General features: G+C 36.3%; 9 protein-coding genes, 1 long non-coding RNA gene and 2 other non-coding genes across 12 annotated transcripts; 3 read left to right on the top strand and 9 right to left on the bottom strand.

Annotated features, from left to right (window-relative positions):
- Positions 1 to 8933: 8933 nt before the first annotated feature.
- Positions 8934 to 9998, bottom strand: LOC110899799 (leucine-rich repeat extensin-like protein 5). Its single transcript, XM_022146694.1, has one exon. It carries the CDS (start codon positions 9996 to 9998, stop codon positions 8934 to 8936), a length of 1065 nt encoding a protein of 354 aa, XP_022002386.1.
- Positions 9999 to 32730: 22732 nt separating this feature from the next.
- LOC110907515 (pathogen-related protein) lies at positions 32731 to 34092 on the bottom strand. Its single transcript, XM_035982902.1, has 3 exons — positions 33959 to 34092; positions 33284 to 33642; positions 32731 to 32871 (listed from the first exon to the last, which is right to left on the bottom strand). Exons 1-3 carry the CDS (start codon positions 34032 to 34034, stop codon positions 32731 to 32733), a joined length of 576 nt encoding a protein of 191 aa, XP_035838795.1. The 5' UTR covers positions 34035 to 34092.
- A 2577-nt stretch (positions 34093 to 36669) lies between these two features.
- Positions 36670 to 38141, bottom strand: LOC110926948 (pathogen-related protein). Its single transcript, XM_022170565.2, has 4 exons — positions 37961 to 38141; positions 37689 to 37821; positions 37305 to 37606; positions 36670 to 36952 (listed from the first exon to the last, which is right to left on the bottom strand). Exons 1-4 carry the CDS (start codon positions 38099 to 38101, stop codon positions 36812 to 36814), a joined length of 717 nt encoding a protein of 238 aa, XP_022026257.1. The 5' UTR covers positions 38102 to 38141; the 3' UTR covers positions 36670 to 36811.
- Positions 38142 to 62648: 24507 nt separating this feature from the next.
- Positions 62649 to 65079, bottom strand: LOC110926941 (pathogen-related protein). Its single transcript, XM_022170561.2, has 4 exons — positions 64909 to 65079; positions 64073 to 64205; positions 63458 to 63759; positions 62649 to 62982 (listed from the first exon to the last, which is right to left on the bottom strand). The coding sequence occupies exons 1-4, from the start codon at positions 65047 to 65049 to the stop codon at positions 62842 to 62844; spliced, it is 717 nt and encodes a 238-aa protein (XP_022026253.1). The 5' UTR covers positions 65050 to 65079; the 3' UTR covers positions 62649 to 62841.
- A 2283-nt stretch (positions 65080 to 67362) lies between these two features.
- LOC110926938 (pathogen-related protein) lies at positions 67363 to 71477 on the bottom strand. Its single transcript, XM_022170557.2, has 4 exons — positions 71323 to 71477; positions 70448 to 70580; positions 70076 to 70377; positions 67363 to 67696 (listed from the first exon to the last, which is right to left on the bottom strand). The coding sequence occupies exons 1-4, from the start codon at positions 71461 to 71463 to the stop codon at positions 67556 to 67558; spliced, it is 717 nt and encodes a 238-aa protein (XP_022026249.1). The 5' UTR covers positions 71464 to 71477; the 3' UTR covers positions 67363 to 67555.
- Positions 71478 to 77276: 5799 nt separating this feature from the next.
- LOC110926936 lies at positions 77277 to 79276 on the top strand. Its single transcript, XR_002585439.2, has 4 exons — positions 77277 to 77609; positions 77682 to 77884; positions 78362 to 78494; positions 78667 to 79276. It is a non-coding gene; the product is annotated as an uncharacterized LOC110926936 (long non-coding RNA).
- A 6589-nt stretch (positions 79277 to 85865) lies between these two features.
- Positions 85866 to 92274, bottom strand: LOC110926932. The gene is made up of 14 exons (XM_022170551.2): positions 92022 to 92274; positions 90268 to 90496; positions 89984 to 90178; positions 89620 to 89865; positions 89384 to 89504; positions 89089 to 89273; positions 88723 to 88980; positions 88435 to 88530; positions 88285 to 88374; positions 87904 to 88208; positions 87646 to 87822; positions 87384 to 87537; positions 86368 to 86463; positions 85866 to 86161 (listed from the first exon to the last, which is right to left on the bottom strand). Exons 2-8 carry the CDS (start codon positions 90490 to 90492, stop codon positions 88468 to 88470), a joined length of 1293 nt encoding a protein of 430 aa, XP_022026243.1. The 5' UTR covers positions 90493 to 90496; positions 92022 to 92274; the 3' UTR covers positions 85866 to 86161; positions 86368 to 86463; positions 87384 to 87537; positions 87646 to 87822; positions 87904 to 88208; positions 88285 to 88374; positions 88435 to 88467.
- Positions 92275 to 94044: 1770 nt separating this feature from the next.
- On the bottom strand, positions 94045 to 97306 carry LOC110899776. Its single transcript, XM_022146667.1, has 3 exons — positions 95206 to 97306; positions 94215 to 95113; positions 94045 to 94077 (listed from the first exon to the last, which is right to left on the bottom strand). The coding sequence occupies exons 1-3, from the start codon at positions 97304 to 97306 to the stop codon at positions 94045 to 94047; spliced, it is 3033 nt and encodes a 1010-aa protein (XP_022002359.1).
- Positions 97307 to 100574: 3268 nt separating this feature from the next.
- On the top strand, positions 100575 to 106816 carry LOC110926928 (serine/threonine-protein kinase SRPK). Its single transcript, XM_022170548.2, has 5 exons — positions 100575 to 101024; positions 102539 to 103459; positions 104626 to 104673; positions 105215 to 105703; positions 106499 to 106816. The coding sequence occupies exons 1-4, from the start codon at positions 100791 to 100793 to the stop codon at positions 105683 to 105685; spliced, it is 1674 nt and encodes a 557-aa protein (XP_022026240.1). The 5' UTR covers positions 100575 to 100790; the 3' UTR covers positions 105686 to 105703; positions 106499 to 106816.
- A 2205-nt stretch (positions 106817 to 109021) lies between these two features.
- On the top strand, positions 109022 to 109124 carry LOC118489773. The gene has a single exon (XR_004887787.1). It is a non-coding gene; the product is annotated as a U6 spliceosomal RNA (small nuclear RNA).
- A 1608-nt stretch (positions 109125 to 110732) lies between these two features.
- LOC118489775 lies at positions 110733 to 110834 on the bottom strand. Its single transcript, XR_004887789.1, has one exon. It is a non-coding gene; the product is annotated as a U6 spliceosomal RNA (small nuclear RNA).
- A 1901-nt stretch (positions 110835 to 112735) lies between these two features.
- On the bottom strand, positions 112736 to 119498 carry LOC110926922 (magnesium transporter MRS2-11, chloroplastic). Its single transcript, XM_022170545.2, has 13 exons — positions 118896 to 119498; positions 117907 to 117979; positions 117634 to 117704; positions 117472 to 117557; positions 117240 to 117333; positions 117071 to 117139; positions 116844 to 116924; positions 116011 to 116173; positions 115895 to 115940; positions 115085 to 115165; positions 114924 to 115006; positions 114019 to 114062; positions 112736 to 113214 (listed from the first exon to the last, which is right to left on the bottom strand). The coding sequence occupies exons 1-13, from the start codon at positions 119280 to 119282 to the stop codon at positions 113119 to 113121; spliced, it is 1374 nt and encodes a 457-aa protein (XP_022026237.1). The 5' UTR covers positions 119283 to 119498; the 3' UTR covers positions 112736 to 113118.
- Between the last annotated feature and the right edge of the window lie 24681 nt (positions 119499 to 144179).

The raw sequence follows: 144179 nt of genomic DNA, 5'->3' as shown, positions 1-144179 counted from the left end.
AGAATTACATGTTTCTTATACGTTCAGTAGCCCGGGCTAAACACCGGGTTAAAGATTAATTGACACACCACATGGTATAGTCCCGCGGCGGGTTATTCCCGAAACCGGCGGTTATACCTTATTATTTATACATGCACTGACGGGTGTACACCTACACCCGCGTGCTAAGGCCGTGGCCATTTCTTTGAATGATGCCAAGGATATCCGGGACATGGTCATTAACCCCCCAAAGGTTTTAAGCAAACAAAACAATTTAAACGGGTCATTTCAATAATTTAACCATCATACGATTAAAGATTCAATGCGCGACCAAGCGGTATTTTATATACCGTACCCCAAGCCCGTATAGGGAAAATAAGTTAAAAGAATTAACTTTTGCAAGTAATAATCACAATAAGCAAGTGCATGTATCTTTTACCGGGTCTCCTATTCTGGAACGGAGGTTTATAATAACCTATTAGATTCCTAAAGGGTCTTTAATTTAGCCTAAGCTTAGACCGGTTAGTTTTAACGGAAGGTTCGGTTCAAACGCATGAATAAGCGAAGACCGGAATAGAATGTGATTTAGACCCGAAAAGTTTGGAGACTTGTATAATATGGGTAAACTAAACACATTCTGGATTTTGAGACAAAAATGATAAGGTTTGACCCCTTTTGGTCAGTTTATGCAAACTAGTTACATAAACCGAACCGAACGCGAATAATGCGTAACGGGTAACCATATGAGTCATATACAGGTTTCCTAAGTTAATATGACTTAAATATGTTGTGACATCAGTAAGATATCTTCTATTATACCCAAAATGATTTCAAACCCAAACTATGCCCCGTAAGGGCATTTTGGTCATTTTAAAGGTTATAAAAGAGTTTAAATAGTAATCTGAGTTACATGTCTGATTTAATCAGTAAATATACTTAATTTAATAAGTTATAACAGTAGGGTATCATATATATGTGAAATTTATTAATTATAACCATACTATGCACTATAGGGGCATTTTGGTAATTTCACATAAGCCAAAAAGGTCAAAACTGGAAATCTGAGTTTAAAACTTTTGCTTACTGTTAATATATAAAAATTTACTGAAAATATCAGTAGGCATCAAACCTTATATGTTTAAAATAGTTTTAATACATACTATGTGTTAAAAACGCTTAAAAAGGCGATTTGGAGCCATTTCCGGGTTTTTAAAGGAAAGCGGATATTTTTCTTATTCCAGAATGCTCAAAACATTTTATTTATAATATTAGATCAGTAGCAAAACGTTTGGTATCAAAAGGATTTGTAAAACTCATTTTATAGCCCAAAAGGGCAAAACCGGCAATAACCGAATTAAGCTGAGAACCCTATGTTATGCTTAGCCTAAAAATAAATAAAAATCTATAAGAATCCCAAAATATTATTTTATATCAGTAGGTAAAAAGTTTGATATCAAAAATTGGGTTTAGATAGGCTATATGCTAATTATGCCATTTAATTACTAAAAGCTTCTTATTTGCGCTAATGAGCATAACTCCTAATCTAGACCTCAAACTGATGTCAAATTTTAGGGACAAGTTTATAAATCAGTGATGAAGGTTTCTACTCTTTTACTTTTTCAAAAATCACATTTTAAGGTGAAAAGGGCATAATAGTCAACATTTAAGCAATTAACGGAAACATGCATATGAATCGGATATCTAATGAACCAAGTTGTATAATCACAGAGGGTTATACTTATATGTAACCTGGTCCTAATAAGGCTCTAAGGCATTTCTAAACTATGCTTAAACGGGTCAGAACTGAAAGTCAAAGTAGAAGTCAAACTATGCGACTTTCGGTCCCGAACCGAGCCCAAACTGAAAATTGTCGGGTTGAACATGTTTAGACATGTTCTTATATTAATTACCAAGTTATATTAATGATAAAACAGGTTGCATGGCTTCTACATTGCTAATTATGCCTTAATTTGAAAATAAGCTTTCTGTTGACTTTTTAAAGTTAACTTAGACCTGACAATTGACCTAGTTAGAGTGGGAATCAGAGAGTACCCTTTTAAGGGTTTATTACCCACATAATTACTCACTCATAGATATTTTTAATTCAAGATTTGACTAGACAAATTATGAGTAATCTCGAAGTCAAACCTTAATTACGACGGTTTGACTTTTAGCTAATTAACTAAGCTAAACTGAATTAAGAAAGGTTAAGGACACTCACAAGAGTCCTAAGCACGACTAGGGATCTTAAGAAAGCTTGCTTAATGAACAGAGAGCTCTAGAAGTAAGTCTTGTAAACTTTGCAAATGAATGAACAAAGTGTCGCAACAAGAAGCTCTATATATATATTGAATTTGGTGCAACAAGATCATGCCAAGGAGGTCTACTGATGTTCCCAAATCAAGACAAGTGCCCCCTATGCATGAAAACTTGTTGGTGCAGCCTCTGGTATGTAAAAACAAGGTTTAAAGTCGGTTACACAGCTTCAACAGGAATCTGTCCAAAGTTTATGTCACTGTGCTGCTCTCGCGGGCCGCGTAAGCCCATAGGGCATTCTTACGCGGGCCGCCTGGCCTTCCAGATGCTGCCAAACAAGTTTCAAGTTTGCACTTTTGGTCCCTTGTCCTTTTAAACGTGGTTTTAAGCTCCAAATTTGCATTTTCAGCCTTTTAACTTGATTTTTAAGGCCCTCAAGACTTAACCAACCTTTGTTAAGTCCTCGGTTAAGTTTGTGATCACCCGTAAGTCCTTAGATTTCAATGTTGACGCTTTTAACCCCTCGTACACGAATATTGCCATAACTTTCTCATACTTTATCGAAACCTTATGAAATTTTTATCACTTCTTCTCGTGAGTATAATTAATCATTACAAAGCTTCGGGTTTACTAAAAGGTCACTCAGAGGTATACTTTAAACATGTTGACACATTTAGCCCCTGCAGTTTGTAATTCCTCACTTTCTTTCACAATTAGCTTCGTATGATCCAAGATTTATTCGTTTAAGGGTATAAACATTATGTAGGGTTATTTTAAAGTATATTTATCCGTTGTTGACCTTTTGAACCCCTTTTATTCACATACTTAATTTATTTGACAACTTTAGTCCCTCCAAAGCAATCTTTTACACGTTTAAAGCTCATGACACATGTCGATACTTTATTGGACATAAATTTACGAGATGTTACATCCTCACCCCCTTAAAAGAAATCTTGACCTCGAGATTTATTGAAATAAATGAGGGTATTTTTCTTTCATTGTGGATTCTACCTCCCACGTATATTCGGGACCTCTGCGGGCATCCCATTTGACCTTTACAATAGGCACATGCTTCCTTCGAAGCTTCTTTACCTGTCGATCCTCAATCGACAAAGGTTTTTCCACAAATTTCAAGCTCTCATCTATGTGCACATCTGTATGTGGTATGACCAGCGATTCATCAGCCAGACATTTCTTCAGATTGCAGATGTGGAACACATTGTGAATACCACTGAGCTCTTCAGGTAAGTTTAACTTATAAGCCACTGTTCCTACACATTCGATGATCTCGAATGGTCCTATATACCTTGGGCTTAACTTACCTTTCTTACCAAATCGCATCACCCCTTTCCAGGGCGACACTTTAAGCAGAACCTTATCTCCAACCTCAAACTTCAAAGGTTTTCGCCTTTTATCAGCATAACTTTTCTGCCTATCCCTGGCAGCTTTCAGGCGGTCACGAATCTGGACAATCTTGTTCGTCGTTTCAAAGACTATGTCAGGACCTGATAATTGAGCTTCCCCTACTTCTGCCCAACAAATAGGCGTTCTGCATTTCCTACCATATAATGCCTCAAAAGGCGCAGCCTGAATGCTTGTATGGTAGCTATTGTTATAGGAGAACTCGACCAATGGTAGGTGCTTATCCCAACTACCACCTAGATCAATTACACATGCACGTAGCATGCTTCCAGAGTTTGAATGGTATGCTCACTCTGCCCATCCGTCTGAGGATGGTAAGCCGTACTAAAATTTAAGCGCGTGCCCAAAGACTGTTGGAAACTTTTCCAGAAGTGAGATGTGTACCTAGTATCTCTGTCAGAGATAATTGACATTGGTACGCCATGAAGGGATACAATCTTTTCCACGTACAATTGGGCTAACATGTTAGAGCTATAAGTCTCCTTAATGAGTAGGAAATGTGCTGACTTAGTCAGTCTATCAACTATCACCCATATAGTATCATTTTCTTTCTTTGTCTTTGGCAACTTGGTGATAAAAATCCATTGTCACCATTTCCCACTTCCAGGTGGGGATTTTAGGCTGTTGTAGCAAACCTGATGGCTTTTGATGTTCAGCTTTGCCTTGTGCACATGTCAAACATTTAGCTACATAGGCAGCTACAGACTTCTTCAAGCCTATCCACCAATAATTTGCCTTTAAATCCTGGTACATCTTATCAGATCCAGGATGAACGGAATATTTGGAACTGTGGGCTTCCTGGAGGATGACATCCCGAAGTCCTCCATAAACTGGAACCCATATACGCTCATTTAATCTTAGGATTCCGTCCTTGCCGTAGGATAAGTGTTCTTCAGTTACTCCTAGCTTTTCCTTAGGATAGTTAGCTTCCAAAACAGCTTCTTTCTGTGCAGCTAACAACCTTTCATTCAAACTATTCTTTATCTCAATGCTCTTGGCATTGATTCTTACAGGCTTCACTCTTTCCTTCCTGCTTAAGGCATCAGCAACCACATTTGCCTTGCCTGGATGGTATCTTATCTCACAGTCATAATCATTCAAAGTCTCCATCCAGCGTTGCTGCCTCATGTTCAAGTCCTTCTGGTTGAACAAGTGTTGATGGCTTTTGTGATCAGAATAGATCACACACTTAGTTCCATATAAGTAATTCTTCCACAGTTTTAGTGCGAATACAATGGCACCCAATTCCAAATCATGGGTGGTGTAATTCTTCTCATGCACCTTTAACTGACGTGAAGCATGGGCAATGACTTTGCCTTTCTGCATTAACACACAGGACATACCGGTGTGTGATGCATCACAATATACCACAAACTCATTAATCCCATCTGGCAATGTCAATACTGGAGCGTTGCTCAACTTCTGTTTCAAAATATCAAAAGATTCTTGCTGCTTAGGCCCCTAATCAAACTTGCTATTCTTGCGGGTGAGTAGAGTCAGGGGTGTTGCAATTCTTGAGAAGTTTTCGATAAATCGCCTGTAGTATCCTGCCAATCCTAGGAAGCTGCGAATCTCCGTAGGCGTCTTCAACTCTTGCCAGTTCATAATAGCTTCAATCTTAGCGGGATCTACTTGGATACCACGCTCACTAACAACATGTCCAAGAAATTGGACTTCAAACGAAGCCAAAATTCACACTTTGAAAATTTAGCATAGAGCTTTTCTTGATGAAGCAGTTTCAGAATGCAACGGAGATGCTTCTCGTGGTCAGCTTGGCTCTTCGAGTAAATGAGGATGTCATCGATGAAGACGATGACAGATTTATCTAGATAGGGCTTGCAGACGCGATTCATGAGATCCATGAATGAGGCAGGTGCGGCAGGTGCGTTAATGAGCCCAAAAGGCATCACTAAGAACTCATAATGACCATAGCGAGTCCTAAACGCAGTCTTGTGTACATCTTCATCTTTGACCTTCAATTGATGATAGCCTGACCTCAAATCAATCTTGGAAAAGTAGCTTGCTCCTTGCAATTGATCGAACAGATCGTCGATCCTGGGCAAAGGATACCTGTTCTTGATAGTGACCTTATCAAGCTCACGGTAATCGATGCATAAACGCCTCGAACCATCCTTCTTCTTGACAAACAGAATTGGCGCTCCCCAAGGAGACGAACTAGGCCTAATGAAACCTTTGGCTAGCAATTCATCTAGCTGCGTCCTCAATTCCTTCATCTCTATTGGTGCCAACCTATAAGGTGCTCTCGCAACAAGTGCTGCTCCAGGGATGATGTCAATTCTGAATTCTACTTGCCTATCTGGTGGTAAACCAGGTAGTTCTTCCGGAAAGACTTCAGGGTGTTCAGAAATGACTGGAATATCTTCAATCTTGGGCTTCTGCTCATCAATGGTTACCTGTGCCATATAAATGACACAACCCTTCTTTAGACATCTAGATGCCTTGAGCATAGCCATCTGCTCAGGCAATCCATGTTGGGTATCTCCCTGAATGGTAAGTGGCTCACCAGATGGAGTCTTGATCACCACTTGCTTCTTATTGCAGACGATCTAGGCTTGGTTATGCAATAACCAATCCATGCCTATCACTATATCAAAACCGGCTAACTTAAAGGGAAGTAAGGACAACGGGAAGGAGTGGTTCCTAATGGTTATTACACATCCATCTAACTTGGTTGAGGCTGTTTCTATGGTGCCATCGGCTAACTCAACCTCATACTTCACACTTAAGACTTTAACAGGCAATTTCAACAATTCACAAAACTTATTATCTACAAAAGACTTATCTGCTCCAGAATCAAACAACACTCTTGCATAAACATCATTAATTAGGAAGGTACCTGTTATCACGTTGTCGTTCTGGATAGCCTCCTGTGCGTTCATTTGAAAGACACTGGCATTGGTTTTTTTCCCTTCCTCCGCCTTCTTTGCAAACTTCGGGCAATTTGTCTTAATGTGCCCTTTTTCGTTGCAGTTATAGCACGTTGCGTCCTTCAGCTTCTTGCAATCTAGAGTCTTATGTTCACTTGACTTACAAATCCCACATGCCCTTGGCTGTGTCTGGGATTTTAACTCATATATGCATTTCCCGAAGTGATGCTTCTTGCAGATTTTACACTTGGGCTTATCGCCCGACTGTTGACCATCTTTCTTAGACCCAGAACCCTTTTTATGGTCGGAATTTCCCTTGCGTTTCTTATCCGAACGCCGTGAGTTATCATCCTCACGCTTTCTCTTTTCAGCATCTGAGTTCCTCAGCGATCTTTTCCTGACCGCGTCCAGAGAGAGGGACAAGGATATATCAGTTGCAGACCTGAATGTAGCTGGCCGAGAGGCCTTCACACTTGCCTTAATCTCTGGGGCTAATCCCCCAATGAAACGAGCTATTCTTTTGGGTTCCGGGGTCACAAGATAAGGAACCAACCTTGACATTGTATTGAAGCTCGTAAGGTAAGCTTGGCAATCCAGGTTTCTCATAACTAATGACAGGAAATCAGACTCAATCTTTTCAACCTCATGCTGAGGGCAGTGGTTCTCCTTGATGAGAGTAACAAATTGATCTCATGTCATATTGTACAATGGAATCTTTCCGGTAGCTTGAATCAACGACCTCCACCAGGCTAAGGCCTCACCCTTGAAAGACTGGGATACAAACTTTACAATATCCTTTTCAGCACAACCACTAATATCTACCACCGTGTCCATCTCATCCAACCATGTCATGCAATCCACTGTCCCTTTCTCCCCAGTGAAATCCCGGGGTTTACAAGAAACAAAGTATTTATAAGTACAACCTTTAGCACGTGGTTCTTGATTTAGCACAATTCTCTTAGATGGAATGCCATGCTGATGTGAGGAATGTCGAACATCCTCTTTCTTGGGCTTAGGTTGGGTAGAGGGTGGTTTGTTGTGGGCCTCAGAATGAGTTCAAGGAAAAGATTTAGAGGGCGGTGTGGATAGGGTCCTACTTCGAGTCCCACTAGATTCACTATACTGCCACTCCATAGCTTTTGTAACCGCATTATCTATTAATGCTTGCAGTTCAGCTCCGGTCACATGTATCTTAGTGTTCTCATGGTTTTCTACCGGATGACTGTTTACCTCTTCTGACCTCATCATGTAGCTTTAATTGCTACATAAAAGAAATATTTGACAAGGTTTATTTAAAAGGTTTTACAACATTTATGATTTATTAACCATGGTTTTAATAGCCATTTTTGGTTAATTTGTTATTTATTTATATATTCAGGACCTTTATTACAATCCTATATTACAATTTAATAATAGCATAAAAGCCTAGTCACATAGACAGTTTTAATTTATAACCAGGATTTCACAGAATCGAGGTATTAAGGTTTGAATCAAAGCTCATTACCTTTTCTAGACAGGGAGTTGTAGGCTACTACTGTCTTTAGTCCCAAAGGACGTTAATTACAGCTCGTAGGCACTTCATCCTTAAGGGATGGTTATATAAATAAGGGAAATTGGAATAACCCAATTTTAGAGATGACTTATGCGATTTTATCGAATCACATTTTGCCAAGAATATTAACATACTTTCAGATGTTAAGAATTGGAATCTTTTGTGTAGGTTTTACCATCTTGGCCATGCCTGCATTTCATTTGGCTAGGTTTTACCTTTAAGATTCTTTTTAATATTAAACGCAGAATAATCCTAAATTGAGATGTTTATTATGGATCTGAATCTAATTATGGAGCTACCATCTTGGCCCTGTCTTAAGATGGCATATGGCTAGGTCTTGTCCTTTTTAGATTTTGCCATTTTATTATAATGGTAGATCTTTTTAATAGGAATGTTATTTTCATTTATTTTATGTTTTTGGTTTATGCATATAATTAATCAATAAATAAATATGAAAGTTAAAATTACCATTCCATTACAAATTCAAACAGTACAAATTTTGCCCTAAACGGGACTTCTAGGAAATAACATGCCCACGCAGGGGCAAAACAAATAAACATACCCTCGCAGGGGTAAATAGAAAGACATGCCCACGCAGGGGCAGAATACAAAAAGACAATCCCACGCAGGGGCTGAGTACAGAAACAAAAGTCCACGCAGGGACAACATAAATAAATAATCAAAGATCTTCAATAATCCCTTCTTTTGGACTTCCCCTTGATCAGGTCTGATAAACCCTTGAAGAAGCCTCGGTTGTTTCTGCGCTCTACTTGAATATCCCGCTCACATTTGTCCAACCTATCGAGAACCTCTTGTTGGCGTTCTGGCGGGATCAGTTACGGCTGCGGCGGCTGCTGATGCAGAGGTTGAGGAGGTGGCGGGTGCTGGTACACATAAGGTGGGTACCTAGTGATCCAAGGACCACCGTAGGGCCCTTTTGGATGAAGAGCGTTGTAGTCCCACACTGCTTGATATGGGTCGACCTCCGCATAGTTGTAGTTGGTGTGGGCCGGCTGCTCAAATGGATTATACGCCGCTGAACCGGCGTATGCAGGGATTGGGTTATCAAATCCCAATTGTGGCACTATAGGCGCATAGTTTACTTCCGAGACGGGGTTTGATGGTCCCCCCATCTGCGGATCTTCTTCTTGGAGTGGCGGGTAGTGACTGCCACTTGATGGTTGAGGGGTGCTGATTCGCACACCTCCTCGGACGGACATTCGTGCGTTCGATCTTCGTCGCCTCGGTGGCTCCAGAGGCGGCTGCTGTGCTGGTGGTGGTGGCGGTGGAGTAACGGCCACGAAGCGAGAATCCTCAGAAGGATCCTGCTGCTGGTGGTACGGAGACGAGTGCTCAGAGGGGGTAAAATACCACTCAATCTGGTTGAACCTCGCCTGGTAGCTATCCAGACCGCGGTAAGGCGATCCATGAAACGAGGACCCATCAGAGATCTCGATGGGGTGGTTTGGGGTCCCTGTTGCTGGTTTGACGGGATCTGTGTCCTCGTCCATATCCATGGCGTGATCGCCGGAGAAATGGTCCTCTGGTCCCAATGGGTTAAAACCCACAGGTTCTTGAATGTAGTTAACCAGGTTGAACCGACTCTGAAAAGCAGGAGTGGGGTCGCCGAAAGAGTGGTACGAATTTGATCGCTGAAGAGGTATGAATGAAGATTGGGGGTTGTTAGGCTCATTTTCTGAATGTGGCCTGAAGGAGTGGTGGTAAGACGGCGACGAGCTTAGAGAGACGAATCGCCTCCCTAGTTCAATGTAAGTCCTCCAAGGTTCTTGGGGACTGGTGCTCATGGTGATTGATGGTGTACGCCGGTGAGAAGGTCCGGCCTCATGATCAGGGCCCGTCACTGGGGCCTTGCCTCTCCCTCTTCTGAATCGTGGCGGCATTGTTAAACATGTCAACATAAACAAAGATAACACAAGAATATATATAAAATAAAAGATAAAACAAAACAGAATTTGTCCTATGTTATTTGTCTAGACTCGAGGATCGAGGAATGTGCAATTTGTGTAACTGAAATTAAACACAAAAGGCTAGTGTTTAATTCACTCAGTGTTGGCTCTGGTACCAACCTGTCACACCCCTATTTTACCACGTATTAGCGGTGGGCCCGGTGGGGAGCACCGTGACGTAGTTGATAACATCATAGTCAAACAACACAAATTATTAATGCACAGCGGAAGCAAAAGATAGATTCATTTCAACTGAATAAATTGTAATATTAAGTATCACAAAGTAGTTGAAACAGATCCACAGGCGGATCGAATTAAAAGGAAACTTGTTCACAGACATTAGGCATCTAAGCTTGCGAGACTTCTATTTTATGCTAGGAGAGACCAGCCTATTACGAGTAGTACCTGCACTTAGACTTTTGGGGAAAATACGTCAGTGTACACTGGTAAATACAATTTAACTGACTCATTTTGAAAATGTTTAAAATTGATTTGAATGCACATGGCACAAAAGATATTATAACTTAGGATAATTATTTATATATAAGCTTGTAAAAGAATTACATGTTTCTTATACGTTCAGTAGCCCGGGCTGAACACCGGGTTAAAGATTAATTTACACACCACATGGTATAGTCCCGCGGCGGGTTATTCCCGAAACCGGCGGTTATACTTTATTATTTATACATGCACTGACGGGTGTACGCCTACACCCGCGTGCTAAGGTCGTAGCCATTTCTAATGAATGAGCCGAGGATATCCGGGACATGGTCATTAACCCCTCCAAAGGTTTTAAGCAAACAAAACAATTTAAACGGGTTATTTCAATAATTTAACCATCATACGATTAAAGATTCAATGCCCGACCAAGCGGTATTTTATATACCGTACCCCAAGCCCGTATAGGGAAAATAAGTTAAAAGTATTTACCTTTGCAAGTAATAATCACAATAAGCAACTGCACGTAGCTTTTACCGGGTCTCCTATTCTGGAATGAAGGTTTATAATAACCTATTAGATTCCTAACGGGTCTTTAATTTAGCCTAAGCTTAGACCGGTTAGTTTTAACGGAAGGTTCGGTTCAAACGCATGAATAAGTGAAGACCGGAATAGAATGTGATTTAGACCCGATAAGTTTGGAGACTTGTATAATATGGGTAAACTAAACATGATATACGTTAAATTATACATGTTTTTATACCCCAAAACACTTCCGTTTGAAGCGTTTTTAACCGAAACCACAACGGTTAGGTACCAAAATCGGTACTTTTATATTTTTCAGGTCTTAAACAGAGCATAAAGGAAAATTATGATGAAAACGAACAAATTCTGATGCATTTTTGATGAAACGGGCAAAATTCTGATGACTGCCACGTTTGGCACTACCGTGCCACCAACGGCACTACCGTGCCATTGCTCAGATCTCGGAAGCACTGCCAGTGCGACTAGGAGTGCCGACTGTTTCTCGGACCGCACTACCGTGCCACCAACGGCACTACCATGCCAATGCCAAATCAAGCCTTCTGACCAACATTTCTGGTGAGTGGCACTACCGTGCCACCAGCGGCACTACCGTGCCGATCTGATGACTTAGGCAACTAGTCCACTTGGCTGACGCGGGATCGCTGAAACTGACGTCACCCGACAAAACCTGACCGCACGGCCGTGCCAAACTGAAAATTGCCTATAAATAGCAGCATTCGCTACTAATAAAAATGTTGGGTTTTTCTCCATGTTTCTGGGCGATTTCTGGGTTCCGAAGCAGTCCTGATCAGACTCATTTGAAGCTTAAAGATCGAGTGGAAGCATAACCGATCCAACCCATCAATTCCTTGCTTGTTTATGGTTCGATTCCTTGTTCTTGAACGTGTATTCTGATCATTTTGCAAGTGTTGAGCCGATGTAAGTTTATGTTTAATGTAGTTATTGTAATAGTAGTTATAAACTTGTTTCTTGAATAATCTTTATGTTGTAATCTTGTTTGTATGAAACTTAAGTACTTTTTCTTGTTGAATCTTCATGATTATATAATGAACGTTTCATTGATGTTGAGTTCCTGATTATGTTTGATTATCTTAGATAATGAATCTGTGGTTAGTGGGATGGTAACTATTTCTTGATTAATCACTTATTTGTAGACTTTGTTTACACCATGAAACCAGACCAGGGTATTGGTTTTATACAAGATATATCTTATTTTGATTAGGAATATTTTCTTGCACGTAAGGGTTCTAACGAATTATATGGTGTTGATTGCATGTTCTTAGATGCGGTTTATGATCCTTGATTAGTAGTTTTGGTCTGAAATTGCTGACATGGTAGATTTGTGTTTAAGACATGTAAAGGTGAAATTGTTTGTTATATGATCTACATAATTGCTTATCCTCGTGGCTGTATTGTGACCATCGGTATTGCTTTCTTTGATAAGTGAGGTTAGGAATCCAGACCCGGTAAATAACCTATCTTTAAAGGTTCGCATGAATAAATATCAATAGCTCGCTAATGAATGATTTTAGGTGGTTAACGTGTGACCATCGCGTTAACTTTCCGAAGAATCATAATGCTAGAAATCCAGACCTGGTAACTAGCTGTCTCGAAATTGGAAAATTGATTAAGTGCTTTTGTGACATATCTGATAGATAACATGTTTAGGTTGTTTGTGAAACAAGATAGTAGTATATTTATGTTTTAGATGTAATTTAGATAATTTAGTTAACAACCATTCACTTATCCTTTTATCTGGTAATCTAATGACAAAGATTTAGTACATTATAACGCCCGTGTTCCATGGATCGATATCTGGCTCTTACCAATACTTTGCTGCATATATGACGGGATACACTTGTCCTTTGTTGTGTGTGTTTTAATGTTAAGGTATAAACCATTTTTATAAATATAAAACGCACTTCGTCGGGCGCGTGAACATACTGTAAATAAATGTATATAACCGCCCACGTCAAGTTTTTGGCGCCGTTGCCGGGGAACACGGCAAAATTAATGAAAAAATCTGAGTTATTATTCTACCGGTGTACAAACTGTTAATATCTGTAAATTTTTGTATTTATTCATTTTATTATACTTAACTGTTTAACTAACTTTTGTTTTCTTTAATTTACTAACTTGCAAATACCTAGCCTGGCACGCCCACTAGGACTAACTTTTGACTAACTTTTCTTTTCTGTTTTACTAACCAACTAACCAACTAACCACTAACCAACTAATTTTACTAACTCACTAACATACTAACTTTTTATTTATTGTTCGACTAACATTTTTTTTAATTTTTTTTATTTATTTCATTTTTTATTTCATTCAGTTATGTGTTTTGGATCGAACCATTTACTGGCAATCATTTAATTCAGTATTTTAATTTCAGTAATTTCATTTCTGTACTTCATTCATTTATTTATTTCAATTCAGCATTTCTAATTCAGTACTTTATTTATTAACGTTAAGTTATTTATTTATTTATTTTTCTTTTATTCTTTCATTTCAGTTATTTTAATTCAGTCATTTTATTTCTATACTTCATTTATTTATTTATTTATTTCATTCGAGTACAGTTATTTCAGTATTTTATTTATTTCAATTCAGTTATTTCATTCCTATTTATATTTATATTTATGCAAGTGTTCGGAATTGAACCGCTTACATATTTATTTATTTATTTCATTCATTCATTTATTTCAGTTACATTTATTTATTTATTCATTTATTCATTCTTGTTCATTTATTTATTTAGTTAACTGCTTATTCATTCATTTATTTGTACTCAATTGTTTATTTATTTACTCCACGAAAATAAAACCTTCTGATAAAATCATTAGATTTTCTGGTAAATTCTAATGAATTTATCAGATTTTCTGATGGATTCTGATAAACCCATTTGACTTTCTGAGACAAAAATTTTTACTTCTGATGAATTTATCGGATTTTCTGGTAAATTCAGATGGATTTATCAGAAATTCTGATGGAAAGAAAATTTTCATCTGATTTTTATCAGATCTTATCAGATTTTTTGATATATAAAAAAACCAGTTTTCGTATGTAAATAAGTAAATAAGTAGGTAAATAGTTATATAGTTATGTATAATAAATTGTATATATATGTATATTATATAATAGTATTATTATTTATATTTATATTACTTATATTATTATTATGTTATTTTTCCGTATAATGCATTCCTTATTAGTTGCAGGTTAATGTCCACAACCCCTGTACCCGCTATTGCTGAGCTAGACAACGAACCAGAAAATAACCTAAGAAGAAGCAGGCGGCTTCGCAAAAGATCACTTGTTATTGCACAAAGGATTGCGGCCGCAATCGACGAACCGGTGATACTTTATGACAGCGAGAGTTCAGAGGACGACAGAGGAAGCATTATGGCAGAGGACGACCAGCCTTTGAATGAGACCGGCCGTCCAGGAGGAGAGGGCTTGCTACCGAGCATCGCCCGACCTACGATAGCAACACCGAGTTTTGAAATCAAATCTAGTATAATTAACATGTTACAAAACTCTGTGCAGTTCGATGGAAAGGATCACGAAGATCCAGGTCGGCACATCGCTTCATTTCTCGAGGTGTGTTCGACTTTCAAAATACGAGACGTTTCTGAAGACGCAATCCGTTTGCGGCTCTTTCCATTCTCTTTGCGAGACAAAGCTCGATCTTGGCTTTTGTCACTTCTAGCAGGGTCCATCACATCTTGGAACGAGATGGCAGATCTTTTTATGCAAAAATACTTCCCTCCGGAAAAGACAGCTAAGCTAAAGAACCGTATCATGACATTCAAACAGGACGAAGGAGAATCTCTACACGCAGCTTGGGAGAGGTTCAAAGATCTTCTAATCGATGTACCACATCATGGGTTGTCCAAAAGACAACTTGTGTTGAACTTCTACCAAGGACTTAACTACGACTCACAAGAACGCATAGACGTATATGCAGGAGGTGATCTTGGAACAAAAACACCAATGGAAGCCTACGCAGTTATAGAGAAAGCTACCTTAAAGTCGAGTTCTCGTCACAGTGGAGTACGAAGTAAAGCATTATCTATTCCTGGAGTTCATCAAGTGGATACATATCCACTAGTCCACTTGGCTGACGCGGGATCGCTAAAACTGACATCACCCGACAAGACCTGACCGCACGGCCGTGCCAAACTGAAAATTGCCTATAAATAGCAGCATTCGCTACTGATCAAAATGTTGGGTTTTTCTCCATGTTTCTGGGCGATTTCTGGGTTCCGAAGCAGTCCTGATCAGACCCATTTGAAGCTTAAAGATCGAGTGGAAGCATAACTGATCCAACCCATCAATTCCTTGCTTGTTTATGGTTCAATTCCTTGTTCTTGAACGTGTATTCTGATCATTTTGCAAGTGTTGAGCCGATGTAAGTTTATGTTTAATGTAGTTATTGTAATAGTAGTTATAAACTTGTTTCTTGAATAATCTTTATGTTGTAATCTTGTTTGTATGAAACTTAAGTACTTTTTCTTGTTGAATCTTCATGATTATATAATGAACGTTTCATTGATGTTGAGTTCCTGATTATGTTTGATTATCTTGGATAATGAATCTGTGGTTAGTGGGATGGTAACTATTTCTTGATTAATCGCTTATTTGTAGACTTTGTTTACACTATGAAACCAAACCAGGGTATTGGTTTTATACAAGATATATCTTATTTTGATTAGGAATACTTTCTTGCACGTAAGGGTTCTAATGAATTATATGGTGTTGATTGCATGTTCTTAGATGCGGTTTATGATCCTTGATTAGTAGTTTTGGTCTGAAATTGCTGACATGGTAGATTTGTGTTTAAGACATGTAAAGGTGAAATTGTTTGTTATATGATCTACATAATTGCTTATCCTCGTGGTTGTATTGTGACCATCGGTATTGCTTTCTTTGATAAGTGAGGTTAGGAATCCAGACCCGATAAATAACCTATCTTTAAAGGTTCGCATGAATAAATATCAATAGCTCGCTAATGAATGATTTTAGGTGGTTAACGTGTGACCATCGCGTTAACTTTCCAAAGAATCATAATGCTAGAACTCCAGACCCGGTAACTAGCTGTCTCGAAATTGGAAAATTGATTAAGTGCTTTTGTGACATATCTGATAGATAACATGTTTAGGTTGTTTGTGAAACAAGATAGTAGTATATTTATGTTTTAGATGTAATTTAGATAATTTAGTTAACAACCATTCACTTATCCTTTTATCTGGTAATCTAATGACAAAGATTTAGTACATTATAACGCCCGTGTTCCATGGATCGATATCTGGCTCTTACCAATACTTTGCTGCATATATGACGGGATACACTTGTCCTTTGTTGTGTGTGTTTTAATGTTAAGGTATAAACCATTTTTATAAATATAAAATGCACTTCGTCGGGCGCGTGAACATACTGTAAATAAATGTATATAACCGCCCACGTCAAAACACATTCTGGATTTTGAGACAAAAATGATAAGGTTTGACCCGTTTTGGTCAGTTTATGCAAACTAGTCACATAAACCGAACCGAACGCAAATAATGCGTAACGGGTAACCATATGAGTCATATACATGTTTCCTAAGTTAATATGACTTAAATATGTTGTGACATCAGTAAGATATCTTCTATTATGCCCAAAATGATTTAAAACTCAAACTATGCCCCGTAAGGGCATTTTGGTCATTTTAAAGGTTATAAAAGAGTTTAAATAGTAATCTGAGTTACAGGTCTGATTTAATCAGTAAATATACTTAATTTAATAAGTTATAACAGTAGGGTATCATATATATGTGAAATTTATTAATTATAACCATACTATGCACTGTAGGGGCATTTTGGTAATTTCACATAAGCCAAAAAGGTCAAAACTGGAAATCTGAGTTTAAAATTTTTGCTTACTGTTAAAATATAAAAATTTACTGAAAATGTCTGTAGGCATCAAACCTTATATGTTTAAAATAGTTTTAATACATACTATGTGTTAAAAACGCTTAAAAAGGCGGCCATTTCCGGGTTTTTAAAGGAAATATGACATTTTTATTATTCCAGAAGGCTCAAAACATTTTATTTATAATATTAGATCAGTAGCAAGAGGTTTGATATCAAAAGGATTTGTAAAACTCATTTTATAGCCCAAAAGGGCAAAACCGGCAATAACCGAATTAAGCTTAGAACCCTATGTTATGCTCAGCCTAAAAATAAATAAAAATCTCCAAGAATCCCAAAATATTATTTTATATCAGTAGGTAAAAAGTTTGATATCAAAAATTAGGTTTAGATAGGCTATATGCTAATTATGCCATTTAATTACTAAAAGCTTCTTATTTACGCTAATGAGCATAACTCCTAATTTAGACCTCAAACTGATGTCAAATTTTAGGGACAAGTTTATAAATCAGTGATGAAGGTTTCTACTCTTTTACTTTTTCAAAAATCACATTTTAAGGTGAAAATGGCAAAATAGTCAACATTTAAGCAATTAACGGAAACATGCATATGAATCAGATATCTAATGAACCAAGTTGTATAATCACAGAGGGTTATACTTATATGTAACCTGGTCCTAATAAGGCTCTAAGGCATTTCTAAACTATGCTTAAACGGGTCAGAACTGAAAGTCAAAGCAGAAGTCAAACTATGCGACTTTCGGTCCCGAACCGAGCCCAAACTGAAAATTGTCGGGTTGAACATGTTTAGACATGTTCTTATATTAATTACCAAGTTATATTAATGATAAAACAGGTTGCATGGCTTCTACATTGCTAATTATGCCTTAATTTGAAAATAAGCTTTCTGTTGACTTTTTAAAGTTAACTTTGACCCGACAATTGACCTAGTTAGAGTGGGAATCAGAGAGTACCCCTTTAAGGGTTTATTACCCACATAATTACCCACTCATAGATATTTTTAATTCAAGATTTGACTAGACAAATTATGAGTAATCTCGAAGTCAAACCTTAATTACGACGGTTTGACTTTTAGCTAATTAACTAAGCTAAACTGAATTAAGAAAGGTTAAGGACACTTACAAGAGTCCTAAGCACGACTAGGGATCTTAAGAAAGCTTGCTTGATGAACAGAGAGCTCCAGAAGTAAGTCTTGTAAACTTTGCAAATGAATGAACAAAGTGTTGCAACAAGAAGCTCTATATATATATTGAATTTGGTGCAACAAGATCACGCCAAGGAGGTCTACTGATGTTCCCAGATCAAGACAAGTGCCCCCTATGCATGAAAACTTGTTGGTGCAGCCTCTGGTATGTAAAAACAAGGTTTAAAGTCGGTTACACAGCTTCAACAGGAATCTGTCCAAAGTTTCTGTCGTTGTGCTGCTCTCGCGGGCCGCGTAAGCCCATAGGGCATTCTTACGCGGGCCGCCTGCCCTTCCGGAACCTGCCAAACAAGTTTCAAGTTTGCACTTTTGGTCCCTGGTCCTTTTAAACGTGGTTTTAAGCTCCAAATTTGCATTTTCAGCCTTTTAATTTGATTTTCAAGGCCCTCAAGACTTAACCAACCTTTGTTAAGTCCTCGGTTAAGTTTGTGATCACCCGTAAGGCCTTAGATTTCAATGTTGACGCTTCGGGTTTGCTAAAAGGTCACTCAGAGATATACTTTAAACATGTTGACGCATTTAGCCCATGTAGTTTGTAATTCCTCACTTTCTTTCACAATTAGCTTCGTATGATCCAAGATTTATTCGTTTAAGGGTATAAACATTATGTAGGGTTATTTTAAAGTATATTTATCCGTTTTTGACATTTTGAACCCCTTTTATTCACATACTTTCCTTATTTGACAACTTTAGTCCCTCCAAAGCAATATTTTACACGTTTAAAGCTCATGACACGTGTTGATACTTTATTGGACATAAATTTACGAGGTGTTACAATTTGATAACTGAAGATGACGATGTACTGACCAGAACAGCCAGCGGTTATTGTTGATGGCGTCACCGTGAGAAATCGATCAAAAGTTCACTCAGAGAGCTCAGTCAGCCCGTTGAAGTTTCTCAGGTTTGATCACATTAAGTGTTTTGTACGAATTAGTTCAGGGATCTGTTAAAATTGCTTTATATTTGTACTAATTAAATTAGGGTTTTTACCAATCGAAGTTTGGGTTTCAGGTGTTTTCCATTAGTTGTATGAGTTTAGTACTTCAAAAGCTTTGATGGATTTATATGTAAGTTTCAAACTGTTTAGGTCGCTTCAATGGCATCAAAGCTGACATGAAAACACCATCAGGCAGAAGACTTCTCAAATTCCATTTTAAAGACACCAAATAAAAAATGATTTAAGTCTCTACTGAAAAAGTGAGTGACAAAATGATTTAAGTTTCCATTGAATAAGTGAACATTTAGGTTTGGTTTAGATTTAAAATAAATGATATATACTGTTTGTGAGAAGGTAGAAACCTCTCATAAATGTCAATGGCTTGCCAAGCATTACCACATTTGTCATTGACAGTATGCATTTATTGTCAGTTTTTTATTACAAAAAGAGTTGAACTTCAGGGCTAACATAGTATTACAATAATTACATGTCTGTTAATATATCTTCTTAAATAATATTGACGATATATAGTTTATTAATCTATTATCATCTTACTAAAGGGAAAAAATCATTACACATGGCAGGGATGCAGGCATATAGTTGCGAAGACTAGCTAACTGTAATTAGATCCAGCTGAGCATACTGTACATTACTTATTTTTTTTGTGAATAAAAGTATCAACACAACTAAGGGTGTGTAAAAAGTGGTCTTTAAAATCAGCTTAACCGAATTGGTTAGAACCGATTTATATGTCTATGTTGTCATGCGAACATCACAATGAAATTAGAAAACCAAGCCACATGTATGTTCTCAACGGTGGAGCTGGTGGTTCTCTACTGCCGTATCGCAACGGCGACATGGTGTGTAGTCAGGAGCGAGGCCTCAAGAGAGGTGTTACAGGCTGCTCTTGACTACGCATGCGGCACAAGAGCCGATTGCGGGTCGTTGCAGCTGTTTGGATTGTGTTTTCTTCCCAACACAATTTACGCACATGCCTCATATGCCTTTAATAGATATTACATGCGTTGATCAATGGCTCCTAGATCATGTGACTATGCTGGCACTGCTACCATTACCAAAACTAATCCAGGTTAGTTTACTAATTTTATAATTACAACTTTAAAGATGAGATTGTAAACTGATTAAAAGAATGTACGTGAACATGTATTTGCTTTCTGGTTTACCATGTTTCACCATCATCAGATGTTTTATATTCGTGATTTGGTTGCTTCGTAAAGAAACAAAATTATGCTTTACTAACACTTTTACTACTAAAAGTTAACTAAATATAGTAGAATACCAACAATTAATTTAATAATTTACTTTGGTAGGTCCATGTGTTGGTTTCATTTGCTGCTACTCTATGGAAATGAGTCTACTCCTCACTAAAGCACTAAAAAAAGGCTTCACGCGTTAAATAATTATAGAAACTATACAGTAGTGGTAACAACTCCTTTTACTTTATTGGGTAATTTTTCCATAGATTATGACTAATTTGGTGTAACTTTGGCATGCGTAGAGGTGGAGGTAAGAGTAACATTCACCATTAGAAAAATCAAAACGCATTTAATATTGACTTTTCTAACACAATAAATATTTAATATGTCTTGGATGATAAGTGATAAGGTATTGTTTTACATTTTTACTAATTTTAGTTATATGTTTTTTTCTATTACTTGAAGAATTGTTGTTTCTATGCGAAATTCTTAAATAATCTATTACGGCTTCATGGGTGGGACTTTAAGACAGAAGAGGAGCGGAGAACATACAATGAGCATAAGGAAGCAATGCCGAAGGCTGCAAGTGAGTAGTACCGGCCGCAACGCGGCGGGTGCTATTTCTAGTTTTATATAATCCTTAATATATGATATATAACCTATATATTGATTTCAGACAAAGTAACCAGCACTTTGGACGCTTTGGACTTAACTAAAATAAGGAATACAACGGAATAATCTAATAAAAACAAGTTATTAAAAAGACTTTATGATAGGTTATTTTATAAGCTATGGACCATTTTCAGTGTTTTTTTAATTTTCTTTTTTTTTTATTTTTTGAATTTCCATCAATCCACATATGAGTCAGATTTCGAGTTACAATTCCATCATGGAACTTAATATTTAAAGTCACATTTAATAGTTGCTCCTTTTCATATATGTTAACTGCTTGTGAACAAAGTGTAAGTGTAGGTCCCTTTCCGGTGGATGACGAACCTAAACCTTGTTATACAAACCTACTAGCGAGTGCGGAATCCAAGCTAGCAAGCAAACCGAGTTAGTAGCAAGTAGAGAAACAAACACACAAGTTCACCGATTAACACAACTTGTATTAATGCAATGAGGGTTCGGTTACAAGCTCAATGTTTACAGAAATGTTCTATAAACTCTCAAAGTGTGTGTGTGAGTTCCGGACAGAATGCTCTCAAAGCTCTCTATCTCTCGGATGTGCAAAATGACAGAACTAACTCTCACACATACACTGCATGGGTATATATATATACCCAGCCTATGATGCCAGATCGAAGGATCCGATAGATGGTCCGAAGGATCATCTATCGAGGATAAGTTGTTCGAATCATCAGCATTGACCTCGAAGGATCATCCTTCGAGGTCTAACAGTCGAACTATATCTTTCGTGCACCTCGAAGGATCAACAGAATCCTTCGAGAAGCTATCCTTCGATCAGAACATCTTTCAATATACAAACTGTTGTCCAAGTCAAACCGGAGGATGGTTGACTTGGTCAACTTACAACACAAATCAGGACATCGTTTACATCGTGACCGAATACAGACAAAGTACAGACACAAGTGCACCAACAAACTCCCCCTTGGCTGTAGCTTTGTCTTTATCTTCTATAGTTGTAGACTCGTCTCGAACTTCGACGGTCTTTGGTCTTCGAGTTCCAAAACTCTGATGTCCTTTCAAGTCTTCAATGTCGGAGGATCTTCAAAGTCTTCACGTCTTGAAAGAAGAGAGTGTATCAACAAACTACTCGTATCATGTAGGAAGTGTGTTGACAAACTCCCCCTTAACATAAGCTCCCCCTTGAGTTATGCTCGTGAAAAGACTTTATCTTTATGAAGTGAGATCCTTGTGGTGTTGATGATGGCCAGCGGCAACTCGATCATCTTCATCTTTTGAGCGCCTTCTCGTCGTGTCTTCATTCCAAAGCTTGTCATCGACCATGTTCTCCTAGCCTTTAGAATCTGCACATGCAAGAAATCTAAACGCGTAATGAGAACAACTGCTTGGAATATAGTATAAACAAATGACACACGAATGACCATGTCATAATCAACCACCGTCCGACAGTTTGAAAGTTTAATAAATTTATCAATTTTAGTTTTTAACTTTCAAACATGCAAATTTTTGACCGTTTATGAAGATTTAGTCAATTCGGTTTTCAGTCAGGTTTCAGGTAACGAAGACTTGAGCTCCAACATCGTACGATCGAAAATAAAGCAGAAATAAAATCTTTTTGGCTTTTATAAAATTTATATTAAAACACACCTAAACTCTTTTTGGTATTTTTGAAATTAAAAGACAACAATTTAAAATCCTTTGAGTGTTATCAAACGACATCACCGCTAATGTCGTGCTGATATGCACCAAACGACGAAACTGTCTTAAAAGAAAACAATAAAAGTTAAGCAGTAAATAAATAAATATATACAAACAATCTTTTTGCGAGTTTCGAGGGTAAGAGAATCATATCAGTGTACGGTCATGCCAAAACACTCTTGTTGTTCAGTTAGTTAACATTAAGATAAGCATCCTATAACAATTATCGGTATTGTTGTCCACTTAAGCTCAACTTATCAGATGTAATCATGGCGAGGGGATACGTTAAGGTATGATTTATACTTACCGACCGGTGTTCATCCACATCATGACACATTCCCGTATCAAGGTATGCACGAGAGTTCATCTTACCGGTGAGTATACCGATTATCATCTGTTTGACCGTATATGATGTGAGATTCTCACTTATTTTGTTTTGAAAACAAGCCCTATGTGATATAATCACTTATTGATGAGGAACTTGATTTTCATATGCATGAGGGCACAGGTGCAAGTCCGTGAACAGGTCAGTACTTCCGTACAGCAGAGAGACGAACTTGACACCCGGATAAATGTGATATTTTATCACTTATTTGATATGGACATGTGATTGTTTATCACTTATTGAGGTCGAATGCAGTATGCAATATGTACACGTATGTATAGTATCATGGAAGATCTAGACTTACGTCCCCGTTATTTTTCGGTAAAAGATACAACCATGATACCCAGATGATAAGCAGCATAAAGACCGAATATCTCAGAACCTCGGCAATCTATCAAACGAAATTTCGGTACTAAGACCATATGCCAATGAATGGTTCCCACCTGGTCTTCAGTCGATTAAGATTTATATCACCCTGCACACTTTAAAATGATTGTGAGCCTACCGATACATCTTATATAGAGCTGCTTATCGTTTTGCATTTAAGGTTTAAAGAGGTTAGGATAGACCACTGATGTACTATCATTTTCTCTTTTGCTCGCCAGGAAACTCATTTTTGATTTTCTATTGTTTTTGTGTTTTTGAATTTTTCGATGTTTTTGGATTTTCTGATTTTTTGATTTACTCCCCCTAAAATTCAATAAACTAAGATAAATTTAAAAACACACAAAGATATTTACAAAAATGATTTTCCGATGTTGGTTTTACTCTTGCTTGACCTTAATGCCGTTTACCAATAATAAGAAATCAAATCTAGATTTGTCAAAAGCTTTGGTAAATAAGTCGGCACGTTGGTCATCGGTGTGGACCTTAACAACATCGATTAGCCTTTTCTCAAAGCAATCACGTATGAAGTGATATTTGATTTCGATGTGTTTGGTCTTTGAATGCTGGACAGGATTTTTAGTGATATCTAAAGCAGCAGAATTATCAACGTAAATAGGAGTAGTTAGGAATTCAAAACCGTAGTCCCGCATTTGTTGTTGGATCCAAAGAACTTGAGAGCAACAACTTGAGGCAGCAATGTATTCAGCTTCGCATGTTGATGTAGCGACACACGTCTGCTTCTTGCACTGCCATGTGACTAGGCGATTCCCTAAAAACTGACATCCAGCCGTTGTGGATTTACCGTCGATTTTGCATCCGCCAAAATCAGAATCACTGAAAGCTACCAATTCAAAGTTATTATCCCTAGGGTACCACAGGCCGGTGTCAGGGTACGCCTTCAAATAACGAAAAATCCTTTTAACAGCAGCAAGATGTGAGGCCTTCGGGTTAACTTGATATCTGGCAAGCAGGCATGTTGGGTACATTATGTCTGGCCTTGATGCTGTGAGGTACATAAGAGATCCGATCATAGCGCGATAGTTTGAAGGACTAACAGCTTCTCCCTTCAAATCTGGAGTAATTCCGTGATTAGTTGGCAATGGGGTACCAATGGGCGTTGCATCAGACATCTGGAACCGGCTCAAGATGTCACCAACATATTTAGTCTGATGGATGAATATCCCAGACTCTGTTTGTTGTACTTGTAGGCCCAAGAAGAAGGTCATTTCCCCCATAGCACTCATCTCGAATTTATCCTGCATGATGCGCTCGAATTCCCTACACAAGTCATCATTAGTAGAACCAAAGATAATATCATCAACATATACCTGTACCAGAAGAAGATCTCCATCTTGTTCTTTGAGGAAGAGAGTACAGTCGATAAGACCTCTTCGAAAACCGTTCTCCAGCAGATAGTGAGATAAGGTTGCATACCAAGCTCGCGGTGCTTGATGAAGACCATAAAGAGCTTTGTTGAGCAACCAAACCCGATCGGGGTGGATAGGATCTTCAAAGCCTGGAGGCTGTTCGACGTACACCTCTTCTTCAACCACACCATGTAAAAATGCACTTTTCACGTCCATCTGATAAACCTTGAATCCTTTGAAGGACGCATAGGCTAGAAAGATTCGAATTGCTTCGAGACGTGCAACAGGTGCATAGACTTCGTTGTAGTCGATCCCTTCAATCTGACGAAAACCCTGAACGACTAAACGTGCTTTGTTTCGGATAACAACTCCGCGGTCATCCTTTTTGCATTTGAAAACCCAACGGGTACCAATCTTCTTGTATCCAGCAGGTTTCTCTACGAGTTTCCAGACACCCAGCTTCTGGAATTGTTGCAGTTCTTCCTGCATTGCTTCAACCCAAGCGCTATCTTTCAAGGCTTCTTTCCACGTTCTTGGTTCTTCTTGTGAGACATAACACGCGAAAGACCAATCGTTTTGTTGCCCGGATTCTCGAATAGCTGCATACAAGCCTGCATTGGTGTTGTTTCGCAACATGTTTCTTGTTTGTACGCCACTTTGCACATTTCCAATGATGTTTTGTTGAGGATGGGTATTATGAATCCTTGTTTCTGGATTATCTGGAACTGGAACATTTATACCCAGGTTGTTAAGATTAAGATCAACAACCAATTCAAGACCCGGAATTGACGAAGAGGATGATGCAGTAGTCTCAGCTGTTCTATGTGTATCTACTGGAGGAGTACCCTCTGAAGTACCATGAACTGCTGTTGTAGGAGCTTCTTGATCTGCATCTAGAAATTCATCATCCTCTGAAGATTCGTTCAATTCGTTTGCATCATGAAAATCCTCATTGTTGAGAGTATTATTGTTCACCGAAGAAGATGGTTCTTGATTAACAAGAATTGGACGAACCACCGGTGAAACTGTTGCATTGTCACTCTCGAAAAACATCCTAGCCGCAGCATTTTCTTCAACGGCTTCAACATTGATCGAATTGAAGAAGTCATCGTACTCAAACATCCAAGGTTGACCCGGATTTTTGACTGGCAAGGTGTGCCTTTGTACTCTGACCTCAGACCATTCCTCGACCCTTTTAGTCTCTAGATTCCAGACTCGTAAGTTAGGGGTGGCATACCCAAGAAAGTATCCATCAATTGCTCTTGCCCCAAACTTTCCATTAGGATCGATGATTGTGCATGGAGCTCCAAACGGTTCTAGATAAGACAAATCTGGTTTCCGTTTTTGAAGAAGCTCAAAGCAGGTCTTGTTGTGTCTTTTGACTGTAAGGACTCTGTTCAATGTGTAACATGCAGAGGCCACAGCTTCAGTCCAGAATGGAATGGGCAACTGTGACTCTACCAACATTGTCCTAGCAGTCTCGATCAATGTGCGGTTCTTACGTTCAGCGACACCATTCTGTTGAGGAGTATAAGCTGCACTAAACTCATGAAGAATACCCTTTGAAGTGCAGAACTCCGCCATGGAATGATTCTTAAATTCAGTACCATTGTCGCTACGTATCCGCCTAACCTTCAACTTATACAAATTCTCAATCTGAATGATCAAGTTTTTGATAATGCCAAAGGTTTCACTCTTGTGTGCCATGAACGCAACCCAAGAAAATCTTGAATAATCATCAGTAACCACGAGGCAGTATTGATCACCTCGAATACTCTTGTGCTTGACAGGACCGAATAAATCCATGTGCAAGCGTTCAAGAGGAACTGCCACCGTGTTGATCTTCTTTGTAGGGTGCTTCTTCTTTGTTTGCTTTCCTTTCTGGCACGAAACACAGATGTCTTGAAGATGGAAATTTTTGAGGGGAACACCATTCACCAATTCATTTGAAACCAAATGATTCATTTTGCGTAAGTGAATGTGACCCATTCGTCTGTGCCAAGAGATAGTGTCTTTTTCTGTGGCTTTGGAAACGAAACAAGTTGCTTGTGCAGACGTAGTAATAGCCTGGCTCATGTCAAGGACGTACAAATCATTTATCCTTGGAGCCGACAAGAGAATCCATTCTTTTGGAATTTTGAAGCCGGGTTTCAGCACATAACATCCATTAGCATCAAAGTGTACTGAAAATTTCTTGTCACAAATTTGAGAAACACTGAGAAGATTGTGATCAAGTTGTTGCACAAAATTGATCTTGTCAAAGCTGACAATCCCGTTAGATATCATTCCTTCTCCCGTTATGTATCCACCTTTATCTCCAGCAAAAGCAACATAACCTCCTCTAATAGATTTAACGTCGTAGAGAAGCTTCATGTCGCCTGTCATGTGCCTGGATGCCCCACTATCAACAATCCAATGACTACTGATAGTTCCTCCTGAAGCACCCTGCACATGAACTCAAATTATTAGTTGGAGATGGGGACCCAAGCCATTGTGGTCTTGGGTCTTCCATTTTCATCAATGACAATAACTTCTTGTCTTTGATGGTTGGTGAATTGTGATGGTCCCCCTGATTCAACAACCGTTTTTGGTTTCCAAGTCTGTTTGGTTTCACCAGTGTTTTTCTTTAAAAGTTTAACTTCTTGATGATTTGAAGTTTTAGAATTGTCTGGTTTTACAACAACAGATTGTTTTTGAACCACATCGGTTTTAATCGCTTTTTCAATCTTTTTGACCTGTTGGCGTTTCTGTTTCTTTTCCCTTTCTTTTACAAGGCGGGGATCTTGTTTTGTGGAAACAGTTGGCTTACGGTCAGTCTTACCACAGGGATCATCAACCTTTCCTTTCTGCTTATGAAGATATGGGCAATTTCTAATAATATGCCCAATGGTTCCACACTCAAAACATGATCTTCGTTCAACAAACCCCGAAGTATCATGTGATCGCTTAGCCGATGATGTTGAACTTTGTGAACCCGAGGTACTAGGTTTTGAACTGCTTGGTTCATTTCTTTTCTCGACAATAGCTTTCTTGACAAAATCTAAGTTAGATTGATTTTCAAACTTTTCAATTTTGTCCGTTCCCGTCGATTTCACAAAGTTAACCTTTTTCTTCTTCTTTTGGTTCGGCTTCTTGTTAGCTTGAGCCGGTGTTTTACCTTTGGGTTTGGTGTGATTTTGCTGTGTTGGCACTGTTGGTAATTTCTTGTTGCCAAATTGCTTTCGAACTTCAGCCTTTGGGATTGGAGGACACTGTGTGACTATAACTTTAGGTCCTGCCTTTCCCAAGAACTTACTCGTCGAATTCTCAAAGACTTTGCAGATTAAGGATTGATTAACATTCTTAATGGGAAAATCTTTGTCTGAGTAAATTTTATCATCACCAACTAGAGTGTACAGCAAATTCACACTCTCCGACTCCTTCTCAGACGAGGACTCAGTTGCAACAGTCTTAGCGGGTTTGACAGGGGGATCACATAGAATGTGATTCTCAAGAGGTATGTCCTCATTTTTGACTACCGCATCAGACTTTGCTGGGACAGTATCATCAGATTCATCATCAGACGAATCAGCATCCTCAATCACAACTGGAGGATCTTGATTCTGTTCAGCACTCACAAATGCATCTGCTGACACATCTGAATCTGAGGATACTTCCTTTTGGTATCCGAGTCCTGCAGCGAACTCCTTAACATCTAGAGGCACAGAAGGTTCAAAGAAAACCCTGTCCTCTTCATCAGGCATGGCATCATAATTATGTCTCACTGGTGGTGGACACTTCTTGTACCCTATGCATGTGACATCTCTCTTTTCCTTCTGAACATCAATGATGTGATCTAACACATAGCTAGAACTCAAATAACTGTCTAGCTTGAGTTGGATCGCATCACCTTCAGTTTTCACACAAGCCATCTCTTTTTGCATACTCTCAAGGCGAGATATATACAAATTAATATCAGTTTGTTTTCTTGAAACCATTTTAGTCAGTTCAGTTTTATCCTTCTTTAATGTTTCAATTACTGACTTAAATTCTTTTTCATGGTTTTCATAAAACATGTTGGCTTCTGTGCATTTAGAGAGGTCCACAGTCAACTTCTGATTGTGGATGAATGTCACATCATATTTCTCTTGCAAAGCCTCATGCTTGCTTTGCAAGTCACACCAATCAGCACTCAAGGAACTATGTTTGTCTTGCAAGTCAAACAAACTAGCTTGTAAAGCATCATGTTTGGCTTGCAACTCAGACATGTTTCCTTCCAAATCAGCACACCTAGCATGCAGTCTATCACATTCATCACAGTTAATAGCAGTGGGTTCATCGACACATACCTGACTTGATGAACCGTCGACATTAGCCATAAAGGCTGAATGGAGAGAAGACGAAGAGTAAGCAGCCTGATCCACCAGAATAGATCTTCTTTGAGTTTCTGCTACAACTTCCCCCAAGAGTTCATCAATGTCAATATCATCCGAAACATTAGATGTCTCACCCACATGATCATCACCAGAGTTGGATGATTCTTCATCAACACTCCTGCTGTATCCAGAGGAGTCTTCATCTTCAGACGATTCATCACCACTGGCAGAAGATTCTCCACCACTGGTGTGAACTAGCTCCTTCACAATTTGAGCAAAACATGCTGTTCCATCAGGAGCATCACCACCCAACTGGATTGACCAGTCACAACCTTCATCCACCTGAACTGCAAGTGCTCGGTTGGTTTGGTTGTTGACAGGCACCAATGTACGATCATTGTTTCTGTTCTGCTGGTTGCCTTGGTTTCTGAAGGGGTTTTGATTCCCGTGCTGGGCTGGCTTTGTGCACTCCCTTTTGAAGTGACCCCGTTCACCACAGTTGAAGCACTTTACAGCTTGCTTATCGAACCCATACTTGGTGTCTCGCTTACTTTCCAAGCTGGTTCTGCCAGTACTTTCCATCCAATCCTTTGCTCTTCTCACAGCACTCGCAAAGGCCCACTTGATGTCCATCAAGTCCATCTCTTCCTTATCAATCTGCCTGTAATCTTCTTGTGTCAGATTAATGTTTCCAATCTGACCTTCTATCAACCCACAGTACGCGCTCACTACAGTGTTAAGCAGCTCCATGTGTTCCTTAGCTACTTCTACACTGATTTTAGAGAAGCTTGACGTGTCGAGCTGTACTGTACTTGACTTTGATTGTTGACCTGCAGCAGATGATGTTCCTCCATAACACGCATATTGAGGTTGTTGAGCAGGAGGAGGAGGAGGTGGTTGTATTGGATTTCCATACAGATCTGTGGTTGGAGGTGGCTTTACAGGAACTTGCACTGGATTGCCATACATATCCGTGCTTGTGACAAACGCCGTTTGAAGTGGAGCATGTGAACCGGCTTTTGCAGATGAAGAAGTGGAGGTGCCATAATACATCTCTGGATTCTGTGGCACTGCAACTCTCTTTGCCTTCAACGTTTCTTCCTGATCCTTGTTCTCCAGAAGCTGCACGAAATCGTTGATATTTGTAGTTTTCAACGTTCCGTTGTACTTCAAGATTTCCAGGAAGTTATTCCATTGAGGAGGCAATGCATCGGCAAACTTCTTTACCACCTCTGTTGGAGTCGTTGTGACTTCAAAGTTGGTCAGCTCAGTAAGTAGGTGATAGAAACGGCTTGTCATATCTCCCAAGGACTCCTTATCCATACATGTGAAGCCATCGAATTCTTTCTTCAGTAGATCTCGTCGTAGTTGACGTGTGGCTTCATTACCTACTCCTCTTGTCTTCAATGCATCCCACAGCTTCTTCGTAGTCTTGAAACTGACGAACTGATGATAAATATCCTTGCTCAGTGCTTGAGTGAGAATAGCGTATGCTTTCTTTTCTAAGTCATACGTCTTCTTTTGATCATCAGGAAGATCGGCAAATGTAGCTGTCGAAGAAGCAGCAACCTCGATAGATTGATCGAATTCCGTAGTGAACCGCAACCACAACTCTGTATTTTGACCAAGAATGTATGTATGGAAACGATCAACCCATCCCGGATATTCATTAAGATGCATCAACTTTGGAGGCCTGTTCAAACTTCCGGTTTCACTTTCGCTTAGTAGAATACTTTGAATACTCGGAGTTTGATTTGAAACAAACGCCCATTGACCAGCTGGAGTGGCATTTGTTTGTGAGGATGTAGATACCGGAGATTCGGCCCATGATGGAGATTGACTGGTATTCATGTATTTTCCACTGTCTGGAGCCGGATTTCCCCACCAACTCGGATTCATCTTTGACAAGAAAAATAAATTCTATGTCCAAGTCACAAAAGATGATGAGCACCCGAAAGATCACACACAGTCGAAGGATCCTGGTCGAAGGATCTGAAATCACAGAAACTTGTTAACAATAAAATGACCACAATCGAAAGATCAATTATTGTTCGAAGGATCAACAGTACTCGAAAGATTACTGTTGAGTCTCGAACAATGATTTCGAAAGATTCAAGAGCTCGAAGGATTCTCCTTTGAAAGATCCTTATCTTTCGAGCTAAATCCTTATCTTTCGGACACTTGTCTTTCGATTAGATTCCTTTCTCGAAGGATATGATTCAGACTTCGAAGGATGGGTCGAAGGATAACAATCTTTCGAGCCTTCCTTGATCGACAGATGTCGAAGGATAGTCTTTCGATGTCGAAAGATATCTTTCGAGAGGTTCTGACACAAACTGATCTGATGTGAAAGGTTGGTGAAAAGATGACAGGTTGGTAAGTCAACTTTCGGCAAGATGGTATGTGTAGGCTGTCCTTTCACCACCAACTTTGAAAATTTGCCAAAAATGAAAAACCTTATCTTAACCACAGTCACCGGAATTTTTAACCGGAGCTTTCGCCGGAAAACACAAAGTTACTCAAAAACAAGTTTTTAAGTTACCCAACCCCACTTTAAACACTCCCGGTTAGTTTAGACACGTTTTTACTCAAAGAAAATGCAAGAAACTCAGTAAAAACAGGTGCAAAACCAAGTGTTTCAACACACCAAAACTTGTAAAAACCCGGTTTTAAACAAGGTAAAGAGCGAGGCTCTGATACCACTTGTAGGTCCCTTTCCGGTGGATGACGAACCTAAACCTTGTTATACAAACCTACTAGCGAGTGCGGAATCCAAGCTAGCAAGCAAACCGAGTTAGTAGCAAGTAGAGAAACAAACACACAAGTTCACCGATTAACACAACTTGTATTAATGCAATGAGGGTTCGGTTACAAGCTCAATGTTTACAGAAATGTTCTATAAACTCTCAAAGTGTGTGTGTGAGTTCCAGACAGAATGCTCTCAAAGCTCTCTATCTCTCGGATGTGCAAAATGACAGAACTAACTCTCACACATACACTGCATGGGTATATATATATACCCAGCCTATGATGCCAGATCGAAGGATCCGATAGATGGTCCGAAGGATCATCTATCGAGGATAAGTTGTTCGAATCATCAGCATTGACCTCGAAGGATCATCCTTCGAGGTCTAACAGTCGAACTATATCTTTCGTGCACCTCGAAGGATCAACAGAATCCTTCGAGAAGCTATCCTTCGATCAGAACATCTTTCAATATACAAACTGTTGTCCAAGTCAAACCGGAGGATGGTTGACTTGGTCAACTTACAACACAAATCAGGACATCGTTTACATCGTGACCGAATACAGACAAAGTACAGACACAAGTGCACCAACAGTAAGGTACAAAGCTTCGATTATAGGACAAAGTGTAAATTTTCATTACTGATTATGACTGAAAACTTTGAAGATTTTGAACATGCATACACATAACACATTACAATTAGTCACAAGACAAAAGGAACAAAGAAACACATAAGTTTATTTTTCCCAATCACGTTAAATTATTCCATGTTCATTTTACTAGCAAATGAATCCATATCCCTTCCTCTAAGAAAAAGGACATGCTGACGACTCTCCACCCGTAGTGGAATCTACAGTGGTGGCACCGGCACCCTTCATGAGACCAGCGAGCAATTTTCCTCTATCATAGAAGAATTCCACCTTCACGATTTTGAAATTCTCATCCAACTAACAAAATGTTCCAAAATCAAACATCAATCATTGAGATCAAGACACCTAGACGACATTCACTACTATAAAAACAGGCAAAGGCAATCAAATATTGCGACTGACAAAAATGTTCCAACGTCGTAACAGAATTGAAATGGTCACAAAAGCAACCATCAAAGATGTCTCACTCGCAAATTATATTTTAAAAATAAAAATAAATTTCGTTTGAATAAACGTTCGCAACTTTAATTTAAAAAAATAAAACTAAAATAAAAATTGGTCATCAGAACTTATACTTGCATACAAAAAATAATTACAGAAATATTGGTCGTAAAAACTTCACACATGACATGTAAAAAAAATCAAATTTAGATCCGTTTCCTTTTAAAAAACGAAGAATTTGTTTAGTAATAGTCATAATCATGAAAACAAAAAAAAAGTTCAAATAAATTTGGGTAAAAGAAAGGTTGTAAAATTGTATTCTCACCTCCATTGTACATACACCGAACAATTCTACTAATTCACCGGTAGGTGGCTGGCCTTTGAATGGTCCTTCCATGTAACCCCAATGTCTGAATTTATACGCGATCACTGGAGGGCCGGAATAAACCTGGAGAATCTCCACCGCGAAACCTCTTGGAAACGTGGTGGTGAAGAGTTTGTGGGCCGTATCAACGGTTTCCTCACTATGATCATACATTCGTAAATTTTGCGGCAATGAAGTTTGAAGAAACATATTGTACCCTCCACCTATCTTAGCTACACCTTTCGGTGTCAAAGGTTTCTGACCTGAAAATCATAGATATCAACGGTTGATCTTAAAGAGGCACGCTCATTTAAGAACTAATAAAATGTTGAGGCCCATGAGAACATATTGGATTTGTACATCTTGTTTTGAATGTGATATACATGACAATTATGTAAGCGCAAGTGTTTCTCTCTCCCACTTCCTTTACTTATCGTTTTTATACATTGTCTACAAATGTATAAATCCCATTATATGGTTCTCGCAGTTTACAAGAGCATCATATGGCTCTTGCGGTTCTCAATATAATGCATCTTGATCTTATAAATAAAAAAAAGTTGAAGTTTCTTTTGAGTTTACCGTTAACAGAAAATGTTAACTTTGTGACATCAACTGTTTTGAAATCTTGAGGTTTCATTTTGTGGAACAACTCCATTTCCTATGTTTTCACCAGATTTTGAACTTGTTCTTCGAGTGAACCTGTTGGCCATATCTTACCACATCCAAAGTACAAACTATCTGTTGGAAAAATAGGTGAAAATAACATTTTTCACAAATATAGGAAAATGATTTTTTCCTATTTTTGGACTAGAAATAAATATAATAAAATGAGCGGATTTTATGTATTTATTTGTGGGTTTGTGTTCTATGTTGGAAGAGCTTCGCAACGAACTAAACCACGTCCAAAACCGAGCTAAGATGAATGAGATATCGATGCTCAAAGTTGGGTGTTTGGAACATTCAATGTTGAAAATAAAGGGAAAGTAGCACCTTGTCCCACATAGGAGGAGAGATGGAACTTAAATGGGTATTTAAGGTGGAAATCTCCATCCTTATTGTTTCATGGAAGCACACACTAGTGTCCTCGCGAAGGGTGCGGAGCACCCTAACTCGCACTCGCACACGCTCGCGCGCGCGCGCGTTGCGTGGGCGATGAGGCGCAATGTGGCGCTTTGATGGCGCACGCGTGGTGGAGCACAAGGGTTGCAAGGACCAAGTGGTAGGTGATGCGGCGCATGACGTGGCAGTCATGCGCGCGGTTGGGCGCATGGTGCATGGGTCCTGCTGTGTCGTGCGCGGCGCACCAGAGTGAGCCAATACGACGCGACTGTGTGGCGCGCACGTATAGGCTCACAGGTGACGTGGCGCACGCGCGCATGGACGGACTTGAGCCAAGAGGCCGCACCGCGCATGGCCTTGAGCCAAGAGGCCGCACCGCGCATGGCCTTGAGCCAAGAGGCCGCACCGCGCATGAGCGCATGGCAGTGAGCCAAGATGCCGCACCGCGCATGGGCTTGAGCCAAGAGGCCGCACCGCGCATGAGCGCGCATGGACATGGGCCAGTGTGGCGCACGCGCGCATGGCATTGAGCCAAGATGCCGCACCGCGCATGGGCGTGCAAACCTGGGCGCGCACGCAGAAGCTTCCAGCATTGAATGACTGGGCAGTTTCAGTCCAGCTTCGTAACTGACGAGTTAATAGGCTTTGACTGAGAATTAAATGACGTATTAAATTGCATTGAAGACGTTTAATGCAATTTAAACCTCTCATTTAATTCGTTTTGACTGTTTCAACCTAGTAGCTGTATAAATACACCTCCATACCCACATCAGAGATACACCAGCAACAGCAGCTATATGCAAATTATTCTCCACACACTTTTGATCTTCTTCTTCATACAAGTTTCAAGGTAACCTTCGGGTTGTAGGCTTTCTCCGGCAGTACGCTAATATGGATATCTTCTTTGAATACCACTAGCTGACTTTAGTACAAATTTCGTAAATATTTGCTTGTAGGGTAATTATCAAAATTACTCTACAAATGATCCTGTAGAGTAATTTTGATCTTGTAAAGTAATTTTGTAAAATGTTCTTGTAGAGTAATTTTGATCTTGTAAAGTAATTTTAATCAAAAAACTCTACCTCACCAAAAAAAACCTAACCCCCCTCCCCCCCCCCCCCCCACACACACACACCCAAACTAAATGCCAAAAACTAAACCATAAAGCTAAACCCCGTAACTAAATGCTAAAAAAATACAAAATTACTCTACAAGATCAAAATTATTCTACAAGATCATTTGTAAAGTAATTTTGAATTGTATGTTGTTTGATAAACTTGCAGAGTAGTTTTGATTCACTTGTAAAGTAATTTTGATGCAAAGTAATTTGATACACTTGTAGAGTAATTTTGATAATTACCTTACAAATCAAAATTACTCTACAAGAACATTTTACAAAATTACTCTACAAACATCAAAATTACTTACGAGATCATTTGTAGAGTAATTTTGATAACTACAAATAATTACGAAAATGCCATCACGTTTTTTCAGCAAAATTTCCAGTTTATACATTTTGTACGTTAAAGTTATATGTATATGATCTTTTGTCTATATAATTATTAAAGTTTAAGATTAAATACCAAAACTTAATTATATATACTTAAGCGCCAAACCTAAACACATAGTCGGTACCTCTCCTACTACGTAGATCTCGTTGATAACATTTTATGAAATAAAATAGATAATCCAATAAATAATATAAGATAGAATAAACTTAGGGGTTGTTTGGAATCTACCATCCGAGCCATTAATACCTCTGACCAATTTTTTTTTTAACAGTAAATTTGAATCACTGACGGATCAGTGGAGTATTATCGTGTCACGAGCGAAACTATCCAATTATATCTATCTCCACTAGACATAACTCATATACACCTCTGACCAAATAAGAGGCTCCATTCAGTATATTTATAAATATATCCGATTCGGAGGCTCTCTATGACTTACTGATTCGAAGGTTTGCTTTTAGTGAACCAAACACGCTTTACCTTTGAACGATTCAAATGTCGTCTCTTAATGAAATTATTAAGAGGCTATCAAACAACCCCTTAATCAATAATCAATAAATATATCACGGAATATGAATATTCATTTCATAATCACCCACGATAATATTAAAGAACATATTATAAATTTAAAACTCAACATGTCAAAATGTCCCAAGCGTTGGAAGAAACATATGAAAAACAAAAACATTACTTTATTTTTATTAATGTTTACGAGTTACAACTATGAAAACTAAAGATTTTGATTTTTGAACCTCCATACAACAACAGACGATACAAATGAAAAATAAAAACATAACTTTATTTATTCCATCTAGATAGAATCATATTCATCTTACTAGCAAATGAATCAGTGTTTCATCCCTTAAGAAAATGGGCATGCCGAAGATCCCCCACCAGTAGCGGTTGCAACAGTTGTGGCACCTGCACCCTTCATGAGGCCGGCGAGCAGTTCTCCTCTATCGTAAAATAACTCCATCTTCACGACTTTAAAGTTCTCATCCAACTAAAAAAACAATCAGACACACGGATCATTGAGATCAAGACACCCGTTAAAAAGACTGCTAACATGATCAAAGTTTGTGACCGATAGTAATGGTTGCAAACATAGCAACCGAAATGAAATGGTTACAAATGTAGCTACCAAAAATGATTTGTCCCAAAATTACATTTTAAAAAGTAAAAAAAAAACTGTCTCAGCTTATATTTTAAATAATAATAATAATAATAATAATAATAATAATAATACTCGCATAGCATATTTAAAAAACAATTAAAAATCAAAAACAATTTCGGTAAAAAAAGTTAAATTAGCTTTCGGTAAAAAAAAAAAGGAAGTAAGTTGTATTAATTCTCACCTTCATTGCACATACACCAAACATTTCTACCAATTCGTGGGTAGGTGGATGGCCTTTGAACGGTCCATCCATGTAACCCCAGTGTCTAAACTTATACACGATCACTGGAGGACCAGAATAAACATGGAGAATCTCCATTGCGAAACCTTTTTCAAATGTAGTGGTGAAGAGTTCGTGAGCCGTATCGACAGTTTCCTCAGTAGGATCGTATAGTCGTAAATTTTTTGGCAATGAAGTTTGAAGAAACATATTGTACCCTCTACCTATCTCAGCTACACCTTCTGGTGTCAAAGGGTTACGCCCTGAAAATCACAGGTCGTTAGGATATTAATAGTTTATATTAATCACAAACAACAAAGCTTAGTAAGTTTCTCATGAGTTTACCATTAACAATAATTTCTAACTTTGTGACATCAGTTGTTTTACGATCTTTCGGGTTTATTTTATGGAACAACTCCATTTCCCATGTTTTCACCAGATTTTGAACTTGTTCTTCCAATGAACCTGCGGGCCATGGCTTAACATATATATATATTGCCATGTTAGAAAGAAATAACTCTCGTTTAGTCGCGTATCTACTTTTATTCACGTACATTGTTTCCCGTCAACATATAATATGCGACAAAAATATCGCGTATATAGATTCATGAACATATCGTGGTTCTGCCTTCTTCAAAGAGTTTGTTGACCACTTCATAGGTAGGGGGTTTACCATACCTCCATGTGGTGTTCTTCTCACCTTCACCACTCATGAAGCATCTGTATTTGTCAACATCTGAACCTTTGTATTGATCCATTGCTTGTTTCGGTTGTTGATGGAGAAAACTATATGATCTTGGTTAAGTTTATATAGCAAGTGGAAAAGGGTCATTGGATCTTGATGAGATAAACCCTTGACTTTCGAATATTTATTATATTAGGAATCAAACAAAATGGTAATAAAACCGATGCTATTTCCTCGGATCTGATCGAACTCAAGTCTTTCATTAATACATATTTTCAAGTCAATCGAATCTTTCATTATCAAACCTCTTTTTGCAAATAATTTATACTTCTAGTTGTTTTATTTTGCCAAGTTGGTTTTGGTGTTCTTTTAAGGATTTTGGCATGCTATTAAAGTTACATATTAAGAATAAAAAACGATATTCTGCATGCTATTAAAGTTATATATTAAGAATAAGAAATATACTTTGATAAGTAGTAAATGCAAAATAAACAAACGACTATAATCTGTATATTACTACTAAATGCAATATTTTTATTGTGCTATGTGATTAAATTTACTTTTAACCTTATGCAAGATCGTTTTTCATTTAACGTATTGTTTTATTTAGTTAAATACACAATACATGTTTATATTATATATGTAGCCGTAGTAGAACCGTTGTATATAAAGAAGTTTTTACAGATTGTTTTTAGCGATAACTAGAGTTACCATCCGCCACAATGCGGCGAGAATTCGTTAGTTATATATCATACTAGATGAAAGTCAAATGTTTCTTACATGCAGTGGCGCAACTACGAAGGGGTTGGCGGGGGCGCCCGACCCCCCGAACTTTTCGCTCAGTAGTGTTATGTATGTACGTACGTTTCGTATAGAATTTTTTAGGTATATACGTTTACGACCCCCCGGTTTTATAAAACAATCATTTTTTTAGATATATACTTTTAGGTCCGGTGACTTCCGACCCCCCGGTGGAAATTTTCAAGCTTCGTCACTGCTTACATGACCGTGAACCCATGTGTTGTCACACTCCAACCGATGACGGAAACATCGGGGTGAGGCACTGAGCGAAACAGATTGCTCAATAGAATCCATAACACTATTAGTGACAATATATTTAACGTTCATGTCCCATACCATAAACATATAAAGCATAAATAGTTATTACAGACATTGTTCTCAAGACAAATAATTGTTCCGACAACTCAAATTTTATTGAATGACGTTTCTAGACCACCTACTTCTTTCATCAAGGAAAGCATATAGCACAACATCCTAAACATCTGTCACATACGTTAAAATAAAGTCAATACACATAGTGTAAAGGTGAGTACACAAGTTTAATAGCATATAGTATAGCGAAAGTGATTTACGCATAACCAGCATGTAGCACGTAGAAATGTGAAGCAAGTAAGTTATTGACAATGACATATGCACAGACATGACTGCGAGTTGTAGAATGCGCAACACATTATCACCACTGTGACCATGTGAAGTAAAAACCTTAACAACCCTTGTCCCCGACAGGTGCTGCGACTTCTAACTAGCACTTTGACCCCCGTCACTCTCAACTTAACACTTTGTGTGTTTGTTGCTCCCAACTAACTAGACACTAACTTAGTTTTTTTTTTTGCTTACGTGGCCAATTTTTTATGACGTGAGTTTTTTATGAGTGACACAACACACAAAGTTTGATAACCAAAAAAAAAAAAAAAAAACATGATACGCAAAATATAGCCGAAGTCCATGGTTCAATAAATTAACATGGGCGACATAGGGTAGCTAGCCCATACATCCATGTGGAAAACAACGTACTGGCAAATCACATAACCTATTCCCATTGTAACATGTTCATTTACTTTTTCCTAGGATATATCTATATGACTCCTTGTTTGTACATAAAGTACCATGTTGCTCTATGAGCTTATAATTTGAGACGGCGTGAAATCAACTCACTGTCACGATGTGCCATATCACTTTACGACGTAATGATGAGTTTATGGTCATTCTCACAGAAAAGGGACTGGATTAGTAACATAATACATGTACGTACTTTTAAACTTGAAACTTATAAACTCATATATGTTCAAAACTTGTAACATGTAAGCATGTAATTCGTTAACTTATAATCTCGTAAGCATGTAATCTCGTAAACATGCAAACTCATTAACTCGTAAGCTCATAAATAACTCGCAAACATGTAAACTTGTATACGTAAAAATAATATTATCAATAAATCATTTTCCAAATAACCGATGTAAAACAAACCTTTTCGAAACGCTTGTAACTTCCAAAACATATTTTGTAACACAATCTTGATATGGAATTTAAAATTAGGAAACAGATGCCCGTATACTAAACGACATATATCGAAAGAAGGGTTTAGACTATTTGTAGCTTAAGGGATGATTATAAAACAAAGATAACATATTATGTCTAGACTAGATGATCATGCGTCGATGCATCCTGGATTAGGGACATGCTAAGGGTCTGTTTGGTATGGGGTAATGGAATGGACGAAGGAATGGAATGGACGAGGTAATGGAATGGACGAGTGAATGCAATGGATCATTACCATTCCATGTCTTGTTTGGTTACCATGTGAATGGAATGAATTATTATTGTGTATTGTTCGGTAGGCAAAAAAAAAAAAAAAAAAACGGAGTAATAAAATTAGCGGTGAGTGGTGGTGGTGGTCGATGGTAGTGATTATGGGTGGTTATAGGTGGCGGTGGTGGGTGTCGGCGGCGGCGATGGGTGGTGGTGGTGGCGGCGATTGGCGGTGCGACGGTGACGACGAGTGGTGGTGGGGACAAGGTGGTCGTTGGTGGTGGGTGGCAGCAAAGGTGGCGGTTGGTGGCGCCGGCTGCGATTGGTGGTGGCGGTGGTGGTGGAATCGTCGATGGTGGTGGGCGGCGGCGGCGAGTGGCGTAGGCGGTTGGTCGCAGCTGTGGGTGATAACGGTGGCGAGTGGGTGGCGGCGGCGGCGGCGGTGGCTGTCGGGGTGAGGTGGTGGCGGGTGGCGGAGATGGCGTCGGTGGTGGGTGGTGGTGGTGGGTTGTGGCGAAGGTCGTGGGTTATGGTGTTGTTGATGAATGGTGCAAGAGGGGATGGAATGGAAAAAAAACATATGGGGTGAAAGGAATGATTTTGAGGGAATGGAATGCCTTTTGGAATGGGTGATTCCATTCCATTAACCAACCAAACACTCTTTTCTTCATTCCCTCGTAATCACTCATTCCATTCCACCTCTCATTCTAACTGTTGGGATTTAGTTTTGTTCATTTGTTAATTTCCGACGACGACCACTTTAAAAACTTGATTAACTCTTTATCAAAGTTATAATTGCGTCTATAAAAGTTAATTATAAAACTTCAATTACATAAGTACCCCTACCCATTTAACCGGTCTAGTGGTATTTTCTTTAAAAATAGTTTATATTGTACATTGAATGAATTTTGGGATAACTATCAAAAAAAAGATACTTCATTTTGCCTTTTAACTCTGAATTCAAATGTTCAGATCATCGGTATATGACAAGTTATCATTGGAATTTATTGATTGTTCAAAACAAACTTAATTTGTTTCCTAGGCAATCAGCTGAGTTGTGGAGTTTTATTTAGGGCATGTGTAGTCATAAAGCCCTTTTGGGGGCGTTATGCGACATGTGGCATGACACGTCAACAAGGGACTTTATGGGGCGTTATGCAATTTGAGGCCGTAGTCATAAAGCCCCTTTGTCATCATTACTAAATTAATTTAATTTTCATTTTTTAATTAATTTATAAGTTTTATAAAATTAAAAAACATTCCATTAAATAAAAAACAATACATTAAAATTAAAAAAAAGTTAAACAAAAAAAAATTACACCTAAAAAATAAATTTATTCTTCGGTTTCATTTTCGTTCTCTCCTTCTTCCTCTTCGTTTTCTCCAGCATCCAAACCTACGTCTTCAAAGTTCCCGTCTTCGAATTCCTCAACCTCTTCTTCCTCGGAATCTTCGTCGTGATCACTGTTGAATCGAATTGGGCGAATCGCCCAAGCATGCTCAACCAAATCCGCCTTCAACGTGTTATGTATTTCTCTAGATCGCAATAGTTGAGCATTTGCGAGTCTCTCTTCCATTGTCGCTTGGGTTCCTTTGACTAAATCTTCGGGAATATAGTTTTGGCATATCGCTCTTCCATCATCCTCAATGATCATATTATGCAAAATGATGCAAGCATACATGGTCATTCGTATTCTATCCTTATGCCACATGCGACAAGGATTTCTGAGAAAATGTCATCGTTGCTGTAGAACCCCAAAACACCTCTCGATATCCTTTCTCGAAGACTCTTGTAATTTTTTAAAATACTTTCTTTTTTCATCGAACGTTTCAGAAAACGTTTTAACAATAATCGAATACTCCGGGTAGATACCATCGGCCAAGTAGTAGCCATGCTCGTAATCGTTCCCGTTTGCATGAAAACCGGCCTTTGGTATAGTTCCAGAAATGTAGCCCTCTATTAATGGTGAAGCCTCTAACGTATTAATATCGTTAAAACACCCGGCTACACCAAAGAAGGCCGACCAAACCCAAAGGTCGTATGACGCAACAGCTTGTAATACCAAAGTTGGCCCTTTTTTATCACCCCGTGTATGTTGACCTCGCCATGCGGTTGGACAATTATACCAACGCCATTGACGACAATCCAAGCTACCAATCATGCCGGGTATTCCATGCTTTTCTAGATGCACCTCATATATTTTTTGAAGGTCGTTCCAAGTGGGGTGTCTCAAATAACGTTTTCCATATAACTGGCATATACCTAAAATATAATTTAATATACAAAAATTTTACTAGTAAGCTACTAAAAAATAAATATATAAAAGTAAATAAATAAAAGACAATAAAAATTACCATAGCAAAAATGTTCCAAGCAATCTCGGGTTGTTTTCTCCGCCATCTTCAAATACTCGTCGTTGATGTCGTACGTGTTTCCGTATGATAATACGATGTGACCTTTTGAATTGAGGTGAAGCCTAGATATCCTCGCGCGTCCATTCTTTGCTTAAAGAAATCATACCTATTTTCCAAATCATTATTAATACGCAAAAATAACCTTTGGCTCATCCGAAAACGACGTCTAAAAACATTCGGTCCGTGAACCGGTGTCGCATCAAAATAGTCTTTCATTAAACGCTCGTTCGCGGCTTCACGATCTCGCAAGATATAGGTGCGTCGCAAGATGGGTCGTGGAGGGGGAGTAGGCCGAATGTGCTCAAATGTTTGTATCACAAAAGTACATGCACTCGTAACCGCTTCTTCCTCGGCCGCGTCTTCGTCGGGCGAAAAAAAATTTCGGTAAATTTCGGTGAAAGAGTCTTCCGACGGGGAACCCATTTTTTTGAATAAGGTGAGACTAGCTTCAACACTTTTTTTAAAAATATATAGAGAATGAGAGTTGGAATGTATTGATTTGTAAAAAAAAATGGAAGAGTAGGAATGTATTTATAGTGGGAAAATAAAAAAAATTGATTTTTTTTTAATATATGACCGTTTGACAACGGTCAAAAAATCAAACAATCCATCGAATAACGCCGCGAAATTAATCACGCTGTGAATTCTTTTTGGGGCATAGCGCCCTTCGTGTTGGTGTGGCCGGCGCCATACTGGCGCTATGAGGGCACATCACGCCCCAGTACGTATGCTCTTAAAGGGGAAACGTGGACAAAGTTGTCGGCTTTTCCTAACAAGATGCCTTTTTCATCGGTGGCGAAGCTTGAGATTTTCGATCGGGGGTCGAAAATGTATATACCAAACAATTTCTATAAAACCGGGGGGTCAAAAACGTATATACCCATTACCCAAAAATTTCTATACGAAAACTACATGCTCTCAACCACCGAACGAAAAGTTCGGGGGGTCGGCCACCCCCTCCCGCCCCCGCTATGCTACGCCATTGTTTTTCATTGCATGCAACTTCCATCATGACACACGTGATGGCAAATTTGTGACGACTGCTTTTGAAATTGATATGAAGACGAAGGAGTTCCATGATGTGAAAGGCGAAGGAGTTCCATCATTTTTATCCTAGTGATTTTTTCCGTTGATCCAAGGAAGGAGTTTACACCGAGACCATTATGACGCCAAGTATTTAGTTTTAAGAAGTATTTCTGTTTTGTTTTATTATCTATTTCTTTGTGAAATGCACTCTTTTACTTCTAATACAGTTGTTATGTTTCTAGCATTAAACCAACCTTCATCTGATGATGTTATTGAAAGTGGTTCTTCAAAAGAATTTGCTAATGGAGGATGGTGATTCGTTTCATGTGTTTTAGATTTTCAACTCAAACCTTTTATAATTTGTAATTTCTGTTTGTCATTGATATGGTTATAAGGTTTATAATTGTTTCAAAATTTGTTACTTATTCTTTTAAAAATTAAGAAAAACCATACTAAGTTTTAAATATTCTATTCGTGTAATACACGAGTTTCTAACCTAGTATTTGTATATGCAAAAGTTCATTCTGAAATTTAGAAATTAATTATTAACAAACATTTTCCTTGTTCATAAAAAATTAATTAGTCAAAAGCAACAATAAAATTCATTTATATGGTAAAATAGTTAAATTACTAACGTTATAAAATAATCCATACAAATAAAACTTGTACATATCCAAGTCCTGTTGATTAATATCGTTTATTAAAGTAAAATAAAATAAAATATACTTATATTTTTTTTAAGATTTACTAAACATATTAAAGGGTAAACACATGCATTGGGTTTGTTAGCATTTATTTATTAAAGTAATATACTTATATTTAAAAAATGCACTAGGTTTGTTAGCATTTATTAAAGTAATATACTTATATTATTTTTAAAATATGCACTAGGTTTGTAACAACTGAACGTACATAAAAAATATTAATAAATATCGATTTTTAAATATTTACTAACGATACAAAAATATATATATATATATATATATATTAAAGGACTATGCATTGGGTTTGTTAGCATGTGCATAACAACCGGACATAAAAAAATATTTGAGTCATCTTCTTCTATAAGTTTAAGAAGTCGCCGGAGTTTTTCCCATTTTTTAGAGAAAAATGCCCGGATAGTCCCTGTGGTTTCGCCTTTTTTCACCTATAGTCCCCAACTTTCTAAAATTACCTGAATAGTCCCCAAGTTTTCATTTTTTGTTCCCGAATAGTCCCTGGGTCTAACTTCAGTTTGTTTTCTCTGTTAAGAGGGTGTGAAATGACAAAAATACCCTTTCCTTAAAAGACCAAACCATAGGGACTATCCGGGCATCTTCTTCATTTTTATTTATAAAACCCCACCACCACACTTCATCTTCAACCTCCACCCACCATCACCCTCCTCCACCCTCCACCGTCACCGCCACAGTCAACATCACCGCCCCACCCCACCCCTCCAAATCAAATTTATTGAAACCCCCTGCCTGTTAAATCAAAATCAAAATTAGAAACAATAAACCCAGCTCATCTTTCACAAAAGTAAGTGCAAGAACATAAGTGTTGTCAAGTATCAAACAGTTGGTGGAAAAATATAAAAATGAAGAAATCAGCATAATCACCACTTGACACAGCCTTGTTTTCCCTTCAAATCGCAGCCCTACATTCGTCACACTTCCAAATTATTATTCGATCTCTGATTCAATCTCTGATTTCACCATCTTTCCTTTCAACTAAGGGTTCCAGTTCTCACTCCATCGTCTCTGGTTTCACCATCATCTCACCCAGAAGCAACATATTTCACCGGTTCATCACCAGTTTCAGGCTACAATTTAGGTATTGTTCTTGTGGGGATTGTTTAGTTCTTGTGTAGTTCATGTTTAGTTCAGTTACATGGTGTGAAAATTCTCAGTTTGGGGCTGAATTGACCAACAAAATGTATTCTTTTTTTATTGATTCAGTAATGCACTCCAACGGTATCACAAACATCCCAATTTCAGCAATCGTGTTCGCTTCACCACACGTGGGTAACCAAGCATTCAACGATCGTCTCAATCAATTCTCCAACGTCAAGATCCTAAACATAAGGAACAACATCGACCTCATTCCGCTTTACCCAAGCAGGTTGTTGGGATATGTGGACTCGGGGGTTCAATTTGAAATCGATACCAGAAAGTCCAGAAGCCTATAGGAATCAGTTAACCCAAGTGATAGGGTTTCAATAATTTTGATTTGGGGAAGAAGAAGACCAGGGGAGGGGTGGGGTGGGGTGGGGCGGTGATGGTGACTGTGGCGGTGATGGTGGAGGGTGGAGGAGGGTGATGGTGGGTGGAGGTTGAAGATGAAGTGTGGTGGTGGGGTTTTATAAATAAAAATGAAGAAGATGACCGGATAGTCCCTATGGTTTGGCCTTTTAAGGAAAGGGTATTTTTGTCATTTCACACCCTCTTAATAGAGAAAACAAACTGAAGTTAGACCCAGAGACTATCCAGGAACAAAAAATGAAAACTTGGGGACTATTCAGGTAATTTTAGAAAGTTGGGGACTATAGGTGAAAAAATACGAAACCACAGGGACTATCCGGGCATTTTTCTCCATTTTTGATTTAAGATTCTTTAGTTAAATTAATATTCACATTTAAATGCGTAGTAAGCATGAGTAACTCCATGGTTTCCAATTGTAACAAAGGTAGAGTAATTCATTGGTGGTATAGGCATTATGCTGTCACACCCCGAAATATCAGAGCTTGGCGTGACTGGACCGGTATCTTCATTGCATAGCGGAAGCAAAAGGTTAAGACTTCTAAATAGTGAACGCCTGCTAGGTACTCGAATTTCCATGGGTTCTCCTATTCCAACCGTTCCGTAGTTTTGAAAATGCAACCTGAGAAAGAACATGCGAAAAAGTCAACATAAAGTTGAGCGAGTTCATAGTTTGTTTTGAAAAGATTTAAAAGAAATCTTTTTGATAACCGGTTTAAAGTTGTTGAGAAAATATAGTAAAATTATTTTCTTGGCATGATTTATGAAAAACTGTGAGTCTAGCCCACAATAGTCTTGGTGCATTGCACGAGAGAGAATGGGCCGAGCCCAAACGAACCTTTGCAAGCAGGATCAGCACGTCCTCTTACTTAGGTATAATTTGAAAAACGTTACCAAAGTTTGTAAATCCATGTAATACGAGTTGCGTCAAATGAATCTTAAAAACATTTGAAAGTTCAGTTTATAAGTAGGTATGTAATGCGTCTATGAACATGTTGATCATTAATGTGTAGCTAAGACATTAATATGTGTGCCGACATAGGAAGCACTCAACCCGGTAGACGATTTAAGTGTCGATTCACTTCGACAGGGACACAAAAGCACTCTAAGTGGCCGCACAAGGACCGTGAGTGGGGCTCGCCCGTACCCGATAGATCTACCCCGTGTTCCGTGGTCCTTAAAAGGATTAATGGTGCCTAAGTTAGCGCCTATTCGCACGTGATCCAAGAATTCATTCCATAGCTTAATCATACCCTAGTTAATATGTATTTCAAAAGAAAAAGGGGGACAAAAACCCATTGGGTTGTCTCGTTGTTCGTACGCAGAACAACCCAGTCCCGTTGTAGTAACTAAGACATTCCTGTCACTAGTCATGAAAATCATGCACGTTTGCGAAAATACGCGTTTGTTTTGTAAAACTGGTATGTTTAGAATAAACCTTTCGTAAACCTTTCGAGTTAGTTGAATTTCATTCGCAACATGATTTGTAAATATGTGTTTTCATTCATTGAAACAGTGTTTGATTTTGCAAAAACTTGCATGTCTTTCCACCCCCAAAAACATTTATAAAAACGTAAAACCGTAAAAAGTGGGGGTTATGAACTCACCTTGACATTCCTGTGCAAAGCTAGCTTAACTTGACTCCGTGATGTCATTCCAACAATGTGAACTCGCTAGGGTGCAACTAAAGCATTCCTAACATGGAATAACTTATCAGTTTCTAGTTTAACGACGTAGTTAAACTACGTGTCCGAGCTCTACCGAATCGTTAACTAAACGATTCTATGAAGGTGTTATTATGACTTAGAATAACCAATCTATGGTTATTTGATCCCGTTTATAGTCGGGATAAAACTAAGTCGCGAAAACGACTTAGTTTTCGTAGGATTTAGGATATATGTAAGATTTTAGGGTAAATGGCTTTCTTGCCTTCTGTATTCTCATTCCTCAAATATATATAGGTATGTACAAAACCCTAGAATTAATTACAATGACATAATTATGGAAATACAATATTGACTCCTATTACACCCCCGCAGTCGAAGCGGGAGGTTGCCGAATGTTGAGACTGGAACGAAAATCATCAAAAAGTATCCGGGGCAGCCCCTTGGTGAATATGTCAGCAATCTGGTGACGAGAGGGCACATGAAGGATTCGCACTTGACCTCGCTGAACTTGTTCCCGCACAAAGTGAATATCGAGCTCAATGTGTTTCGTACGTTGATGTTGCACCGGATTACCTGACAAGTAAATAGTACTCACGTTGTCACAGTATACTAACGTGGCACGAGTGAGAGGATGTCGAAGCTCAAGAAGCAAATTGCGTAACCAGCAAATTTCAGCAACGACGTTAGCTACCCCACGGTATTCGGCTTCGGCACTGGAGCGAGATATGGTAGGCTGGCGTTTAGATGACCAGGAGAGTAAGTTATCACCGTAATAGACACAATAACCACTCGTGGACCGTCGAGTGTCGGGGCAACCGGCCCAATCCGCATCAGTGTATGCCACAAGAGAAGGAGTCGCGGATGAGCATAGGGTAAGACCGTAGGAAGTAGTGCCCTTGATGTACCGAATGATGCGCTTTAAAGCGTTCCAATGACCTGTTTTCGGGGCATGCATATGCATGCAAACCTGTTGTACCGCGTAACTGATGTCGGCCCGTGTAAACGTAAGATACTGAAGCGCTCCAGCGAGACTACGATACAAAGTAGGATCATGAAAGTCCTCGCCGGAGTGAGCACTCAGTTTGGAGTGCGTGTCAACCGGGGTAGTGACGGGGTTGCAAGACTGCATCCCGGCCCGAGCGATAATATCCAAAGCATATGACTGTTGGGAAAGAAACATAGTGTTGTGTTGTCGAGTGACCGCGACTCCAAGAAAGAAACTGAGTGGCCCAAGGTCTTTCATAGCGAATTCATTGGCTAGGCGGGCCATCAACTGATGTCGAAGCTGGTCGGTTGATGTAACAAGTAGAATGTCATCAACATAAAGAAGTAGGTAGGCTACGGTTGCATCCTCGTGCAAGGTGAACAGCGAAGCATCACACTTACTTTGGCGAAACCCCAATGTCAAAACGTAATCAGTAAACCTTTGGTACCATGCCCGCGGCGCCTGTTTCAACCCGTATAATGACTTTTTCAACCGACATACGTGATTAGGAAAACCCGTGTGGCGAAATCCCATAGGCTGATACATGTACGCAACTTCATTTAATTTTCCATGCAAAAAAGCATTTGAAACGTCTAACTGATGAACGGGCCAAGACTTTGACAATGCAATCGACAATACCGTACGTATAGTAGTTGGTTTAACAACGGGACTAAATGTTTCTCCGCAATCAATACCCACCTGTTGTAACCGACCGTCGCACACCAGACGTGCCTTGTATCGTTCTAACGTACCATCCGACTTAAACTTGTGTTTAAATAGCCACATGCTTCGAATAATATTCATGTTTGGTGTACGTGGTACGAGATCCCAAGTATCATTTTTAATAAGAGCATCGAATTCGTTGGACATGGCCTGAAGCCATACCGGTGTGGACAAAGCATCGGTTGGGTTTTTAGGGAGGGGGACAACGGGTGTGGTGGTGGTTGTGTGTAGGTTGAGTTGCCGTTTAGGTTTGGTGATCCCGTCCATGGCGCGGGTGCGCATGGTACGAGTGGGTTGGGTGGCAGTGGGCTGGTTCGGTATAATGGTAGGTGAAGGTGTATGGGTCGCGGCTGGGCTGGGCGATGGGGTAGGCTGAGTAGCGGGTGGGGTTGGTTGGGCCGAGGGAGTTGGTTGGGCCGAGGGAGGGGTAGGAAGGGGCTGGGCCAGGACGGGTGCAGAAGGGGTGTGGGCTGGGGAGGTGTGGGTCGGTGGAGGGGTTAGGGCCGATGGGGGGATTTGGGCCGATGGGGGAGTGTTGGGGTTGTGGGCCGGTGCGGCATGGGGAGAGGGGAATTGGACAGCGGGCCAAAGCAGAGGGGAGAGCCCAGTTTGGAGAAAATCATAGGAGGGTTGAGGAGAGATACGGTTGGCAAACGGAAAGGTAGTTTCGTCAAAGACGACATGGCGGGATATAATTATTTGTTTGGTTTCGAGGTTGAAGCATTTATAGCCTCGGTGAGTGAGCGGGTATCCAAGGAAGACGCACGGAAAAGAACGGTGTTCGAGTTTGTGGATAGTGGTAGAGGGGATAAGGGGATAGCAAAGGCAACCAAAGACACGGAGGTGATCGTATGTTGGGATGCGGTGATAGAGGTTTTCGGTGGGAGTGGTGTTATGTTTGTGTTTAATGGGGAGTATGTTAAGAAGATATGTAGCGGTGTCTAGAGCATGATCCCAAAAATACGAAGGTAGGGATGCATGGGCCAAGAGGGTACGAAGCATATTGTTAATGGTGCGGATTTGACGTTCCGCTTTACCATTTTGGGAGGACGTGTGAGGACACGAGAGGCGATATTGCATGCCATGGTCGTTAAAAAATTGTGAGAAGGACGAGTTGACGTATTCACGACCGTTATCGCATTGGAGAGTTTTTATTTTCTTTGCAAATTGGGTTTCAATATATTTGTAAAAGTTACAAAAGACAGTGTAAACTTGGGATTTCTTGGATATGGGGTAAGTCCATAAAAAATTCGTGTGATCATCGAGAAACAGAATGTAGTATCGATGACCACCCGAGCTTAGAATGGGCGATGTCCAAAGGTCGCTATGTATAATGTCAAATGGGTGAAATATATGTGTGTGGGACGAAACAAATGGTAAACGAACACTTTTTCCAAAAACACAAGATTGACAAATGTTATTATTCAAAGTACTGAAATCAATAGAACATGAACGTTTTAAATTTTGCATAGTAGGTTGTCCCGGATGACCGAGACGATGATGCCATAGTTGAGAGGAAATAGCTGCGAATGTGGAGGGGTTGGTGGTGCTTCCCGGACCAAGCAATAGCGGGTATAGATCACCGCTGCTGTTGCATCGTAGGATAGGGATCCGGGTCTTGTAGTCCTTCACAAGAAAACCAAACGGGTCAAATTCAACTGAAACAGAATTATCAGTAGTAAAGCGTCGAACAGAAATAAGGTTTTTAAGCAATTTTGGTGCATATAAGGTGTTCTTGAGGACAAAGGGTGGGAAGGGTGGTGGGAGGATTTTAGTGCCATGTCCAACAACCGGAATGGTCGAGCCATTACCAACTATAATATCTTGTGGGATGTTGTTATTAAAAAAAGATTGAAAATTACCTTGGGTGTTAGTCATGTTGGTCGTGGCGCCAGTGTCCATCACGGGGACCGGATCATGTTGATTCAAGGACATGGAATACATCGCCTGTTCGATGTCCGTGGGTGTGTACGCGGCATGATTAGCTTGATTGGGCCGCGGACCGAGGATGCCAGGAGCAGATCCCAAGTTGCCGGCAGGAGGGTTCATGGTCGGGTAGGGGCAAGGTGGCATAGCCCACTGTTGTTGTGAAGTGGCAGCCCAAGGCTGCTGGGCTTGCGCGGCCCATTGCTGAGCGGCCCATGGGGGAGGGGTAGACCAAGACTGAGGAGCCCAAGGTGAGGGAGTATGCCACTGTTGCTGTTGCCAAGCATGGTTGCTATGATTTCCACGGCCGCGACCCCAAGTGTTCCTGCCGCGACCCCGGCCACGCGAACCACGACCACGACCGCGGCCACCATAATTATTTTCCGTGCGGTAGTCGGCCGGACCATTATTATTATTGCCGGTGGACCGAGTGGAGTTGGCGGTTAGCGCGGTACCGGCTGCCTTAGACGCTTGTAGTGCCTGTTCAGCCTTGCGAGATTCCACCAGAATGAGTTTGGATCGGGCATCATAGAAGCTAGGAAGAGGATCTTGATTTTGCAAAATCGTAGCAATCCCCTCATATTGTTCGTTTAACCCACTAATCAGTTGGAGAACAAGACTTTGGTTGTCAACTGGCGAACCAACGCTCGCAAGCTGATCGGAGAGAACTTTCAACTGTTGGCAGTATGCGGAGACGTTCGGGAAACCGCTAAGACGGGTGTTAGAGAACTTGTGACGAAGATGAATAGCCCGGGAACTTTTGTTGTCGTGAAAAATATTCTCGAGAGCCACCCATGCTTCGTGGGCAGTAGCATTGGGTTTCAAGATAGTATGCAAAAGATCGCTCGATATCGTTGCGTAGATCCACTGCAGAACGATAGCGTCGAGCCGATCCCACGAATCATCGGCAGGTGGAGTGATCTTGTCTTTATCTTTTTCGGTTGTTTTTGATGAAGACGACTCTGCTTCTGGCTTTGGAGACAGATGTTGGATGACCTGGAACGCACGACAGTGGAGGCGAAAAAGTTCGCTCCATGACGCGTATAAACCGCTGTCCATCTCTAGGGTTACGGGAACAAGACTCTTAATGTTGTTAACAGTTGAAGCAGGGTGGAGCTTGGCGTCCATGATGGAAGCCGAGAGGAGAAGAGACGAGGGAGCAGAAGGGAAAGAAGGAGAACGAACGAAGAAGAGGAGACGGCAATTAAGAAGCCTGGTCTCGTGATACCATGTAAGATTTTAGGGTAAATGGCTTTCTTGCCTTCTGTATTCTCATTCCTCAAATATATATAGGTATGTACAAAACCCTAGAATTAATTACAATGACATAATTATGGAAATACAATATTGACTCCTATTAATATATATATATTTAGATAAAAATATAAATATACTTACGTAGTCGTGTTTGTTGTCGCGAATAGAAATACGTAAATGGATCAATGTACGTCTCGTCACAGCTTTCGTGAGGAGTTGGTATGTATATATACTTGCTATCAAACTAACTCGGTTAGTACAGTGTTATGATCGTGCGGTACGTGTCGCGTTCGGTTAGACGTTCGAAATGAATATAAACATTATATTTATTTTATAAAGGTATCCGAAGTTATTCGAATTGTCGGTGTTTTGAAATAAAAGTATCCGAATCGTCGACTTTTGAAATAACTATTCAGATTTTTGATGTTTAAAATAAATATAAACTATTATATTTATTTTATATGATCGTCGGATTCCCGAAACGTTTGAGATATAAAATCCGAATTTCCGACATTGGTAATAAATATAAACAATATATTTATTTTGTGTAGTTTTCGAATTCCCGATGTGTTTCCGTTGGTTTTTGAAATAATAAGTATAAAATACAAATTTATACTTTAATAAAAATCGGGCAGAGTTTCCTCTGTTTTTAGATTAACCCGACAACTAATGTGTCAATATATTTTCAAAATTCAATCAGTTCAACAATATATCAACGCATTATAGGTATATTTTTTTTTGTAAAGTTGCCAAATTCTAAACAATAAATAAACTAGGATTCGATGGTTCGAGCTCGGTTCGCGTAGAAATATAAACTATCTAAACGATTTTACGAAAATCCGCGCCAATAAACTTTACCAGGTCTGGAGTTGACTGAGCTTTGACTGACTTTGACCGATTGACCGAATTTGATCGATTAACTAGCGTTGAACCGAACACCAAACCGCACTGTTGACTAAACCCGAATCACAGCTGAGCCGAGACCCGCACCAAATCTGATCGGTTCTGAACCGAGTCGAACCGTGTTTGATCAGAACCAAAACCGAGATTGAACCGTGTCGACTAGAGAGAAACCCGAACCTAAACAGTCCTGAACTGACCCGAACCAAAACAAAACCAGCTGAATAAGATCACCACCTCTGCTGTCGACACTGGCCCGAAGTCACCAGCGGTGGGGTCGCACCACCACCGTCATCTTCACATCGTCAACATCATGCTCATCATTACCGAAAAACAAGAGGGAAAATGTTAAAGGAAGATAACAGATCTACTGATCTGAAACAGAAATGAGCGGAGATATGTTTACCGGACTGAAGACCCGTCGGAACAAGTACCACCGTCGCCGGCGTCGTCGCTGTTTCCTGTGCACCACTGCCTCCGCCGTCATACCATCGTCGTATCCCTCTCTCCTCGGTCTCTCTCTCTTGCTGCGTTCTCTCATTCTCTCGCTTCTCTGTTGCCGCGCCGCTGTGTGCCACCACCAGACGGTGGTGGTCGGTGCCTTTCTTCTCCCTATCGACACTCTCTCTCTCTCCCGCGATTCCCTCTCTTCGTCGCCTCCGACATGTGCCACCACCACCATGGTGGCTGGCCAGTTGATTTCTCCATCGGAACTAAGAGGGTGGAGGGGGGTTAATTTCTGGTGAAAGCAGGAGGTTGGGGAGGGGGGGGGGTGCTTGTCGGAACCACGCCGGTTAACGGCTGGAATCTACTCCGGTCGTCAGATTTTTTTTGTTGTGAGAGAGAGTAGAGAAATGTGGGGTGTGGCTGCATGTTGTCTAGGTGTTTAGGGTTACCAGTAAACAAAAATGAGGGAAGAGGAAACTTAGACCATGCGTAACGGGGCGTGTTTTTTAAAAATTTTTGCTTTATAACGCCCTATAACGCCCCGCCTACCATTACGGTAGGCGTTATAGGGCGTGATTTTTGAAAAAAATTCGTCCCGGCGTTTAAATTAAAACGCTCCTCAAACTTTGACCAACCAATCAACGGCTAGTCCTCCAACGGCTAGTTGATTTAATTTTTTTTTTAAATATTAAGTATATATATATATATATATATATAAACAATCAAAACTCATCCATTTTCAACAAAAACAATCTCAAAACCTCTCTAAAAAATCCCACATTTTTTAAAAAAACTTGATGGATTCTCCTAGTTCTTCATCCACGATAAATTTTTACTACAACGAGTATTTTGCGGATGGCGATGGTTCGACCGATGAGGAGCTTGAGCAAGAGGCGGTTACGAGTGCATGTCAACTAACGGTGCGATATGTCAACCATTCTCGTCGGCCCGAAGCCCCAAAAAATAAAAGAGGCTATGTTGAACGAGACCGACGCGCGGCACACGAGCGTTTGATGAAAGACTATTTTGACGAGGCGCCGACATTTTCAAACGAAGTTTTTAGGCGTCGTTTCCGGATGAGTAAACGGTTGTTTCTACGCATAGTCAACGACTTGGAAGCCAACTACGATTATTTTAAACAAAAACCGGATGCGAGAGGGGCACTTGGATTCACCGGTATCCAAAAGTGTACGTCGGCATTACGAATCCTTGCTTATGGTAACACTACCGACATCAACGACGAGTATCTAAAAATGGCGGAGAAAACAACACGAGATAGCTTGGAACATTTTTGTCGCGGTACAATTCTTATACTTTAGTTTTATTTTTTTTAAACGACGCGTATGCTTAGAATTTTTTTTTTTTTTTGAATCTTATGTTTGTCTATATTTTTTTTATAAAGGTATAATTGATGTGTACGGTGCGCGTTATCTTAGAACGCCTACATGGGAGGACCTTCAAAAGATCTACGAAGTACATAATGCCGAGCATGGTTTGCCTGGTATGATCGGGAGCATAGATTGCATGCATTGGCGTTGGGATAACTGCCCGACTGCATGGCGAGGCCAACACACACGTGGTGACCAAAGAGGACCCACTATTATTCTTCAGGCGGTTGCTTCACAGGACCTTTGGGTTTGGTCGGCTTACTTTGGCGTGGTCGGGTCATGCAATGATATCAATGTTTTTGAACAATCGCTGTTGTTAGAGGAGTGGATTTCTGGCAAAGCTCCAAAAGCGTCGTTTTACGCAAATGGAAACTACTACCCCCATGGATATTATTTGAGCGACGGAATTTATCCTAGGTATTCGATTTTAGTGAAGACGTTTAGTGATCCTATTGATGACAAAAGAGCATACTTTAAAAAGGTTCAAGAGTCTTTACGAAAAGACATTGAGAGATGCTTTGGGATTCTTAAACAACGCTGGCAATACTTGAGAAATCCTTGTCGTGCATGGAGCAAGCAAAAAATGAGAGATGCTATGTACGCTTGTATAATCATGCACAACATGATTTTGGAAGACGAAGGAAAGGCGATATGCCAGAATTATGTGCCAGAAGCCGTTCACCAGGAGCATCCGCAGGCGTCAATGGAAGAAAGAGTGAGTAACGCGCGAGAGTTGCGTTACGAACCGTACCATTCTCAGTTAATGGTTGATTTGGTACACCACGCATGGTCGGTTCGGTACGTACCACCTGAGGGAGAGGAAGAAACGGAGGACGAGGAAGACGAAGTTGGCGAGGGTGAAGAAAGCGAAGACGAAAACTAGTTTTTTTTTCTAGTATTGTATTTTTTTTTTCTGTTTTTTTTTATTTTCGGTTTTTTTTTCAGTTTTTTTTTATTTTTTTTTTCATGTAATGTAATTTTATTTTTAAATTAATGAAGTTTTTTTATGTTTTAAATTAAAAAAAATAATTGGGAAATGATTGTAAAATGATTGAATGGGGCATTATGGGGCATTATACCACTACACCACTTTTTCTATAATGCCCCCTTGCTGATTAGGACGCCACATGGCGCAAAACGCCCCATGGTGGGGGCATTATAGTGTATAACCGGTACACATGGTCTTATGTTTTCGATGGTCAATGGAAACAATAGGTTTTAGGTTTTTTTTTTTTTATTAGCTGACCATGCCTCATAAATGTTTAGGCAACTCAACAAGAAAAGCAAGCATGACTTTGGGGAGATCTTGATAGGATTTTCCAATTAGGTAAAGATGTATTGTGTGTAGGTATGTATAGTCAGACGGATGAGCGTGGGATGGGAAAGACATAATTATTTTCCTTTTTCTCCATTACTTAATATGAAATGTTGTACAACTATTTTAGATTATTATTATTATTATTATTGTTTTTTTTTTGTGTATTATTTTAAAAGAAGTCTTGTCTATCTCTATGAGATATCATACATGAAATCGTTATGTATGCAATATTATAATAATACATCTAGACATCTACATTAGTACATTACATTTGTATTAGTCGAAATAAAATTTCTTAGTGTGTGGCCCTTTAGCATCATTATAGATCCAACAAGACTAAAATATGAAACTTTTAAAAGAACAGGGTTGGGCTGGTTAGGTGTAGAACGTATATACCTCCCCGCTTCATGCGGTGCGTCTTGGGTTTATTAATTTTCCCACTAAATCACTTTTTAACCGTCGAGATAAATAACCAACGTTATTTATAAACATTTACGCAATATATACATACATATTAAATTTCAAGTATCGCAACTGAAATTGTTAGTTAAATATTACGTTCGTTCGTCGTAAGTTATTATTATTTACAAATGATAATAATAAAATAATTCGTAGCATGTATTTATTCTAAAATTAACAAGGGTCGAAATTACGGGTTGTCAGTATTTCGCACGGTGTCAGTTTGTTACCGTTTATCAATCAGCAATTTTCCCGCAATTCAACATTCGCGTACTGTAGAGTCAAATAGGCGTTCCTAGCCTTTCCAAGAGCCTAATTAAGTCAATTCGTGCCTTAAACACTATTTATTATTGCCTTAAACGTGTGTTAATCCCGTAATTAAGAGGCGTTAATTGCCGGTTGTCACATATGCCTAGTAGGGATGAATACGATCGAATGGTTTCGCTGATGACACGATAATACTCCAGTAGTCCCTCAGTGATCCAAATTTGCCGTTAAAAAAATAAAAAAATAATTCATAGGTGGTATCTTTCATCAATCTCAAGTCTTTCATTTAGCGTACTGTTTTGCTTGTGTATTTCCATTGAACGGATAGTGATTTTCGGATCAATTTGCATATGCGATGTACAAAAAAGATGGGTTGAATATGAACTTAAACGCAAGTATTAGCAAATGGATATTCTTGTTAATACACTTTAGGTGATAAGTGCATGTCTCCCAAGCTATAGGGTCTTTATTGTACATATGTTGAAAATTAGTCCCAAGTTTATCCTAGGGACATTTTGTCCAAGGTTTAGGATGGTTTCTTTAGTCAGAGTTTTTGTATGGACTAAGGTCAGAGTTTGTTTTGTGTAGCCTTTGTCTGAGTTTTGTCTAGGCAAAAGGTCTGAGCTTTGTGCTATATGTTTTGTCCGGGCTTTCTAGTTAGTCTTGAAAGTCCGGGCTTTGCCTTGTATATATACCTTTATGTGGAATAGACAAGATAGCGATTCTGTGTGAAATTCTGTGCACCTAACCCTAATCATTGTGTTTTGTCTGGCGGCTGCTTTGTGTGAGTGACGTCATTCATCTTCATCAAGAATACTCAGTGTATTCTTGATATCTCTCTCAAATCCTTGCATTCTAGTGTTTCATCTGCAGTGGTTGATCATCAGGTGGATTCCGCACACCTGTTGATTGCTTTAGCTGAGTGAGATCTTGGATTAGGAGGCCTAACAATTCTTTTCTTTATATATATATTTCTCAAATTGATTATCAACTAACTAGAGTGACCACCACACAAAAAAGCTAGTAAAACAAAAGAAAAAAACGAAAAAGAATAAAACAAAATGAAAAGTCGTAAAAATGTTGAACCGCACACGCGAAACGTAAAATATAGAATACAATAAGTAATTGGAACTAGAAGTCATGCATTGCGATGAGACTGTTAAACGAGAAAAAACAGGCATAAAAACGTTGAATAAAGATAGGAAGGTAAAACAAAAAATTTGTAAAAGATGAATAACATAGGAGACCAAAGTTGAAAGTGAAAAGTGGTAAATGAAAAACTTTTGCAGTTAAACTATAAAAGATATAAAAGCATTGGGTGTGAAAGTAAAAAAATAAAGAAAAAACCGAAAGTTGTATAACAAATAAAGTTAAGGAATATTGGAATTTAATAATCTTAACTATACGTCGTTGGCCGTCAACAGTCCCAACTTACAAAATAATCACTATCAGTCCCAACTATTAACATATTGGCCTCAAATGGACCCTGACTAACAGAACCCAAACGCCGTTAGTCTCTAGATTTTTTTGCCAGAAAAAATGTTTCTAAAGGTCCGATCTAAGGTTACAAAGAGGTTTGGGACGAAAATGTTGATTTGTCTGGCCAAGAAGTTGAGTTTTCCGGCAAAAATAAGTTTTTCAGCAATTTTCTGGCGACCTCAGTAATTGAGACTTTTACTAGAAAAAAAGTTCCTAAAGATTCGTCCGTAATAAGGTTCCAAAGAGATTTGGGACGAAAATGTTGAGTTTTCCGGCCAAAAACGTTTTTCCGACGACCGGAAACTAACGACATTAGGATTTCGTTAGTCAGGGTCCATTTGAGGCCAATATGTTAATAGTTGGGACTGTTAGGGGTTATTTTTGAAGTTGGGACTGTTGGCGGCTAATAGCGAATAGTTGAGATTATTAAAATCAAATATTCCTAAAGTTAAAGATACAACCTGTAATGCACAACCAAGTTGATAAATAACATATATTTGTCTTAAGCCTGCACATTGTGCGAGACTATTAAACTGAACATAAGTAAATGTATAAACGTTGAACAACGCACCTCTATCGTGTTGTGTTAACGCGCAAAAAATAGACTGAAACCTAAAACATAGAACAAAATAACTAAGTCGACCTAGGGCGCACATATTGCGATGGGCCGTTAAACTAGGAAAAAATATACGTAAAAACATTGAACGACACACACGTTCTATAGCTTGTTAACTCGTAAAATTTAGATCGAAACGTAAAATAAAAATTTTGTAAAAGATGAAAAATATAGGGGACCAAAGTTAAAAGTGGAAAATTATTGGGACTAAAAATGATTTAAAAAACAAAAGGGTGCAAAATATGAAAACCACCAACCTATCATAATGTACATCTACTGTTGCACATCCAACTTGGTCCACGTTTCGGCGGGGCTAAACCTTGCCAAGTAGCACCATTGCCACATCACCGCTAATGATCACCAAAATCGAAAAAGCTCGTAAAACAAAAGATATAAAAAAATGAACAAAAATGAAACGAAACGGAAAATAAAAGTAAAACGTTGAACCATACACGCTCGTTGCGGTGTCTTAATACACAGAATTTAGAGCAAAACATAAAACCAAAAAACTGTAAAAGATGAAAAATATAGGGGACTAAAGTAGCAAAATTTATAAAGCATAATGTATAACCACGAGTGCATAAACAACTTGGTAATTTAATACTAATAAAAGATTCCATCTAATGTCATGTGACATTCTCTAATTTAATTTCTTTTTATAAAGCCATGTGACATTCTCTAATTTAATTTATTTATATAAAAATTAATACTCGGGTAAATTACACTTTTCGTCCTTTATGTTTATAGCGGGTTGCAATGGATGACCTTTAACTTCAATAATTACAGTCACAATCCTTTATTTGAAAAATTCATTACACCTTTAAGGATATCATGGTCATTTCATGCTTTTATCTAAGTTTTTCTTAATAAATAGAGTGAATTTCAAGTTTTGTCCTTTATCTTTAGGCCACTTTGCAAGTTTTGTCCTTTATGTTTAAATTTGACGAGTTTTGTCCTTTATGTTTAAAAATCAAGCACGTTTTACCCTTTATGTTTAAAAATCAAACACGTTTTGTCCTTTATGTTTAAAAAATCAAGCACGTTTCGTCCTTAAAAATCAAGCATAAAGGACAAAACGTGCTTGATTTTTAAACATAAAGGACAAAACTCGTCAAATTTAAACATAAAGGACAAAACTTGCAAAGTGGCCTAAAGATAAAGGACAAAACTTGAAATTCACTCTAATAAATAAAACAAAAAATTACATATATAACACATCTCCCCCAATTCCTAACCCTAATCACTCACCATCTCTTTGCTTCTTCCTCCCCCAATTCCTAATCCTAATCACCAACCTCCACCACCACTAATAAATCCAGCCAACGAAAATGATGTGATATGCATGATTTATTTCGAAATTTGGAGCAGGGGTCTTTTTACTGTTCAAGTAATTATATTATTGGATGCTACGCATTCATGGACTGATGCTTGGGTTGCCAAAGATGAACAGAAGTGGTTAGTTCTACTGTTATAGAGGCATAGAGCTACTATTTCTTCATATATATTTTTTTTTTTACTAAAATGGTAAATTGACGAACAGGTCAAGGTTGCTTGGTACTCTTTCTCCGTTTCTAATATATTTCTTATGTATACTTTCAGGTTTGTTGCTTTACTTGTAGTATCGGTTACTTGCTATATCACTGCATTCACAATCTCAGGGCTGCTGTTTATCTGGTTCAATCCATCTGGCAATGATTGTGGTCTAAATGTTTTCTTTCTTGTGATGGCAATTATTCTCGCATTTTCATTTGCTGTTATTGCACTGTAACTTTTCACCGCCGGAAAACACGACGGAATCATTGAATAATGATGTGATCGGACCAGATCTGAAGGAAGATGTGATACCTAGGGTTTGCCGTTGCCGACCTTTTTTTCTCCGGCCGAAGGTCAGTTGCAAGGCGTAGGCTTCCGGCGTTGATGTCGGAGCTGCTGATAGTCTCCGGCGATTTCTCCGGCGTTGTAGATCTATCTCATTCCAACGATTTGGGGGCTAGGGTTTGATGAAGACGATGTTGATGGTAGTGTGCCTCAGAGACAGCCGATGGTGGTGAGAGAGAAGGGGTTGAGAGTGGTGGTGGGATTCTTCAATTTTGAACCAAAAGAGAAAAGCAGAGAGAGTGTGTGTGTGCTGAGAGAGAGTGTGTTACAGAAAGAGGAAGAGAGTGAGGTTTTTTTTTTGTTTTAAATGTATATATGAGTAAAATTACAGAAATACCCTCTTGTGCCTTGCACATATCAAATTTAACTGAAATTTTTAACATGGTTAGTGCTAAAGGACGTAGGGTGTAACGTGTTTTACAAATAAAGGATTGTGACTGTAATTATTAAAGTTAAAGGTTATCCGTTCCAATTCGATACAAACATAAAGGACGAAAAATGTAATTTACCCTTAATACTCTATTAATACAGTAGATTAATCTCTAATATTATTAATTATTGATGATATATCTAATAATATATAATTATAAATAATTGTTATACATTATCCAATTTATCTCTGCGTTAATTTCTTAAACTTTATTTTTTTAAGATTACATGGATTTTGTCTTTGTTTTCTTTTTTTATTAAAATATTTAAATTATAAACTGATAAATAATTAAATGAGTATACATTTAAATTAAATTTTATATAATCCTTAATATATTATATATAACCTATATATTGATTTCATACAAAGTAACCAGCACTTTGGACACTTTGGACTTAACTAAAATAAGGAATACAACGGAATAATCTAATAAAAACAAGTTACTAAAAAGACTTTATGATAGGTTAGTTTTATAAGCTATGGACCATTTTTCAGTGTTTTTTTTTTAATTTCCATCAATCCACATATGAGTCAGATATTCGAGTTATAATTCCATCATGGAACTTAATATTTAAAGTCACATTTAATAGTTGCTCCTTTTCATATATGTTAACTGCTTGTGAACAAAGTGTAAGGTAGAAAGCTTCGATTATAGGACAAAGTGTAAATTTTCATTACTGATTATGACTGAAAACTTTGAAGATTTTGAACATGCATACACATAACACATTACAATTAGTCACAAGACAAAAGGAACAAAGAAACACATAAGTTTATTTTTTCCAATCACGTTAAATTATTCCATGTTCATTTCACTAGCAAATGAATCCATATCCTTTCCTCTAAGAAAAAGGACATGCTGACGACTCTCCACCCGTAATGGAATCTACAGTGGTGGCACCGGCACCCTTCATGAGACCAGCGAGCAATTCTCCTCTATCATAGAAGAATTCCACCTTCACGATTTTGAAGTTCTCATCCAACTAACAAAATGTTCCAAAATCAAACATCAATCGTTGAGATCAAGACACCTAGACGACATTCACTACTATAAAAAAAGGCAAAGGCAATCAAATATTGCGACTGACAAAAATGTTCCAACGTCGTAATAGAATTGAAATGGTCACAAAAGCAACCATCAAAGATGTCTCACTCGCAAATTATATTTTAAAAATAAAAATAAATTTCGTTTGAATAAACTTAACGTGCGCAACTTTAATTTAAAAAAATAAAACTAAAATAAAAATTGGTCATCAGAACTTATACTTAGCATACAAAAAATAATTACAGAAATATTGGTCGTAAAAACTTCACACATGACTTGTAAAAAAATCAAATTTAGATCCGTTTCCTTTTAAAAAACGAAGAATTTGTTTAGTAATAGTCATAATCATGAAAACAAAAAAAAAAGTTCAAATAAATTTGGTTAAAAGAAAGGTTGTAAATTTGTATTCTCACCTCCATTGTACATACACCGAACAATTCTACTAATTCACCGGTAGGTGGCTGGCCTTTGAATGGTCCTTCCATGTAACCCCAGTGTCTGAATTTATACGCGATCACTGGAGGACCGGAATAAACCTGGAGAATCTCCACCGCGAAACCTCTTGGAAACGTGGTGGTGAAGAGTTTGTGGGCCGTATCAACGGTTTCCTCACTAGAATCATACATTCGTAAATTTTGCGGCAATGAAGTTTGAAGAAACATATTGTACCCTCCACCTATCTTAGCTACACCTTTTGGTGTCAAAGGTTTCTGACCTGAAAATCATGGATATCAACGGTTGATCTTAAAGAGAGACGCTTATTTAAGAACTAATTAAATGTTGAGGCCCATGAGAACATATTGGATTTGTACATCTTGTTTTAAATGTGATATATAGGACAATTATGTAAGCGCCATTGTTTCTCTCTTCCACTGCTTTTAATTATTTTTTATACATTGTGTACAAATGTACAAATGCTATTATATGGTTCTCGCAGTTTACAAGTGCATCATATGGCTCTCACGGATCTCAATATAATGCATCTTGATCTTATAAATAAAAAAAGTTGAAGTTTCTTTTGAGTTTACCGTTAACAGAAAATGTTAACTTTGTGACATCCATCGTTTTGAAATCTTGAGGTTTCATTTTGTGAAAGATTTCCATTTCCCATGTTTTCACCAGATTTTGAACTTGTTCTTCTAGTGAACCTGTGGGCCATATCTTACCGCATCCAAAGTACAAACCATCAGTAGTCTAAAGAACAAACATCCGTAATGTTTATAAATTAAGTAGCTATTTCGCCGAACTTGTTTACATAAATAACTATTATTTTTTTATGTATGAACTTGATATTAGAAATAATGATCTAAAAAAAGCCATGTGACTCAAGTTTATGAAATTTTGTGCATATTTTGCAAAAATCTTTAAGTTTTGAGTCAATCCAACACAAAACATGAACACGTGTCAATAATCTTTTGGGACTAGTAATCAACACAAAACCTTTTTTTTTTTGTCACAATAGATGCAAATCTTGACAAGTTTTACATCAAGTGTCATGTGTTGAGTTGTGATCGGTTTAACTTCCATGCTATAAAAAAAAGTGTGTAATAGTTAAATTGATGACTACACGAAAAAGTTCCATGGCCATGATTTAAGTCAAAATGACTATTTATGTATACTTTTTTTAAACGACAAAAGTTACATAATCACTACTTTTAAATTACATCAAGTTTATCTCATGCCAGGAATTAAACACTGGTCTCTCCCCAAGAGGCACAAAACCCATGGTTTAACTCATGATGAGTTTACATGTGAATTATTTGGTACAGTTACTTTTAAGCCCATGGTTTGGATACAAGACTAGCAGTGATACTTATTAGTTATTACTTAGACAAGAACTAAGGGTACAAGGGTAATTCAATACCTTGGTTCTGCCTTCTTCAAAGAGTTTGTTGACTACATCAAAGTTAGGGGGTACACCCAACTTCCATGTGGTGTTCTTCTCACCTTCACCACTCATGAAGCATCTGTATTTGTCAACATCTGAACCTTTGTATTGATCCATTGCTAGTTTTGGTTCTTGATGGAGAAAATTATATGATCTTAGTTAAGTTTATATAACAAGTGGAAAAGGATCATTGGAGGAAGGTAGGGCCTAGTGGTGGGGTAGGGATTGTAAGAGTTTTATTCAGGGTTTTTTTTTTTTTTTTTTTTGGTCAATAATGGTAGGAGAAAACGCATATATTATATGCTGTTTCAATATTATTGCCGGAGGTCAAATAGCCTCTATAAGTTGTCTAGTTAGTTAGCAAGGTATTAAGGGATTTTATAAGTTTTTATACTCATAATTATATAAAAAGATACATATATGTAATTGTAAATGCAATAGAGGTGAAGAATAGGGGCGGAGCTACATGTACGGGTGGGGGTGGGCGCTCCTCATAAATAAATTTAGTGTAATTTGTAAGGAAAAATCTTGAATCTGCCACTGATGACTGATGAAGAGAGGTAAATGTTAGGTAGTTAGCTGCTCAAACGTTAGAACCGGTCTAACTGGAATTTCTCGAAAGCTAGGATAAGTCAAAACGAACTATATTAAGTTTAGTTAAAATGTCAAAATTTTGCTCTTTAAATTTATAAATAATTATTATTTAATAAGGTTGAATTATTCTACTAAAATAGTGTGATAATTTTCTAAGCAAAAATGCTTGAGTATACGTTTCTAAATAAAATAATAACTTACTCGCCATACTTATAGATTATCATAAGAAATAGTCAACATTTTACATAAATATATTTTTCGGTTTGTGAAGTGTTCTTTTCAACCCTTTTTAAAATATTTCACACATCGTACCATATGCCTTTTTAATTTGTAAGTTGACTTTTTATCTGTGACCTTTCAGTTTGTGAAGTGTTCTTTTCAACCCTTTAATAAATATTTCATAAACGTATTGTTTTACTAATATTGTGACAATTTCTTGTGAAGTTAAAAAAAAAAACTACTTAACCAAACTAAGTGTAGCTTGGTCAAATCAGCAACATGTCACACAGAGTGACTCAGAGATCATAAGCGAAAAGTATACACTGGTCTTTGGTTTTTGAGGGCTCACACAAGGCCTTGCAAGACGCATACCTCCAATCTATGCTCTTGAGGTTTGAGATTTGCTTTCGATATATAGTAACGGGGTAATCGTAAAGAAAAGGCGATTAATGTGATCATTCGGACGGCGTGTTGGAGCTTATGAAAGGCTAGGAATGAAGTTAACTTCTTGGATAATAAGAGGAGCGCGGCTGAAGTTATAAAAGAAATCAAGTCTCTTGTGTATCTTTGGCTAAAGAATCGTTCTGCGTGTTCAAATCTTACTTGGAATGATTTGTGTAAGTTTGTCTTATAAGTTAGTTGTAATTTTTCTAGCTTCTTGCTAGTCTGTTTAATGAAAGTCGTCGTTCCAATAATTATCATGTTATTTATATACTTACATTTCAATAAGAGTAAATTGTACTAATTCTTGGTTGGTCCATTTGCTTTACATGGCGGTGGTCCGGTGGATACATCATTGCATATGTATTGCAACTAGTGGGAATACTCGCGCTCCGCAATGGGAGCTCGATCAGCATCGATTCGGCTGATTGACATCGCTGGTTTCCGTGATTAAACACTTTGACAACCCTCCAAGGAAACCTAAAAACATAAAGTCATAATATGCCCAAAATATATCAACACATGTTTTACATCCATAAAAAATCTTAAAAACGAATACCGGTTCCTATAATACCGATATCGATATCAATGTTATTCGATCAGATCGATGTGGTTTGTCAGGGTATCGGCACGGTACCGGCTCTCAACAAAACACTCTATTTTTAAGATAGCTTAGCGAGACGTATTATCTATGTTACACATCTTGAATCACTGAAGGACCACTGAAGTATTATCGTGTCACCAGCGGAACCACCCGATCATATCCATCTTCACTAGGCTTTAATATCTATACACCAATTCAGAAGGAAACCCAATAAATCTTGGTAAAACCCCTCTTTGTGGAATCTAACCCAGGACCAAATGGTCCCTAAGCTTTATCTCACCTTTAAGATGTCACTAGACTATAATGTCATGGACCATTTTGGACATAACTAGAATAAGGAATACAGTGGAAAATCAACAAGTTATTGAAAAGTCTTTATGATAGGTTATTTTTATAAGCTATGGACCATTTTTCACTTTTTTTTCATACTTTCATCAATAAGCATTTGAGTAAGATAGATATTTGAGTTATAAATCCATCATGGAAGTTAATATTTAAAGTCACGTTTAATAGTTGCACCTTTTCATATATGTTGATTGCTTGTGAACAAAGTGTAAGGTACAAAGCTTCGATTATAGGACAATGTATAAATTTTCATTACTAATTATGACTGAAAACTTCAAGATTTTGGACATGCATACACATAACACATTACAATTTAGTCACAAGACAAAAGGAACAAAGAAACACATAAGTTTATTTTTTCGAATCATGTTAAATTATTCCATGTTCATTTCACTAGCAAATGAATTCATATCCCTTTCTCTAAGAAAAAGGACATGCTGACGACTCCCCACCCGTAGTGGAATCTCCAGCGGTGGCACCAGCACCCTTCATGAGATTGGCGAGCAATTCTCCTCTATCATAGAAGAATTCCACCTTCACGATTTTGAAGTTTTCATCCAACTAACAAAATATTCCAAAATCAAACATCAGTCGTTGAGATCAAGACACCTAGACGACATTCGCTACTATAAAACAGGCAAAAGCGATCAAAATTTGTGTCTGGCAAAAATGGTTGCAAAATGTGACTGGATTGAAGCGATCAAGGATGTTTCAGTCGCAAGTTATATTTCAAAAATAAAAATAAATTTTGTTTGAAAAAATGTTCACACCTTTATTTAAAAAATAAAACCAAAATAAAAATTAGTCGTCACATATTATATTAACTAAGTTAGAAACTCATGTATTACACGGGTTGAATAAATGTTTTATATGAAAATATTTTGTAGTATATATATATATATATATATATATATATATATATTAAAATCATAATATACATGTTCATAAAGAAATTTAATAAATACATAAATCAAATTTAAAAATTTTATAATGTTAAAGCACTTATACATTTTTAGTAGTTTAATATGTTATAATAACTACATTGTATAAGTATTTAAGATTTTGTAAACTAATAAATTGACGTGAATAATGTTTAGAGTTACAAATTAAATCTTAAATTATTACAATCTTTAAAAATGTATTTTTACCAATGCCAAAATTTTATAAAATTCAGATTTTTTGAATTATTACTAAATAAATGTACAAATATAAGTGTTTATCTATATATTAAAAATACAGATACAATTTATGTCCCAAAAAGTAAATAAACCTATGAGTATAAAGGAAAAAGATCAAATAGAAAGTTAATTTTGGCTAGGAAGGAGAGGAAGCCATAGAATTATGACATGTGGCAACATTTAAAATAAAGAAAAAGAGTATTTTAGTCAATCCAACTCCTTCTTCTTCCTTTTTCAAAACCCAGTAACTTCAAAACCCACCATTTTCAAAACCCACCATCTTCAACCATTTCTTCACTTTCTATCTCAACAATCACTACATTATAGTGCGGTTTTCATCACCAATCAATGATTCAAAACCCGATCAACGTGTTCTTCAGCTTTTTTTGAAGAAAACCCAGTTTAATTTCATAAAAAAATCTCGTTTTTTCCGGTGATTTTGGAGATAATCACTCGATTCGTTTGATTCGAGCGTTGATAAGTGTTTCTATCATTCAATTTTTCTTCAATTGATGAAGAAATCGGCTTCGATCCATGTAAGAAATTCTTTAATTTCATTTTCACGATATGGGTTTTTTATTTAATCATTGCGTTTTACGATCTTGGCGGGGGTCCGGGGGTGGCAGCCCCTGGTAGCGGGGTCCCAGGGGCGGCAGCCCCTGGCGGGGTCCAAGGGGCAGAGCCCCAGGTCAGGTCGGAAAAAATTTTTTCGCTTAAATTGATGTACTAAAAACGCATCAGAAAAATTAATTTTCCAGAAATTGGCTCATTTCGAAGACAGTAATTCGTAGACAATTCAGACAGTTCACAGTGACAGACAGTTTTATGTGTCCACTGCGTTTTAGAAATAAGAGAGTTATATGTGGTTTCTAGCTATTGCGTTTTAGAAAAAAAAAACACATTTTTAAGTGTTTTTAGTCATTGCGTTTTAGGTAAAACACATTTTTTAGGTGTTTTCAGTCCATTGCGTTTTAGAATGAGTCATTTTAAGTGTTTTCTGGCCATTGCGTTTTACAAATAAGACATTTCTTTGTGTTTTTTGTGCATTGCGTTTTAGGTAAAACACCTTTTTATGTGTTTTTGGTGCATTGCGTTTTAGGTAAAACACATTTTTATGTGTTTTCTGGCCATTGCGTTTTACAAATAAGGCATTTCTTTGTGTTTTCTGGCCATTGCGTTTTACAAATAAGTCATTCTTTGTGTTTTTTGTGCATTGCGTTTTAAAAAAATGTCATTTTTAGGGTTTTTTTCATTGCGTTTTACGTAACTGGTGGTTTTTCTATTGCGTTTTACGCAACTGGGTTTTAAAATATTTTTTTTTTAAATATAGCAATAGTATACTCATTTTAAAGATAAAAAACGCTCGTTTTTTTGGTGCAATTTTTATAAAAAAATAATGTTGTATGAAAGAGTTATTAACGTTTAAAAAATGGGGGGAATTGGAGGAGAGGGAAACTTTTGACTTGGATTGACTAGAATGCCCTTGAACAAACTCACGCGCCTCTTTTCTTCCTTTCAATTTTCCCTGATTTAATCTTAGCCCTTGATTAACTTAATGGATGGTCAAGATCACTTCCTAGCCTTCCTAGCCAAATTAACTTCCTATTGTATCTTCACCCTGAGTCTAAAATATAATTGAAATTTACCAAGTCAATTTTTTAAACATTTATTAAATCTAATTACTTAGAATCATTTCCCTACAAAAAAAAAAAAAAGTTCAAATAAATTAGGGTAAAAAAAGGTCGTAAATTTGTATTCTAACCTCCATTGTAGATACACCGAACATTTCTACCAATTCACCGGTGGGTGGGTGGCCTTTGAACGGTCCTTCCATGTAACCCCAATGCCTAAACTTATACACGATCACCGGAGGACCGGAATAAACCTGGAGAATCTCTACTGCGAAACCTCTAGGAAATGTGGTGGTGAAGAGTCTGTGAGCCGTATCGACGGTTTCCTCACTAGGATCATACATTCGTAAATTCTGCGGCAACGAAGTTTGAAGAAACATATTGTACCCTCCGCCTATTCTAGCTACACCTTCCGGTGTCAAAGGTTTCCGACCTGGAAATTATGGATATCAATGGTTGATCTTATAAACAACAAGACCTCGTGAAGTTTTTCTTGAGTTTACCGTTAACAGAAACAGTTAACTTTGTGACATCAACTGTTTTAAAATCTTGAGGCTTCATTTTGTGAAAGATTTCCATTTCCCATGTTTTCACCAGATTTTGAACTTGTTCTTCCAATGAACCTGTGCGCCATATCTTACCACATCCAAATTACAAACTATCAGTTGTCTAAAGAACAAAGAACATACATAATTTTATATAAGCGAAAATTAAGATAATAACTATTTCACCGAAACTATGATGTTTTTTTTTTGTTGGATTTGATATTAGAGATGGTTAGATCTAAAAAAAGGCCATGTGTCTCAAGTTTATGAAATTTTGTACATATTTTGCAAAAGTCTTTTAGGACTATTAAATTATTAATCGACACAAAATCTTTTTTCTGTCCCAATAGATGCAAGTTTTGCATCAAGTGTCATGTGTTAAAGTTGTGACCGGTTTAACTTCCATGCTATATAAAAAAGTGTTTGTAACAGTCAAATTGATGATTACATGAAAGAAAAAAAAAATCCATGGCCATTTTAATCAAGTTTGGTCAAAAGTCAAAACATTATTTTTATTAAGTAAAATTTGCTATTTATATATATTTTTTAAATGAAATTAGTTGGTACAAAGTACAAACTTTTAAGGCCATGGTCTCGATACAAGACTAGCAATGATACTCATTATTCAGACAAGAACTTTTTTTTTTGAACGACCAACAAAACAAGCTTATTCAAACGAAAAAACCAACAAGAAGCTGGCATAATACATCGAAAACAACATTACAAGCGAAAAAAATCAGAAAAAACGAACCTTGGTCTTGATACAAGACTAGCAATGATACTCATTATTCAGACAAGAACTAAGAAAAGGTACAAGGGTAATAATTCAATACCTTGGTCCTGCCTTCTTCAAAGAGTTTGTTGACTACATCAAAGTTAGGGGGTACACCCAACTTCCATGTGGTGTTCTTCTCACCTTCACCACTCATGAAGCATCTGTATTTGTCAACATCTGAACCTTTGTATTGATCCATTGCTAGTTTTGGTTGTTGATGGAGAAAATTATATGATCTTAGTTGAGTTTATATAACAAGTGGAATTGAAAAGGGTCATTGGAGGAGGCTATATTGGTGGGGTAGGGGGTTGGTAAGAGTTCATGTATCTAGTCGTATAATGTTATTATTATTATTATTATTATTATTATTATTATTATTATTATTATTATTATTATTATTATTATTATTATTATTATTATTATTATTATTATTATTATTATTCGTTTTGGAGCTGAGGGTCTCTCTGGAAGCAGTCTCTCTATCCCTAGGGATAGAGGCAAGGTCTATCTACATCCCACCCTCCCCAGACCCTATAAGTAGCTTTGCTATTTGTGGAATTTACTGGGTATGGTTGTTGTTGTTGTTGTATTATTATTGTTATTGTTATTGTTGTTGTTGTTATTATTTTATTATTATTATTATTATTATTATTATTATTATTATTATTAATATTATTATTATTATTATTATTCAATCATGGTAGGAGGTATGACTACAAATATGGTCCCGACCAACTTGGTGGTGGTGTGGAGGGAAGGACGTCTAGATTTTCACCGGCATGGAGGGAAAAAGGGGGTGACGTGGTGGCTTTTGGTTGGTGGGTATTGCTTGTGTTGGTTTTAATCGGTTGATGTTTATTTTTTTAAATGTCATTTTCAAGCCCCTCCCTCACAGTGTTTTTCTTACCACCTCCTACGTGTTATCACATAACACTTCATGTTCTTTCATACCGTATAGTCTAATTCGTCACACAAACATTGCAAGACGGTTCTGCGTTATATAGTCATATAGTACATAATAGTACATAATATAGTACATAGGTGTCCTTTTATTTTATCCATTTAGTTCTTTATCAATTAAAAATAACTAGAATTGCGACCCGCCGCAATGCGGCGGGGATTCTTTAGTTATAACTAAGTCGATTTAGGACGCGCACGTTATGTTGAACCTGTCAAACGGGAAAAAAATAGACGATGTAAAAACGTTCACCCACGCATGCATGTTGCGTCGTGTTAACTCGCAAAATTTAGAATGAAACGTAAAAACGCTAAACCAAAGACGCACGTTGCGATGTGTTAAGTCACAAAATTTTGAACGAAGCATAAAGCGAAAAATTTGCGGAAAATGAAAACTATAAAGGACCAAAGTTGAAAGTAAAAAAAATTGTGAAGATAGATTGCAAAAGATAAAAAGTTTTGTGTTAAAAGTAAAAAAAAAAACAAATAGTTTTTGGTTAAAAGTAATTTATGAAACACTTTTGGGTGAAAAGTAAAAAAATCAATTTTCTTTTGAAAAAACCCTTAAAACCAAGGTTACAACAACCATATGCATAACCATTTTTTCTTTGAACAACCCCCAAAGCCAAGATTACAACACATAAGTAAAAATATCAAAGTGGTTAAATCGCAAAAGATGAAAACTTTTGAATTAGAAGTAAAAAATCAAATTAATCAAAGGGGTTAAATTACCATATATTAAAACTTTAAACTTAAATTGTCAAAGATTAAATCTTTAGGGTTAAAAAGGAAACAAAGATTAAAAATTTTAAACTTAAATTGTCAAAGAATAAAACTTCAGGGTAAATTGTCAAAGATTAAAACTATAGGGTTAAAAAAGAAACAAAGATTAAAAGTTTATACTTAAATTGTCAAACATTAAAACTTTAGGGTTAAAAATGAAAATTTCCATTTTTTTTTGGAAAACTCCCATAGCTAATATTACAACACATACATGCATAGTTATGTTGCTTTTTTATAGTGTATTAATAATAGTAGTGGGATTATTCTTAATTAAAGAATAATGATGTTTAGCTACAACTGAGAAAGTTGCATGTATGTGTAGGTTATGATGTTATAATTTTTATTATATTAGAAATCAACACAAAATGTTATAGCTCCTAAGAGATGGATTAATATTTTTAAATTTAAAAGCTCTTGGATTCTTGCAAGTGGGGATGATAACTAATAGAGACGGGTCTATGTTTCTTACTTTCTCCCATTTAACATTAGTTCTATTATTATTATTATTATTATATAATAACACAATAAAAAATTATATTTGAAGGCAATTAAATTAATGAATCTAGAAATCATACGAGCAAGTAATACAAAGTTAATATATAACTAAAGTTCAAGATTGAATTCCAAAACTTTTACACACTAGTCAACGGTCCTCGTACAAGAACTTGTTGATATAGGAAATAATATATAGTATAATAGAGATAACATAAAATAAAGTTATGTATTTTTTACGATGCAAAGTTAGTGTAATATTCTTAATAGAAAAGATCAAATAAGAAGTTAATTTTGGCTAGGAAGGATAAGGAGCTATAGAATTATGACATGTGGCAACATTTAAAATAAAGAAAAAGGGTATTTTAGTCAATCCAACTCCTTCTTCTTCTTTTTTCAAAACCCAGTAACTTCAAAACCCACCATTTTCAAAACCCACCATCTTCAACCATTTCTTCACTTTCTATCTCAATAATCACTACATTATAGTGCGATTTTCATCACCAATCAATGATTCAGAACCCGATCAACGTGTTCTTCAGCTTTTTTTGAAGAAAACCCAGTTTAATTTCATAAAAAAAATCTCGTTTTCCCGGTGATTTTGGAGATAATCACTCGATTCATTCGATTCGAGCGTTGATAAGTGTTTCTATCATTCAAATTTCGTCAATTGATGAAGAAATCGGCTTCAATCCATGTAAGAAATTCTTTAATTTCATTTTCATGATCTGGGTTTTTGATTTAGTCATTGCGTTTTACGATCTTTGCGGGGGTCCGGGGGCGGCAGCCCCTGGCGGGGTCCAAGGGGCAGAGCCCCAGGTCAGCTCGGAAAAAAAAAATTCGATTAAATTGCTGTACTAAAAACGCATCAGAAAAATTAATTTTCCAGAAATTGGCTCATTTCGAAGACAGTAATTCGTAGACAATTCAGACAGTTCACAGTGACAGACAGTTTTATGTGTCCATTGCGTTTTAGAAATAAGAGAGTTTTATGTGGTTTCCGGCTATTGCGTTTTAGAAAAAAACACATTTTTAAGTGTTTTTAGTCATTGCGTTTTAGGTAAAACACATTTTTTAGGTGTTTTCAGTCCATTGCGTTTTAGAATGAGTCATTTTTAAGTGTTTTCTGGCTATTGCGTTTTACATATAAGACATTTCTTTGTGTTTTTGGTGCATTGCGTTTTAGGTAAAACACTTTTTTATGTGTTTTCAGTCCATTGCGTTTTAGAAAACAGACATTTTAAGTGTATTCTGGCCATTGCGCTTTACAAATAAGTCATTTCTTTGTGTTTTTTGTGCATTGCGTTTTAGGTAAAACACTTTTTTATGTGTTTTCTGGCCATTGCGTTTTACAAATAAGACATTTCTATGTGTTTTCTGGCCATTGCGTTTTACAAATAAGTCATTTCTTTGTGTTTTTGGTGCATTGCGTTTTAGAAAAATATCATTTTTTAGGTTTTTTTTCATTGCGTTTTACGTGGTTTTTCTATTGCGTTTTACGCAACTGGGTTTAATTTTTTTTTTAAAATATAGCAATAGTATACTCGTTTTAAAGATAAAAACGCTCGTTTTTTTGTGCAATTTTTATAAAAAAAATAATGTCGTATGAAAGAGTTATTAACGTTTAAAAAATGGGGGGGGGGGAATTGGAGGAGAGAGAAACTATTGGCTTGGATTGACTAGAATGCCCTTGAACAAACTCACGCGCCTCTTTTCTTACTTTCAATTTCCCTGATTTAATCTTAGCCCTTGATTAACTTAATGGATGGTCAAGATCACTTTCTATCCTTCCTAGCCAAATAATCTTCCTATTGTATCTCCACCCATATTCTTAAAACTTATATCTCAAACATAAATACACTATGTCGTTGTGTTTAATAGAGATAAAATAAAATAAAGTTATATATTTTTTACGATGCAAAGTTAGTGTAATATTCTTAAAACTTATATCTCAAACATAAATACACTATGTCGTAAATACACTATGTCATTGTGGGTTCGCAATGAAAAAGGAAACAGTAGTTGTAGTTGGATACTTGAACATCGATATGAATTTCTATGGCTTTGTCTTCTTATCAATCGTTGAACTTGAATTGTCAATCACAGCTGAAAAAAATCTACACAACTGAGAATAAGTATCGGTACTCTTGAGATAAAGTTGTGGTAATAAAAGAGAAAGGGTAATTGTGAATGGGTAAATGTCATCGTGGAGTACTTATATCCGCGATATTAGGGTTCACTATCAATGGGTGGTGGGCCTAGTAAAAGGGCATTATCGTTATAATAGTGACATCTTCATTCTTATTGGTGAGATTGTGATGATTCTTTTGCATAACCGTATTTTGGTCCCCACTTGTCCTGGCCTGTTGGGTCAATCTTGATATCGCGAGTGTCAATTCGGGTCATAATAAAGAACATACCCAATGGGGTATGAGGCGGGGGTTGGGGCGTGGGTTGGAGAGAAACGCCCAAGTCACCACCCCGGGTGGGCTTGGGTTTGGGCGTGGCCCCATTGGCGTGGGATTCAGCCCGGGCGTTGGGCGGGGCTACCCACATGACATGGTGAAACCTCATTGGCCAAGAGCACTAGCCACGCCCCACCATACCCCTTTGAAATTGGCTTTTGGTCTTGGGTGCCCCATACTCCACGTGTCATACCATACCCCCAACCCACGCCCCACCATACCCACGTTCTAAAAATGCCACATATGAGTTCTGGCTTGGAAGAAACAAACCTCATGCTTATTAATTTGAAGGGAAAAGAATGAAACTCACCATTTGTTTATAGTCCTCGGTTCATGTGAGATGGTGGTCGGTATACTTTCGTTGGATTTGATCAAAACTCAAATTTTATCAACCATCATTAGGAAACTGAGAAATGTGTAGTATACAAAAACCTACACATGATCATATATTCGTATAATAGTATTAAAATAGTTCAAGGGCAATTTAGTCATTTTGCATACATTTAACTGAGAAATTTAACATGATTTAGTGATAAAAATCACCCGAGTGCAAAATTTGCAACCACTGGGACTAACTATGTAATTAATAAACCACTGGGACCAACCAGACATTTAACTCATTAAACTATCTATATCTATATACTATATATAAGCATTTCCCATTAGGGGTGTTCAAAAAAATCCGGATCCGAAACCGAATCCGAAATATCCGAAAATCCGTATCCGAAATATCCGAAATTTCGGATATCCGAAAATTCGGATATCCGAAAATCGGATAATCCGAATTTTCGGATTCGGATATGAATTTCAAAAATTTCGGATAATCCGATTATCTGATATCCGAAAACTAATTATTTTTTTATAAATATATATAGTATATGAGCATTATATTTTGTTTGAAGTATTGTAAAAGTTAGTAAAAAAGTAGTAAATAATTGTATTCGTGTGAATTTATAATTGTTTTTAGTTTTAAATGTTGGAAATTTATAACATTGAATATAAGTTTAGTTTTAATCTATACACGAAACGGAATTTTTGAATTTTTTTTTATAAATTCGGATATCCGTTTGTATATCCGAATCGGATATCCGAAATTTCGGATACGGATTCGGATATCAATATTCACTATCCGAAATTTTCGGATATCCGGTTTTCGGATATCCGAAAACCGGATAATCCGATCTTGAACACCCCTATTTCCCATGTACCAAAATGTAATTTTACCATATTTACAAGTTACGAAGCACCATATACAAGGATGTTTAAGCTATTTCAACCAAACTTTTTAAGACACTATAGGGTTAATTTGGAGATTTCAGCCTTCCTATTCAATAATGCTTCCGTTTCTAATCTATTCACCTCCTTCAATCAAGTTTCAATTCATGTCCAGTTTATGCATATAGAGAGACAATCTGGAATAAATCTCCAGAACTGGCGAGGAGAGGAAGGGTGCGAGGAGAGGAAGGGATTTAACGGTGCCCTTTGTTTCTTTCTGGATCTGTAAGCGATACAAACCCTATCTCAGAATGATGAATTGATGAGGAAGCGAACGTATGAAGGGGAGTCCGGCTCCGATTCCGATTCCACCAATACCGATTTTGTCGCCGCCCTTGAAAACGACCTCAATATATTTGAAAAGTAATCCAAGGTACTGTCACCCACAATTTCCATCACTTACGATTGCTTGATTGTTTCTCAACCCTAACCCTAATTCCTGTAGACCTGGATTGGCATGTATATTCATCGCCAGATACTCAACACCAGCGGGGTGGTGTTCCGGTTAGTCGTACTTGACACGACAATGTGGCAATGGAAGATTTGGGGATTTAGGGTTCATGAAGAAAAACGGTGAAATGATGCAGATGTAGATGAGACCTTGTTTGGATGAATTGAAAAGCTTTTTCTTCGAATGAACACTCCAAGGTTAGTGTTTATTCTATGTTATTGTTTCGATTGTTACTATTTTAGGTCTTATTTGGTTCGAAATTTGGAATGTCTTGAGTTTATAGTGCCCCGAGTGATTGAGGGAAACTTGTTATTTTAAATTGTCTAGATTACAGTTTAGGTTTTTGATAACCAGCAGAAGTATATGGCTCATTTGAAATTTTGCAATTAAAATTTGCAGTATTTGTTAAATGGGTAATTATATATGGACATTAGATACTCGTTTTTCATTTGCGTTTACCTTTTTTTGGTAAAAAAAACATTGAGAATTAGTGATTTAGAACAAGTCGTGTTAATCCAAATCCAAAAAACTATCATAATATCATGTTTTATTAAAGTCATTCTTTTATGCAAAGTGTAGTATTGGTTTTTTGGTTTTGAAAATCGATAGCTTTTTTTCATGTTAATTAGTAGAGAGTGATAGTTATTGAATCTACGTTGTTTTTCTTTTGCAAGGATGAAGCATGGGGAGTTGGAAAACTGAGGCATAAGAGGGTTGCGAATTTGATCGGATCTTGCTGTGATGGGGATGAAAGGCTGCTTGTTGCAGATATGCCTAATGATACTTTAGCCAAACATTTATTTCACTGTATGTCTTCATATCTATTACACTATTATATGTTTCCTCTTCCATTAGGAAACCCGTAGGCCGTCGCAGCTTCACTATTCACGTCGTCATATCAATATTTGTATACTGTAAACAACATGCACCTTTCACTCGTTTAATTTTAACGAATTTGATTTTTTCAAATAAAATGTAGGTTCCGCCTAAAATTGGACCGTCATCGTCGACGCCTACCTTCATTTACCTCGTGAACTGTAATGTCGACTAGGGCCCTGATGTTTTCTTTATACCAATTAGGAGCTAAATTATATGAATGCAACTCACATAAAACCTAGGCAACAACTCTCAAAATCGATGTTTTCTTTATACCAATTCAAAAGGCCTCGACTTTGTTGTTCGCTTAGGGCCTCCAAAAACGTTGGAACGGCCCTGCTCGATCCCGATAAGTGAAGCTAAGTTGTGTCCAGGTCTACCAGCAATCTATTTCAGCAGCCTGCATCCAAGACTTGCCTCGAGAAAGGATGCTTGTAGTCTTGTACATGTGCTAGATGATTCGTGATACAACTATTCACACCCTTATCAAGGCAGAATGATTTCAAATTTTAGACTATCTTTTAGCTTATTGTTCCAATCAATTATGTAGTTTCTTTGAAATCAAACATTATATGATGTTATCTGTTGCAACTAGGCTCATATTGGTGATAAGGGCTTTATTTGATGGCTTGAGATCCCATAGTGAAACTAAACGGGTAATCTTGATGTGTATTTTTTTTCATCACATATCGTAGACTCCGCCGCAACGCGCGGGTTTCCCACTAGTTATATTATAGATGCATAATTTGGTTTCATACATGAACGTTTATGTACCGTACCATCCATCGCAAACACATCTTGTTTATAACCTGATCTCGATTAGTTTTAACTATTAACTTAAAATCTGATTATCAAAAACTCGATACCTCTTACTGTGAAACAACTTGCTAATAACACAAGCCGATAGTTCTCACTTCTCATACACCATTGCCTTTATTTGTGGAATAATGTAAATTTTTATTATTGTTGTCAAGACTATAAAAACTTGAAGATCTTGAACATGCATACAAAAGACTATTCTTAATTTAAGTTTTAATGAATAGTTAAAGGACAAAATGATGGACCAAGGTTTTTGGGTCATATTGCATATGAAATACTAACAAAATAGGTGGGTTGCATAACAAGTTAAAATCAAGTTTGGCTTAGTAAGTGTATTTTTATATATTTGTTAGGTTGATTATCAACTAATTGGAGTGTCAAGTTTGACTAAAAATATTATAAATTTCAAGATCAATAATAATATATTTTTCATGGATTTTTATTAGGGATGACAATTTTGACACGTCACGAAACCCGACTTGAGCCCCCCAAAAAAGTATTGAGTCAACTAATACAATCCATTTAAAAACAATTTGGATTTGGGTTGACCTGTTCTAACATTTTTCATGGACTTTTATTAGGGACGGCAATTTTGACACGTCACGAAACCCGACTTGACCCCCTCAAAAAAGTATTGGGTCAACTAACACAACCCATTTAAAAGCAAGTTGGATTTGGGTTGACCTGTTCTAAAAAAAAGTTGGATTTGGGTTGACCCATATAAAAACGAGTTGACCCGTTTAAGTGCTAAAAAGAAAAAAAAAAGAAACTTTTATATATATATTTTTTTGTTTTTTCCGTTTTCCATTTTACATGGTTAGTTATAATAATATTAGTTTTGTCACGCCACGTTATCTACTTGTTCAACTTATATTCACCATTAAACACATTACCGATAACCCATTTGCAACTCAACAACTCGCTTATAACTCGTCAACAATTATGACAAATTTAAAAAATGGGTTAAACGGATCGTGTTCAGGTGTGTGGATTAGGGTTGAAATCTGACACGAATAATAATATGGGTTGTGTTCGGATTGCACATTTCAACCCGCCAACATGACAGTATTGACACTCCTAGTTTTTTAATATATTCTCATTTACTAAGCTTATGAATGATGTCTGGAAGACAACATAACAATGATAACCAATGTTCGTATGATAGAGTATTAGCCCTTGTCAATGACCATGTGACAAAGCACGACAAGCGACAAGACTCCTACCCATCGCTAGTGTATACACGCTTTTGGAGAAAACGCTTAAAATTTTATCATGGTTTACTCTCTCACCGACACATGGTCACAAAGCCTAACCCTTATAACGACATTAACAATGCGCTTCTTAGTCTCACACTGAGGCACTTGAACCTTCACGAACATCTGGAGTTTGGAGTTTGAATTTTTTTTTATTTCTAGTCTCACGTTGAGGCACTTGGACCTTCACGCACATGTGGAATTTTAATTTTGTTTTTATTTCTAGGCGGTTTAAAAAAATCAAAAGTGTTTCTACGAGGATTTTGAATTTGTTTTGATTTCTTTAGAGTTCGCTACTCAAATGAGCAGACTCATTTTTGTGTTTTAACATGTCAGTGTATTTGAGGAGGTCGCTTGCGACGTGAATATCTGGTGTCAGATTTTTTAGAGTCCACTATAATCATATCATGACTTGCAAACTCCCTAGAAACCAAAACATCTCCGGTAACCCCCTATAATTATGATTTTGGTAAAACAACTAGAAATAAATGGGGATATGTTGGTTAAGGCACAACTCATCCGATTAGACCTCAAGTTGTGACAACCTCCAACATGAGAGAACAATTCATACGCTTTGTGTACCAGTTACCTACATCCTGAATTTGGAGTATTAGTTGTACAAGCCAAAGATTTCCTATCCGTGGCAACTGGCAACCAGTGGCGGGCCCATAAATTATTTTATAGGGATGCGAACGAGGGGTTTAGTCAAATTTTCAAAGAGTATGATCAGGATTTTGCCCTATAAAATACACTAATTTGTTTTCAAGGGGTGCGCCTGCTTGCCTGCCCACCCAACCCTATACCTAGGTCCGCCCATGCTGGCAATACATTTGTTAAAGGTACTAAACAAGAATTCCTACACAATGCCTTCACAACATTCACGCGTGACATTAAAGTGACGCCTAATATTTTTCAAACGTTTTCAAACGTTTGATGTTTAAACATTTGAGGAATGGCGTATAAGAATGACTGAATGAGAATAAAAAAATTAGTATATATATCACCGAAAACTAAATTCCCAAGGCATGCGTAATGCAAAAAAACGCTAACTTGCTGAATATCGTACACGATTGCAAGATAAACAATCGAGGACGAACTTTGACAGTGAACACCAGATAAGCATTTAGAATAAAAAAAATATGATAGCCATATGTTCATCTAAACTGTTAAGACAAAACTTTATCCCAAATTTAGAAAAAAAAAACATTTGTTATGATTAAACCAATGTTTTAAAAACCGGTTTTAATACCACAAGAGGTTAGGCTCCGAGACGGTTCAACTAGTTGTACCGGGCGGTTCAAGATTTGTAAGGTGTATGTGCCTAGATGTGTTTACATGTCTAACGCACCACTGATCGGGAGTGTCACAACTTCCCTGATGAGTCAATGGCAAAACAAAAGCAGTGACTCTAATCATAAGCAGAATGGACCAGCTAGCTTTCAGGTAATCAAGAGTGCCACACAGGGCCTCGAAAACTGACTCTGTGACAGGTAATATAAGTGTGGGTACGAGCATTAGGCAAGTTAACATGGACCATTGTGACACCCTAGGCAAATCCCATATCGGTCGTGGCCAGGAGAGATCCCTGGTTCATAAGTAATCCAATACCTCTTATATCATCAACGCATTTTGGGCTTAATGATAGTGGATGAGAGGAGAACTCCACAGTTAAGCGTGCTCAGGTGGGAGTAGTACTATGATGGGTGACCTCCTGGGAAGTCTCCACTGGGGCAACAAAAACAAAAACAAAGCCGATGGGCAACCCATCGGGGGCAAAGCGGTCAAAAGTGAGCGATGATCTTTGTAAGTCGTAGTTATGGCTGTATGGGATTGCGAGCTCTTCTATCATTTCAAAGAAGGTAATGGACCCCCACCTAGGGGCGGCAATTCTTGACACGACTCGTCAACCCGACCCGAACCCGACACGAAAAAAACATATTTGCGTCGACTAACACAACCCGTTTAAAAAGGGGTCGGGTTCAGGTTGACCCGTATAAAAAAACGGGTTGACCCATTAACCCGTTTAACTATTTAGAAAAAAAAACGTTTTATATTTTCTTTTTGTTTTTTCCGTTTCTATTTTACATGGATAGTTATAATAATGTTAGTTTTGATACATTATATTATTTATTTGTCACACTCATACTCATCATTAAACATATTATTGATAACCCGCTTAAAACCCAATAAATCGTTTATAAATCATCAACTTATATGACTCGTTTCAAAATATGGGTTAAACGGGTCGGCTTCGGGTTGACCCAAATAATACGGGTCGGGTTGAACATTTCAACCCGCAACCCGACACGATTGACAACCCCCACCCCTCCCTGATCGTGTGAAGTTTGAGGTGCTTGGTTGTTCCACAGATGTAAGACAGTGCATATGACTGATCCAGGTGAAAGTGGGTCGTTGCACGTTAAACTAGGGCTGTAACGAACCGAACGAACACGAACAAGGCCTTGTTCGTGTTCGTTCGTTAAGGAAATAAATGTGTTCACGAACGGTTCATGAACACTTACCGAACGAGATTTTATGTTCGTGTTCGTTTATTAAGGAAATGAGCGTGTTCACGAACGGTTCACGAACACAAACGAACACAAATAAATTTGTCGAACGCGATGAAGGATAAAGATAGATGGCCCAGAGAGTAGCACTCGAACTTGAATCCCTTATTGTGGAACGAAGGTCGATCGTATTCGACGATGTAAATAATGAGAAATGAAAGGGAAATGATGCATAAACAAGGTGAAAGTGAGTTTCCTAGTTTAATTGTTAGGGTAATAAAATAAATAAAAGTTTAATAATATAAAAAGTACAAATAAAATATAAGAAAGTACAAAGATCTTCAATTAAAACACAAACATATGAACATAAACGAACGTAAATCAACGAATGTTCATGAACACGTTCACGAACACCTTACCGAACGTTCACGAACACAATCGAACGAACGAGACCTCTGTTCATGTTCGTTCATTTAACTAATCGAACGAAATTTCTTGTTCATGTTCGTTCGTTAATTAAACGAACGAACATAAACGAACTTCCCGCAGAACGGTTCACGAACTGTTTACTGAACGTTTGGTTCGTTTACAGCCCTACGTTAAACTACCGGGCATCCCTTTTAACCAAAGTGAAACAAGATTTACGTGGTTTTATCATAGATCATGGCCCATGCACAGGGATGTGCAACTTTGGGTTGTGGGAAAATGCGACGAGCCATATGTTTTGAAGATCGGATCAACGAATTTGTATTTAAACGCTTGGGTTTAGTAACTACTCTGGGTTTTCATCGGGGGACATCTATAGCGATTTTTAAAGTGTACATGCTTAGATGTGTTTACACGTCAAACCCACCACTGGTAGGGAGTTGTGGGCGCTCTCTTGATGTGTCGAACCAATACAAAATCAGTAACCCTAGTCATATATGAGATGGAATAGCTGGCTCTCGGGTAATCAAGGGCGCCACACAGAGCCCTTGGAAGACGGTTTTATGACAACATGCTCCTAAAGACCCTAAGTTTCCTTTCCTATACCACTGCTTCCTAAAAATAGTCCAGTAATTCCGTTATTGCAAGCTTCATGTGGTGATAACTTCCAACACAAGAGAACAATTCACAATATCAATCAATCATACCTAGTGTTATCCCCAAAGACAGGGGTAAGGCATCAATTATTCAATTGTACAAATCCGAAAACTCCGGTTGTGGCAACTACACTTGGTAAAAACTAAAAAGCCCAACGCAAAAAACTTAAAATCCTAAAGCAAAAACTCCTAAATATAACCTCCACCTTTCAAAACATGACATAAAAGTAGCACCTAAGTTTTTTCAATATGTTTAACTTACCCCTAAAGTAAGCACCTAATAAAACTCAACATCAAGAACCACATAAAAATAAATAAACCAACCAACCATAAATATATATTTTGTCTGTGAAAGTATAAAAAGCAACCCTAAGACGAGATTGGTCACCTAATGTCATATACATATTACCAAAACTAACCTCGCAAGACATGCATCATTTCATAAAAGGACACTAAGGGGCTGTTTGGTAGCCTCTTGATGACCATTCAATGCTACCTCTTAATGGTTTAAAACCTCTGAATGAATAAGAGGTAACCTCAAGTCTGAATGATTAAGAGGTAACCTTTGAATGGTAAATCATCACATGTCACATTCTTCTACCTTCTCATTGGTAAAATTCTTAATGGTTCCATTAAGAGGTAGCCTCTTAATGACCATTTAGAGGCTACCAAACAACCCCTTACTCTAATATCGTACGAAATTGTTAAAGAAACAACCCAAGACCAACTTTGACAATGATAAGCATATACTTTGACTAAAATCAGGGCCGTCTTTGAGGGTGTTTAGAGTAGGCGACAACACATGACCCATGTTCTAGAAATATGTCCTTATAATTTCTTTTTAAAAATTTAGTAGTTATTTAACTTATTTTATGTTCTAGAAAGGGCTTAATAAATCAATAACCATTAGCTACTTAATCAACTAATCATTTAACCCATATATCCAATATCTCTTTGGTCATTTTAACCACTTCAAATAATAACCTAATAAATATTTAATAATTTTTTGAACGGCAAAGAATCTCACGTGTAAACACACTCTGCTTGGGGCTATGTCCAATGTCGACTCCTCAACCGCCATGAGACCGTGCTCCCTGATGCGCGGGAACCGGATGGAATTCATAAACCCTCGCACCCGTCAAGTTCGAACCCGGGATTAAAGCCCCGATTCGCCCCTTCACCCAGATGTCCATCGAAAATGGCACAAGCGGAAATTGAACCTGTGTCTCCACTGTAGATGACAGACCAATTAACCACCACTACTACAAAAACTGTTTTTTGCAGCGTTGAAAATGATTTTTAGAAGCGTTTGGGAAACGCTTTAAAAAATAGCGCCTCAAAAAATAGGAATATCTTTAGAAGCGGTGGTATAAATTATTAAATTAAAAATAAAATAAGGGCAATTAAATCTTTTACAGCGGTTCTGTATTTAATAATATTTCCACCAAAATTCAACCCAATTAATTTTTTGTAGCCGTTCTATATTTAATTATATTACCACCAAATTCCAAAATTCAACCCCCATTTATTCTGCTTTTATTTATATTTCCAGCAAAAGTTTTTAACCTGTATTTAATTATCCAAAATTTCACCTCAATCTATGAACACACCAATCCAGAAACCAATTTATGAATTTAGACATTCAAAGAAAACTTCAAATTTGATAACACTGATTTAACAAATCCAACAAAAGATAAAGTTATACAGGATATAGATCTCTTAGACAATAAAGAGTACTAACACTAATTAAACAAAACCTGACAAAACAAAAGTTTCTAGCAAGATATAAAACCATAAGAAAATAAAGAGTACCAACGACAAATCTATTTAATTGCATGGCTCCAATTTGGAAACATTCTCACTAAAAACCAAGGCATTATGATCCTTAGTAACTGGTCGATATCCTTTTGTGTAGCAATTCTTGTTGTTCGCCAAATCTAAAAAGAAATGAATAAATAAAAGTTAGATTTAAATAAAACAGCTACATATACATACAATCAAATACGTACACACATAACCATATGCATACAACCACATATACATATCCATACAGATGTACATACAAGCACGTAGACATTCACACATACAACTGTGTATACATATACATAAACACTAATAGACAAGGTATATATAAAATACTTACGTTCGTGGGAAAATTTTCTTGGTAAGTATAGACAAACTCCATCATATATCCCAACACCATGAATCCGCACTCCCATCCGCCTTTTTGTTGTTTACACTACAAAAAATTAACAACTGGTTATGTAAGAACTTAAGAAAAATCAATTAACTAGAACTCCATCATATATCCCAACAATTGATTCTGTTGAGAAGGATAACTTTGCGCCTTCGAAGAGCATACAAGAGAAACGACAAGGTGCAAACCTACTTCTTTTTCTTGTTTATATCTTCTTATGATTTTTTCTTTTTATATTAGTTTCTGATTACAACCATACTATGTCTTTTTACAACATTAATTGCTTGCTGCCGTCGAGTTTATTGCTCATCTCGTTAACCAGCAGGTTGCTCATGAGCTTATTACTCTCGAGCTTCTCACACTTCTCTTAGAAAATCCAACTGAAGACGGAGTTGAGATTGCTGTTGCTTTTGTTGCTGAATGCAGTTCGGTACTCCAGGATCTATCTCCTAAAGGCTTGCATGGCAGTGATGAGGCGTCTGATGACGAATCTTCACAGAAAGAGGAGGATGGGGAACAGATGAGGATAGCAGATGAAACCGAAACAAATCTGGTTAACCTTCGAAGAATAATTTACTTGACAATTACGTCGAGTGTTGACTTTGAGGAAGCTGGTCATAAGCTCCTCCAAATCAAACCGGAGCCCCGAGAAGAGGTATGGTAAAACAAGTATAATTTTTATATTAGTTTCGAGTATTTTCAGTCGTTTAGAAAACAAGTTTCATTTTTATATCAGATTCGAGTACACCCGCTTAAAACCCGACCCAAATGTACATTTAAAGGGTCAGTTTCAGTTCCTCACTTTATTCATAATTCAGTCCAGGCCCAGGTTGGTTCCAGTATGATCTAACGCGATGCTCGGCCCTAGTAATTATACACTTTACTAAGGGAGTTGTCTTTTATAATGAAATAGTTGCGTTGAATGTTCAGAAAACAAGTCAATAAGACATAGAAATGCATACCTCGACCATACTCCATGTGAACTTTGTTCCCTTAAAAACATCTTCAATTACATTTGAAAGAAGATAATTGTTTTTATCCTTGTTGCCCTTTAACGAATCCAAGATGAATACTTCTTTCTTTGCAGGGGAAATGATAAACAAGGACCAGTGATCACTGGAAAAAGAAAGTTACAAAACAGTTAAGTAAAATATAATTAATAAAATAAAGGAAAGCTAATTACAATAGACTAAGATGCAAAAAGAAAAATATATATATTATTACTTGGCTAAATACGGTGCAAGAAAGTATCGTTTGTCCATGTGAAGCTCATATACACCAAGAATGTGACCTTTAACTTCTTCGGGATTACGTTGGCACATCTCACCGTTGATCGAGTTTGGACCAAAGAAAGCGCATGGGTTGTATCTTTCACCATCATTTGACACCGTATAAAAGAGCCTTGTATAAAAAAATGATCAGTTAATAAATTCAGTTATCTACAAATGTTATTTACCAAATAGATAATTCAAAACAACTTACGCCGCAAACCAATGTATGATCGTGATATCAACCCAGCCGTTAGCGAATACTTGTAACAACGCCTCAATTTCAATGAAGTCTTTTAAGATGTAGGGATACATCCCATCAGGGATAGAAAACTCGATTGGAACAGGATTCAAATGATAATTACCAACATGCTTTTCTAATTCACTAACAATGTCTTAAACCCATGCAGGTCTTTCTTTTATTGCATTCAAAGCACTCTTTATTTTTCGGGCTTGTTTTTCTTGATCAGATTCTTCATTTTGTGGTCGTAGAATTTGATTGACTATGGGTATCGCCCACTAAAATAGCAAGACACCTAGTTATAACACACACTAAAATAACAGTTGGTTTGAGTATGGTGAAGTTATTAATTACCAGAGACTCGACAAAATCATCCGAATCATCCAAATTAATAGTATCTATCGGCATTTGTTGTTGATCTTCATTGGCTTCAGGCGACACAAACTAAAATAACAAACAATATTATAACATATAAAACAACTCAAACTAAAAGGTATAAACTACCTTAGGTATATAGACCGAAGTGCTCGTTTCAATTTAATAAGTTGAGGCCTTTCTCGAGGCACTATTTGATTTGTGGGGTGCCTCGATGTTCACAATCTACAATTAAACAGAAAAAAAAAACTAAACATGAAATTTACTGAAATGACATTGGAGTTGTGAAGCAGCGATTCAGAATATTAGAATATTTAGGACGAAATCAAGGATGGAAAGTCTATTTAGATAGGTGGTGCTGCATAAATATAAGAAAAGATAAAGTAACATATATATACTTTAATTAACTACAAATACATTTAGCGCGTTTCTTGGCCATTGGATAAAACCAGCAAGTGTATCATCCATATATTTAACTTCATCGTCCAAAGTCTCTGAAGGGACATCCTTGTCCTCATATCCAGGTATGACGGTATCCACTTGTACTTTCACACAACTGTCTTTCATGTGTTTCGTATGTAATGTCCTGATTCTAGTAGGATATGCCAGCCCCTTGGCTATCGTTATTTCTCTCGGCAAATCGTCGACCGATAACAGCTCACACTTACATACATCCTACAGAACCATATAACAAATTTATAAATTTTATCAAAGTGTTGTACCATTTATCCAAAAATTTAATTAAAATATGTTAGTGCAAATGTGTGCGTGTGTGAGTATTACTTGAATGTCTGGATGGTCTATATATGATCCACGCGATGCATAACTATGAAAACCCATGCTTCCATCCACCCTTTGTCTATCCTGGTTCACATTCATCTCATCACTTCTTGTTTGAGTGGTAGGCACACCATTCTGATTTGGTTGCCTATCACATTTATACAATCCTCCGTGAACTTTGGTTGAACCTATAAAGTAGATATTAAAAGATACATGAATAATAAATATATATATATATATGATACAATTCTCAACTATTCATATTTGGATATATATATATATACACACACATCATTACCTATGACATATGAAACTGTCCTTGATCGGCCCCCGCGTTCAGGCCCAAAACATCTAGTTAATGGATCTTCACGCCCTTGATAATACGTACCATCAGCTTTCATTTTACTCTCAGTACCACCCTGTAAAAAAATATAAATGTATAACACTCGACAAATTCTACGTGTGTGTATATAGTAAAAATATAAATGTAAAACATTCTACTAATTATATATATATATATACACACACACACACCAAAGAATTGACTTTTGGTTGTATATGATTGACTTCGTAGAAGCCAGTTTGTTTGTTTCGACTTGCTCGACCCGCAATATACAGTTGAGAACGTTGATGTTGTAACTTTTTAACAGAAGAATTTCTTTCCGAAACTTGTTTCCATCTACCATCAAAGTTGTCCTTTAAACCCCTATATCCGGTGCGTCCTGTACGGTGAAAGTCTTCGTTCTTTAGTGCACTTGCTCTTGCTTTTTCACTTTTTTTCTACGCATAAACCAACAAACAATTGTTAATAGTTACAAACATTAGAGAAAAATAATTATGATGATGATGATGATAATAATAATAATAATAATAATAATAATAATAATAATAAACATACCAAAAATTTTTCTTCCTTCTTTGACGCAACGAACACGGGCCACTTTGATCGATCGAGATACTTATACTTGTCAAAAGGCTCTTCATTTATTTTTACGTATTCTCTATACAACTTACTTCTCCAATCAGTACAATTTTTCTTGGCTTTTTTGAGGAAAACGTGCTTTGGTTTATCGTCTAGAATATTCCAATAATCCTAAGTAATTACAAAACAAAACAAACGTTAAAAGAAATAATTAACAAATATCGCATGTCTAAAATTTTACAAAACATCGAATAAAATACCTTAGCTTCCAGCCAAAGGTTTTCCCACCTTTGCTTGTCAAATTTATTTGTAGGAATATGATATGGAAACCTTGCTCTCAATGTTAATCCTAACCATGAAGCAAATTTACTTTTTTGTTTACCCATCGCTAGCATATCGTCATCAAAATCAACGTGCAATTCATCTTCTCTCATTTTCTTTGAACAAGAAGCAACACCTCTTTTACCTCTACCTCTTTTAGACATATCTCTGTTAAACAAAAATATATATATATGTATTTATAAGAATAGTTATCCAAATTATGAGGGTCAACACTATTTCAAAAGGGCTTTACAAATGTGGTATATAACGTGGTCATCTCCAAAACTTCCACTACATATGCTGAAGCCTTAAAAACAGTGCAAAAATCACATAAAAAGCATAAAACACGAGTTTAGCAACAAAACTTTCTAATCCTTCTCCTCATCTTGGTTCCATGTAAGTTAATTTCTATATATATGATCTGATGCATGCATCATGGTAACAAAATTCAAGTTTCAACGCGAGATTATGGCAACGCGTTACAAAGTCCACGCGTAAAGATCTTGGCCGGCGGCGGTGTCTTACGTGGATCAAAGCTTGATTGACGGATCCAGAAATTTTTTTTTTTTACGGGGGCACAAAATAGTTAGTTTATAAGAAGGCGGGTCAAAACAAATTGTTTAAAAATGAGTCAGGTAAAACCACTTCATACTTATCAAATTAATGATATCATTGTAACTTTTCATTTTGCAATCCCATACATATTAACTTTTTCTTTGCCAATATATACATATATAGGAATTATTGTCGGTTAATACTCTTTCTAAAACATTTCTATTTATCTTCTTACTAAAATATTTCATACCTTAATTACATTTTTAAAAGAGAGAGTACCTCTAAAATAAAAAATAATTTTATATTGAATAAGGTAATAATCGAATATTACAGTTAATCAAAATGAAAACCAAAAAAACAATAAATCATTAAATGTTGAAACGAAAATAAAAGGTAAAATATCATCTATTGCTGTGCAACTCATACATATACAAACTGATTATCTCAATTACAATGCAGCAACCCCAATAATTTATTAACCTAAAATAAATTAAAAAGTCATATTCTTCACCTCCAAACACAAACACCACCATAGTTACAGACTATAGTATCCGCCATATATATATATATATATATATATATATATATATATATATATATATATATACACATGTAGTCTGGATGTACGGTGGGCACAGGCCCACCCAACACAAAGGGTGAATCCGCCACTGATCACGGGGCGCCCCGACCACCCTAATAGCATGTAATATTCTGAAATTTAGCTCATACTCAAACAAAAAGTCAAGGTCTTCTATGTTTTATTCTGATATAGGAGTATACATGCAAATGTGGACACCTTAAACATGTAAAAAGAAAAATTGAACACGAACTAAGGACCATCAATCATACACAATAGAATATACAATAACTATTTAAAAATTAGGGACCACATTCCTAATATACAATAGAATATACAATAACTATTTAAAAATTAGGGACCACATTCCTAAACCAACACTAATAGAGCAAAAATAACACTAATGGCAACGTGAAATCATCATCATAAATCATAAACGGGGGGTTGACGATTAAGAATTAAGCCTGAAAAACCATAACACACTTGCCATAACATGAAATTATCCTCAAATTACTGACATTAAATACAAAATGTATATAATAAAGGAGAGAATAACATCACCAATTTCAAGTGGATTTGTGGGTGAACTTCGTTCTTGGATAAAAATTCGACTGAAAACAAAAAACCCTAACTGCGATTTGGAATAAATAATTGAGATTTAGAGCAAAAGCAATGAAGAAACCGCAACCCTAATAACTGTGAACGAGCGGGAGATGAAAGTGAAGGTATGGTTTCGCGCTATTTGGGAAACTTTGGCGGTTCGACTACCGCTCTATGATATTTGGGAATTTTTGACGGTGTATGTGTATTCAGAAAGGATTAGGCTATTTTATATAAGTTTTTGATGTTTAATATTTAATTAATCAATTAATTGACGTTGTATTGTATTCAGAAAGGATTAGGCTATTTTATATAACCTTTTAATTAATGTTTAATATTTAATTAATCAATTAATTAATGTCTACGATATTTGGCCAATTTATATAACTAGTTAAATTTTCGCCCGCGCGTTGCGGCGGGGACCCAATGACTGCAAAACGCGTGTCAGTAACGGCAAGCAGATACCGAATATCAAAACATAAATAAAAATGTCGTGAAAAGGATAGTCAATCCGTCCTAAAAAAACGATTTTAAATAACCTACTATAGGACCCACACGTCCTATACGTTGAAAATTCGCTTGTTTTCAGTTCAGTTATTATGGTGCTAACACGTTAAAATATGGATGAGCTCGGTACCTGTAACGGCACCGAAAGTACCGATCCGGAAAATCATCGAAATTAGGTACCGGCACCGAAGCTCGATACAATATGGTATGGTATTTGAAGGTAAAAATCAATAAATATAGATATAGTGCTAGACCGGTGTCAAATCGAAACTAATGATTCTGAAAACGGCAAAAGGTGGGTACCAAATTAGTACCGAAAATGATTTGGTGTAGTAAATTTGGTACCGATACGATACCGGTTTGATTACAGGATTTGATACTATTTTCTCATCAATAATCTAAATATCCAAGTTAATTACATGCTACAATTCATTCATTACGTAAAAAAAAAGAATGAAGCAAAATAAGTTATTGTGTATATAAAACCTCATTCAAACGAAATACAGTTTACTTACTGTGTGTATGAAAAGTAATCTAAACTGTGCAGTTACTTGCATTGCTACGTTGCTACAGGATTTGATGAGCTCGGTACCAACCGGTACCGAAAATACCCTTACCGAAATCCTCAAAAATGGGTACCGGTACCGAATATACCTGGTACAGTACGGCTTGATACGGTCGGTACTGGTACGACACCGGTATTTGAGGGTAAAACCCGATGAATACCGGTGCTGAACGGATACCGAAAATATACTCAGTTTGGTAAATTTGATACCGGTACCCAATACTATTCATTAAAGACTCTTTTTAATAATTTTTTATTGTTACTGTTCATTTCCTTTTGTTTTTAATATATAGGGCAATTATCAGCTCATATAATAATCGAATAATTCATGGTTTGGGATGGCAAAAATACCCAAGCCCAAAGGGTATACCTGAAACCCGACACAAATAGGACGGGTATGCCTCGGATATTGGGCCGGGTATGGGATTAGTTTTAAAAATTTTCGCGGGTATGGGATTAGGTGATACCCGACCCGATTACCCGAAACCACATATCCGTTTACCCGAACTATATACCCGATCATACACCTGAATTTTTTAATTTATATTTTTTTATTAACCTCTGTCTGTTAGTCAGTGGCGGTGGTATGAGTGTAAACGAGTCAAGATATTTTTGATCGATTTGAAAAAACTAAAAATTAGCCCGAAGTTAAACTTCACTTATTGACCTCAAGCCGGTTCACAAGCATGTACGATCGTGTTATTTATAATATTTGGAACCGGGCATAAATTATATAGTCTATTCAACATCATAAATTTAAATATACTAACACTTAAAATTAGGAGTTTACGAAATGACAAATAAATGGAGGTTCAAACTTAAGAAGCCAAAAATCATACAGAATCAAAATCAAATAAAATAAATATTGAGTGCTAATGCATAATTAATGAAACATCACCAAACCACACTAATTCAAAGAGCTAGAGCTATAATTTCCAATGATTCCTACAAAAAAGAAAACCATTATTAATAAATTAACAATTATAAAAAAAATAGATTTGGAAAGAGTATATATATATAGAGAGAGAGAGAGAGAAAGAGTATCAAACCTTTATCAATTAGTTTAACACGGTGCATCAAACATATATCCCATCGGTGTGGTCAGATCGTAAGTATGCAGTGGTGTGATCATTTGCATCATTCACTGGTTGAACATCGATAGAAAATGGTGGTAGGTCGTCAAACTGGTTGTATTCTTCCTCATCGACAACATCATCAACACCAAGGATACGTCGTTTACCTTGCAATACAATGTGGTATCTTCGTTTGCTCAGGTCATTGACAAAGAACACCTGTGTGACTTGTTTTGCGAGGATGAATGGTTCGGATGCATATGAATTTGTTGTGAGGTCGACTTGTGTAAAACCATATTTGTCAACTATTACACCTGTATGGTTATTTACCCACTTACATTTGAACACAGGTATCTCGAAGGCATGGTAATTCAATTCCCAAATTTCTTGTATGACACCGTAATAAGAATCCTTGGCAATTCTTATCCTTGAAGAATGATTATTATTGTCGAACTCCGCCCTTGATGCTATCACTGTAACTCCACTATTCTGCATTGTACTTTTTTCATCTTGATCTTTTGTGTAAAACGTATAGCCGTTAATGTCGTACCCTTGATAAGTCGTTACTCTAACATCTGGGCCCCGCCCCAACCTTTCCACGGTTTTATCAAAATCTTTTTGGCCAGAAGATCTCATTACCTTAATTTCAATCCAATTAGCAAACTCTTTGTTATGCTTCTTTTCATACCACATTTCGCTCTTACCCGGGTATGTTGACCGTAATGTTCCTTTGTGTTCGGAAATGTATGGAGCAATACAAGCCATGTGTTTTAGGACCTCAAAATGTGCAAGTTGTAAATCATCATGGTTTGGGAGGATTGTTTTCATACCAACACCTCCTTTCCCTTCAAGTCTACCCGAGTGACGGGATTGAGGAACACCAATACTTTTGACACCATCCAAATAACCTGTGAATAAACCAGTTATTATGTTGTAAATTATAATTAATGAAACTTATATATATTACTATAATATACTACAAATGTTATGAAATCACTACCTGTGCAAAACTCAGCCACCTCTTCAGTAGTATATCCTTCAACAATGCTACCCTCAGGTCGATTAGGGTTTCGTACATAACCTTTTAAGAAACCCATATATCTTTCAAAAGGGTACATGTAGCGTAGAAATACAGGGCCACATGTCTGGATTTCTCCTACGATATGGATTACAAGGTGAACCATCACATCAAAAAAAGATGGAGGAAAGTACATCTCAAGTTCACAAAGCGTGATGATAATTTCTTTTTGCCACTCATTAAGTGACTCGGGCTCAATAACTTTTGAGTGTATCTTGTTAAAAAACAAACAAAGTTTTGTAATTGTATGTCGGAGGTAATCCGGTAACAATCCACGTACTGCAATTGGAATCATATGTGTCATCAAAACATGACAATCATGAGACTTCATACCAAGCAATTTTAAGTCTTTCATCGACACCAGCTTTTTAATGTTTGCAGAATAGCTGGATGGAACTTTAATATCTTTTAAACATTTACAAAACTTTGTTTTTTCATCTTTTGACATAGTATAGCACGCAGGTGGCAGATAAAATTTTCCTCCGGGTGTCGCGACAGGAGCAAGCTTTTTACGTATTCCCATTTCTTCCATGTCTTTACGGACATTAATCCCATCTTTAGTTTTCCCGGGTATGTTTAACAATAAGCCTATCAAGCTCTCACATACATTTTTCTCTATATGCATAACATCTAGACAATGTCGAACTTGTAAATTCTTCCAGTAAGGCAAATCCCAAAAGATTGACTTTTTTTTCCAAATGGCGTCTTTCTCAACACGATTTCTTTTTCCCAACACAACATTTAGTTTTTCAACTCGTGAAAATGCATTAAATCTTTTCCTCACTGAACGGTCCTCAACAGTTCCGTCAAACTCCTCTTTTTTATTTCGATAATTATGACCTTGGGGAAGGAATCTTCGATGTCCCATGTATACAGTTTTTTTGCAATTATTTAACCACACCGAACTTGTATCATCTTCACAAACAGGACAAGCTGACTTACCTTTCGTCTTGTATCCTGACAAATTACCGTATGCTGGAAAATCACTTATGGTGCAAAAAATCATGGCCCGTAATTTAAAATATTCTTTCTTATAAGCATCATATACTTCTACACCTGTATTCCATAGAGTTTTTAAGTCATCAATTAAAGGAGACAAATAAACATCAATGTTATTACCAGGTTGTTTCGGCCCTTGAATCAACAAAGACATCATTATGTATTTTCGTTTCATGCATAACCACGGTGGAAGATTGTAGATGCATAGAAGAACTGGCCATGTACTATGACGACTACTCATGTTTCCAAAAGGGTTGAACCCGTCTGAACTAAGTCCAAACCGTATGTTTCTTGTCTCGTTACCAAACTCAGGAAACATATTATCAATATTTCTCCACTGGGGTGAATCCGCAACATGTCTTAATTTTCCATCCTTTACACGACTATCTGAATGCCAACGCAATAACTTTGCTTCTTTCTCATATGAAAATAACCGTTTCAGTCTAGGTATAATTGGGAGGTACCACAACAATTTAGCTGGTGGTCCATTTTTTGTCACATCATCGTTAACTTCATCTGTTTCAAGTTTACGCTTATACCTTGACACACCACAATAAAAACATTTATGATCTTGCTTGAAATCCTTTACATACAACATACAGTCATTTGGACATGCATGTATTCTTTGAACTTCTAATCCCATCGGACACGTCAATTTTTTTGCTCGGTATAACGAAATTGGTAGCTCATTACCTTTCGGAAGAATGTCATGTAAAAGCACTAATAGATCTGTGAAACTTTTATCACTCCATCCGTGTTTTGACTTTAAGTTAAACAACTTCAACACAACATCTACTTTACTAATCTCAGAACCGGTATATAATGGTTTTTCTGAATCATCAATTAGCTGCTTTAACTTTTCTTGATCGATATCATCAACATTAGTCTCTAAATCATTAAGCATTTCACTTACATTTTCATTAGGGACATTTAAATTGTCACTGGGGACATTTAAATTGTCATTGTCGTGATTGCCTAAACTAATTGACGACGTGCCATGTTCAACGCGTGATTCCCCGTGCATTGATCAACAAGTGTATTTAGGCATAAAACCATCTTTCATCAAATGAAACTCTATATCTTTGACATCATCATATTGTTGGAAATTTTTACAAATCATACAAGGACACCAAATCATTTGACTTCCAACATTCAATCTATTAGCTTCGGCAACTTTAAGAAAACTTTCTATGCCATCCATATATGCTGAGCTAGTACGTGCACTATCGTACATCCATTTTTTACGATCCATCTAAAAATTTAAATAAATAAATAAATGATATAAATGTGTGTGTGAAAAAAAAACGATAAATGAAATTAGTTGTATTTCAAGCTATCAATAAACAACGAAAATAAATAGAGTATTAACCATATATATAAAAATAAATGTAATATAATAAGAAACTTATAACCTAAATGGAATTAAATGGTGGTTTTTAATAACTTTCAACCAGATTAACTTTTATGTCGCTCAAACTATATTTAAACTAAATAACTAATACGTAAATACATATAATAAAATAATATAATCAAATTAGAACCTAAATTATGTCAAATATCTTCAGCTAAATTTTCAAGAAACTCAAGCCAGTTACCTTTCCTGGTATTTTTCTAGTCTACATATTTATAATGATAAAGATTCAGCTAAATTTTGTTTCTCATCAATGGGAGTGAAAGTTCAAATTTTAACAAATTTAAGAGTAGGGGTGTGAATTTCTAAAACGACCCGAAAACACGACACGAACGTAACACGAAATTTGCGGGTTTAGGTTTAGTCTAAACGGGTTCGGGTCAGTTTCAGGTTGAATCCGCGAACCCGTTTAGCTAAACGGGTCGAGTTCAGGTGAACCGGTCAGGTTGACGGGTTGACCCATTTAACCCATTTATATGATATTTTATTTTTTACAATATATTTTATGTCATAAATTTATTTGGGTGTGTATTTAATACATTTTTATAATTTAAAAAATAATTTTATTATAAATATTTGTGTTTTTTAATAAAATTTTAATCTTAATATATTAATTTGCGAAAAAATTTAAAATTTGAAAATTCGGCTTGTACGGGTCTTGTTCGGGTCAACCCGCTAATATTCTGGTCGTGTTCGGGTTCATATACATGACAAGATTTTCGGGTTCGTGTTGGGTTCGGGTTCATCTAAAATTTTCAGGTTCAGGTTGGGTTGAACCCGCCAACCCACGAACCCAACCCGTTTAGCACCCCTATTTAGGAGTCTCATCAATGGGAGTGAAAGTTCAAAATTTAACAAATTTAGGAGTAAAATGTTAAATATTTACAAACATAGGAAACCCGAGCTTCTCACTTTTCTTTAAAATTTTCCCTTTAAATTTATAAAAAATAACCTTTCACTCCTAAATTTGTAAAAACCAGTCTCTCTCCATTTTATATGAAAGAGAAATTAAAATTACTTGACCCCCAATATTTTATATTCACTTATATAAAAAAATTAACGTAATATAACCAAAATTTTCTAACCTGTATCCACTTAAATGATGATGGTTTGTACTTGTATTTTTGGTGTTTTTCACGATGGCTCTTTCGGATGCTATAATTACATACAGTTGATGCTTGATATATGATGCTATCAACAAATTAGAAAAGCTGATACATAAATAAATGGATTAATCAATAACTATATATAAAAACAAATGTAATCTAATCAAACTTTCCAAACCTTTAATTGTGATGATGAATGAGAGGAATTCAATGTGATTGTTGAGGAATTGCATATGAAACGATATTAGGTTGAAGATGACCTTTTTGTTGATGAGTTGAATGAATAGGAATTAGTTGAGAAAAAGAAGGTATTGATAATAACTATATAATAATACGTTTGAGATTTATAATAATTATTTAAAACAAAATCAATTAATACATAAGATGATTTTGTACATACTTATCTCATTGAACTTGGCGCACACTAATTTTAAATTAAAGTATTATTATTTTTCTTTTTAAACTTGAATTATTTTCATGTTACATAAAATAAAATAGATACAAAACGCTTCTAAAGGTTGATTCTTTAACATTTATAAAATAAAATATTAAATGAAAATTACTAAACGCTTCTAAAAAGTATTATTCAAAAATTCATTTTGAAACACAACTTTTTGCAGCGGTTTATGAGAAAACGCTTCAAAAAAAAGTATACAAGCGCTGCAAAAAACAAGTTTTGTACTAGTACTGAACCAAATTATCAGGACTAGAAACTTTTAATTATTAGCATCAGTATGTAAATAAAGTGGATCTGACATTAACGACTGACGTATGATGCATAACCACTATACGATTAACAATTTAACTCCTCGATAATACATATAATAATCTCTTTGGATAATCGATCAAGGGGTCCATGTTGTCACACATGGCCTCCACGACCCAGACGAAATAAGCTATAGCACAACATAAATCCTATTTGAATGATCTGATATATCACTTATTTTATGTGATCCGAAAAGAATTCAACTATTTTGTAACCAAAACGACGTCACATTATACTATAACTTAAAAGAAAAAGTTGGTGGAAACCCCTCCCCCATACTTTTATAATGTTGTAATTTTAGTTCTTTGACTTTGGCACCTTCAAAGTTACATAAAATGGCAAATTTAGTCCCTAAACTACTACTTCATTTTACAAATAGTTTGCTTTTGACACCCCAATTTTGTCGTAGTTTCCTTTTTAGCCCCAACTTTGTTATAGTTTCCTTCTTACCCCAAAACTTTATTAAATTTTATCCTTACCCTTTCTTAGCCCCTTAAGTTTAGAAAATGCAATTTTTAACCACTCAATTTTTTATGAACTTTGTAAATGCCACTTTGACCCTTCGAGAGTTTTTGGCTTGACGATATAAATTCGAGTTAGTAGGGTCGCGTATAATACGTTATGATTGTACGATATAAATTCGATTTACGTTATGTTTTGATCCAATCGCAATGCAACTATAGGATACATTGAGTTCAATTGGACACGTCAAATCGAGTTAGTCGGGTCGCGGATAATACGTTATGATTGTACGGTAGAAATTTGATTTACGTTACGTTTTGATCCAATCGCAATGTATAGGATACATTGAGTTCAATCGGATACGTCAAAACAAAGGTTTTCATATGGTTAACACATCACATAACCTTTAGACTAATCCGTATGATATTTGCGAACCACGCCGCAACGCGCGCTGGTCTTGTTACTAGTTTATGTGATCCGAAAAGAAATCAACTATTTTGTAACCAAAACGACGTCACATATCATAATATTTTATATAATTGTCACCATCCCCTCATTCCTGTTTACGAAAAACATGTAAACCTTACATTATCTCCTTCAACACAATAATAATAACAATAATAATAATAATACAGAAACCCTAGAATCTTCCAGAAACACTCTCTATCCATTCTTGTAAAGGCGATTCAGTTTCACTTTCTAGGGTTTCGATTCCAGATCGATCGAATCTGAATATCAAATCATCAGAAGTTTCAAATTATCCATGGCGGAAGAGTGTAATGATTCCGATAGAAGAACTGGTGGCGGTGACGGTGAAGATCGGAGTGACGGAAGCGAGTACTCGTCGGAGGACGAAGGGACGGAGGATTACCGGCGTGGAGGTTATCATGCGGTTCGTGTTGGTGATGTGTTTAAGCATTCCAGATATGTTGTGCAGAGGAAGCTCGGTTGGGGACATTTTTCGACTGTGTGGCTTGCTTGGGATACGCATAAATCTGTATGGAGTTTTTGTTTTGTTTTCGTTGAGATATGCATGAATATACACTGAACTTGTTGCTAGTTTGTGTGTTTATTGATGTCGTGTGGATAGTAGGTGAAATTGGTGGTTCTGTTTAACAATTTATACTGAATTTGTTGCTAGTTTGTGTGTTTATTTATTGATGTTGTGTAGATAGCAGGCGAAATTGATAGTTTATAATAATTTACACTAAATTAGTTACTAGTTTATGTATCGGTGATATATCGGTCCCCTAGTAAAATATCGGTGAGAATATCGGTACCGATATTATCGGCGATATTGACCGATATTTGACCGATATATCACTGAATTATTAGGGGTTAATTTATTCTGCAAAGGCTCCTAAAAATAAGAAGTGTACGCAATGAGTCGCAAAAAAGACACAATGACGCAAATATAGAAAATACACAATGGTAAATAAAAGACCCAATGATAATAACCAAAATTCTAAAATCTACAACCTATAAATCCAAAAGTCAAAACCTAAAATCTCACATCGTAGAGTTCGATGAGACGGTTCCAATGCCGCTTGAGTGAGGTCAATCGGAGTCCGTTTGATACCCTTTGTATGACTTTTTATTTTTAGGAGCCTTTGTATTTGATTCCAAACCGAATTATTAGTGTTAAAATACTATATACATAAATTCTGCATGATATTAAAATTATATCTCAAATATCGGTCCTTGACTGATATCCGATATTTTACCGCGTTAACTGCATAGTGTATCTGTTGATATTGTGTAGATGGTAGGTGAAGTTGATGGTTCTGTTTGACAGTTTCTCTTAATTGGAATCATCCTAGTTGTGATCACGATTGAACTGTTTGAAATCAAATGTTCACAAATAATAGTTTTCTAGCCTTTTTAGTTATTCTGATGGTTTAGTATATGATTTTGTGGGTGAAACACGCATTGTTAGGGTATCTGTTTTGTAGAGATAGGTAGCTTTGAAAGTGCAAAAGAGTGCTGAACGTTACACTGAATTCATTACTAGTTTATCTATATGATATAGCAGGCGAACTTGATTGTTCAATTCAAGTTAGTTAAAAATTTCCCCCAAATTTGGAATCATCTGAATTGTTTACAAGCTTAGAAATAATGGTTTTTTTTAAGCCTTCTGCCTTATTAGTTTGCCTTATAATTTAGTATATGATCCTCGTGGATGAAACAAACATTATTAGGGTAAAGTGCGGTCTGTTTTGTAGAGGTATGTAGCGATGAAAGGGCCAAAAAGTGCTTAACGTTACACTGAGTTTGTTACTAGTTTATGTATCTATGATATTGTGTAGATAGAGGCGAGGTTGATGGTTCAGTTTTAACAATTTCCATCGAATTTGGAATCATCTGAAATGTGATCGCACTTAAACTGCATGAGATCAAACACTTGGATATAATAGTTATCAAACCTTTTTAGTTTGTCTGATAAATTTTACATGTGATTATTGTCAATGAAACAAGCGTTTTTAGGGTAAATTGTGTTGGCCTGTTTTGTAGAGGTATGTAGCTTTAAAAGTACAAAAGAGTGCTCAACATTACACCGAGGCAGCAATGGACGAAATCACAATATTAAAGCAAATAGCCGAGGGAGATCCCGACGACAAGAAGTGTGTTGTGAAGCTTCTAGATCATTTCAAACACTCCGGACCAAACGGGCAGCATGTTTGTATGGTTTTTGAGTATTTGGGTGATAATCTTTTGACGCTAATAAAGTATTCCGACTATCGCGGGATTCCTCTAAACAAAGTTAAAGAAATATGCTACCATGTTTTAGGCGGTTTGGATTACTTGCATCAACAGCTTTCTATTATTCACACCGATCTTAAACCCGAAAATATTTTACTTTTATCTACGATCGACCCCGACAAAGATCCAAGAAAAACAAACGCGCCTCTCATTCTTCCATCTGGTAAAGAAAAAGTTTTAGCCGAATCTGGATCTTCTAAGGATATTAAGAGCTCAAACAGCGATCTTACCAAAAACCAGAAAAAGAAAGTTAAAAAAAAGGCTAAAAAGGCAGCCCAAAATTGCGTCGGAAACGAAGAATCAGAGGAAAACGATGATGATTCAAATAGAGACATCATTAATGAACATGCTGAATCGAATAACTCTTCTGAAGCACGAGATTCCCGCAATGAAAGTCAACTTAACAGGAGAGGAAGCCGGTCAACTAGACGGAAGCTATTAGAGGAAGTTGATGTTAAGTGCAAACTTGTTGATTTTGGTAACGCGTGTTGGACGTATAAGCAATTTACAAGTGACATACAGACTAGACAGTACAGGTGTCCTGAAGTGCTATTAGGATCAAAATATTCAACGTCTGCTGATTTATGGTCATTTGCATGCATATGCTTTGAACTTGCCACTGGGGATGTTCTTTTTGATCCTCATAGCGGTGAAAACTATGACAGGGATGAGGTATGAACATTTAGTTTTAGAAACTTATAGTTATACATCTTCGTAATTGTAGAGAGTTGATGTGGGTTGGGTTGTCCCGAAACACTTTCTTTTCAAGAAATATAATTTTTTTAATAAGTAATTAGTCTAGGCGTCTAGCTATTTTGCTATATATTATTCCAAACATTATATTATTCCAAACATTATATTATTCCAATTTGCTATATACTCTAGCTATTTTTAAATTTTCTATTAACAACTTTGAGTTATCAGTAGTATTAGACATTTGAACTTGACATCATTCTTTGAAGTAGGGGTGTGCACGGTTCGGTTCGGTTCGGTTTTATGGTGAAATCAAAACCGTAACCAAAATGTTCGTTTTTTGGTTTTTGAAAACTGTTCGGTTTTAGGAACGGTTCGGCTCGGTTATTCGGTTTTTGAACAAAATTACTTAAGATTTAAAAATAAAAGGTATGATCCAAGATTTAAGAATCTTTCTTAGATGTTACATTTAAGTTATTATATTTAACACTTTTAATTAATAATGTTCACATAAATTTAACCTTCTAAACTATTTTTATGTTTCTCCAAAGGTTTTTATTAAGACATTTTCTTTTATAATACTTTGAAAATCATTTATAACTTTTATGTTAACCTTGGTTATCTCTTGTAGGCGATGGATAAATAATATCAAAGATAAATAAACATGTTAATTTCTTATTATAAATGCTTAACATTCAAGAACAAAAATAATAATTCCTAAATCAATATATAACAAACATTAAAAAATGATTTTTAAGGTTATTCGATTTGGTTATTTTTTCGTTTTTCATAAAATGCAAATCCGTAACCGGACCGCAAATTTTGGTTTGTGTTTTTTTTTCGGTTTATTGTACAGTTCGTTTTTTTTTCGGTTCGGTTAACTGGGTTTTCTCGGTTGCTGTTCGTTTTTTTTGGTTTTCTGCTCACCCTTACTTTGAATTGTCATCCATCTGTTTCCAAGAAATATTTTTTTATATTAATATGTTTAGCAGCAGTTATGCCATGATCATACAACTAGTACTCCCTTAAATGTCTTATGTTTTACTTATCTGATAAATTACTACAGTCAGCTTCTAACGTTAGTTTGTTTGCAATGTTTTTTTAATCTTTGGTCTGTTACTAAATTTTGTTTGTACTATATGTAGGATCACTTGGCGCTAATGATGGAACTTCTGGGAATGATGCCTCGAAAGGTTGGACAATATGTATTATATTCATTCTATTAATATTGTTTTAATTAAAATGCCCATTTCATCCCTGAGGTTTGGCCAGTGTTGCGACTTCCGTCCAAAGGTTTTTTTTTTTTCTGTATCTGGATCCAAAAGGTTTGAAATCTTGCCATTTTCATACGACTCGTTAACTCCATCAATTTTTTCTCAGTTAATAAAGTGAAAAAGACCGAATTGCCCTTTAGGTTAACTAAGTAGACGAAAATACCCCTGTCTTAACGGAGAAAATGGATGGAGTTAACAAGCCGGATGAAAATGGCAAGATTTTACATCTTTTGGATCCAGCTGCAGAAATACAAACCTTTGGATGAAAGTTGCAAAACTGACCGAATCTCAGGGACGAAAATGGCATTTACTCTTTTGTTTTAAACCAGTTCATTAGAGATGGTGATTTCAATCCATTTAGTTATGATTGGGTTGATTACTTTCTGTTAATCTCAAACGGGTCAAATGAGTTGAACGAGCTAAATGGACGCTTTATTCAAAGATTATGATTATTATGCAGATAGCTTTAGGTGGCCGTTACTCTCGGGAATTCTTCAACCGACACGGTGATTTACGACACATACGCCGTTTACGTTTTTGGCCTTTAAACAAAGTCCTTATGGAGAAATATGAGTTCAGTGAACAAGACGCAAAGGAATTGGCTGATTTTCTTTTTCCGATACTTGATTTTGTCCCTGAAAAGAGGCCTACTGCTGCTAAATTACTTAAACACCCTTGGATCACCGGAATATCTCAGGATCTTGGTTCTGTTACAGTTACCACTCCTGCGGCTGATAACAATATTTTGGATAATAACGGAGCTGCTTCGGTTGCAACTGATGCTGAAGTTTTGGTAAATAACAAAGGTGCTCCTGTTGCGACTGATCGTAAGATTTTGGAAAATAAGAAAGAGAAAGATGAAAGAGAAGCAATGGAGATTGGAGTCGGGAATATAGTAATCGGCGGAGTTTCGAAACCCGCTCTAAGATAAGCCTGCTAAGTTTCACAGGTATCTCTCTCGCTTTTCTTTTAATAACACGGCTTCATTCTTGAATTTTACCCCAAGATTCCAAAACGGAACTTTAAAATTGGTCAGATTTGGGTTTGGGTTGGTATATAGGCAGGGTTGGGTTGACTTGTAAACACATTGTTCATTATAATAACTTGAGGCGACGCGATCAGACACCTCCGGGCCTTGAGGCGACGCTTCATATACATAAAGCAACACTAGGCTTTTGAGACCTTAACACCGAGTAAATTGCATTTTACGTTTTTTAAGTTTGAGCCAAATCGCAGGTGTTGTTCTTTAACTAACGAAATTACACTGGATGTCGTTTATGTTAGTGTTTTCTATCATACGGTGTCCTTTTGCCCTAACCCAGTTAATTTTTTTGTTAAGTCTTAACACGTGCCACTCACATGAGGGCATAATGGTTGTGTTAAGAGTTAACAGAAAAAGTTAACTGGGCGGGTTAGAGCAAAAGGACACCGCCTAATAAGAAACAGTAACATAAAAGGACATCCAGTGTAATTTCGTTGGTTAAAGAGGAACACCTGTAGTTTGGCTCAAACTTAAAGGACGCAAAATGCTATTTACTCCATAAACACCTTTGAGCGCCTCACGCTTTTAAAATTAAGATGAATAGTTAATTATCATCACAAAGCGAATTGATCCTAATAATGAACATTACTTTTTAATAGAATGTTTTGGGTGTTATGCGTTAAAAATCGACATTAGGCCACAATCAACTCCTTTGTCTTGTTCTCGCGGTAACTAAATGTTTTGAGATTTCATTCTTTGCAGGTTATTTGTCGAGGCGTGATATTGAATTGATTTTCTTGTGAAAGATGAAACACGAAACGAGCTTTTGGTATGTTTTGCGACTTGCGAGCATGGTGAAAATGGGTGTAGTTAGAAGTATTCTTTGTACAATATGGGTATTATGTTTTTCTGGGACATGGACTAAAGCTTTTCTCCTAGAGGAAAATACTACATATTGGTTGTAATGTGGTTATGAGTCTCATAAGAGACCATGCATTCTTCAAGTAGAGGAATCATACAAAGATGATGGTTAATTTTATTGTTATATAAAAGGGTATAAAGTTATTTGTTTTTCTAGGAGTTGAAAAGAGAACATTTTATTTCTTGTGTGGTAAGATCAGAATGGGCTAATTAAATAAAATTTGGTTTGGGTCAAAATGGGTTCGGGCTAAAAGTAAGGTAAAGTCGAAACTAGGGCCGTTCAAACCGCTTGGCGTTCGTCGCTCGCTCGACGCTCGTTCGGGAATTGCTTGAAAAAATGCTCGTTGGATTTGACGCTCGATTGTAAACGGGCCGCTCTGCTCGGTTCGGTTTGTAAACGAGCCAAGCATGAGCAAAGGTCCGCTCAGCTCGGTTCGGCTCGAATATATATATACATATACACATACACCAATATTTATACACACATACATAAATACTTAAATATAAATTAAATTTATAGTTTTATATATATACTATTCTATTAGATTTTGGTCAACTATGTACAAATTTAGAAGTATATCTATACGTACTAACCCGATCACGCCAATAAAAAATTAATATCACATCTAAAAGTTAAACCCTAAACAGCTAAACGACAGTCTGCTCATCGCCTCTATGTTTCATGTCGTTACCCTAAGTCAATCGTCTCTTGCTCTCAACGTCATCGTTCGTGCAATATGATCATCGTCTCGTCGGCAACAACATTGTTATTCATAAGAAAAATATTATGCTATGAAATACGTTTGTTTATTAAGATATAAAAACTTGAGACCCTACATTGTCACTATCTCTCTCAGCAAATTTAAATCGGGCGACACGGATATCCAAATCGCTCGAACTTCGCTCGCCGCTCGCTCGAAATATATAATGCTCGGAAAATGCTCGCTTGATTTGTGGCTCGGTTTTAAATGAGCTGCTACGCTCGGTTCGGTTTGTAAACGAGTCAAGCACGAGCAAAGGTCCGCTCGGTTCGGCTCGGCTTGTGAACAGCCGTAGTCGAAACGAACCTTTTAAGAAAAAGTTTCAAATGACAAAACATCAAAACATAAAACAACTATATTTAATCTAATCCTACTGCCATGTACTCGTCTAGTCAACAATTTCAATCTGATTAGACTGTGTTGCGTGTTCACGAATTCCATGGGTTCACCGCGCCACGTTGGATCGTTAACGGCACCGCGCCATGTTGGATTGTTAACGGGCAGCACACCGTGCCGACTCGTTAACGCATCCTGCCAACAACCCATTTCGTTAACTTGCAAGTTAACGGCTTTTGGCCAAAAAGATCCGTTGACAAGCGATGAGGAGGAATTAGTTGTTGGACTTGGGTTTGTGTGGGTATCCGTTGGGTTGGCCGGGTTTTATTTTATTATAAAATTGTAGGGTTGAAGTCGATGTATACAAATCGTTTTTTTTTTAAACCGGTCCGGTTTTTATTATCCGAAACAAATATCTAATTTGAATCTTTTATAAAAAAACTAACTTTTGTAATATTGTAGTTTTTATTTTTTTAAATGTATTTTATTATTAATATTTTATTAAATAAAAAAATTAATTGAATACTGATTATTAAGTGATTGCGACTTCGTTAACTCACAATGCCAAGTTAACGAAAAATTTAGTTAATGGTACTATGTTGAGTTGGCATTAACGTGGCTGCACTTTTTCTTAATTAATTGAAAATTCAATTAACCTACAACACATAGTCTTATAGTTTTGGTTCAACTGGCCAGTTCACATACTATTTAGTGGCTGTGATCAAAGACTTTCAGCTAGCAAATTCACATCCTTTACACTTGGCTGAGTTTGTTAGTAAATACTAAATAGCCAACATGGTCGTTCATTGCTAGTTATATAGTTGCAACCCGTTAACCTCTTTGACATAGGTTAAACGGGCCTTGTTCAGGTTACACGATTTTATACATGTTCAGGTTATTGAAATTTTTGACACAAATAAAATTATGGGTTGTGTTCGGGTTCAAGAATTCAACCCACCAACCCGTAACCTGCTAACATGCCAACCCGACACGATTGACACATTTACCCAACATGTAACGCTTTTCGTTAAGGTTTCATATTTCTTGTTTGCTTCTCATTTTGTAATTAACAAGTAATAATCTCTTAACATAGAAGATCTGATTTTATCGAGAAATTTTAGGAGAAACTGATCGATTTTTTCATTTGATTGCATAATCCAATGAAAATCTGGTTTCGTAGGTAAAATGAAGTAGTTCAGTTCGTCCCACATCGGCTTAGAGATGTCCTTTTAGCTGGTATTTATATCCGGGAAAAGCAATGACTTTTGTCCCTTTGGGGACATCCGATAAAATTGGAGCGATACAGAGAAGATTAGCATGGCCCCTGCGCAAGGATGACACGCACAAATCGAGAAATGGTCCAAATTTTTTTTTTCATCGTCTTGGGACATAAAATAAAGAGTAAACTGCCATTTTGGTCCCTGTGGTTTGGGCACTTTTGCCATTTTAGTCCAAATCTCAAACTTTTTAAATCTGGGTCCCTGTGGTTTCACTTTTATTGCCATTTTAGTCCAAAATGCAAAAACCCCTTTTTTAACTGTTGAAAACTGGTTGTTTTGTCTTTTTGTGCAGGGGCATTGTGCAGGGGCATTTTTGTCCATATCAGGTTTTATTATAACTGTCACAGGTCTTGGCAAGACGGTGGCTCTTGAGATGGACAAAAATGCCCCTGCACAAAAAGACAAAACAACCAGTTTTCAATAGTTAAAAAAGGGGGGTTTTGAATTTTGGACTAAAATGGCAATAAAAGTGAAACCACAAGGACCCAGATTTAATAAGTTTGAGATTTGGACTAAAATGGCAAAAGTGCCAAAACCACAGGGACCAAAATGGCAGTTTACTCTAAAATAAATAAGTTATCAATGAGCTTAATGGGTTAGTAAGTAATATCACATGGAGCAATTGGTTAAATTTTGATATTTCAGTTTTGTTGTAATGTCGTTTTTGGTTTTTGTAAATTTTTTTCAGCTTCTTGTTGGCCGCTATATATATAGTCGTTGCCGTTAAAAAAAGAAATATCACATGAGTCAAGATAGGTTGAATAAAGTACAAGCCGAGTATGAACGGACGTTAGGTTAGAGCGTCTTTCGGGTCGTTTATTTTTTCCATCAACCCTCATTTTTTTATTACCGCTGATTCATTCAACCATTTTTCCTACTTAAAAATCGAAAGGTTGCGTCACACTTGCAGGTTAGTGTAGTAATCTTGGCTATAAACCTGTCGTGCAACCTGACCGTAACCAAAATTTGCTACATACACCATGTATTCGTGTAGTCAACAATTTCGATCCGATTTTGGACTGTGGTTCAGCTGGCCAGTTCACATACTATTTTGTGGCTGTGATTTCAGACTTTCAGCTAGCCACTTCACATCCTTTTTTGGTTGTTGTTCTTGGACACTTAGCTGGATCCACAGTAACAATGTGAGTTTATTGGTAAAACACTAAAACCTTGTAAACAACCAATCTGATTTGATCGAGAAAACACCGTGGAGTACAAAAATATGAGTTAGAGTTTGTGCAAAGACGACGATGAACGGAGAAAAGAAGGTTTTAAGAAACACTGTGATGGAGTACATAATTTGAAATTAGAGTTTGTGCGAAAACGAAAAGAGCAGATGAAAGAAGGTTTCAAAGTTTTTTTTTTTTTTTTTTTTTTTTTTTTTTTTTTTTTCAAAAAGAAATTTTTATTTCATTCCAATCATCAGGGCAAATTACATAAGGATAGCAGGTAGACGAGCAACAAACTGCGCCGCCATCCTTTTCTGAATAGAAAACCCTAATCTACTAAAAACAAAGCCCCGCCCCTGAGGGGTCGAAAAGTTGCTATGGACCACACGCTGCACTCTAGACAAGAACCGAACTGCTTCCGGTGCCAAGGAGCCGAACATATTTGAGTTTGTACGAAGACGATAAAGAACATAGGAATAAAGGTTTTAAAACATATTATAGTTTGTGCGTAGACGACGAATCGAGGAAAAAAAATTTGGACCATTTCTCGATTTGTGCGTGTCATCCTTGCAAGGGGTCATGCTAATCTTCTCTGTATCGTTCCAATTTTATCGGATGTACCCGAAGGGACAAGTAAAGTTGTTCACCCTCACTATAAATAGCAGCTACAATTTCATCTCTGAGCCGATGTGGGACGAAACATATAACTAATTTCTTGACTTTTATTTTATTCTGATTAGCTTTTATCAACTACTTTTTTTTTTCAAGCCAAAATCTTTTATAAACAATCAACTCTCAAATACTCATCGGTGTAAATGAAATTTTTTTATATAGATCATCTATGGTATTGCATTTAGTTGGTTTTTGTTTAAAGTGTAAATAAATAACAATGAAAATTGTGAGTTCAGACTTTACAGATTATTTTAGCTTGCCATTTGTTTACTATTAATCTTTCTTGTTGTTTCTAATATGCATTTTATTTAAGAAAATGTTAAGAGATTATAAATTGTTTAATTATTTCAAAATAACAAGCCAAAACTAGAAATATGAAACCTTATAAGAAAATCGTTACATGTTGACTAGACGAATACATGGTGTATGTAGAAAATAATGGTTATGATCAGGTTGCACGACAGGTTTAAAGCCAAAACTACTACATTGACGTGCAAGTGTGATGCAACCGTTTGATTTTTAGTAGGAAAAACGGTTGAATGAATCATAGATGAAAAAAATGAGGGTTGATGGAAAAAATAGAGTTAATTGCCAAAATCGCCCCTGAGGTTTGAGCACATTTGCCATTTTCGTCCAAAATGACACTTTTGTACCATTTTGCCCCCCACGTTTGTAACTTTTTGCCATTTTCATCCAAACAACTAACTTAGTTTATTTTTTCTGTTAAGTTGAATGATATTTGGATGAAAATGGCAACTATAAACCACAGGGACGAAAATGGCAAATGTGCTCAAACTCTTTTTAATTTCTTTTATTTAGTTAATTTTGTCACATATATAATAAAAAAGAATATACATGCAATTTTTATATGAAAAAAATAATAGTTTTCTCACATATTTTTTATAAATTTTCATCCAACCACTAACTAAGTTAATTTTTTTCTATTAAGGCGAAGAATGTTTTAAATTTTATAAATTAATACAGAAATTAATTTCCAATTGTTTATATAGGTCAATTTTATAAAAATAAATCTACTTAAACCTCTAATTTTTATAAAACTAAAATGCTTGTGACCTTATAGAAAAATGTCAAATAAACAAATATTATCATATGTACCAAGTTTTTAATTCATCTTCTACTCTTTTAAATTCGCTGCTAACGAAAAACAAAAGCCAGTGCCCCCATCAAACAACGTACCGTTACCAAATCTTAAAATTCCCCACCAAATAGTAAGTATAATGCCATCTAATATTTTGTGGTTTATATTTGCCATTTTCATCCAAATATCCTTTAACTTAACAGAAAAAATAAACAAAGTTAGTGGTTTGGATGAAAATGGCAAAAAGTTACAAACGTGGGGGGCAAAATGGTACAAAAGTGTCATTTTGGACGAAAATGGCAAATGTGCCCAAACCTCAGGGGTGATTTTGGCAATTAACTCGAAAAAATAATAAACGTGAAAGATGCTCTAACTTAACCCTAACGCCCATATTCTTACTCAACTTGTCCTTTATTCAACCTATCTTGAGTCAATTCTCTATTGTTGCATCTAATATTACCTAATAAAAATATTGTAAGGTTTTTCTAGTACCCACGAAGCGCTAAGTATGGTTTCGGAAAACGACAAACCAAACAGCTCAACTCAGATGGCCGAGGTTAGCAGTATCGACTAGTATATCATTTTTTAATCATTAAATTGCATTAATACTTTTCCGAAATGATAAAAATAGTTTATGGATATAATGCATATACATAACTGTATGTTTCAAAACTAAAAAATAATTCACCTAATGACTAGTTTTGTTTACACCGTTCCAAGTACCAAACCTTCGTCCATTAAACCACGAAAACCAAACCATATAAATCTCAATCCACCTAAACCATTCGACTCGTTTTGGTTTAAATGGTTAGATTGATTTCAAAAGTTTATAAAACACCAACATAAATGTGTGATCTGAGAAGAAATTCCCTTTTAATGCTTCATATGTACTATGTATTGCATCTATCTATTGTGGTGTACACACAACAAAGATATATGAATTATGTATACATAAGTATCACTATATCTACTCGGCTCATGCACTCTACCTCAAACGGAACCAAAGCTTGACTTTTTCAATCAAGATCTCCAATGGCGAATCATAATGATTTCATCTCTAGTTTGTTGCGGAATTATAATCGGTCAGATAATGATGATGATGAAGACGAAGATGAAGATGACAACAATGATGTAATTCACACGCCTAAAGGATTTTCTTTGCCCTCAAGTACGAGTAAGTGAGAAAAAATGCCACTAGAGCACCAAATATAATTCCTCCTGTCGTAAGCCAAAACGCAAACTGCATACGATAACGAGAAAATCACATATTTGTCTATTTTTTATATAATTTTCAGACAAGTTTAACGTCTACAGTCATGAAATAGCATATATCTACTTATCTTCACGAATCAGCAAATTCGCTTCAAAATTGCAATATTTGGCCTTTTCTTACCTTTTATTATTTTTTAAACGTAAAATGTTTTCGACATGGTTGTAAAACAAGGTTTCCAAGGCCGAGTACTCCCCGAGTAATCGCTACAAGGTAGGCTGCCGAGGCGACTTTCTTTGACTCCGCCTAATTACTCGGAATCGGTCAAACGCGGTCAAACTCGGCCAAAATCGTATCTAGTAGGTCAACTCGGGCCGAGTTTGACTTTGAAAATAATAAAACATAATTTCTATGCCTATCATGAATATCTTTTTCACGTATTTTGTTATAGATATTAGTAAATTTATGTTATTTGACATATATTTAATTTCCAAAAACTAATTTCTTTATAATTTTACATGTCCGAGTACTCCCCGAGTACTCTCCGCCTAGGCCGAGTACTCTCAACTCCCCGGTCGACCGACTAGGGAGCGCATAACGACTTTTGCAACCATGGTTTTCGAGCATGTGAAATTTCGAAAAAACAAAGTGGGCTATGCTTGTACATTCCAAGACATTTCCGACCATTCATGAATGCACAAAAAATCACCTTTTTTATGGATATAGAGGCGCTATAGTGTAAATATACCCAAAATATGATTTTCTTTACATGAGATTAGTAAGTTTTATAAAGTGCTGATTATTTAATCAAATGCAAGGAGAAGAAGAAATTACCACATGTTCTTCAAGGTAGGATCTTAAATTCATGCCAAATATACCTACAGACAAAAAAAAAGTTGAGAAAATGAAAGGTCTTAATTCAAATTAGCATATTTTGGGATCACATTATTATTATTAACCTATAAATAAGCAACTAACTTGTGCTTAAGGTTGTTGTAACTTTAGCTTTGGGAGTTCTTCCAAAAAAAATGAAATTTTCCTTTTTAACCTTGAAGTTTTAATCCTTGACAATTTAAGTTTAAAGTTTTAATCTTTGTTTCCTTTTTAACCCTAGAGTTTTAATCTTTGACAATTTAAGTTTAAAGTTTAATCTTTGGTAATTTAACCCCTTTGATTAATTTGATTTTTCACTTCTAATTCAAAAGTTTGAATTTTTTGCGATTTAACCACTTTGATTTTTTTTACTTATGTGTTGTAATCTTGGCTTTGGGGGGCGGGGGGGGGGGGGGGGGGGGGGGGGGGTTCAAAGAAAAAATGGTTATTCATATGGTTGTTCCGTTGTGGTAACCTTGGCTTTGGGGATTTTTCAAATTTTTTCGCTTTATGGTTCATTCGAAATTTTGTGACTTAACACATCGCAACGTGCGTCTTTGGTTTAACGTTTTTACATTTCGTTCTAACGCGAGTTAACACGACGCAACGTGCGTGTGTGGGTGAACGTTTTTACATCGTCTATTTTTTCCCGTTTGACAGGTTCAACATAACGTGCGCGTCCTAAGTCGACTTAGTTATAACTAAAGAATCCCCGCCGCATTGCGGCGGGTCGTAATTCTAGTTAGTTCAAAATTTAGATTCACTATTTGATAATGTGATTGAAGGTAGATATTTCATTATCGGTAACAGTGAACACTTTGATACTTAAACTTGCAATTAGTTTGATTAAATCAAATAATAATAACCTGTAACCAGAGCACCGACTGCAAGACAAAAGGCTCCGACCTGAAGAAGTAGTTCAAATCTGCTGACCTGGAGCCTTCTTGAACTGGACCACAAGAAAAATGAGATAATGTTCACACATTTGCTCATTTTCATCATTATCTATTACTACGCTTATCCAAACCTCAAATTAACAGCAATCGAGTCTTCCATTTCTCTTGCAGAATCAAGAAGTCTTTCTGCTTGATTATGACATGATTCACATCTGCAATCATAGAAAAGATCATTCAACTTACTGTAAGCATAATCATGACCCGAAATTTTCAGTAAAGATTTATAGTTAGGGCTGTAAACGAACCAAACGAACACGAACACACATTAAGGAATGAACATGTTCATGAACAGTTCACGAACGCTTACTGAACGAGATTTCTTGTTCGTGTTCGTGCATTAAGGAAATGAACATGAACATGTTCATGAACACTCACCGAACATGAACATAAACGAACGCAAACTAACACAAACAAATGTTCATGAACAAAAACGAACGTTATATATTCATTTTAAAATAAAATCTGCATGTTTCATCTGAAAGATACTTAACATAACTATCCGAACATAGTTGACATAACTATCATAAACAAACGGAAATTAAAATGGTCAAATGAGGGATGTTGGCAGAGGTGTATATTATAACTATGGTTTCAATTTTTTATATAAACTAAAAGTTATAAAATAAAAATATAACATAAAAAACATATAAATGAACGGACACAAACGAACACATCACCGATCGTTCACGAACATAAGCTAACAAACGCAACCTCTGTTCATGTCCGTTTGTTTAACTTATTGAACAAAATTTCTTGTTCGTGTTTGTTCATTCATTAAACGAACGGACATAAACGAACTTCTGGCCGAACGGTTCACGAACTGTTCGCAGAACGTTCGGTTCATTTACAACCCTAATTATCGTAACACACTATTTACCAACCTATGAAGATAATTTTCCAGCAACATTTCAATTTCTTCCTCCTCTTCTGCATATGATGAAAACAAAATCAACAATAAGTCAACCAATTTCACAACCATATTATTTAACACACTTACCCTCAGCAACCTGTTTATCTAGTGGAACCGAGCATTCTAAGTCGGTATTCCTGTTCAAGATGCAGTTTCTACCCACAATACAGAGACGACGTATTTCTTGAGAATCTTCCAACATATCAAGCAGCATTTGTCTAAGTGCCCCTGCTTTTGATCCCAGTTCCACCTTCCATTAAATAATTAAGGGGTTGTTTTATTTCAGTTACATAATAGGTATGTAAGTCTGTAAACGAACCGAACGTTCATGAACTTGGTCGGCTGGATGTTTGTTTATTTAATGAACATGAACACACGGTTTGTTTGTTCATTTACGCTCGTGAACGCCCGTTTATGTTCGTTCATTTGTGTTCATTTATGTTAGTTTATTTAAATTTGTTTATGTTCGTTCGTTTATGTTCATTTCAATTTAGATACATAAGTAGTTGTATTTAAATGAATATTAAACATAAAATAGTCTTCCAAGCTACTTATATAAATACAACTAATTGGTAATTGAGTTTTTAGCTTTTTAGTATAAAAATGGGTGTTTCAATAGAATATATTGTAATTAATCACTAATTTATATAAAAATTTACTTTTTGCTCATTTATGTTTAGTCAATTATGTTTTTGTGGTTCATGTATGTTTGTTTAATTATGTTCATTTGTGTTGTTTGCTGTTTGTTACATTAAGTTCGTTTACGTTCGTGAATTGTCCGTTTAGGTTTTAAACGAACATGCTCAGTTTCTTAATAAACGAACATGAACAAAAAAATTGTGTTCGATTATATGTTCGTGCGGTTCATTTACAGGCCTATAGGTATGCAAATGTAACAAAAATGATGATGGACTTGATACCAAAGTTTGCTTGCAAGTACGAAGTTGTTCCAATACGCCAGCTGTTAATCGGTTTGGTAAAACCGTAAGTAGATTGCGAACCTGAAGTAGAAAGAAATTTACTTTTATGATTAACATGTAGCTGGTGAATCTAGTTCTCTTCTGATGGTCTAATACTCCAAAGTTACAAAAAAATATGATCTTACCGAAATTAAAGTAAAATATACTCAGTGTATATCCATACTCACATGTGGGTCTAAATCCATTAGCCTGTGCTCAAAGTGCTGTATTCTTGAATTAAGGGCAGCTTCGACAACCTGAAAGTCAAAGTCAAAGTGGCTAATACTAATCTATAGAAAGAGCACATAAGTTTCACATGCTATGTAACCCCAAAAACTTATATATAACAGAACCAACCTCAAGCTCAAATGGCATTACTAAAGCTCCTCCGATCATACTTTTAGGACTTAAACGAGGTAATAAATCGTCAATGAAAGCCTTTCCTCCTTTACTGCAATACGCAACAATTAAACCAAGAAAATTTGATGTCAATATAGTAAATTATCAATACAGGATTCATAACTTTTCTAGTGGAAATTAGGAGTTTACATTGTTGGACTTCGATATGATTCATATGAGGAATACTTACCGCTGGTAGTTGAATATAAACACGCTATCTTGCATTGCAATTGCTCGCAAGGATCCCAAATTCAACAGTATGGCATTTTCACGAACCTATGAAAGAAATCACAAAACGCGTGTGAATAACAAACAAAAATCATAGTGCTTATGCTTACACATAACTTCATACCAGCAAAGATGGCATTGTGTTTGTTAACCATAATGATGGATCAACACTCCGTATGTCACGAGGACGAAGACCTGTTAACAAAAACCTAAATTAAGTACAATGCCTCAAACCTCAATAAAGTTTCATCAATAAACATAACCGCAATTCTACGTGAAGAGCATTAAGGTTTCTATTAACACTACAACTTCATTGATAACGACTAAATGCTAGATTAAACAGATAAAAATTCAATCCACAAAGCAAACAAATGAATCATATTATCTGCATACTCACCACTCGACTTTAGTAGATGCCGTCTGTTAACTTTTCTAGTTGATACCATTCCTTTCGAACTTACTTCAACAACCTTCAAGCAAACAAACAACACACATACATAACAATATCAATACATCATATAGCTAAGCAGTCAATAGCGGTGCTATAGCAGTTAGCGGACCTCAGGGTGTGTAGCGGTCCAAATAGCGGTGACCTATAGCGGTTCCGCTATTAGCGGCACTAAATACCGCTATAGCGGTGCTATAGCGGTACTACAGCGGTGCTATAGCGGTGGCCTATAGCGGTTATAGCAGTAACGGTGTTTGATTGTGTTAATTCTTAAATTAAATACTTCAAAGTTACTATTAGTATTTGATTTGCAACAGATTTTTGATAATAGAATGATATTACTATGAATTTTGATATTACTATTAATATTTTTCAAAGATATATTTATATATATATAAAAATACATAAATTATGCATGGTATAAAAATTACCGCTATACCACCGCTATAACCTATATATCATATAGCGGACCTTGACCGCTATTCGATTTTGGACCGCTTTAACTGCATAGTCATATAGCTTATGAATTCATCAATTTATGATCAAATCACTCCAAATGAACTACTTCTACTTCAATTAACCTCATCTATCCGAATCAAAAACAAGCTAGATTAATTCAATAACAACAAAACTGCGTAACAATCGAAACGACTTGATAATTCTAATTCAAATTCAAATTTCAAAACCTAAACAAACCTCATAAACCAAATCACGACTGTTTAGGTTAAACAACACATACATAAACAAAATCAATACATCATATAGCTCGTAAACTAATCAATTTATAACCAAATTACTACAACTAAACTACTTCTGCTTCAATTAACCTCATCTAATCAAATCGAAAACAAGCTTTCAAGTTCAACATCACATGCTAAAACACTGATCCAATAACAACAAAATTGCGTAAACGATTCAAATTTCTTTTCTAAACACACCTCATACACCGGATCACGACTGTTTAGGTTAAGCGCATCAGACAACGACGAAACATTCACATTCCGATTCGATCCACCGGTAATCGCTTTCTCAAACTCATCTGAGCTTTGAAATCTATCATCGCTGGAATCACCGTCACCGTTATCGCCGGTAGATGTTTCCGCCGTGCTCTCCGTTGATTTTGAGTAACGATTTGACCTAACAGTCGATAAAATGTTAAGCGGTACTGGAAACAGAAACCTGCAGGTTTTTCGTAGAGAAATCTCCGGAGATTTTGGCCGGAGGAAGGTGTAATTAGTGAATTGAATGTACGCCGGCGAGTGAATCGCCGATGAATGGTGGAAGTGTGTGGAAGAAGATATCGGAGTGACGGTTGTTGACGTCATATGTGGTAGTTGAATTGTTCAGTCAGTAGAGGTTGATTATGTGGAATCTGAATATCTGATTGTGTGGAATTTGTATGTGTGTGTGGTGGCGATAGTGGTGGTTGGGGTTGGTGACGACGGTTGGTGGTTATGTTTGTGTCCACGTGGATATTATCCACCGTAGTAGCTCTTGTGAGACTTTCACAATTAACTTTTAAAAAGGTTACTCCGTTACTTTAAATTTAAATATTATTGTTCAAATTATTATAGTTTAATAAAATTTATTGTGGTTTGCGCCATTTTGTTGGTTTAGTTTAAAAGTTTCATTTTTTGTTTGTGTGTTCAAAAAGGTTTCATTTTAGTCCACTGGGTTAACCTCATCTATTATTTTTGTTAACGAGAAGGGCAATTTGGTCATTTTAAATGTAATTCTGTTAACTAGAAGAGCAATTCGGCCATATAAATGACCAAATTGCTCTTCTCGTAAACAGAAATAATGGATGAAGTTAACCCAGTGGACTAAAATGACAACGGTGAAACCCTTTTGGATCCACATTTGGACTAAACTGATAAGATGACTCAAATCACATGACTAAAATAACATTTAATTCATAATAAAATCTATTTGTTTATATTAAGTTACTAGCTTACAACCCCGTGTATTACACGGGTTGAATGACGAAAAATGTAAATTATAAACTTATATATAATCCTTATTAATAAAATAACTTATTTAGATAAATTAGTAAAACAAAAGAACAGTTATATTTTTTTACCTGTACATGTGATTTGATACTTTATTATTAATTATTGTTTATATCCAAATAATATATTTTATCTTAACAAATATATATGGTTAGGGTAAAATGAAAACTTCTACGAGTTGTGAGAACTTAGAGAACTCAACCTTACAAAAGGTTTTTTTCAATTTTTACAGAGGGTGTGAATGAGCGGTAGGGGTGAGCAAATTAACCACTATAACCGATAACCGAACCATAACCGACATAACCGAACCACTAATAACCGATAACCAATACAACCAATGGTTATGGTTATGAAACTTTGTATAACCGCTCAATCGGTTATGGTTATGGTTATGAAATTTTGGTTAACCGATATAACCGAAACCGAACCGAACTTGTGATGTTAACTTTACATAATGTATTTGTGTTTTACAAAACCATATAGAGGGTTTTTAGTAAGATAAAAGTATGTTATTAACAAAATGATCTAGTTGTCATTTATTTTGATAAAGAACTAAGGTGTTACGACCATAATTGTTTTTGTTTGAGAATTACCTTATTAAAAAGAACCCTAAATCGGTAGTTTAACCAAAAAGTTTAGTCTCCGTTATCTTATAAAATAGGCTCAAGCTATCTTATAAAATAGGCTTAAGTTAAGTTCAAATCGTGCACAACCCTATTTATTTCAAACCTTGCTTGGTTACTTAACCGAAATTAACCAAAACCGAACCATAACCGACTTTATAACCGATTAACCGTAACCGAAGTTTGGTTATGGTCATGGTTACCAAAACTCCATAACCGAACTAGCGGTTATGGTTATGGTTAATAGTAAAAACCGAACCAAACCGACCCATGCACACCCCTAATGAGCGGTTAGAGACTCAAGGTGTTAAACTTTTTTATTTTGAATTCAAGTGGTTAAAACCACTAAGACATAGGTACTCAAAAAGTAATTTACTATTAATTAAATTTGAAATTATACGTTTGATCTCTAACTCTATTAAATAATATTATACTTGTTATATTATTTGATACACTTATATTTATTATAGATAATTATTAATTAAATTTAAATTTAGACGTTTATCTCTAACTATATTAATTAATATTATATTATATTTTATGTATAAAATTAATATGTAATACTATTATTAAAAGGGAGGAGGCACCTGTCACACCCCAACCAATGGCGGAAACATCGGGATGAGACGAAGTGTGAAGATTGCTCGAGACATCATAACGCTATTTGTGACAATAATTTAATAATCCAAAATTCATTTCCAAACTTCAAGTAGTCATTAATACAAGATCCAAATAACAACAAGTTTAATCAAAATAACAAATCAACATAACCAAAATTCGATACAACATATTAAACCTAACGTCTAAAGTGTGTATCTAGGCATCGTGCTACCTCTTTCATTTCATCATCATCAACCTGTAACATGTTTAAAATACAATTCAATGCAAAAGCAAAGGCGAGTATACAAGTTTGGTACATACATAGCATAAGATAAAAGTGTGAACAATTCCTCATAGCAAGCATGCGATTCAAGATAAACATTAAATATGGCATGTGTCTAACATATCAAACCAAGAAAACGCAACTTGCTCATGACATAACCAAAGTTTCAGTAGAGGCGGGTCGTTAATCCTATAGCGCTACATATGTCAAGGTTTGGCTCGTACGAAGTTAATGATAAGTTCAACACATAAGAATCACCCAAATTTAAAGTATCAAGCCATCACATATACAAGCATGTTATAGGAATGTTCATGTGTTTAGACAAAAGTTCATGTGTAAGTTTCAATAGGTAAACATGTTACACCCCAAAAGTGGTAAAAGTAAAAAGGGGAAAAGTACGAGTATACTCACAAAGTTTGCATATGTTTTCCGATTATCCAATTGTTGACGAGTAGAGATTTAGAGTCCGAATGTATAAGGGTTAAAGTTCAAGTATGTTTAGAGTCGAGATTCGGTGTTTAAAACAACGTAAAAATAAGATATGAGAATAACATGGAAAATAATCATTTAGTACATATGATGCTTGTTCTTGACACTAGGAAACTCGAAGGAGTTTAGATGTTTTCATGGAACAAGTTTCCATTAGAATCGTGACAAGTTATCATAGTCTAGGATGATGTAATCTAGTACCCCGACATATGAACACTAGTTCATCATCAAAGATTCGATTATTCGAATAATATATTTAGGTTATATAATATATGTCCAATAGTTCAAGCATGAGGTAGAAGATTAAAATCTTCATTTTGGTACCTCTAAATGTCATAGAAGTCATGTAGGAGGTAGGAAGATCAAGTCTTCCATTTAGGCACCTCTATGTGTTCACCACTACACTTGATGTAAAAAAAACAACCAAGGAGGGTCATGAACATACAATAAAGAATAAGAAATATACACACTAACTAAGAGAAATCATCAAATCATGTGAGGATTGTATGTTTGGACAACCCAAGTTGTTCCATAATCACTCATGTATCAAAGACAAAGTTTGACATGACTTGTGGGTTAAAAACCCTAAACAAAACACCAAGTTTATGAGGTTTAATCCTCTGATTTTAAATGTCTCAACCTTGTTTTTAAGCTTAACCAACCATGGGATAAGTTGTAAGCATTAGGACATAGGTATGAGATGTGTTGGACACAAGTTGCACAGGTTTAAACAAGTTTTTGATGAACATAAAAACAAACAGAAAGTTTATGGACTATTTCGGGGCATTTCCAGGTCTGATTTCTCCAAGGAGAAGTCTAGGAATCGAACCCCATGATTATACAAGCAAGTAGGAAAAAGAATCGAGTGAATCGGATAAGAATTGAGTGAGTTATGCTCATTTTCGTGAAGGGGTGTCAATCTACTCGAACCCTTGCTTTCAGCTACGGTTTGGTGGATGTTTTGTGAGTTTTTAGGGTTGCAAAAGTGGTAGGGAGGCTGGTTATAAGTGGTATTTATAGGGGGAAGGATTAGGGTTTCAATGGGTTGGGCTTTGGAAGTGTTTAGAAAGGGTTACACCTTGAAACTAGCCCACAAAACCCAACTATATGGGCTGAATTTTGCTGAATTGGGGCTGCCATATTTCTTTATTTTTTTATTTTTTTAAAACATTATAATGAGTAATTTTGTTAGTTAAGTTGTGTAATAATGTGCAACAATGTTTCCCCTAACTTGTAACAAGGTGAAATATGAAATAAAACATGATTTAACTAGGTAAAAAGTGTAATGTACAAGTTTTATTTACGAAGCAAGTTCCGTATTTTACAACGATTACAATGAAAGAATGGTTATAAGAACACAAGATTTCGAAAGTTAGAATTTCACGTAAGGTTTCTAAATGTAGGAAGTTTGAAAATGCAGGGCGTTACAGTCTCCACTCCTTTAGGAAATTTCGTCCCGAAATTTATTCAAGAGGAAGGCTTGAAAGAGTTTTTGGCATAAAGGTGATCATTAATAATTGAAACTTGCGAAGTTTGAAAGTTTTGAAAAGTACCAAATTTTGGAGAACATCAAGGTAGATTTGCAAGGGGAAGTTTTTAAGGATAGTATAAAAAAAATCATACTTTCGTAAAACCTGTTTATTGAGAGGAACGAAAAGGTTTGTTACTTTAAATAAAGCAATAGAGAGATACTAAGTATAGTTACACAAGAATCAAGAATAGGGAGGCTATTTTATAGGTAATGAGGTAAGTTAGGACTCAAATGTTTAAACAAGCTGGATTGCGAACGAGTTTTGTATAAAATAATACGAGTATAGATTGAACGAATGGCTCTTAAAGAGTACAAGTATGTGAATAGCATAAGTGTTGGATAGATAAACGTAGTGTGTTAAGGATGAAGTCTCGTCATGAATAATCGGATATAATGCGTTTGTGAGTTGCGTGAAGTTGTATTAGGTCCAAAAGGTCTGCAACACACTGAATTTCTCATGGCACGTTTTACGAAAGTTTGGTAACATGGTGAAAACACTTATATATAGGAAGTACCAGCGGCGTATCCACCATGTTTTAACCACATTACGTCCGTTTCGTTACTCGAGGTCATGTTACGTTCCGTGTCTTACCATACACAGTAGTACACTCTATGGTTCTCATACGCCTATCACTATAATCCCGTGTGCACCCGCGATTATACTGATCGTCGCATGATCCACATAGCTTGTACTAGTTATGTATGAATCAAGGTATACATGAATTTGAAAATAAGAATGTGTACGTAGAAGAATGTCGTATGTAAGCATGTTTATGTTTAAGCATGTATGGGACCCACGTAAGCGAATCCCTCGGATTACGCTCGCGTATAGGTACGAATGTACGAATCATGAGTAAGGATGAAAGTATGAGCATAAGTTTAAGTATGAATACGCATGAATGTATGAGCATAAACATAAAACGTGTAAGTAGTATGTGTACAAGTAGAAGCGTAAAACGTATAAGTAGTATGTGTATGAGTACAAGCATAAAACGTATGAACATAGGTGTAGGTATGAAAAATAAATATTGCGTATATGGTGTACGTTGAGACATTGCGGAGAAAAAAAAAGGTTAAGTATGTAGATACGAACGATATAAATGATGTTATCGCGAGATATCGTCTAAAATGTGTATGATGATGTGCATGTATAGTTGTTTAAACAAAACGTTGAGTTTGTCGAATCGAAATTAGATTGAGCTTGGTTTGAAAGGTAGAATATAGTTTGTATATGTAAAGGAACATAAAGTACTCATTGGTCATGCTTAACGTATTTTGTAATGATTGAAATGCTACTTTTGTTAAAAAAAGGAGTTCACGTATGTTGAAAATTGTCGGTCCCCATGAAGTCTTCTAGCCCACGTGTTTTGAAATTTGGATGACGAGTTAAGCGTTGTAGAGAAGGTTTTTTTTTTTTTTTTTTTTAAAATAACGGGTTTGTTTCATTTGCATCAAAACATGAAATTTTGAACTTTGAAAGTTCTTGTGAAAACGTCGACCCTTAGAAAAGAAATTTAGTAAAAGAACTTAGTGATTGTTTAAAAATAATTTTAACAAAGGATTTATTGATGTTGGAAAGAGTATTTGGTAAAACGATCATATAACATCTATGAGGCCTTATAAGTAATTGAGAAAGGTTAGTTTGATTTCGATTAAGAGTGGAAGTCTCTAGTATGATGATATAATGTGAACGTGTTTCAGTTAATAAATCAGATGTGAAGTTCATGGGCAAGAGATTCATTAGACCGATTAAATTGATAGGTAGCATTTCGTAAGGTTTGGAAATTCGTGTAGTAAAACGGTAAAGACATGATTAAGAATCTCGTGTATATGATTTAAGTGAAAATGGATGGTAGAATAAGAAGTACGTTTGATAAACAATGTATTTTGAAATCGGTATAAGTAGGTATTTTGAATAATGATAAATGATTTAGGTATAAAACATGATCGGGTTTGCATAATAAAATATTTGGAAGAGACGTTTTGGTAACGATCACCTAGGTAAGGGAATCACCCCTAACTCGTTGGTGAGGTCGTTTTAAGGGAAGAGGGGTGGAGTCAATCGTCAAGGTAAGGAAGTCACTCCAATCTCGATGATACCTCTCCACTAGTTGTTACAAGGAATATGAATTTAAATTATATGAAAATCATGCATATATAAATGTATCGAAAAGGTTCGATATGTTGTGCGTGTGAAAAGAGAAATCAAAGGTAAACTCGAGGTTGAAAGATTGCATCGTATAAAATGAACAATAGAAACACATGTTTGACCAAAGTTTGGAGTGTTCCAAACGGAACTTTGACTAACCAAAGTGGTCGAAAAGTCTTTTGAATTTGAGGAGCATGCTTTGGCCTAATAGGTAAAATACTCTCGCCGACAAGTCGGTTAACGGTATTTACCCTTCCGGTTACTACATGTCCCAAATAAATCGAAATTTCGAGACTTGGCGGGATTTATGAAAAATCAAGGAGTGGAACTAGTCGACAAGGTGCGGGTTTCACCCCTATCTTGACGATTTCGTATCCTAAGTGTGGTTGGTACTCGTCGGGTCAAAATTTAAATTTCGACATGTTGACGAGGGTCCACTAGAATTTGAAATTTGAGATTTGCCATTTAGATGTGGATTTCACTCCTAGCTCAATGGCGATATCTCGTGTAAAAAGAAGAATAGATAGATTGAGAGTCGTTCACTAAATTGTGGGTTTCACGCCTATTTTGGTGAATTCGTCTCATTTGTACAATATGAGTGTTGTCGGATTTAGAATAATCAAGTAAAATGCATGAGGGAAGTGTGTGTTGAAGGAAATACACAAGCAAGTATAAACACATAAGAAAGCATATCAAGAATGGTACTTAAATAATGAAATGATAAAACAAGTGTTAACACATAATAGAACAAGCTTTAATGCGTACGAATAACATGTCAAATATTACACATGAGTAACATACACGTTTAAAAGAGCATAAATAAGTAACAAATAAGGTATCATGTAGTAGTCCAAGCAAAGCATACGAATAAGGCTCTAAAACTATAGACTAGGTGAAAGCATTCCTACTTTTCCTAATTCCCTATAGTTATGGCTCTGATACCAATCTGTCACACCCCAACCAATGGCGGAAACATCGGGATGAGACGAAGTGTGAAGATTGCTCGAGACATCATAACGCTATTTGTGATAATAATTTAATAATCCAAAATTCATTTCCAAACTTCAAGTAGTCATTAATACAAGATCCAAATAACAACAAGTTTAATCAAAATAACAAATCAACATAACCAAAATTCGATACAACATATTAAACCTAACGTCTAAAGTGTGTATCTAGGCATCGTGCTACCTCTTTCATTTCATCATCATCAACCTGTAACATGTTTAAAATACAATTCAATGCAAAAGCAAAGGCGAGTATACAAGTTTGGTACATACATAGCATAAGATAAAAGTGTGAACAATTCCTCATAGCAAGCATGCGATTCAAGATAAACATTAAATATGGCATGTGTCTAACATATCAAACCAAGAAAACGCAACTTGCTCATGACATAACCAAAGTTTCAGTAGAGGCGGGTCGTTAATCCTATAACGCTACATATGTCAAGGTTTGGCTCGTACGAAGTTAATGATAAGTTCAACACATAAGAATCACCCAAATTTAAAGTATCAAGCCATCACATATACAAGCATGTTATAGGAATGTTCATGTGTTTAGACAAAAGTTCATGTGTAAGTTTCAATAGGTAAACATGTTACACCCCAAAAGTGGTAAAAGTAAAAAGGGGAAAAGTACGAGTATACTCACAAAGTTTGCATATGTTTTCCGATTATCCAATTGTTGACGAGTAGAGATTTAGAGTCCGAATGTATAAGGGTTAAAGTTCAAGTATGTTTAGAGTCGAGATTCGGTGTTTAAAACAACGTAAAAATAAGATATGAGAATAACATGGAAAATAATCATTTAGTACATATGATGCTTGTTCTTGACACTAGGAAACTCGAAGGAGTTTAGATGTTTTCATGGAACAAGTTTCCATTAGAATCGTGACAAGTTATCATAGTCTAGGATGATGTAATCTAGTACCCCGACATATGAACACTAGTTCATCATCAAAGATTCGATTATTCGAATAATATATTTAGGTTATATAATATATGTCCAATAGTTCAAGCATGAGGTAGAAGATTAAAATCTTCATTTTGGTACCTCTAAATGTCATAGAAGTCATGTAGGAGGTAGGAAGATCAAGTCTTCCATTTAGGCACCTCTATGTGTTCACCACTACACTTGATGTAAAAAAAACAACCAAGGAGGGTCATGAACATACAATAAAGAATAAGAAATATACACACTAACTAAGAGAAATCATCAAATCATGTGAGGATTGTATGTTTGGACAACCCAAGTTGTTCCATAATCACTCATGTATCAAAGACAAAGTTTGACATGACTTGTGGGTTAAAAACCCTAAACAAAACACCAAGTTTATGAGGTTTAATCCTCTGATTTTAAATGTCTCAACCTTGTTTTTAAGCTTAACCAACCATGGGATAAGTTGTAAGCATTAGGACATAGGTATGAGATGTGTTGGACACAAGTTGCACAGGTTTAAACAAGTTTTTGATGAACATAAAAACAAACAGAAAGTTTATGGACTATTTCGGGGCATTTCCAGGTCTGATTTCTCCAAGGAGAAGTCTAGGAATCGAACCCCATGATTATACAAGCAAGTAGGAAAAAGAATCGAGTGAATCGGATAAGAATTGAGTGAGTTATGCTCATTTTCGTGAAGGGGTGTCAATCTACTCGAACCCTTGCTTTCAGCTACGGTTTGGTGGATGTTTTGTGAGTTTTTAGGGTTGCAAAAGTGGTAGGGAGGCTGGTTATAAGTGGTATTTATAGGGGGAAGGATTAGGGTTTCAATGGGTTGGGCTTTGGAAGTGTTTAGAAAGGGTTACACCTTGAAACTAGCCCACAAAACCCAACTATATGGGCTGAATTTTGCTGAATTGGGGCTGCCATATTTCTTTATTTTTTTATTTTTTTAAAACATTATAATGAGTAATTTTGTTAGTTAAGTTGTGTAATAATGTGCAACAATGTTTCCCCTAACTTGTAACAAGGTGAAATATGAAATAAAACATGATTTAACTAGGTAAAAAGTGTAATGTACAAGTTTTATTTACGAAGCAAGTTCCGTATTTTACAACGATTACAATGAAAGAATGGTTATAAGAACACAAGATTTCGAAAGTTAGAATTTCACGTAAGGTTTCTAAATGTAGGAAGTTTGAAAATGCAGGGCGTTACAGTCTCCACTCCTTTAGGAAATTTCGTCCCGAAATTTATTCAAGAGGAAGGCTTGAAAGAGTTTTTGGCATAAAGGTGATCATTAATAATTGAAACTTGCGAAGTTTGAAAGTTTTGAAAAGTACCAAATTTTGGAGAACATCAAGGTAGATTTGCAAGGGGAAGTTTTTAAGGATAGTATAAAAAAAAATCATACTTTCGTAAAACCTGTTTATTGAGAGGAACGAAAAGGTTTGTTACTTTAAATAAAGCAATAGAGAGATACTAAGTATAGTTACACAAGAATCAAGAATAGGGAGGCTATTTTATAGGTAATGAGGTAAGTTAGGACTCAAATGTTTAAACAAGCTGGATTGCGAACGAGTTTTGTATAAAATAATACGAGTATAGATTGAACGAATGGCTCTTAAAGAGTACAAGTATGTGAATAGCATAAGTGTTGGATAGATAAACGTAGTGTGTTAAGGATGAAGTCTCGTCATGAATAATCGGATATAATGCGTTTGTGAGTTGCGTGAAGTTGTATTAGGTCCAAAAGGTCTGCAACACACTGAATTTCTCATGGCACGTTTTACGAAAGTTTGGTAACATGGTGAAAACACTTATATATAGGAAGTACCAGCGGCGTATCCACCATGTTTTAACCACATTACGTCCGTTTCGTTACTCGAGGTCATGTTACGTTCCGTGTCTTACCATACACAGTAGTACACTCTATGGTTCTCATACGCCTATCACTATAATCCCGTGTGCACCCGCGATTATACTGATCGTCGCATGATCCACATAGCTTGTACTAGTTATGTATGAATCAAGGTATACATGAATTTGAAAATAAGAATGTGTACGTAGAAGAATGTCGTATGTAAGCATGTTTATGTTTAAGCATGTATGGGACCCACGTAAGCGAATCCCTCGGATTACGCTCGCGTATAGGTACGAATGTACGAATCATGAGTAAGGATGAAAGTATGAGCATAAGTTTAAGTATGAATACGCATGAATGTATGAGCATAAACATAAAACGTGTAAGTAGTATGTGTACAAGTAGAAGCGTAAAACGTATAAGTAGTATGTGTATGAGTACAAGCATAAAACGTATGAACATAGGTGTAGGTATGAAAAATAAATATTGCGTATATGGTGTACGTTGAGACATTGCGGAGAAAAAAAAAGGTTAAGTATGTAGATACGAACGATATAAATGATGTTATCGCGAGATATCGTCTAAAATGTGTATGATGATGTGCATGTATAGTTGTTTAAACAAAACGTTGAGTTTGTCGAATCGAAATTAGATTGAGCTTGGTTTGAAAGGTAGAATATAGTTTGTATATGTAAAGGAACATAAAGTACTCATTGGTCATGCTTAACGTATTTTGTAATGATTGAAATGCTACTTTTGTTAAAAAAAGGAGTTCACGTATGTTGAAAATTGTCGGTCCCCATGAAGTCTTCTAGCCCACGTGTTTTGAAATTTGGATGACGAGTTAAGCGTTGTAGAGAAGGTTTTTTTTTTTTTTTAAAATAACGGGTTTGTTTCATTTGCATCAAAACATGAAATTTTGAACTTTGAAAGTTCTTGTGAAAACGTCGACCCTTAGAAAAGAAATTTAGTAAAAGAACTTAGTGATTGTTTAAAAATAATTTTAACAAAGGATTTATTGATGTTGGAAAGAGTATTTGGTAAAACGATCATATAACATCTATGAGGCCTTATAAGTAATTGAGAAAGGTTAGTTTGATTTCGATTAAGAGTGGAAGTCTCTAGTATGATGATATAATGTGAACGTGTTTCAGTTAATAAATCAGATGTGAAGTTCATGGGCAAGAGATTCATTAGACCGATTAAATTGATAGGTAGCATTTCGTAAGGTTTGGAAATTCGTGTAGTAAAACGGTAAAGACATGATTAAGAATCTCGTGTATATGATTTAAGTGAAAATGGATGGTAGAATAAGAAGTACGTTTGATAAACAATGTATTTTGAAATCGGTATAAGTAGGTATTTTGAATAATGATAAATGATTTAGGTATAAAACATGATCGGGTTTGCATAATAAAATATTTGGAAGAGACGTTTTGGTAACGATCACCTAGGTAAGGGAATCACCCCTAACTCGTTGGTGAGGTCGTTTTAAGGGAAGAGGGGTGGAGTCAATCGTCAAGGTAAGGAAGTCACTCCAATCTCGATGATACCTCTCCACTAGTTGTTACAAGGAATATGAATTTAAATTATATGAAAATCATGCATATATAAATGTATCGAAAAGGTTCGATATGTTGTGCGTGTGAAAAGAGAAATCAAAGGTAAACTCGAGGTTGAAAGATTGCATCGTATAAAATGAACAATAGAAACACATGTTTGACCAAAGTTTGGAGTGTTCCAAACGGAACTTTGACTAACCAAAGTGGTCGAAAAGTCTTTTGAATTTGAGGAGCATGCTTTGGCCTAATAGGTAAAATACTCTCGCCGACAAGTCGGTTAACGGTATTTACCCTTCCGGTTACTACATGTCCCAAATAAATCGAAATTTCGAGACTTGGCGGGATTTATGAAAAATCAAGGAGTGGAACTAGTCGACAAGGTGCGGGTTTCACCCCTATCTTGACGATTTCGTATCCTAAGTGTGGTTGGTACTCGTCGGGTCAAAATTTAAATTTCGACATGTTGACGAGGGTCCACTAGAATTTGAAATTTGAGATTTGCCATTTAGATGTGGATTTCACTCCTAGCTCAATGGCGATATCTCGTGTAAAAAGAAGAATAGATAGATTGAGAGTCGTTCACTAAATTGTGGGTTTCACGCCTATTTTGGTGAATTCGTCTCATTTGTACAATATGAGTGTTGTCGGATTTAGAATAATCAAGTAAAATGCATGAGGGAAGTGTGTGTTGAAGGAAATACACAAGCAAGTATAAACACATAAGAAAGCATATCAAGAATGGTACTTAAATAATGAAATGATAAAACAAGTGTTAACACATAATAGAACAAGCTTTAATGCGTACGAATAACATGTCAAATATTACACATGAGTAACATACACGTTTAAAAGAGCATAAATAAGTAACAAATAAGGTATCATGTAGTAGTCCAAGCAAAGCATACGAATAAGGCTCTAAAACTATAGACTAGGTGAAAGCATTCCTACTTTTCCTAATTCCCTATAGTTATGGCTCTGATACCAATCTGTCACACCCCAACCAATGGCGGAAACATCGGGATGAGACGAAGTGTGAAGATTGCTCGAGACATCATAACGCTATTTGTGATAATAATTTAATAATCCAAAATTCATTTCCAAACTTCAAGTAGTCATTAATACAAGATCCAAATAACAACAAGTTTAATCAAAATAACAAATCAACATAACCAAAATTCGATACAACATATTAAACCTAACGTCTAAAGTGTGTATCTAGGCATCGTGCTACCTCTTTCATTTCATCATCATCAACCTGTAACATGTTTAAAATACAATTCAATGCAAAAGCAAAGGCGAGTATACAAGTTTGGTACATACATAGCATAAGATAAAAGTGTGAACAATTCCTCATAGCAAGCATGCGATTCAAGATAAACATTAAATATGGCATGTGTCTAACATATCAAACCAAGAAAACGCAACTTGCTCATGACATAACCAAAGTTTCAGTAGAGGCGGGTCGTTAATCCTATAGCGCTACATATGTCAAGGTTTGGCTCGTACGAAGTTAATGATAAGTTCAACACATAAGAATCACCCAAATTTAAAGTATCAAGCCATCACATATACAAGCATGTTATAGGAATGTTCATGTGTTTAGACAAAAGTTCATGTGTAAGTTTCAATAGGTAAACATGTTACACCCCAAAAGTGGTAAAAGTAAAAAGGGGAAAAGTACGAGTATACTCACAAAGTTTGCATATGTTTTCCGATTATCCAATTGTTGACGAGTAGAGATTTAGAGTCCGAATGTATAAGGGTTAAAGTTCAAGTATGTTTAGAGTCGAGATTCGGTGTTTAAAACAACGTAAAAATAAGATATGAGAATAACATGGAAAATAATCATTTAGTACATATGATGCTTGTTCTTGACACTAGGAAACTCGAAGGAGTTTAGATGTTTTCATGGAACAAGTTTCCATTAGAATCGTGACAAGTTATCATAGTCTAGGATGATGTAATCTAGTACCCCGACATATGAACACTAGTTCATCATCAAAGATTCGATTATTCGAATAATATATTTAGGTTATATAATATATGTCCAATAGTTCAAGCATGAGGTAGAAGATTAAAATCTTCATTTTGGTACCTCTAAATGTCATAGAAGTCATGTAGGAGGTAGGAAGATCAAGTCTTCCATTTAGGCACCTCTATGTGTTCACCACTACACTTGATGTAAAAAAAAACAACCAAGGAGGGTCATGAACATACAATAAAGAATAAGAAATATACACACTAACTAAGAGAAATCATCAAATCATGTGAGGATTGTATGTTTGGACAACCCAAGTTGTTCCATAATCACTCATGTATCAAAGACAAAGTTTGACATGACTTGTGGGTTAAAAACCCTAAACAAAACACCAAGTTTATGAGGTTTAATCCTCTGATTTTAAATGTCTCAACCTTGTTTTTAAGCTTAACCAACCATGGGATAAGTTGTAAGCATTAGGACATAGGTATGAGATGTGTTGGACACAAGTTGCACAGGTTTAAACAAGTTTTTGATGAACATAAAAACAAACAGAAAGTTTATGGACTATTTCGGGGCATTTCCAGGTCTGATTTCTCCAAGGAGAAGTCTAGGAATCGAACCCCATGATTATACAAGCAAGTAGGAAAAAGAATCGAGTGAATCGGATAAGAATTGAGCGAGTTATGCTCATTTTCGTGAAGGGGTGTCAATCTACTCGAACCCTTGCTTTCAGCTACGGTTTGGTGGATGTTTTGTGAGTTTTTAGGGTTGCAAAAGTGGTAGGGAGGCTGGTTATAAGTGGTATTTATAGGGGGAAGGATTAGGGTTTCAATGGGTTGGGCTTTGGAAGTGTTTAGAAAGGGTTACACCTTGAAACTAGCCCACAAAACCCAACTATATGGGCTGAATTTTGCTGAATTGGGGCTGCCATATTTCTTTATTTTTTTATTTTTTTAAAACATTATAATGAGTAATTTTGTTAGTTAAGTTGTGTAATAATGTGCAACAATGTTTCCCCTAACTTGTAACAAGGTGAAATATGAAATAAAACATGATTTAACTAGGTAAAAAGTGTAATGTACAAGTTTTATTTACGAAGCAAGTTCCGTATTTTACAACGATTACAATGAAAGAATGGTTATAAGAACACAAGATTTCGAAAGTTAGAATTTCACGTAAGGTTTCTAAATGTATGAAGTTTGAAAATGCAGGGCGTTACAGCACCAGAGAGTGACACGTGTACAAAAAAATTTTCATTTATTAGTATAGGAAGATTAACTGAATAATGAAGCGCGAGTCCCGTTAATTATTTTAATTTTTAAGTATGTACATTATTTTATGTTTTAAAAATGTTGACTACTTGACTATGGAGTTATAGAGATTTACACAATGTTTTAAATACCGGTATGAGGTCAGGCGGGGCGGTCCGTGATGGACGCCCGACCACTCGTTATACAATAACGAACACCGCCACCCCCTATATATCACGCGTTATACTTTAAACGCGTTGAAAGTTTATAAAATTCGAACGTTGGTTGGTATTTGACCGTTATTCAACGGTAAACTTCAATTAAAAAAAATTAACCTTTAAACTTTTTATCTATATATATATCTCCATTTTAAACCATTTTACACACACCAAAACATAAACCAATTTCACACAATCTACATCTTTCTCAAATGGAGTTCCCTACGGATTCGACGTTTCCGATGTCTAGCGATAGCGATACCGAGTCGTCTTCCGACAATGAGACGCTAAAATATTTTATGTCGGTGTATAACGAACTTGATGCCGAGTCATCCGCCCAAAGAAGAAGATGGTAGACCGTGATCGTATACGTGCCAACGAAGTGTTGATGAACGATTATTTTGTGGAAAATCCGCTCTACAATGCCGAAACATTTAGAGATCGGTTTCGTTTATCCAAAGAATTACTTTTAAAGATTGTTGGAGACATCGAAGCAAGCGAGGAATGGTTTCAAGAAGGTTACGATGCGAGAGGCAAACCAAGTTTCACGCCGATACAAAAATGCACGTCCGCCATTCGCCAACTAGCGACAGGTAACCCTCCCGATCAATATGATGAATACCTAGCTATGTCGGCCAGAACTTCACCTGAATGTTTGCAATTTTTTTGCAACGCGGTCATTAAGTTGTATGCTAAAGAGTTTTCACGTAAACCGACGAGCCACGACATCTCACGTATTTACGCCGCACATGAGGCTAGATGACATTTTCCCGGGATGCTCGGTAGCATCGATTGTACACATATCGAGTGAAGAAATTGTCCAAGAGAGTTGCGAGGGGCGTATGTTAGGGGAGACATCAAAAGACCAACCATCATACTACAAGCGGTGGCGACGAATGATTTATGGATTTGGCATTTGTATTTCGGTGTTCCAGGTTCAAACATCGACATCAATGTATTGCACACGTCGCCGTTGTTTCAAACCGTAACAGATGGTACCGCACCTTCCTCTCCTTTCTATGTTAACGGGCGAGATTACAAACGAGGCTTTTTTCTTGTGGATGGTATCTACCCGTCATGGTCTGTTTTTGTGAAAGCTCCCTCATTTCCTGTCGAGCCTAAAGAAATCGTGTTAAAAAATTGCAAGAATCGGCAAGAAAATATGTTGAGAGGGCATTTGGTGTTTTAAAGGGTAGATGGGGTATACTGCACCGACCGGTTCGTGCGGCGAACAAGAAAGCAATACATAGCATAGTGTATGCCTGTATCATATTGCACAATATGATAATCAAAGAAGACGGACGTGCAATATCCCCGGATTGGGTGTCGGATCCTCCTACACAAGTTCAAGTTCCACAAAATATCCAACTAGAATTGCGTAATGAAGAAACTCACTTTCGGTTGAGATACGATTTAATCGAACTAGTAGGTTCTCTAGGTTTGGAGTTTCATGAGTTGGACGAGGAGTAGGGTTTTCTTTTAATTGTAGCCTAAAATATTTCTAGTATGTTAAATTGAAGAAGTATGTTTTAATTTAATTGAAATTTATAATTTTAGTGTTTTATTGTTAATTTCTAATTTAAAATAAAAAATTAAAAAATTTTGTGAGTGATGGAATTCTATCACTAGTGACCACCCCCACTATCACTAGTGATAGAATATTGGGTGATGACATGGCATGAGTTGATTGGATATTGGGAGTTATAGAATTCTATCACTAGTCACCACCCCTCCTCCCCTGAACCGACTAGTAATACTGGTTAAATTGGATACTGGATACGTGCCCGGTACGATAAACCCGGTAAATGAGAATACGGCATGTCTTATGTATCGATGGTAAATCCGCTTCTACCAGTTCAATCATTATCTTAAAATTTGATTTATAAATTTTATTAAAATACAATACTAAGGCAATACCGATCTTCCATATTTCCGACAATTAACATAATGCCTTCTATTCCAATATTCCATTACTGTTGTTGAAACTGTTACCCACCTCGTCCAATGTAATATTGTTTATAAGTAATCAAAATGCTCTTAAAATGCTTAATATTTTACAAGTAGTTTTTCTTAAACCATGATTAGTAGCATAAATCCTAATTAAGATTGAATTATTTTTTGAGATGAATTTGTATTTATGGAATTATAGAGTTAACAAGTAACTCGGTTGAACCGCCCAGTTCAACCGGTTGAACCGATTTAGAACCCAACCCGGTATGAACTAAAAACCGGTTTTATAAGACATTGGGTGTACATTTCGATTTTTTTCGTAAAATCAGTTTGGGTCATTAATCGGTTTTAAAGGAAAATAAATGAACCCTGCCTCGGTAACCAGTTCAAGCCCAAGATAGTACGCAAACCTGCGGGTTGGGTCCGTTGGCACCTGGTTGGGTCAAACCGGTTCAGGTCCAAAATTTCAAATCAGATTTGCTGATGAATATCACACTGTTATACAAACATGCAGGTTGGGTTGGATTGGCACTAGTTTAGTAGTTTGGGTCAATCCGGTTTTTCATGTGGACTAGGCCCAGTTAGGAACCGGTTTGATGGTTCGATTCTTTGTGGTTTGGTTTCGGTTATGTTTGTTCTTTTCTCAACTTCAATTACAGTTTGCTAACGTCTAGTTATGTTGTTCTTCAATGTGTTCTATACTAAATTGTATTCATGCTTACTGTATTCAAACATACAAACAAATTGGTGTATGCATGTTGCTTTAGAGTTTTTGTCAAGTAATATTTTTAAGTGCATATGAGCATATTGTTCTCAAAGTCTAATTAGCACTTCAAATCAAGAAGTGTTTTAACTTTAAGTATGTTTGTTTGGTAGTTTTTAGGGAATGAGTAATTCTGTTTTAAGTAATTCATATGCAAATCATTGTCATTTATTTGTAATTAGAATAATTCATGCTCTTTGAGTAAATCATGTATGTGCAATTCATATGCAAGTAATTCATGTGCATTTTATACTTTTATTCCATGTATAGTATCATTTAAATACTTTGTATTTTGTAATGTGTTTTGTAGATCGTAATATTAGATAGCGAGACTCCGAGTATGAATAAAAGGGATGTCCATATTGTAAAATGTTAATGGTGGCTAGTTCAAAAAGAAATTGTATGAGCACTAGTAGATCCATGAATTTTTTTCTAGTGGGTTCCTATATCGGTTTCCACTAAAAATTATATATTTTTTATATAGGTTCAATTCTCACTAAAATTCCAAACCGAGTAGGTTCTTAGAAACCTGATCTTTTCATACCAGATCTGCCACTGTGTACGAATGTTGTATCGTATTATATAAAACATGTATGCAAGACGTCACCAAGCGAGATTGGGATTATACACGAGATTTGCAAAGACACTTTTCATCGGATTAGATCATTTTGACCTTGTTACCATTTTTAATATTGTATGTTTTTTTTGTTTGATGTTTGTTATTCGATTATCTATTGTTTGAATATTTTGATTAACTTTTTTTTTTGTTTAAATGTTTGTTATTTGATTATATCACTTTTGTATGAATGTTAAGAAAACTCGTAACTAATGGTTAAGTTCAAAGATTCTAGACCAAAATGTGCGGTAATAATTGGTTAACCAAAATCTCAAGCCCATGTTCATTCTTCAGGCCCAACTGTCACTAGGCCCAATGTTGCCTAACAAATTAAAACCTTATTAATATTAATATGCAACTACTTTATGCATATGGTAGTTGTACCATAAGTTTTGGGAGTTTTCCAAAAAAAAATGGAATTTTTCTTTTTAATCATAAAGTTTTAATGTTTGACAATTTAACTTTAAAGTTTTAATCTTTGTTTCCTTTTTAACCCTAAAGTTTAATCTTTGACAATTTAAGTTTAGAGTTTTAATCTTTGGTAATTTAACCCCTTTGATTAAGTTGATTTTTCACTTCTAATTCAAAAGATCCCATCTTATACAATTTAACCCCTTTGATTAATTTGATTTTTCACTTCTAATTCAAAAGTTTCCATCTTTTGCGATTTAACCACTTTGATTTTCTTACTTATGTGTTGTAATCTTGACTTTAGGGGTTTTCAAAGGAAAAATACTTACGCATATGGTTGTTGTAACCTTGGCTTTGGGTGTTTTTAAAAAAAAATTGATTTTTTTACTTTTCACCCAAAAGTATTTCATAAATTACTTTTAACCCAAAACTAATTGTTTTTTTTTTTTACTTTTAACACAAAACTTTTTATCTTTTGCAATATATCCTGACAACTTTTCTTGCTTTCAACTTTAGTCCTTTATAGTTTTCATTTTCCGCAAATTTTTCGTTTTGTGTTTCGTTCTAAATTTTGTGACTTAACACATCGCAACGTGCGTCTTTGGTTTAACGTTTTTACGTTTCGTTCTAAATTTTGCGAGTTAACACGACGCAACATGCGTGTGTGGGTGAACGTTTTTACATCGTCTAATTTTTTCCCGTTTCACAGGTTCAACATAACGTATGTCCTAAATCGACTTAGCCATAACTAAAGAATCCCTGCCGCATTGCGGCGGGTCGTAATTCTAGTTTTTATTATTTAGTTAACTGAATTAATGCCAATAATCGATTACACAAAACGAATTAACCAAAATTGATTGGTATCCAAAATCTGATAATCGAATATTTCGATTTTTTGTCTCTATGTTATCTTACTCACAAGCACTTATTTATTGTTTTTTCTCGGTTTCATAAACTCACAAGATTATATTTAGAGATGAATAGTAAATCTCAATACTTAAAGAATTTGTTTTGGTTCTTTAAATCTTATTTAGAGATGCTGAAGGAGAGTGCAAATGAAATAAAACCTTATATTTTTTCTATAATTTTGAGAAAATGATTGTATAAAGAACCTGATGTGAATGCTCTAAACCCCACTTTTTATATTATTGTGAATGTAATAACCGAGAAAAAACAATGAAACAAGTGTATGTTAATAAGATAGATATGAGAGTTAGATGTGAGATGTTTTTAAAAAATAAACAAAATTTAGAGAAAATGATATTCATAATTAATTAAACTATCTAAATGGATATAGATAGTTAGATACTAGGACGGTAATGCTCTTAAATAGCCTAAAGAAATAACTTATTTGTAACTTATATTAGAGCACTCACAATAGGCTTATGTCTCCATCCCATAATTAACTTAGCTAAAAATATGGTTGTAAAAATTTCGACTAGGCGTCGATTAATTCCAATAAATTTCGATTAATCGCAAGTCTCTACCCTACCGTCCGACTAGCGATTACTCCAACATCAGATTCCTCATCCATCTCTCTATACTCTTATTTAGTTATTTAGCGATTAATCGTTGTTTTTTGATTGAAGGTAGCATCTGCCAAAATAGAAGTGTATATTGTGGAGGGAGGGAAACCAAAACAATGAAGTGGAATGAACAAACTTGGTTTTGTGGTAGAATTAGTGACCCCTCATATTTGGGTATTCACCACAGTGAGGGGTTAACGTTGTGGCTGACGCTCTTAGCCAAAAAGAAAGAGTTAAACCCATCCGGGTCAGATGGATAAGGGAAATAGCATGATTTTATGCATTTACCCTAAAAATTGGAAATGGCTCTCACATCAATGTAATTTATTAAGATGGTGTTTAACCAATGGATAAGAAACATTATGTGTGCAGGTTTGACATATACCACTAGATGAATTTTTTTCTTACATGTTACAATCCTCTTAGAATCTCTTTTGAATTTGTCGACGATTGTTATACATAAAATTTAATGGCTGACTTGAAGCTAAAACCCATTTACATAGAAGAAGAATATTTTGGTTGTTTTTTCAGCATGAAGTCAAATACAATTACTATCAACAGGGCCGGCCCAACAAGCATAAGACCCTAGGCCCAAGCCTAGGGCCACAAATATTGAAGGGCCACAAATATTCGGTAGGTTTTATACATAATAGGCCATATATGTAGACACTAATACATGAAATATCCTAGGCCCAATATCACATATGCGATTACCCTTAAGGCGCTAAATTTGGTTCTGGGTAGAAACCGGTTATGGGGTTGGTCAAGAAGGCAAAAAACAGGGTATGGCAATACCTAGGTCGGGTATGAAACCGAGTTTTGGAGAGGAAGTGAGTAATTTTTTCGGATTCAGTTTCAGTTCCGGGGGTTTTTCAGATTTGGGCGGTTCAAGTCATTATAACCAGGTTGTAACCAGTTTCAAATAATGGGGTATGAAACCAATATATACCCGACTAGTAGTTATACATTTGTGCTTTGATTTGGGCAAAATGTTAAGATTTGCGAAAGAGTGAAAAATACTTGCTTCAAAAGTCGGAATTAATTGCTTGAGACTTCCAATAGAGTAAATTGCCAAAATCATCTCTGAGGTTAGGGTATGTTTATCAGTTTTATTCAAAACAATTTTTTTTGTACTATATTGCCCTTCATCATTGGGATTTATTGTCATTTTCATCCAAATGTCTCTAATTTGGGTTGCTATTTTTTTTGGCAGATTTATGGATGGAAATGGCAAGAAATCCCATACCTCGTGGAAGACTTGAACAAAAAAGTTAGACGTTCGGATGAAATGACAAATTAGCCCAAAAGTAAAGGGGCAATGTGGTACAAAAAAGTTGTTTTAGATGAAATTGGCAAATGTGCCTAAACCTCAGGGACGATTTTGGCAATTTACTCCTTCCAATATGATCATTATGCATCAAGGCAATTTGTTGTTATTAAGTTTTGAGTACATTTTTAGTTAAAGCACAAGAATTTGAGAAGTGGTATGTTGAAATCTGGTGATCTATCAAACGGTGAAGTTTTAAAGAAGAGGAAAATGAAACTTGTTGGCTTTAACCTTTCTATTGCACCTTTCGTATGTAGTTAAACCTTAGCTTTTCTAAAAGTAACTACCGTTAATTAACTGTTGACTTAAGATGTTTACGTTCCTATTAACTATCCTCTTAAAAACAGTTTTAAATTATGCTTTGCAAGTTGTCGAAAGAGCTCATCTAAAGTTGTTTGAATTATAATTGTACAATTTTATATCTAAGTAGTTAAACATATCGCCTATAGTCAACAAAGCGTACTAAAAAAAGTAAAAATCAAACAACTCAACAATAGCAAAGTGCAGCAACGTGTGCCGACGCTTACTAGTTAATAATAAATAATAACATTAAATCCAAAGCAAAAACCATAAATAATTTAATGTTCATGAACAATAACCCCTTCTCATATATATGCTGGCAAAATGCTATATTACATAATAGCATAGTTGTCTTTAACTAGATGGACTAATCAATTGAAAAGTGACAAATTCCTTTTGCTTGTATAGGTATGTTTTTTAACAGCCAACAGAATCAATCCCAAGCACTCTCGGGACATCCATCGGACCAAACAGAGTACTCCGAGAGTAACTCAATTCCACCACCAATTGCGGAGAAAACCCAATAACCCATCCGCCCGTAGATGGAAGATTTACAATTTGAATCTTACAAAATATGCGTTTAATTGCACAAAATTTCAAATATTCACTTTAACAACATATATTAATTTCGGTCTTACCGTTACAAATCTTACACATTATATAATCAAACGACCATTCATAAAACATTGCATAACCTCATGGCAAGAGTAATTTTCTCATTGTGCATTATTGCTTTCTTCTTGGTCATAGTGTGCTCCAATTTTGTAGAAGTAAGACATCATAATTATCCAATCCATTCTTGCATAAATTATAACTGTTTATTTTAACGTTTTGTTTTGTTTTGGTTGTTGATGATTGAATACGCATAAATTATAACCGTTTATTTTAACGTTTTGTTTTGTTTTGGTTGTTGATGATTGAATAGGGGAAAACGTGGTGTGTAGCACAAGCCCAAGCTTCAGACTCGGTGATGCAACAAACACTTGACCGTTTATGTGGACAACTCGACTGTAAAGAGATCCAACCAGGGGGGTCATGTTTTGATCCCAATACTTTACGAAATCATGCGTCTTATGCTATTGACCTCAACTTTCGGACGAATGGCGTGTGTGATACTAGTTATGCTACTCCTTCACCCACAGATCCTTGTAAGTTTCTTAATTTTTTTTTTACAGATTAAATTTGTGATAGAATTTGCATTTAAGTGACTTGGCTATTGTCATGATGTAGCTTTTGGGACATGTGTTTACCCATAAGTGATGGAAGGTTTGCGGGCGTTCGTGATGGTCGTTTAGGAAACTGATGGATGAAGAAACTATGTTATAATCGAAAAAATGTAAACAAAGGATTTAGTCAAGAAAAATAAATAATGGCTTCTTTTATTATGATAGTTTCACAAACAAGAAAGGCATCATCATCGTACTCAATAAATCTACTAGTACAGATTTGATCAAAACAACAACAACAACAACCATACCCAGTATAATCCCACCTATAGCAGAGCTATTGATAGGGTCTGAGGAGGGTAGGATGTAGGCAAGCCAGACTGCTTCCAGTGAGACCCCCGGCTCTATAAACCATAATCAAGACATAAGCTTCTGGGACATTATATAAGCACACAACTACTAAAAAGGGGGGAATAAAAATAAACACATAAATGAATAAGTACGTGTTAGTAAATTACGACACCGGGACTATGTGAGAACTTATAAAAGCTATATCACACCTTATACAAACTGAAAAATTAAACTCATAAAACGAGAACCTAAACCAAAAACCAGGCCACAATCCTAAAAGTCCTTAACCTTAATCCTACGTCTCCACGAAGTTCTGTCCTCGACCATGTCCTCAGAGAGGTGCAAATCTAGCAAATCTTGCCTAATCCGCTCATCCCAAGTCATTTTCGGCCTGCCTCTACTCCTCCTTCCATCTACAGTGAGTGTTTCAACTATTCTACTCGGGTCTGTCGTCTGCCTCCTCCTGACATGCCCAAACCATCTCAATCTCCCCTCCCTTATCTTGTCTGAAATACTAGCGACTCCTAGTCTTTTCCTAAAAACCTCATTTCTTATCTTGTCCAACCTAGTATGCCCACACATCCATCTTAGCATCCTCATCTCCGCTACCTCTAGCTTTCGAGCATGCATTTTCTTGATGGCCCAACAACAGATTTGATCAAAAGATGCGTTTAAATTGGCTATGAGATGCGGTTTTAGACCCGCATCTTATGGCAAGGCATCTTTTGGCTATATGCCAAGAGATGCGGTTCCAAGAGATGTGGTTCTAGAACCGCATCTTTTGACAGAACCGCATCTTTTGAAATATTAACAAAAAACTACTTTTCTATAATATGCTCTAGAGATGCGGTTCTAGAACCGCATCTTTTGATATATTAACAAAAAACTATTCCTAATATACTCAAGAGATGGGGTTCTAGAACCGCATCTGTTGGCATTTAAAGTAAATAATATATATATATATATAGGGTAGGGTTCCAGCGTGAACAATCTCCCAAGAGTGAACTGCGTGAACATATATGGACCCTTGATTTCCTTTTTAGTTGTTAAGGGTAGGATTGTAATTATATAAAAAATTAGATTTAAATCATTATTTTAATAATTGAATTAAGTTACATCTTTCCTAATTTAAATTCATTATCCACATTTTGTTTATTTATTAATAAGATAATTATCAAAACAAACAACAAATCACGAGATTTCAATTTTAATTTTTATTTCAGATTTCATCACCAGAATTCAAATTTTGATTTTTAAGATCCACGTAACCTTCATATTTCAACGGTATACACATGTGTACTTGGATATAAAT

This window comes from Helianthus annuus, chromosome 2 (assembly GCF_002127325.2).
Source record: "Helianthus annuus cultivar XRQ/B chromosome 2, HanXRQr2.0-SUNRISE, whole genome shotgun sequence".
Classification (NCBI taxonomy): Eukaryota; Viridiplantae; Streptophyta; class Magnoliopsida; order Asterales; family Asteraceae; genus Helianthus; species Helianthus annuus.
Note: the sequence above shows the minus strand (reverse complement) of the source record. Positions and strands in the feature narration are given on the sequence as shown.

Excerpts from the sequence above, each read along its gene's own strand:
- LOC110926938 (XM_022170557.2), bottom strand. The coding sequence starts at position 71,463 with ATGGATCAATACAAAGGTTCAGATGTTGACAAATACAGATGCTTCATG. Across the intron at positions 70,378-70,447 it reads GTTAACTGTTTCTGTTAACG|GTCGGAAACCTTTGACACCG; the intron begins GTAAACTCAAGA and ends CATAATTTCCAG. Across the intron at positions 67,697-70,075 it reads TCGGTGTATCTACAATGGAG|TTGGATGAAAACTTCAAAAT; the intron begins GTTAGAATACAA and ends ATATTTTGTTAG.
- LOC110907515 (XM_035982902.1), bottom strand. The coding sequence starts at position 34,034 with ATGGAGTTGTTCCACAAAATGAAACCTCAAGATTTCAAAACAGTTGAT. Across the intron at positions 33,643-33,958 it reads GTTAACATTTTCTGTTAACG|GTCAGAAACCTTTGACACCG; the intron begins GTAAACTCAAAA and ends TATGATTTTCAG. Across the intron at positions 32,872-33,283 it reads TTTATTTGAACTTTTTTTTT|TTGGATGAGAATTTCAAAAT; the intron begins GTTTTCATGATT and ends ACATTTTGTTAG.
- LOC110926928 (XM_022170548.2), top strand. The coding sequence starts at position 100,791 with ATGGCGGAAGAGTGTAATGATTCCGATAGAAGAACTGGTGGCGGTGAC. Across the intron at positions 101,025-102,538 it reads CTTGGGATACGCATAAATCT|AGGTATGTAGCTTTAAAAGT; the intron begins GTATGGAGTTTT and ends CCTGTTTTGTAG. Across the intron at positions 103,460-104,625 it reads AAAACTATGACAGGGATGAG|GATCACTTGGCGCTAATGAT; the intron begins GTATGAACATTT and ends TACTATATGTAG.
- LOC110926941 (XM_022170561.2), bottom strand. The coding sequence starts at position 65,049 with ATGGATCAATACAAAGGTTCAGATGTTGACAAATACAGATGCTTCATG. Across the intron at positions 64,206-64,908 it reads TTGAAGAAGGCAGAACCAAG|ATATGGCCCACAGGTTCACT; the intron begins GTATTGAATTAC and ends GGATGCGGTAAG. Across the intron at positions 63,760-64,072 it reads GTTAACATTTTCTGTTAACG|GTCAGAAACCTTTGACACCA; the intron begins GTAAACTCAAAA and ends CATGATTTTCAG.
- LOC110926948 (XM_022170565.2), bottom strand. The coding sequence starts at position 38,101 with ATGGATCAATACAAAGGTTCAGATGTTGACAAATACAGATGCTTCATG. Across the intron at positions 37,822-37,960 it reads TTGAAGAAGGCAGAACCACG|CCATGGCCCGCAGGTTCATT; the intron begins ATATGTTCATGA and ends ATATATGTTAAG. Across the intron at positions 36,953-37,304 it reads TTGGTGTATGTGCAATGAAG|TTGGATGAGAACTTTAAAGT; the intron begins GTGAGAATTAAT and ends TTGTTTTTTTAG.
- LOC110899776 (XM_022146667.1), bottom strand. The coding sequence starts at position 97,306 with ATGCACGGGGAATCACGCGTTGAACATGGCACGTCGTCAATTAGTTTA. Across the intron at positions 95,114-95,205 it reads GGTGGCTGAGTTTTGCACAG|GTTATTTGGATGGTGTCAAA; the intron begins GTAGTGATTTCA and ends GTTTATTCACAG. Across the intron at positions 94,078-94,214 it reads ACCACACCGATGGGATATAT|GAATCATTGGAAATTATAGC; the intron begins GTTTGATGCACC and ends TCTTTTTTGTAG.
- LOC110926932 (XM_022170551.2), bottom strand. The coding sequence starts at position 90,492 with ATGTCTAAAAGAGGTAGAGGTAAAAGAGGTGTTGCTTCTTGTTCAAAG. Across the intron at positions 89,866-89,983 it reads AGAAGGAAGAAAAATTTTTG|AAAAAAAGTGAAAAAGCAAG; the intron begins GTATGTTTATTA and ends GTTTATGCGTAG. Across the intron at positions 88,531-88,722 it reads GGCCAAGAAACGCGCTAAAT|ATTGTGAACATCGAGGCACC; the intron begins GTATTTGTAGTT and ends GTTTAATTGTAG.
- LOC110899799 (XM_022146694.1), bottom strand. The coding sequence starts at position 9,998 with ATGCCGCCACGATTCAGAAGAGGGAGAGGCAAGGCCCCAGTGACGGGC.
- LOC110926922 (XM_022170545.2), bottom strand. The coding sequence starts at position 119,282 with ATGACGTCAACAACCGTCACTCCGATATCTTCTTCCACACACTTCCAC. Across the intron at positions 116,174-116,843 it reads GTACTTGCAAGCAAACTTTG|GTGGAACTGGGATCAAAAGC; the intron begins GTATCAAGTCCA and ends ATTTAATGGAAG. Across the intron at positions 114,063-114,923 it reads AGTCGGTGCTCTGGTTACAG|GTATATTTGGCATGAATTTA; the intron begins GTTATTATTATT and ends TTTTGTCTGTAG.